The 144,179-nt window shown below is 39.0% G+C and overlaps 3 protein-coding genes and 1 pseudogene across 6 annotated transcripts in view; 2 read left to right on the forward strand and 2 right to left on the reverse strand.

The window, feature by feature from the left end:
• Positions 1 to 22,178: 22,178 nt before the first annotated feature.
• On the forward strand, positions 22,179 to 58,609 carry POC5 (POC5 centriolar protein). Of its 3 annotated transcripts, none has more exons than XM_011996457.1 (12): positions 22,179 to 22,361; positions 25,850 to 25,947; positions 30,921 to 31,059; positions 33,031 to 33,114; positions 36,014 to 36,219; positions 37,893 to 38,069; positions 40,127 to 40,231; positions 42,066 to 42,245; positions 43,498 to 43,651; positions 47,177 to 47,454; positions 54,689 to 54,865; positions 58,238 to 58,609. In XM_011996457.1, exons 2-12 carry the CDS (start codon positions 25,864 to 25,866, stop codon positions 58,379 to 58,381), a joined length of 1,728 nt encoding a protein of 575 aa, XP_011851847.1. In that variant the 5' UTR covers positions 22,179 to 22,361; positions 25,850 to 25,863; the 3' UTR covers positions 58,382 to 58,609. The 3 variants fall into 3 exon arrangements, with proteins under 3 accessions (XP_011851847.1, XP_011851856.1, XP_011851862.1); XM_011996466.1 differs by having other exon boundaries at positions 22,288 to 22,361; positions 25,863 to 25,947; XM_011996472.1 differs by lacking the exons at positions 22,179 to 22,361; positions 25,850 to 25,947 and adding an exon at positions 26,351 to 26,424.
• On the forward strand, positions 55,339 to 56,196 carry LOC105551273 (annotated as a pseudogene). Its single transcript, XR_001007847.1, has one exon. The product of XR_001007847.1 is annotated as a 40S ribosomal protein S4, X isoform-like (transcript).
• Positions 58,610 to 61,828: 3,219 nt separating the features above from the next.
• ANKDD1B (ankyrin repeat and death domain containing 1B) lies at positions 61,829 to 114,652 on the reverse strand. Its single transcript, XM_011996480.1, is given in 15 exon segments — positions 61,829 to 61,890; positions 63,491 to 63,622; positions 65,910 to 66,111; positions 69,430 to 69,525; positions 73,530 to 73,628; positions 76,791 to 76,889; positions 79,651 to 79,749; positions 90,815 to 90,913; positions 91,700 to 91,798; positions 98,888 to 98,992; positions 99,098 to 99,196; positions 105,417 to 105,476; positions 105,479 to 105,520; positions 108,996 to 109,099; positions 114,408 to 114,652. Coding segments are annotated over 15 exon segments (1,590 nt in total). The 5' UTR covers positions 114,601 to 114,652.
• A 9,652-nt stretch (positions 114,653 to 124,304) lies between these two features.
• POLK (polymerase (DNA directed) kappa) overlaps positions 124,305 to 144,179 on the reverse strand; it is a 106,756-nt gene continuing 86,881 nt past the window's right edge. Inside the window, exons 7-15 of the mRNA XM_011996502.1 lie at positions 142,683 to 142,922; positions 140,739 to 140,863; positions 139,225 to 139,391; positions 137,097 to 137,129; positions 133,761 to 133,857; positions 130,119 to 130,290; positions 126,978 to 127,937; positions 126,358 to 126,400; positions 124,305 to 126,213 (exon numbers count right to left, since the gene is read on the reverse strand). Coding sequence (XP_011851892.1) covers positions 126,132 to 126,213; positions 126,358 to 126,400; positions 126,978 to 127,937; positions 130,119 to 130,290; positions 133,761 to 133,857; positions 137,097 to 137,129; positions 139,225 to 139,391; positions 140,739 to 140,863; positions 142,683 to 142,922 — 1,919 coding nt within the window. The 3' untranslated portion in view covers positions 124,305 to 126,131. The remainder of the gene's footprint in view (positions 126,214 to 126,357; positions 126,401 to 126,977; positions 127,938 to 130,118; positions 130,291 to 133,760; positions 133,858 to 137,096; positions 137,130 to 139,224; positions 139,392 to 140,738; positions 140,864 to 142,682; positions 142,923 to 144,179) is intronic.

Genomic DNA, 144,179 nt, shown 5'->3' on the forward strand with positions numbered 1-144,179 from the left:
TCAACCTTAGAGCCTTTGCATCTGCAGAGTCTTCTGCCTGGAATGCCCTTCCCCTCACGGGGCCCACGTGATGTGCTCTCTCACTTCATTCAGGTTTATGCTCAGGTACCACCTTATCACCCCATAGAAAATAGCAGTCTGCCTCCATCACCATCCCCTTTCTCTGCTTTATCCTTTGTATCACTTTCCACTAGCCACAAATAAAATATTTATGTGATGGTTAACGTATTGTCTGTCTCCACTAACTAAAATGTAAACTGCATAAGAGCAGGGACTTAGTTTTTATTCACAACTGAAATTCCTGGCACCAAGACAGTATTTGGCTCATAACAGCTACTCAATAAATATTTGTTGAATTTGAGTGAAATTTTTCCAATTCTCGATCAGAACTCACATATCTTTGGAGAAACTTTTTGCACAACTCTCGCAGGGAAAGCTTTTTTTCCCCTTCCCACAATGGCAAGGGAAATCTTCCCATGAGGTCTAGATCAAACCAATCCTCTATCCTCCTCTGGATTAATGACTCTACTCACCATAGCCACTGAGAGAACCGAGGTCTGTGAACTACACCCAGCCCTTCAGGGAATATGACCCTTTTTCCAAACCTCTGAACTTACTATGTTTTCAGTGACGCAGGGAGTGCTTGAATAGATCAGAGCATCTGTATCTCTGCTGCTCAACCCCTACTAATAACAAGCCCTGAAATTATGGTCCATCATTGTAGCAAACCAGAGCTACCCTACAGCATCCAATTTAGTACTCACAAGATCTAATGTGAGGAGGTTATCCTCAGTCTATACCTTCTATACCTGCAAGAATCTCATATATAGATATACACACACATACATATACATACAGTCATGCACTGTATTACACCATTTTGGTCAATGACGGACAGCATAGATGATGGTGGTCCTATAAGATTATAATACCATATTTTTACTGTACCTTTTTTATGTTCAGATATGTTTTACCATTATGTTACACTTGTCTGCAGTACTCAGCAGAGTCATATGCTGTACAGGTTTGTGGTCTAGGAGCAATGGTTTACCATATACCCTAGGTGTGTAGACTACAGTAGTATAGTCTAGTACTATCTAATATACTCTATGATGTTCACACAACAACAAAATCACCTAATGACACATTTCACAGGATGCATCCCAATCATTAGGTGACACATGACTGTATAAACATACACATACACACACATACTATGCATGCACACACAGATACATTTATATTCCTTAAATTTATTTTTGATAGCTTCTCTGGTACTTACTGACACCAATGAATGGGGCATCTAGCCTTACCTTCGATAGGTCCTAAGTAGGAAATGCAATCAAATCCTCCTTAGTCAGTGCAGCCTCTACGTCTTCTGAGCTAGTACTGGAACATTACATGGAAGGCTTATTGTCTTCTCATAAGGCAACACAGAAGCCCCACTAGTAGGCCCACTAGCACATGAGCTGTCTTTCCACACGCTCCTCTCTCTCCCCAAACCCCATTCCATCATCATTCTACCACAGGAGGCCATCGTGTCTGTTTGATGCCCTGTAGTCAGGTCAGTGGGAGGCTCAACAACAAGTCCGCTCTACTCTCTGAAGCCCTAAAATGTGTTTAATGAGTGAGAGTTGTTAGGACAAGACTGATGGGTGATGAGAGACAGATTTAATAGTCTGCTGGAAAACTTGTCTACCCCACACTCACTATCCTGGTGCTTGTCAAGTGACAGTTTTTACCATGGCTCTCCAGAATGGTTTAGCAATTTAATTTTGCAGGAGAAAAAAGTTAATGATGCAAGAAAATGTTCACAATGTATTATTAAATGAAAAGAGCAGATTACAAAAGTACAGTATGCTCCCAGTGGCTTATATACATAGATATGTAGGATGACATAAATGAAAGTGCTTTTTCTCTGGGCAGTGGGCTTACGGGTTGACTTGTTTAGCTTTTCTCTGCGTGCTTATGCCCATGCACTTTTTAATGTCTTTCAATTTCTCTATAAAAGGCATTTATTACTTTTATAATCAGAAAAAAAAAACTGCTAGAAGCATTTTTTTTCTCTTTAGTTTTGTTCCCACTATGCATAATGGTAAGAAAAGAGCAAATAAAAAAAAAAGAATAAGTCCAGGTGCAGTGACTCACACCTGTGATCTCAGCACTATGGGAGGTCAAAGTGGGAGAATGGCTTGAGGCCAGGAGTTCAAAACCATCCTGGTCAACATAGTGAGAGCCCATCTCTATAAAAAAGAAAAGAAAAGATAAAAAAGAAATTAAAAAGAAACAGAGAATAACAGATTTCGTCATATAACCAGGACTCTTGATTGCCAAGCGTCAGAAACCCAATCAAATAAGCTTAATTGAAATTGCCCAGGCACAGCTGGACTAGAGGCTCAAAAAATGTTATTAAGGGTCTTAGGCCCTCCATCTCCCCTCTATGCCCATTCTCTTTGTTTGTTGCCTCTTTCCTCCTACAATAAGCAACTTCTTTCAAATGGCTAGGGAGAATAGTTACATTGTCCTTACAGCTTGCAATCCCAGTGGACTAGAGAATCTCCCAGATTCTACATATCAAATCCCAGGAAAGACTCTGATGTGCCCTGCTTGGATCTTGTGCCCATATGTGAACGCAGGACAGGAAGGAGAGTATTCTGATTGGCCAGGGCTGGGTCACCTGCCTTCCTTGGGGCAATGGGGAAACAGAGTGGAATAGCCTGTTGCTAGTCCCATGCTAAGGGTTCCCCATAATAAAGAAGGATTCCATAAATAGAAGGGAAATAGTGTACTAGCTAAACAAAAACAATAGTCTTCTACTCTGCTTGTTTTTAAAGTGTTACTTTGCTAAATTATTCTTTGATATCAAATTTAGGTGTTTCTTAGTATTGCTCTAGTTTTAAACATTAAAATTACTTCTCCCTTTTTTAAAGAAAGCATCTACTTATAAACATTGAAATGACTTTACCTTTACTCAGTTGAGATTGCTTTACCTCATTTACTGGACCTTTAATCAATTCCAGATTACAGCCATTATATTGTATTCATTCTTTCTTCCTTTCTTGAAGCCAGGAATTTCATATGAAAATTTCCCTAGGTTTATAACACAACAAAATCTTACAAGTTATCCCAAAAGCTTTGTCTAGAAAAAAAGAGTATATCCTCTTCTTCCTGTTTCAGTCAGGGTTTTAAGTGGCTTAAATGAAAAAGGAATTAAAGGCTGGTAGGTAGCTCACAGATGCTCTGAGAGGGCTTGAGAACAAGGCTTGGATGCTGGGCAGTCAGGAACAATGTCCAATTACTCTGCAGGAGCCACTACAACCAAAACACCGCTGCTGCATGGTCAGCGTCTGTACCATGACTTGCACAAATGCTGCTCAGTTCACGTGGGGATTCTCGGGATCAGATGCCAGAAACCCTGGCACCGATGATCCTAAAGAGCCCCAACATCTTTGTTGCCAACCTTGCCGAAGGACAAATTCTACATGCCTCCTTTCTCCCATTGCTTGCTCACTTCTTAATGAAAGCCACACACTAGTGCATCTGATTGGTAGAATCCAGGACACACACCTATGACCCCAAGGGAAGCAGGGAAAGAGAGTTTCCTGCTGCAACCTGGAGAAGTGGAACTCCTATGACAGGAAATTTTCCAAGCATTAAAAGAGCATTCAAGGGGTGCTGGGCAATCAGGAATGACCACAATAACAAGTGTCCACAATAAGCCCTAAAGGAGAGATTTCTCCCTGTTAGTGCTTCCTCTATGTTATAGTTGCAAAAAATACTCAGAAGATCAACTGAAAGGTGGAAGTGTTGATACCTATCAAGTACTGCAGAGTGTGCTACTTCATGGAGGAATATGTTACTGATACCAGAATAACGCAATTGTTTCTTATTTCTCCATATCCCAAATTCAGTAGGGCTTAACCTGGAATCCCAACTTTAAGACAATAAAGGTACTCATATACATGAAAAGTATTTTGCACAACTCATTTACCTGTACCAAAATTCAACCATAATGCCAAAATCAGTTATATCTTAAAATCAGATTAATCTCTTGATCTTTTAATAAGTGAAATACTCTGACCACTTGAGTTTCAAGGAATAATGGTGCCTTTTACAGCTATTCTCATATTTACAAAATAGTATAATAATATTAACTTTCAATATGATCACTTCCATTCCTTTATATAAACGCCAAGATTTACTCTTGTCTGCCAGGATGCATACTTATTTCTCTCTGTACCTGTTGACAGTGCAAATAATAAAACTTATTTTCTTCACTTTTCTGTGTCAACAGCAGTTGTATAAATCATGTGGGTCTTTGAATCTCTCACTAAAATATAGAAAATTGACTTTATCCCTTTTGTGTTAAACTGCTTTTAAATGTCTTTTTTGGTAGAATGTCTGCATTGTTTTGCTCATACTCCAGCTTTGGTGGCCATGCAGACACGGCTCACACTGCCACCTGGTGTGGCTGGGACAAACTTTCTTCAACTCTCTGGAAGCTACCAGAGCAGGGTCGACACACTGACCCAGCATTACTGAGTCATGCCACAGGCTGACTTTTGTTCTTGAATTTGCAGATCTACATAAAATGAGGAGAGAGGTTTGGACCAACAGCAAACACAAATTATTTTATACAGGAAGGGAAAATCAGGAGTCTTTAGCATTTTAATTCAGCAAATGTTTACTTAGGGCTCACTGAACTTAAAGTCTGTGCTTTGTGCCATCGGTGACACAAGAATGAGGAAGTGACAATCCCTGCCCTAGAGTATCTAGTAATTAAAGGCAGAATATAACAGGAGGTAAGCATGCAATATGCTTTAGAGGGGAAGAGATCACGAGAAATAACATAAAAGCAAACAAACCAAACCCAAAAATAGACCTCTTAGGGGGAGTGGCATTTGGGATAACCTTAAAGGAAGTTTGGAACTTTGCAAGGGAATTGAGGAGGATGGGGAGAAATATATACCAATAATAATAAATTAAAGCCTCTAGTTTAAAAATGAGTCTTATTTTATTTTTCTCTTATTATTTTATCAGCAAAGTATACATGAGAAAATTTATAATTTTCACAGCCATTTTGTGATTAGGATTTAATTATCAGAACGGTGGAAGATACTCAATTTGTAATACTAACAATTAAATTTTTCTTTCCTTAAAAAGTGAATCATGAATGATAAAGTTTGGTAGCAATTCTGCTACTAAGTTTTCTTCAAATCATTTTTGCCTCAAAAAAACAAAAGACAAAAAAACTCACCCAAATAAATTTTCCAAAATTTTATTAAGATAGGATGATGTATAATGTTAAATAAGTTATATTAAATATTCATATTATCATTATCACATAGTACATATTACATTAATATATGTTACATATTCATAGGACATAAAAGAATAGTTGTTCGCTTTTCAAGCTTTTTTTAAAAGATGTTCAGATAATCTATGTGACTGCTGATTCTTAGAAATTCAGCAAATCAACATCATCCTCTTTTTTATTCTTATGGTAAAATCAGTGCTTTGATATTGTACTTTTTTATCAACATCTTCAATGGTGATTTCAATTATTTGAATTTTAGTCTAGACAGGGCTATCATGCACTCTTGAATTTAAATTTTGATTTTATCAAATATGTTCCTGGCATATTTTTCTTCGAATTCAGGGTATTTACATAAATTTTATAAATGTTCAATGTAATAAGAAAGCAATAACTGTTGAATTTTTATTAGAATAGTCTTTGAATATATACTGCTGTGGTCTGAATGTTTGTCTCCCCAAAATACATATTTTGAAATCTTAACGCCCAAGGTGATGGTATTAGCAGGTGGGGTCTTTGGAAGGTGATAAAGTCATAGGATGGAGCCCTCAGGAATGGGATTAGTGCCCTATCAAAAAGACCTGAGGGAGTTTGGCTGTTCTTTCCACCATGTGAGGACACAGCTGAAAGGCACAATCTGTGAACCAGAAAGCCCTAACAAGACACTGAATCAAGCAGTGCCTTGGATCTCCCAGCCTCCAGAACTAGGAGTAAAAAATTTCCATTGTTTATAAGCCATTCAGTTTATATTTATAGCAGCCTGAATGGACTAAAACACATATACATTCATCTTGCAAAAATAATGATTTATGTAAGTTGAATAATTACCTATGCAAAATGCTTTTTAAATATAAAACTCCATCAACCATAACTTTATTTATTTATTTATTTATTTTTGAGACAGGGTCTCACTGTGTCACCCAGACTGGAGTGCAGTGATGCTATCACAGCTCGCTACAGCCTCAACCTCACAGGCTCAAGGGATCCTCCTGCCTCAGCTACCTGAGTAACAGGGACTACAGGCACGCATCACAATGCCCGGCCAATTTTTGTTGTTTTTTTGGTTTTGTTTTGTTTTTGTAGAGACGGGATTTCACCATGTTACCCAGGCTGGTCTCAAACTCCTTGGCTCAAGCTATCTGTCCACCCTGGCCTCCCAAAGTGCTGGGATTACAGGTGGAGCCACTGCACCCAGCTCAACCCATAACTTTAAAAAACGTTTTCTTTTTTTATATTAACAAAATCTATTTAATTGTTAAAAGGATATGATCAAGCTTGTTTTACATAGTGTTAAGATTCTTTATCTTCGTATCCTGAAGAATAAAAATGACATGAGGAGGAATGCGAAATCTCATTTTTAAATGTCATTTCTCCTTTGGTGCATTTCTAGAATATGAATAACCTTTATTTGATCTAGTTTTATGTATTTGCTTTTTTTCTTATTAGTAAAAATTCTAAAGGGCAAACAACATTGTATAAAATAATACTTATAATTTACAGATACATGCATAATATAATATTGTAATATAAAATAACAGTTAATATTGCATCACAGTTCTCCAAGTATTTTCAAACCAAATTTTTATTATGAGTATAATCTTCTGGTCCTATGGTTTAATTATGCAGAACTTTGTAACAACTATTATAGTAGCAAAATATATGTGAAATGGGCTAGCACACTGCTTGATGCATAGCAAGTACCCAAGTACTTTTTGGACCGAGTACCCAAAAAAATGTAAGAAAGTCCTCTGCCCTATCTCTGGAAATTACGTCTGCTGTTCCTATAGTATTTTACTATTTTCTAGGAAGAAACTCAAACTTAAATTGCTCACTCAAGATTCACACGTGGCATGACTGGAGGGTCTGGGAGGTACATCATCAACAGTAACAGAGTTAAAACTTGTGAAGCAGGCTGGGTGTGGTGGCTCTCGCCTATAATCCCAGCACTTTGGGAGGCCAAGGTGGGCGGATCACTTGAGGTCAGGAGATTGAGACCAGCCTGGCCAATGTGGCGAAACTCCATCTCTACTAAAAATACAAAAAAATTATCTGGGTGTGGTGGCACACGCCTGTAATTCCAGCTACTCAAGAGGCCGAGGCAGGAGAATCGCTTGCAGAGGTTGCAGTGAGCCGACATTGTGCCACTGCACTCCAGCCTGGGTGACAGAGGGAGACTCACGCCTGTAATCCCAGCACTTTGGGAGGCCAAGGCAGGCAGATCACCTGAGGTCAGGAGTTTGTAACCAGCCTGGCCAATATGGAGAAATCCCATCTCTACTAAAAATAAAAAAATTAGCTAGGTGTGGTGATGGGCACCTGTAATCCCAGCTACCCGGGAGGTTGAGGCAGAACTGCTTGAACCTGGGAGGTGGAGGTTGCAGTGAGCCAAGATCCCGTCACCGCACTCCAGCCTGAGCAACAGAGTGAAACTCCGTCTCAAAGAAAAAAAAAAGTTGTGAAGCAGTTATGTGAACTCTAGCAGGTATGTGACCTCTACATATTTTGACTCAAGAGTCTTTTTCTAGAAAGATACTTAAAGGAGTGTTAAGGCAGTCCAGGCACTTGACAAGGGCAAAGGGCCAACATGAAAAGAGAAAGGAAATTTTGAGTATTGCTCTTAGTGCACTCTGTGTGTGGCCTGTGCCAAGATTCTGGTAAATGAATCCTAAATGAGAACAAATGTAAGCAGCTGAGAATCGGTTAAGGTAACATTAGTTAGCTGCTGTAACAGACTTCAAATGTTCAGCAACTTGTCACAGTAGAAATGTAATTTTTTAAAATTGTGGTAAAATACACATAACACAATGATACAATTTATCATTTTAATTATTTTCAAGTATACAGAAAATGTATTTTTTTTTTTTTTTTTTGGAGACAGAGTCTCACTGTGTCGCCCAGGCTGGAGTGCAGTGGCGTGATCTCGGCTCACTGCAACCTCTGCCTCCCGGGTTCAAGCAATTCTCCTCCCTCAGCACCTGAGTAACTGGGATTACAGGCACACGCTGCCACACCTGACTAATTTTTTGTATTTTAGTAGAGATGGGGTTTCCCTGTGTTGCCAAGGCTGGTCACAAACTCCTGAGCTCAGGCAATTCGCCCACCTCAGCCTCCCAAAGTCCTGGGATTACAGGCGTGATCCACCGTGCCCAACCCAGAAAATGCATTTCTTGCTCCCAAAACAGTGCAAGGTGGATGTCCTGGCTCTTTCTGTGTCCTATTCTGACATTCCTTGAGGTATGAGAGCTGGCAGAAGAGGAAAAAGAGATTGTAAAGGAGACACACCCCACTTCTTAAACTCCTTGACCCCGAAATGAGACACATCAGCTCTGTTCACATGGGTGTGAGCTAGTCCTATGACTCCACTAAATGCAAAGGTGGGGTACAGAGGTTCCGAATTTTTTTAATGTGTGTGTGGCTACTTCTTGGCACTCATTCTACATAACGGAATTTTAGCAGCTAGTCGTCTCTGCAAAAAGCTTCTTCACTAAATTCTCCCTGCTCACTGGCAACACCAGGAAGCATGACTTTGGAGCCCAGGAGAAATATAAGACAAAAGACACAAAGAGCTCCTTTCCACTTCAGTAGAGAACTTACTGGTGCTTTGAAGTCTTTATCACATCAATGCCACCACCAGTGCCTGCATCAGCAGAGTGGAACACTAGCAACCTTTTCAACCAGAGATGCCAATACATGCAGCAAAGACATCAGATCTTCCACTTTCATACAAGACTTCCAGCAGCGCTACCTTCAGCAGATGAGAGAGCACAGAGGCATTTTTTCTGGGAGTGGGAGGTTACAGCACCTTTGACAGGCACCAGCAGAGTCTCTATAGGTATCTGAGGTCAGCAGCAGGTCATCTGAGAAGGGGGAGATCCTGAAGGAGAGGAAAAATATGGCAAGCTTCTCATTGTACCTGAGAAGATGCTCTGTGTGACTGTTCATTTGTATGGACCCCTATGATTAACAGGAATTAGTTATGAGTAAGGCTGTGATCATTAATTTTTTGTGTCAACTTGACTGGGACATGGAATGCCCAGATATTTGGTTAAACATTATTCTGGGTGAATCTGTGAGGGTTTCTGGAAGAGTTAACATTTGAATCAGCTGATTTAGTCTCAGATTGCCCTTCCCAATGTGGATGGGCCTCATCTGATCATCTGGAGGCCTGAATAGAACAAAAGGGAGAATTCATTCTCTCTACCTGACTGTTTTCAAGCTGGAACATCAGTCTTCTCCTGCACTTGGACTGGACACCACAGGATCTCCTGGGTCTCCAGCTTGCAGATGGCAGATTGTAAAGTTTCTCAGCCTCCATAATTGCATGAACCAATGAGCCAATTCCTTATAATGAGCGCGCGCACACACACACACACACACACACACACAAATTCTGTTTCTCTAGAGAACAAAGGCTTTGTTGTCAGACTGTTGGAAATCAAATAAAAGAAATATTCCTGGGACCTTGGCTTTACTCCAAAGCTGCTATCAGCCTGAAACTGTATTTCTGCAAAACCATTTCCCTGGGAGAAAGATCAATGTCTGAGTAATGGAATAGCATGTGGGACGTATCTTAACTTACAGATCTAGGAGCCGCAGTAAGCCCTGGAACCCAGTCCCCACCTCCAATTACAGCAGCTTTGAGGCAGGCGATGAATATCTGCTCAAAGCTATGCTCCGGTTTGAATGTGTCCCTGAAGTTCAAGTGCTGAAAACTTAATCCCCACCCCCATGCAGCAGTGGGGCCTAATAAGAAGTGATTAGGTCGTGAGGGATCTGCCCTCAGGAATGGATTGATGTTGTTATTGCAGGTGTGCGTTAGTTATCAAGAGAGTAGCCTTGTTACAAAGGCGAGTTTGGCCCCCTCTTACTCTCCTTCACTCTCTTGCCCTTTCCCTTTCCACCATGGGCTAATGCAGCAAGGCTTTCACTTAACGCCAGCCTGTCAATCTTGGACTTCCCAGCCTCCAGAACTGTAATAAATAAAATCATTTTCTTTATAAAATATCCAGGCTGTGGTATTCTGTTGCAGCAACACAAAATGGACTAAAATAAGCTATGGAAGGAAAAGATGAAAAGATAAGCTATGGAAGGAAAAACGGCTCTCAGGATCACACACCCATCATGAATGAATTAGGATGAGGTGCTACTTAGAAGAGGAGGTGAAAAGCTAAGCTTCAGCAGGGTGGATTTGCTGGCCACTGAAAAGAACAGAGGGAACTGGAATGAAGAGAGGTTGAGACTTGAAAAGCCCAGAACCCTGGAGACTTCCAACGTGCACAGCTGTCAGAACTGGACTCTACAATCGGAAGTCTGGAAGAGTGTCTTCGGGGTTTAGGTAGGAAATTGACTTCAACCTCCAGGGAACCAGCTATGAAGCTTGGAGTGTCTAGAGCAAAGTTATAGAGAGGCCTGATTGTGATAGGGTGAACAATGCTGAAGCTTAGAGCCAGAGAGAATACTGCTCTTGCTAGAAGCTAGGACCCTAACTGACCTAGGGCAAAGTGGCTCTGTGGCCAGAAGCATCGATATCACATGGGAACGTGTTTGAAATGCACATTCTTGGGCCCAACTTCAAACCCCCTTAATCAGAAACTCCCACAATGAAGCCCAGCAACCCATGTCCTAGTAAACTGTCAAGGTGAGGAAAGAAAAAGAGGTTGATCTGAGGAATGTGAGCCTTTCCAAATTATTAGGCCCAGAGAGGCACTGAAATGAGACAGCAATCACACCCTACTCCCTTCTTTGAGCTATGTATTCATCTCTTGAAACTGCTTGCTACTGCCACAAGTTGATATAAATTAACCTAATGCCACACTGGGCACTATAACCAACACCTTATAGTTTAACAATGTCTAGCCAATCACTAATCAATGTTATTTCTGTAAACCAATGAGAATTCCTGACAGATGACTTTGTATCAGCCCATTCCCTGCCCCCCCTTTCTGCCTTTAAAAACCTACTTGTAACTGCTACTAATTGGAGTGTATATTCAGGACAACTTGAATCTATGCTTCCAAGTTGCAATCCTCAAACTTGGCCCAAATTGACTCTCTCTACTTATATTAATTTTGCTGCAGCTGCTTCCTTTTAGGTCAACACAGGTTATTTTGATGCACACTAGGGAACACAGGAGACCCAAGCAATGTTGGGTCAGGGGAAGTTTACATAGGGGAGGAAAATGGAGGGAAACACATAGGGATAAGAATAACCCATCCCCAGAAGGTAGAAGCTGAAAGAATGTTCTCAAAGGGACCATCTCTCAGACCTATCCATAAAACTAACTTATATCAACTCCAGGTTATAGTAATACTAGTTTAGTTTGGCACCTACGCCAGACAAATAAGCTGATTCGCAAACCAAAACCTGGACTCAGTATCTACGACCTCAGAACTCAGGAAATTGAAAATGGTGAATAATTACTATGAGGGTTTTTAACACTTCAGGAACTTTTGTAACTTGCACAAACTGGTTTTTAAACTCCAATCTAATTATCATAATTTATTTATGTTTTTTTAAAAATCTTTCAATGAAGAGACAGTCTATTCTTCATTAGGAGTAAAGGAAGAAACAAGGACTCTGGGGGAAAGAAAATCCTAATATATGAACAGTCTCGGAAAAAGAAGAATTCTAAATAATAGTGATGGGCAGATATTTTTAGAAGAAAGCAAGTTAATTTTATGAAGACTCAAGACAGGAAAGGGACTTCCTTCTAAAAGATCGTTCAACAGAAGGCTGTGCTTCTGCAACATAAAATAACACATTTCCTCATCAAAGTTAAACATAAACATTTACATAAAATAGCACATTTCTTCGTCAGAGTTCAACACAAAGATTTACAAATAAAAATGGACAAATGGATCACATCAAGTTAAAAAGCTTCTGCACAGCAAAGGAAATAATCAAGTGAAGAGACAACCCACAGAATGGGAGAAAATATTTGCAAATTACCCCTCTGACAAGGTATTAATAACCAGAATATATAAGGAGCCCAAACAACTCTATAGGAAAAAAATCTAATAATCTAATCAAAAATGGGCAAAATATTTTAATAGACATCTCTCAAAAGAAGACATACAGATAGCAAACAGGTATATGAAGAGGTGCTCAACATCACTCATCATCAGAGAAATGCAAATCAAAACCACAACGAGATATCATCTCACTCCAGTTAAAATGACTTATATCCAGAAGATAGAGAATAACAAATGCTGGCGAAGATGTGGAGAAAAGGGAAGCCTTGTACACAGTTAGTGGGAATGTAAATTAGTACAACCACTATGGAGAAGAGTTTGGAAGTTCCTCAAAAAAACTAAAACTAGAGCTACCACATGATCCAGCAATCCCACTGCTGGGTATATACCCCAAATAAAGGAAATCAGTATATCAAAGATATGTCTGCACTCCCATGTTTGTTGCAGTACTGCTCCCCATAGCTGAGATTTGGAAGCAACCTAAGTATCCATCAACAGATGAATGGATAAGGGAAATGTGGTACATATACACAATGAAGTACTATTCAGCCAGAAAAAGGAATGAGATCCTATCATTTGCAACAACATGGATGGAATTGGAGATCATTATGCTAAGTGAAATAAGCCAGGCACAGAAAGACAAACATCGCATGTTCTCACTTATCTGTGGGATCTAAATCAAAACAATTGAACTCATGGGCATAGAGAGTAGAAGGATGGTTACCAGAGGCTGGGAAGGGTATTGAGGGGCTGGCGAGGGAGATGGGGACAGTTAATGGGTACAAAAAAATAGAAAGAATGAATAAGACCTACTATTTGATAGCACAACAGGGTGACTGTGGTCCACAATAACTTAATTGTACATTTAAAAATAACTAAAGGAGTATAATTGGATTGTTTGTAACACAAAAGATAAATGCTTGAGGGGATGGATACCCCATTCTCCGTGATGTGATTATTTCACATTGCATGCCTGTATCAAAACACCTCAAGCACCCCATAATTATATATACACCTACTATGTACCCACAAAAATTAAAAATTAAAAAAAAAACTAAAGAAAAGTCAACAAGCCATCCTCCCACAGAGTTAACAAGAATTCTAGACAGAAATATAGTTATAATTATATTAATCAAGCTGCGCTTTGGCCCACTTCCTTGTAACTGAAAGTCACTAGATACTGACCATTTGTATCCCCATTGTTCCTATTGATAGAATTGCTGACATCAGATCATAAAGCTTCTGTTTAAGGATTGCTTAAGAGATTTTTCAGATCCTGAGTTCCACGGAAACAGTTCAAAGACCCTCACAGAGGAATAAGCATGAGAATACAATTTCTTCATCTCCCTGTCCCAGGACTTCACCTTGCACTCTTCAAGCAATCAACAATCTCCACATTTTGGCCCACTCCAAGACCTTTAAAAACCCTAGCCCCAAACTCCTGGGCAGATGGATTTGAGATTTCCTCCCATCTCCTCATTTGTCTGCCCTGTAATTGAATCTCTTTCTCTTCTGCAACCCAGTGTCTCAGCATATTGACTTGCCAAATGCAATAGGCAATGATGGTTATTTACTTTAGCCATACTAATTCATCCTTTAACCAGTTTCATATATTGAGTGCTAATGGATGGATTCAGGGCCATTTAAATTGAGTTTTCCATTTCTTATCACCACACTTATTCCACTAAGACAAGTCACCTGAAGACCTTGCTAATGAAGATTAGTGTCTCCATTAATCAGACTTAAAATAGACCCCAACTGGTGAGCTACAGGATGGAGACTGTGACCTAGGATCCCCAATCTCCTTTTATCTATCCTCCCACAGACTGTGAAATAGAGACATATCAAGACACACACAGGCTGTGTATAGGGAAACTAATATTTCAGCTCACACAGTAACTTGTGTGAGATTGGGAGATACAGATGCTCCAAAGGGGCCAGGAGCATGGCAGCCACAGGATACGTCTCAGAGCAGAAAACACGTATCTGTTTCCCACTAAGCTCGTCATGTCTACTCCTTTCCTGCTACCTCCCCATCAATTCCCTAAATTCAATACATTTTTTGTAGCCTCCTCTAAGTAAATAAGTGTATCACCACTCCTACCATATCGCCATTTTTCTTTTTCATAGGCATTCAAGATAAAAATACAGGAAGATTTTTCTCATTTAGCATTATTCCTCCTGTTGGTTAAATCTACTAGCCTTGCAACAGTATGGTTTTCTACCATACTACAAACAATGCTTGCAAACAATGTTTCAGCCCTATTATGGACTCATAATTGAGCTGACCTTGGAATTACAACATTTTCATTTTTCTGTAGGAAGATGCATTTCAAGTTACAAACAATAGATCTACAATTAAGCTTTGGGATATGTTTATAGATGTGAGGTAGATTGATTGGCATGACCCCTCGCACACAAAAGGCAACTACAAAAAAAACAATTAGAATGGTGCTTTCAAAGACAGGAAACGAATTCTTTCACAACATTTCAAATCTGCTTTAAAATACCAGATCTAGCCTCTCTTCCCTTCCTTCCATTAAAAAAAAGGGGGGGAAGAAAGGATAAAGGAAGGAAGGGTCATAATTTAGAATTGCATAGATTCTTTTTATTGAGCTGAATGACCCTGATCTGCAAACTCACCCTCAGAAGCCCTAAAGATCCAAGAATACAGCATCTGTATGGTACTCAAACTCAGTAATATTGTTCTCTGAAAAGCTAATTAATCCTGCCTCTCACAGCTAGTGCTAGAGTGTTTTATCAGGAGAAAGAAATGCTAAGGGTAAGGAAGTTTTTATATGGCTAGAAGAGACTACTAGAGAGGTTTAAGAATGAGTGTTTATAATTAGGAAGAGAAGAAGGTTGATGATGAGGGCCAAGAAATGAACTCCCTTCTGCAATAACAGAGCCAGGCCTGTAGAATCCAGAGAATCAAAATACTCTGAATAAGCCCTTAGTCCACAGCAAAGCGGTGAACTGCCTCATATTAGACCACTGTGTCCATAAAAACCATCATTTACTCTGCATTTTTGCCTTATTGATAGGGTCTTTCTCCTTCTGCTCTGCCTCAGTTAAATGGCTCTCGGAGTGTGAAGAGGTTGTAAATAGACTGTGTATTCTAACTACAGAAGTTCTATTTGGGACCTGTATTGTGAGTCACTTGGTCAAAATTAATTTACCACGATCTTTGCACATCGTCCTACTTGAACTCAGATTTCACCATCAAGTCACTTTTCTGACTTAGAAAAACCAGGGCATTGTTTTCAGGAGGCCAGTGCTAAAAAGTTCACAGGGAACGGAAAGCTCTGGAGGCTTTTGCTTCTCTCACCTGTGGAGATTAAGTTATTATGTCAGCCACTTGCACCCTGGAGAAACAAAGTCCAGCCTGAGAGGCTATAACAAAGGCAGGTATATTTGAATTGATGAGTGGGTAAGATGAAAAAGAAGGGAAGATAATCTGTGAGTCTAGAAGTCTGGTAGAAAAGCAGATATGGGGCTAGCTTGTAAAGAATTGAGTCCTTAAAACAGAACTACCATTCATTCAACTCAGCAATCCCACAGCTGGGTAAATATCCAAAAGAAAATAAATTGTTCTTCCAAAAAGACACCTGCACTCATATGTTCATCAGAGCACTATTCAAAATAGCAAAGATATGGAATTAATCTAGGTGCCCATCAATGTTGGGTTGAATAAAGAAAATGCAGTACATCTACACCATGGAATACTACACAGCCATAAAAAAATAAAATCATGTCAGCGTGGTGGGCTCATGTCTGTAATCCCAGGACTTTGGGAGGCCAAGATGGGAGGATCACTTGAGGCCAGGAGTTCAAGACCAGGCTGGTCGACATAACAAGACTCCATGTCTTAAAAAAAAAAAAAAAAAAATGAAAACATGTCCTTTGCAGCAACATGGATGGAGTTGGAAGCCACTATCCTAAGCAAATTAACAGGGGAACAGAAAACCTAATACTTTGTGTTCTTACTTATAAGTGGGAGCTAAACATTGGGTGTTCATGGGTGTAAAGATGCAACAATAGACACTGGTGGACTACTGGCAGGGTGGGGAGAAAGGGCTGAAAGACTATTGGGTACTATGCTCACTACCTGCATTATGGGATCATTCATATCCCAAACCCCAGCATCATGCAATATACTCATGTAACAAACCTGCACATGTACCTCCTGAATCTAAAATTAAAGTTGAAATTATATTTTTTTAAAAAATCAAATTCTTAGGGAACATCACGGCAGCCTCTACCTAGATGTAGGCCCTAGTAAGGGCCCTGTCCCTAAAATCTGCACCCATCTCCACTCCCACTCCGGATCTCTCTCTCTCTCTCTCTCAATCTCTCTCTCTCTCTCCAGATTTGCAACTCAGATAAAGCAAATATAGATCCCTCTTGGTCTAAATTCCTCCTTCATAAAATGAAAGTAACAGACTACACTGTGGTTGCTACCCTGGACAAGAGTCACCAGTTTTAAAGATCTCTAGAGTGAGGAATGTTCTCTTAAAGTCCCAGCTAAACAAATAATAGGGTGAAGAGATAATACAGTGAAGGATTTTTAAGTGAATCATGGATGACCTTAAAAAGAAACAGGTTTCAAATCAGTGCCCTAACACACGTCCAGCAAAAGTAACGTAGGTATCAACTCTTTCCACTAATATTATTATTACTATTATAATAATAATTTCCACTAATATGATTATTATTATTCCACTAATAATCATATTAGTGGAAATTATTAGATGCTTTCCAACAGGTGCCTAAAGTCATCTTAACTTTATGCCTATATCTTAGGAAAGGCTGGATCCCAGATCTTAAGAATCCAAATTCTATGTTCTTTCTACCTCACCTGGCTGCCTTACTTTAAAATTTTGCACAGTGCTTTCACATACATTACTTCTCAACAACTTTATATACCCATCTGCAGAGGTGTAGATGTGGTGTTAGTTAAAAGCCATAACAAATTGACCCTCAAATATAAGGACATTTTAAAAAATGATGCTTTCTCATACTACAGAACTAGCAGGGGAGTTATATTCCACATGGTCATGCAGCCCAACATAGTGGGAAAAGAGAAGACTTGGAGAAAGCAGACCTAATGTCTTAAATCCCAGTTCAGGAAGTGGTACACTGCATTTCCACTCACACTGTATGGCTTCTGGTCTCACTTAATTGATACGTAGGTAGAAAATGCAGTCTTGCTATGCAGCCATATGCTCAGCTTCAATTATTTTACTAGAGCAGGAGGGAACTGATATTGAGAGACAGAGAAAGAGAGTGAGACACAATAGATTTAGGTTCAGGTCCTAGTTTAGATATAGAGTTAGATTTTATATGTTCTAATATTTTCTCAATTTTAAAGAGATGAAACTCAAGCATATAAAGAATGTACACCTGTCCCAAAGTTTTCTACCTGATAAGTGGTACATCTGGGGACTCCAGCATAGTCCTTTTGGTGTTTGGTGGGGCTTGGTTTAGGAGAGCTTTGGATGCCATGCAATACCATGGAAGGCTTTTGGATAGGTGATGCAATCCAGTGCTATTTTAAGAAGATAGTTATCAGCAGTGTGAAGAGTGAGTGGTAGAAAGAAGCAATGAAGGTATACAATCAAGAAACAGTCCAAACCAAATTCAGCAGTGGCTTAACCAAAAACATTAGAGATGGAAAGAAGACAGGCACTAGAGGACGTTCAGAACTTGGGGCCCATGGAAGGGCCAAGACATGGGGGACCCCCATATTGTCAAACACAATAGTCACTTCACTAGCATTTTACTGAAGCCTCTGCTGGTTTTCCTCCCACTTCTCCAGCACCTCCTTCTCAGTCTCCTTTGCTGGCTCCTCCATTGCTACCCAACCTCTAAACATTAGAGGACATCAGGGTTCAGTTCCAAATCCTCTTCTCTACTCATTTTGCTCTCCCCCACTAGATTGTCTCATCTAGTTCTTTGACTTTAAATTGCATCTGTATCAGTTGTCTGTTGTCATAATAAGTTTATGTAACAAACCACCCTAAACACAGTGATTTAAACAATCAATATTAATTGAGTTCATGTCTCTGTAGGTTGTCTGGGTGGTTCTTAGATTCACACACCTGTTGGGGAGTCAAATGGCTATAGGCTGACCTAGGATGGCCTTGGCTAGGATGACTGGAGCAACTTGGCTCCACTACATATGTCTTTCATCTTCCAGTAGGCTAGCCTGGGCATATTTTCCACGGTTGTAACAGAGAGCAAGAGCAACCTAAGCCAAGCACATAAGTATTTTGAAACTTCTGCTTGCATCATATTTGTTAACATTCTGTTGGTCATTAGCAGAGAAGAACTCCAAGTGAGGTTACATGGCACAGGACATCAATACTTAGAGAGATGTAGAATTGGAGCCATTTTTGCAATCCTCCACAAAATCTATATGCAAAAGCCACCCAGTTTATATATCTAGGCAGCGACCTCTTTTCTGAGCTCTAGACATTAAGTTCAATGGTCTAATGGATACTCCACTTGGGTATCTCCAGGCATTTCATGTTTAAAGAATGTTTAAAATTGAATTTTGATCTTCCTCTTTCAAAACCTGCTCCTCTTCCAGTGTTTTTCTCAATATCTGATGCTGCCATTCACTCAAGCGAGAAATCTGAAACCTGGAGTCCTTAACACTTTTCTTCATCTCAGATACAGTCCAAGTCCTATCACCAAGTCCCATTAATTATACCTCCAAAACATACAGTTGGCCCCCATATCCTCAGGTTCCACATCAGCAGATTTAAGCAACCATAGATCAAAAATACTCAAAAAAGTAAAAATTTTAAAGTAAAAAATAATACAAATAAAAAAACAATAAAATATAACAACCATTTATATACATATATTTACATTATGTTAGGTATTATAAGTAATCTAGAGATTATTTAAAGTATATGGGAGGATGTGTGTAGGTTACATGCAAATACTATACCATTTTATATAAGAGAATTGAGCATCCTCAATTTTGGTATTTACATTGGCGGGGTGGGGTGGGGAGGGGAAGACATTGGGAGTGGTCCTGGAACCAATCCCTAGGAATAGCAAGTGATGACTGCATCTCATTTCTGTCTTCTCTCCATCTCCTTTGCCACTCCTCTAGTTCAAGTTGTCCTCATCTCTCTCCTGAACATCTAAAATACATCCTATTGAACTTAAAATATCAAATCCTTAACAAGTCCTGCATAGTTGGGCCCCCACCTCCATCTGCAGCCTCATCCTGTGCCACTTTCTCCTCACTAAGTCCAGTCTTACTGGTATTTGTTATTATCCAGATACCAGCCCTTTCTTACCTCAAGACCACGGCATGCTGTCCCCAACAGAACATCTTGAGTGATAAGAACATGGACGCCGATGCTGTTCTTACCAGTTGCGTGAACCTGGGCAAGCTGCATAACCTCTCCGTGCTTCAGTTTCTCTATCTGAAACATGAGGATAGGAATAACACCTACATTAATTTAATTCTCAGTGAACGAATTCCTGTCCTTATTTTTCAGATACAGAAACTGAAGTACAGAGACGTTATGCAGCTTGCCCAGGTTCACACAGCTGTTATGTATTCATATGTGTAGTGGATTTGTTGGTTTGATACTGGTTTTTCCCATTAGACTCTTAGTTCCATGAGGGCAGACTGTGTTTTGCTCACCACTCTATCCCCAGCACCAACAAAAATTTGCTTTGCCTATGGCAGATGTTAAATATTTGTTGAACGAATAAATAATTATGAAGGGTTCAAACTGGCAACCAAGTTATTAGGGGTTTGTGGGGGCTTTAAATTCTCTCTCCCTCTCTTTCCCTCCCTCTCTAGGAACATTGAGAAAAGATATCAGTTCTAAATTCATAACATCCAGACAAGATTCTGTCTCTTTCTCTCTATAATTTTACAGGAGAATGGGGATTGCTGACTAAATGGTTTTCAGTAAAAATCTCTCCTTCCCCAAAAGGAAGACAGAAAAGAGAAACTTGGAACCTACTGGCAGAAGGGCACCAGAAGAGTGATTCAGTATCAATTATAGTGTATGGGGTCGCCAAAAGGCAATTCAATTTAAAAACAAATACTAGAACCAAGTATGAATTTGCAGCTATTAATAGGGATTTGTCCTATATAATAAGTATGGGGAAAAAAGGCGGGAGAACAAACATAACTTATGCCAAAGAAACTTCTGGTGCTCTTTCTTATTTCATTGTTTGTAGGAGTCTGCTTCTGCCAACATGAAAGTGAGACCCAGGTTATGCCATTTTTATCTACAGAAAAAAGAAACCTTATCCTGGAGATAACAGAAAGGAGACTGAAAACTCAGCTAGATCTCAGTATTTGTTCTTCAGATTGGAGAACCCCAGTCTGGGCTACTTAAGCACCTTTGCCATCGGGGTCCTTATACCTCTAGCCTATCTGTTGCCAATATAAGTTGAAAGACTATATGTTTGTGTGTTAGGTGTTTTAGATGTATTAATTCTTTTAATCTCCTACCACCTTACTATGTGAGTAGTATTATCCAAGGTGACAGTGAGTAGATGGTAAAGCTATATTATAATTATGATCTTATTCTAAGGTCAAAACTTCACTAGAAGGCTCTATCTTGAAGTCTGACACATTTGAGATTAGTTAAAACTAGACTGCCAATTTTGTTTTTTTGTTTGTTTGTTTTTTGAGACAGAGTCTCACTCTGTCATCCAGGCAGGAGTGCAGTAGCAGAACCTTGGTTCACTGCAACCTCCACCTCCTGGGTTCAAGGGATTCTCCTGCCTCAGCCTCCGGAGTAGCTGGGACTACAGGCATAAGCCACCACACCCGGCTAAATTTTGTATTTTTAGTAGAGATGGGGTTTCAACATGTTGGCCGGCCTGGTCTCGAACTCCTGACCTCAGGTGATCCGCCGGCCTTGTCCTCCCAAAGTGTTGGGATTACAGGCGTGAGCCAACGCATCCAGCCCAGACTAGCAATTTCTCAAAGCGTGGTCTGCAGACTCCTGCATCAGAATCACTGGCAGTGTGTATTAAAAATTCAGACTTCCTGACGGTGTCCACGACCGAAGGAATCAACACCTCCTGCCGGACGTGGTGGCTCACGCCTGTAATCCCAGCACTTTGGGAGGCCGAGGCGGGCGGATCACCTGAGGTCAAGAGTTCGAGACCAGCCTGGCCAATATGATGAAACTCCATCTCTACTAATAATACAAAAATCAGCCAGGCGTGGTGGCGGGCACCTGTAATCCCAGCTACTCGGGAGGCTGAGGGAGGAGGATCACTTGAATCCGGGAGACGGACTTTGCAGTGAGCTGAGATAGCGCTACTGCACTCCAGCCTGGACCACAGAGCGAGACTCCACCTCAAAAAAAAGAAAAAAGCACCTCCAAGTGATTCTGTTGCAGGGGATCTGTGGATGATGCAGATTTTTTTGTTTTTAATTTTTTATAGAGAAAGGGTCTCCCTATGTTCCCCAGACTGGTCTCGAATTCCTGGGCTCAAGCAATCCTCCCACTTCGGCCTCCCAAAGTGCTGGGATTACTGGCATGAGCCAGCACACCTGGCTCAGAATTTCGTATTGTTCTTATGCAGACGAAAGCATGAGGACTCATACCTAGGCTACCGGAATTGTTGAAAGCCAACAGCACACGGCATTAGCCAACTTTATCCCTGCTCCACAGCCTCTAACCACCTCAGCTCCCGGAGCCGCTTAGCAGCCTGCAGGCACTGGACAGAACTGAGCACGCGCAGTATTTAATCCCCACTGTCGCTGGGTGGGGCTCCCTAGGACCCCGCCCCCTACCGACCTGCGGAGCCAGGGGACAGGGCTCTCCAAAGTAATTCCGGCTTCTCGCGGCACCGGCCCAAAGCCCCGCCCCCAGCTCTCGGACCAATCAAACGGCAGATTGCTGAAAAAAAGGACCAATGCACAGGGCTGTCCTTAATGCCTCCCTGCAGTTTGAAACTGTCAGGTTGCTCCCTGGGTAGCGGCTGTGCTTGCTGAGTCTGCACTTGCTGAGACTGCAGCTGCGACGCGGCTAGGAGGCGCAGAGCGAGGAGTCGGGATTTGGTCGCGAGCGGCGACGGTGGGTAGCAGCGCTGCGGGCACACCCTGCGTCCCTGCATCCCTGGCGAAAGTAGTGGTGTGCGATTTAAAGTTCCTTGGCGCGGGCTTCCTCCCCCGGGGCTCTTCCCCGGACACGGGTGATTCAGCTGTTGTGCCGGAAGGTCTCGAAGTTCCCCTCCGAGGCGTGCAGGAAGAGGAAGAGAGCAGGTGTGAGGGATGCTAAGCGGTTGCTGTCATCAGAGGCTCCTGTCACTTAAAACGTTGAGAAAAAATAACCATGTATAAAGCTCTGTTGTGCTTAAGTAAGATTTTTCTTTAAACAGGCTGGGTCGGAAGGTGATGGAAGAAAACTTCTGGCCTTTTGCTTACTGCAGTGACTTTTCTCCTCTGCTTCTAGTCCCTGCCTTGGGGAGGGGCTGGCGCACCCCCTCTCCTTGCGTGCAGCTAGGCCTGATGAAGGGCACAGGGCACATCACCCTGCTGCTAGTCTGCATGTTAATTCGCTCTTCCTTTGACTCTTGGTGGTTCCATTTGAATTCCCAGACCCCTGTTTTCCTGTCAGCCAGATAATTACCAAGATGTTATTTTATGTCTCTGGCAACAGAGAAGCTCACAAAAGTTTTGGTCTTGTTTTCTGATACCTTGGATTAGGAACTACTGAAAATGTAGTGAACTAATGTACATATGCCACCCATTAAAGCAGTTTTCATTTTTTCTCCTTCGTTTCTGAACTTAGAAACAGGAAAATGCTACTGTTCTAGAGTTTCAAATAACTCAGACTTTGTTGGCATAAAGCAGGGCAGATGGGAGATAGCATATTTTCCAAAAGTACAGTGGGTTTTTTTGTGTCTGCAGTGTCCGTATTAAGAAACAGTTTTTGAGATCTGATCTTACTTACTAGCTCATTTTTAAAATAATCAGCACCACCCCACTCCCCACCCGTGTTACCTGCCTGGTCTCAAATCCTGAAGGAAGAAGTGAATAAAAATATAAATGGACCAAGTTATCACAGTGGTAGACTTGAAGTCAGTGAAGCAGCCATTCTTTGCTGCAAATACATGCTCTTATTTTATCCTCCCTAATTGGCTTAACTAAAGACAGTCATGCTGAGATTTAGTTTACTTAGCATGTGTATGCACAGTGATACTCACTGGAAAAAGTTGAACTTTCCTTTCCACAATCTAGTTCCAGCCTGTGTTTCCATTCTATTTTTGCACTTTTCCCTGTATCTTACTTTTCTACTTCAATTGCTTCATCTCTCATTTATTTTTCAGCCCACTGTAACTGAGACCTGAAATTGTTTTACTTTCCACTGAAACTGTTCAAGCAAATGTCACAGCAACCTCCTAATCTCCAAATTCTATCCAATCTTCATGGTTCTTTGGCATCTAACTCTATTCTCTTCTTAAAGTTTCTCAAAGTTGTGATGCTGCTCCCATAGTTCTAATGTTCTGACTGCTGACTCCTCTTCTTTGCTGACTGTTCTCTTGCCCTTTAGATGTTAGTGGTTCTGGCTTTAACCCTCTTCTCATTCATAGTCGTAGTCCTTAACTTTATTAGGGCTATGGTCCCCTCTGAACACATATTTAAAGCTAAAGATCTTCTTTCTAGAAAAATACACATTCGCATTTATGATAAAAATATTACATACAATTTGGGTGTAGGGACCTGATATGGTTAGGTTTTGTGTCCCCACTCAAACCTCATCTTCAATTGTAATCTCCACATGTAGTGGAAGGGAAGTGATTGGATTATAAGGGTGATTCTCCCATGCTGTTCTCATGATAGTGAATTCTCTGGAGATCTGATTGTTTTATAAATGGTAGTTTTTCCTGCACTCTCTGACTTACTCTCTTGCCTGCCACTGTCTAAGATGTGCCTGCTTCCCCTTCTACCATGATTTTAAGTTTCCTGAGGCCTCCCCAGACATGCGAAACTATGAGTCAATTAAAATTCTTTTCTTTATAAATTACCCACTTTGGGGCAGTTTTTTGGGAGTTTTTATGTTTGGTTTTTTTTGTTTTGTTTTGTTTTGTTTTTTTGAGACAGAGCCTCACACTATCACCCAGGCTGGAGAGCAGTGGCACGATCTCAGCTCACTGCAAGCTCCGCCTCCTGTGTTCACGCCATTCTCCTGCCTCAGCCTCCCAAGTAGCTGGGATTACAGGCACCTGCCACCACACTCGGCTAATTGTTTTATATTTTTAGTAGAGAGAGAGTTTCGTCATGTTGGCCAGGCTGGTCTCGAACTCCTGACCTCAGGTGATCCACCCACCTTGGCCTCCCAAAGTGCTAGGATTACAAGCGTGAGCCACCGCACCCGGCCTGATCTCTCTTTCTTAATATCCAAATTTATTCTCAACGCTGCTGGAATGATCTTTCGGATCATGTAACTTTTAAAAAATATTTCAATAACTTGTCTAAAATAAACACCCAGATTTTTAATATGACAAATCTTGACCTTCCATGATCTTGGCTGCTCCTTACTTTTTGTTTCATCCTTAGCCAATCCTTGCTTTGCACCCATTGCTTTGGCCTTACCAACCTGCTTGCTGTTCCTGGCATACATGTCCATGACTCTGTGTCTTTGCTTACATTGCTATACTGCCTAGAATATCTTCAACTGTGTTTATACCTTTTATCCATCTTTCAGGATGAGACCTTCTCATCTCTCAGCACCTGGGTCATCTTCTCTAAAAACTTTCTCTGCCTCCTTTCCTGCTTATTTAGAGTCATGCAATCTTACTCCATGAAAAATAGCTACTCCTCCCTCTCTACTTTGTATCTGTTATTTTAGGGCCTATCAGCAGTTTATTCAGCAGTCGGTCACTTATATAATATACATGCCTGGACCTCTCTACAGATTGTAAACTCCTTAAGAATAAGGACTTCATTTTACATCCCTCACCAATGTCTTACATATTACTGCTATTCAGATAGTTCGAATAGTCACTATTTGTTCTTTAAATAGTTTGGCTACTTGTTACTAAAAGTACTTTTAATAATTTTTTGATTCGGACTTTCAACAAATTATGCATGTATTTGATTCTGTTGTTCTGTATAAGCTCACTTTTCTTAAAATAATGTTTCCAAAGGTAAGTTTCCCAAGAAGGGAATTTGCACGAATTGTTCTCTCTTGGTTCTGTATCTTAGAGGAAAGTACACAGCACCCAGGTTGTCACACGTTGCTCAAGAACAGTGATACAATCTCTTATGCTCAACAGACCCCACTGGGGATTTTTCTGAAGATCCTCTATTTTTCTTTAACTTTTCATGTTTTCTCATCTCCCTGACTACATTATAAACTCACTAATATTGGGACTGGGTCTTCAATTATTTTTTGCCCAGTGAAATTTGCCTATAGGTACTCAATATATTGAATGAATGATTTTAACATATCACATGAAGATTGCAGATTTGGATACTGTTGCACTTATATATATATCTGGAAAGGATTTTATCCTAAATATCAAGGAAAAAAGCTAAAGTTAGCTTCTACTGTTTTAGAGCATTTGTGCAGAATGTCATCAGATGAGGAGAAATACTCACTTCCAGTTGTGCAAAATGACTCCAGTCCAGGCAGTTCTGTCTCTTCGAATCTTCAGGTAGGAAAAAATTTCTAAATTTATCATGTTTTTTTTTATTTTAAACAAATGAATATAAGGGAAAACTAGGATTTTAAAAAAAAATTTTCATTCAATTTGCAAGGGAGTTTTTCAATTTATAATAATATCAAACTTTAGGAATTACTGTACATATTTTAGGAGTTACTTTACATTGTTTTAACTTTTCAGAAAATATTGATGAACTCTTCAAACACTCTGTACAAAGGCTTCAACCAACACAGAGGCAAAGCTGAAACGTTCAAGAAACATTTTTTTCTTTAATTTTTTTTCATTTTAGCTACCTCTCATGAATGCTGCTTTCACTTTTAATGCAAATTAGTACAATATCAAACCATTCAAAGTTCTAGAGCTCAAGATTCCCTTGTATTCTAGTTGCTGAGGTTTGGTCTCTGTTGTCACGACATTCAGTACAATCTGCTGCCCAGGCCCTGTACATTGATAGATAAAATGAAATGGGTCAGTTGACTACAGAAGATGTGGTATTTGCATGAAATGTTTTAAATTTCTCTTATTTCTAAATATTTCATCATCAAAAATATGGATTTAGATTTCTAGAGTAGATTTTAAATGAGAGAATAATGACTGGTATATCTTAAATTTTACAGTTATATTACTCAAGGGGAAAGGCTGTTTATGCCTAAGCATACGAAATTGTTGTTGATTCTGTACAATATGAGAAAAGCTTTAGGAAAATATTTTATGAAACAAATTTTCTCCTTTAATTGAAATTATGGATTTCAAAATGGGGAAGGTATTGGGAAAATATCTGAATATTTACTAGGATAAAAGTAGTCTGGAGTTGTGGCAGAGCTTTTGTACTCTAGCCTTCCCTTTTGATGGTACCTCTCCCATGCAGTCCTGTCTTCAGGTGACAGTACTTCCTCCACTCTTCATGGCTCTCTGATTGAAACTTGAAGATAGAACTGATTAACTCATTTATACTAAAATGTAAACACTTCGTGAGCATTCATGTTGTCATTTTGTCAAGAGACAAAGCTTCAAATCAAAAGAATAAATCTCTAGAGTGGAATTTTAGAGAGATGGAAGAAGAACCTGCCAGAAATTATTTTGTGTTATTGGTTACCTACCTATAATGTAAGCCCAATTGACAGTCTCTTACTTTCAACTAATATTCCTCCTGGTTCTTGGACTGAAGTTGAAAGCCTCTCCATATTCCCTGTACATACATTGTTATTACTTTGGGTTTCACTACTGGAAACACTTCAAAATATAAATACAAAAAATAATCTTAAAAATAACATAAAATACATATTTTTACATATGTAGTAAATATATAAATCCAAACATTTAATACAAAAGCCCTTCATAAATCAATATTCCTCTTAAGGGACTTTTTGTTACTCTCTCTGTTATGCAAATGCTTCATAAGCCAGAGGGTGGCAAATGCTGAGGGATGGGCAGCATCCATAGTGCTTATACACTGAAAATTTCCTCTAACCACAGCTCCTATCAGCCAAGTTGCTCTGACTCTAATGGTTGAGGCATGGGTGGAGCTATATTTCAGGGTCATATCAATTCAGCTCTTGGGGATTGGGGAGGAGGGCAAAATTACAAGTTTTGAATGTTAACACAGGTTGTGTTTGGCAATTAAGAAAGGCAAATTATTTATTTTGAATCTTAATTTTGGATTCTTATTTTTAAATAACTCATTTGGCCTGTATCTACATATATGAAACTCTAAAATAGTCATTTAAATAACTGATTTTTTAAAAATGTTTTTCTTGAAATAAGTTGGAATATATGATCATGGAATACTATTGACATATAATTATTTATTTCCCCTGTAAGCCATAGCAATTGTGGTAAAATATATGAAATATATGAATATGTATGAAATATATGATTTGAAATATGTTTGGATCTTTTTTTTTCCTTCTGTTATCCAGAACAGAAGTCAGACTAGGGAAGCCACAAGTGAAAGCCACTGACTTCCACTTCTCCCTCCGTTCCTACAGGCTGGAGGTGGTAATAGGCTAACTCTGAGCAGAGCTGACTTGGCTAAATCTAGTTGTGACTGACACCACAGCAGGGACATTATAAAAAGCTTATGAACCTCACAATGTAAGATCACCATCATATTAATCTGCTCAGGCTACCATAACAAAATACTGTAAATTCATAGGCTTAAACAGCAGACATTTTTCTTCTCACAGTTCGGGATCACAGCCCAATAGAGTCAGTTTCTGGTGAGGGCTCTCTTTGTGGATTGCAGGCAGGTGCCTTCTTGCTGTGTCTTCACATGACCTTTCCTCGGTACAGTATGTGCAGGTGGGAGGAGAGAGAACACAAGCTTCCTGGTGTCTCTTCTGATGAGGACATTAATGCTATCAGGGCCCCGGCCGATGGCCTTATTTAACCTTAATTACTTTCTTGGGGGCCTCATCTCCAAATACAACCACACTGGCTGTTAGGGCTTCAGGATATTAATTTTGAGGGTACACAAACATTCAGAGTCCATAACTCCATAACAGCCACACTTTTATATATTCTTAGCCGAAATCAAAAGTTTATTTTGGCTGTTTGGGAAGTATAATAGTGCTTTAACAGAAACCAAGTAAGGGTGGCTTAAGTGGGTTCCTTACAGTTTGATTCTCTCTCTCGTAAATTCTGAGCTGATACATAGTCCTGAGATCATCTGAGGACCGAATCCCTTCTCTCTTGTTGCTGTGCCATGAGCTGTTGACCGTGTTTGCATTGTCAGGTACTGGTGCACTGATAGTGCACCACCTCTAGCCTGTGGGAAGAGGGGACTAGAAGGAAGCAGCTTCCTTTTTAAGGACTTCACCTAAAGTTGTATGCATCATTTCTATTCGAAACCCATAGACCAGGTCTCTTGGCCACACCTAGCTGCAGAGGAGGCTGGGAAATGTAGCTGGATGGCCATTTGCCCGAATCAAACCCTGGGGCTTTATTAAGTTAAAGAAATTAAAAAGCAATGGATGCTGCTGGATTAGTTACAGTCTGTATGCACTTGAAATTTTATGTGTTAGTTTATTAGAACCAACTCACACATTCAGATTTACAGGAACTAGTAAATATCTTGTGTATGGCCCCAATTTATCAAACTCTCCGAGAATTTCCTTTTGATAATTGGAAAAGCAATACGCTTTGGGAAGTGTATTTTTTTTAAGTTAAGGATATTTAAATCTATTTAAATAACTATAGTTACTTTTGTCAATGTAAAAATTAAATGTTGGTGCTCGCTTCAGCAGCACATAAACTAAAATTGGAGTCACACAGAAATTAGCATGGTCCCTGTGCAAGGAGGACACGCAAATTCGTGAAATGTTCTAAAATTTTTAAATATTTTTTTAAGTTTTATAATACAAATCAATGTTGTATTGTGATATCCTAAATGATTTGTTTCCTATTAAGAGCCTTCCATCTTGGTGATAACCATTATGTAAAATACTGATTTTTATTTGCTACTAGGAAATGTAAGTTTAAAACTCAGACAGATGTTTATTCTCATGAAGGTGACATTGCTAACAAAAATGGTTGATTATAGCAATATGAAGGAGATTCTGGTTGAATTTTCTAAAGATTTTCTCTTTGGAATATCTCTCTCTTCCTCTTCTGTTGTTAGCCTTAAAGTATATAAAAATCAGTATTTGCTATACCTAACGTTTACTGCATGTAAGTATCTATGTTAAATACGTGAATCAGGCCGGGTGCAGTGGCTCACACCTGTAATCCTAGCACTTTGGGAGTCCAAGGCTGCAGATCAAGAGGTCAGGAGTTCGAGACCAGACTGTCCAACATGGTGAAACCCCATCTCTACTAAAAGTACAAAAATTAGGCAGGCGTGGTGGTACAAACCTGTAATCCCAGCTACCCAGGAGGCTGAGGTAGGAGAATTGCTTGAACCTGGGAGGCGGAGGTTGCAGTGAGCCAAGACCATGCCACTGCACTCCAGCCTGTGCGACAGAGCAAGACTCCATCTCAAAAAAACAACAAAGAAAAAAAGAAAAAATGTAAATTAAGGTAGAAGCGCAAACCAGGTCACTCTGGTACATGTAATTGCTATAAAAGCTATCGGTTTTCAGTATATAAAAGCATAAACCTTTTTTAAAACAATTTTACTTAAAATTCCAATATAAGAAAACAGATGAAAACAAAACTACAGTAGTGTAGATTTATTTTGTAAATTCAAATACGTGACATTTATTTCTCACAAAGTCAGTTAATAAAACAGTTAAGCTGCCTTGAAAAATGTACATTTGAAATTGGGGGGTAATAGAAGGCCATTGCGGTTTTATAAGCTTAAGTATCCAATTTGCTTCTATATTTTGTTTGCATTACGTAATTTTTTTTAATTCTGAAAATGGTATCTTTTTAATAGCATGTCCCATCTTCAATTAAAGTGATCTGACATTTAAAATTAAGTGATAGAACACTTTTGATTCAGTGTTGAGTCACTCACAGATTCTTATCACCTCTTCAGACTTTGTTGTTGTTTCCCCAGAGACAGGATCTTGCTCTGTCACCCAGGCTGGGGTGCAGTGGTGCCATCTTGTCTCACTGCAGCCTCCAGTTCCTAGGCTTAAGTGGTCCTCCCGCCTCAGCCTCCTGAGTAGCTAGAACTACAGGCACACACCACCACGCCTGGCAAATTTTTATAAAAAATTTTTTGTAGAGATGGGATCTCGCTTTGTTGCTCAGGCTTCAAGCCATCCTCCTGCCTCAGCCTCTCAAAGTGCTGAGTTTTACAGGCATGAGTCACAGCACCCTGCCCTCTTCAAACTGTTAATCATAAATATGAAAATCACACAAGAAGCACTCAAAGAACTCAAGCTGGGAATAAGTACTAAAACTTTGTAATATAATAAGCATGTGACTCTATTATGGTAATTAAATTCCTTAAAAAGAAATTCAGTTGAATATAACATTGTAACTGTTACACTACATTATTGATTATTGGCCTCTCTTAGGAAGAATATGAAGAGCTGCTTCGTTATGCTATAGTGACTCCAAATATTGAACCCGGTGCTTCACAGTCATCTCATCCTAAGGGAGAATTGGTGCCAGATGTCAGAATTTCTACAATTCATGATATTCTTCATAGTCAAGGTTATATATATTTTTCAAGATATCTCTTAATTTAACATATTACTGAGTTTATTAATGATCCTGACAGGATTGTGAAAATGCCTGTCCAGATCAGGGATTCTTCTCGACCATTTGTGTGTATTAGTATCATCTAGGGGAGCTTTTTACAGTTTAATATATTATTCCTGACTCTCTTATGACAGCTTGATTTTTCTTTGAACTTCATTTGACTCTTACTTTTATGAAGAATAATAAAGTTGAAGCAACACTATGGCAACTACATGGCTTTTAGGTATGTTGTATCTCAGTACTTGTTCCAACAGTTTTATGCCAGGATTAACTTGAAAACTAAATGCCCAAGCCTAAAATTAAAGATGGTAGCCCTGAGAGTCTCTTAAATTACTTTACGAACCTCATGCTAGTGCTTTATCAGCGGTATTTATATGGGCATGGAGAACTGTTTGAATAATTATCACAAAGGTGAACCTATCTGTGGACCATGTCAGCAACAGAACTGAAAGCTACTACAAACCAGGATGTGTGTTGATAGATGAGTGAAAGGTGGAGAGAAGAGGATAAAGTTCCGTTAACCTCCATTCCTTATTCAGGTGAAGACAACATCCCAAACTCTAAATAAATGTTCTTTCAAAGGACACAGAAAACCTTCCTAAAACAGTCCTGATAAGGAACAGTTATCACACTATAGGCATAACTCCAAGGATCCCTGTCCTTGAAGGCACATGATACAGCCTACTCAGAGGCCAAAGGCTCCTGGGCTTCTGCTAAGTCATAGCTCTAGTGTCTGTTGTCTCTCACTGTCTGTAGACATGGAATTTTCACTGCTTCTCAGTCTTTGGCCTATTGCAGTGGAACAACAAATGGGACCACAGGATGAGAGCCTTAAAATACAGGCCAGGCAGTGGCTCATGCTTGTAATGCTAGTACTTTGAGAGGCTGAGGCAGGAGGATCACTTGAGCCCAGGAGTTTGAGACAAGCCTATGCAACATAGCAAGACCCTATCTCTACTAAAAAATTAGCCGGGCAGAGCAGTCTATAGTCCCAGCACCTCGGGAGGCTGGGGTGGGAGGATTGCCTGAGCTCAGGAGTTCAAGGCTGCAGTGTGCCATGATTATGCCACTGCACTTCAGCCGGGGCAACAGAGCAAGACTCTGTTTAAAAAAAAAAAAAAAAAGAAAGAAAAAACTTTCGAGATGCTGTAGTCAACAGTTCAAGGTAATCACCTGGGATTTAAGACTATTATTCTTTTCTCTTATGTAAAATAGCATTTATTTATTCTCTACCATTTCCAAAGAGGATTTGAGATTGAAACACACAATATGTAGTAAGTTTAGATATTCTTTAGTCATCTTGAGATTCACAAGTAGACTTTGTTAAAGTCTTCTATGTAAATTCATCATCCCACATTCTCTTTATTCTTGGTATCTCAGCTGCTTGATATAAGGCATGATGTGTGGAAATTGACAACATATGTATAAGCCTCTAACAGTCATTCTTGAGAGGTTTTTCCCAGTTTCCTTTTTGCCATCTGTTGACTACAGGTTCCTGAAGTGGAAGCCAGAAAGTCCTTGTTTGGGGGAGCCAGTGCCACCCTAGTTTGATTGTGGCTAGTGAAAAGCAGTGGGCCTCTGGAAATACCCAGTGTCATAAGAGAGCAGATCCTTTTCCAAGTTCTAATGTCATTTACCCACTTACTTTCTTAGTGTGAATTGAATGCTATAGTAGACTACATTATCTCTCATCTATATTTGGTGTGTAAGTTGGAGCTTATCAATGATATAGTAAGTCTTTTTCTAGTCTCAGATTTTTATCTCTTCTTGTTCTTTGTTTTAGTGTTCCTATATCCCCGGCATGTTGTATTTTGTTTGTTCTAAAATCTTTTTTATGTACTGCTACCTTATTAAATTATGTGTGATTAGACATTTTATTTAAGAGCGGTTCCATTTAATTTTAAAAAGCTTTCCTTTTGGCAGGAAATAACTCTGAAGTAAGAGAAACTGCAATAGAAGTTGGAAAAGGATGTGATTTCAGTATTTTAAGTCATTCAAAGACAGATGGTATTAATTTTCTTTAGCTTATTTGTATTAATATACAATATTTTGTGGTTTGATGAATAATATCTATGTAGTAGGAGGAATAATTTCAGCATATTACTTTTTGGCAGGATTTTAAAATGCTATTGTCACCAATTTAAGTGATAATATTTAAAATAATTTTATAAGATTCCAAAATAGTACAACTAAGACAGGTCAATGCATTATAGTGTGTAGTATCCTTTCTTAAAATTTCTAAGTTAGAGGGCAAGTCTTTTAAAAGATTTAATGGCATATTATATAGTTTGACCAATTCAAGTTTTTATGTAAACCAATGCACTGTTTCCCAACTTTCAGGCATTTGCGTACCAATGTAAGAATTTTCATCCTATCTTTATGCCACCTGTTCTATCATTTAGTGTTTTTCTTTAAAAGTCTGCTTTGTCTTTGTTAAAAGGAAAGATTAGCAAATCTTAAAGAGGCTTTTTGGGGGGGTTGTTTTTTGTTTTTGTTATTTTGTTTTGTTTTTGAGACAGGATCTCACTCTGTCACCCAGGCTAGAGTGCAGGGCTCCTTGCAGCCTCAACCTGCTTGGCTCAAGTGATCCTCCTGCCTCAGTGCCCCCTCCCTCAGTAGCTGGGACTACAGGCACATGCCACCACACCCAGCTAATTTTTAAATTTTCTGTAGCGCTGGGATCTCACTATGTTGCCCAGGCTGGTCTCAAATTCCTAAGATCAAGTGATCCACTTGCCTTGGCCTCCCAAAGTGCTGGAATTATAGGCATGAGCCACCATGCCTGGCTTTAAAGAGCTTTTAAAAGCATACTAGAACTGGACTGAACTTTTTTCTTGACAGAATAATTAAAATAATTAAAATGTAATATTGTGGAATATTTTTCTATTTAATGTTATTTAATGTGGTAACCGTTTTTGCCACCACATAAGTAATACCTGTATCCCTTAGTTTCCTCACTTGTAAGTAGAAGTCTTAGGCACCATAATCTCTGACAGCCCTTCCAAGTTCTGAAGTTACATGATTTGATTTCTTAAAAGGTGAGTGTTGAGATATTTTTTATATTGAAAAGCAGAGTCTATTGCTTTCTTTGTGAGTACAGATCTAGTTGGCAAAATCAAGTAAAAGAGAATATTCATGTACATTGTCATTCCACCTGTTCTTTGGGTTTCTTAACCATCCTCAGAACATGCAGGTAGCGTTTCATAGTGTGACTAGCCCAGACCTTGTGTTGTTTTTTATACCAAACACACACCTTAAGGAATTATTTTCCCTTTTGCAAAGAAGTCTTTACATAAGCAGAATATGTTTGCAAAAAAATTAAAATCTTACAAATTTTAAAAAAGAATTCTTGAAATACTTACTTTTAAGTAACAAGTTTTCTATCATAGATTCATCTTTCATTCAATAAGAAGAAAGCTCTTCCATCTCTGTTATTAGGATGCTCGTAGCAAATGTGAGGTATGTGACAAGTGATGACAGATAGTCTCTAATTCCGGCATAAATATGTGAGAAAATATGAACTTTTCTTTCTCAGTACTTTTTTTTTTTTTTTGAGGCAGAGTCTCGCTCTGTCACCCAGGCTAGAGCACAGTGGCGTGGTCTCAGCTCACTGCAACCTCAGCCTTCCAGGTTCAAGCAATTCTCCTGCCTCAACCTCCCAAGTAGCTGGGACTATAGGCATGTGCCATCACGCCCAGCTAACTTTTTGTATTTTTAGTAGAGATGGGATTTCACCTGTTGGCCAGGCTGGTCTTGAACTCCTGACCTCGTGATTCGCCCACCTCGGCCTCCCAAAGTGCTGGGATTACAGGCATGAGGCACCACACTCAGCCTTTCAGTACTTTTTTAGAAATAGATACCAGTTCTCTTTAGGGCCCTGACTCTCCCCCACCTCCCTGTAAATGGATAGGGGATGAGCGTTTTATATATATGCACATATATATAGAGATGTGTATATTTCTCACCTATATATTGAAGCCTAACAGGGTACTTTCAACAGAGTATGTGCAAAACTAAATTATGAGTCTCTTTCTACTTATATTGTTTAATTTTAATGGATTTTTTTTGGGGGGGGTGGGGTTTGGGGTTTTTGGAGACAGAGTCTCACTCTGTCACCAGACTGGAGTGCGGTGGCATGATCTCAGCTCACTGCAACCTCCGCCTCCTGGGTTCACGCCATTCTCCTACCTCAGCTTCCCGAGTAGCTGGGACTACAGGCACGTGTCACCACGCCCAAATAATTTCTGCATTTTTAGTAGAGATGGGGTTTCACCATGTTGGCCAGGATGGTCTCAATCTCTGGACCTCGTGATCCGCCCACCTTGGCCTCCCAAAGTGCTGAGATTACAGGCATGAGCCACCATGCCCGGCCAAACTTTAATAGTATTAAAACCAATCCCAGTGTTAAATTTATGGAGTAATATTGACCTATATACAACCACACTGACCTTGGTCAATTACTTAACTCTTTCTGAACCTCAGTTCCTCATCAGTAAAATGGAGATAATAATACCTATTTTTTAGGGTAGCATGTGTTATGAGAACTAATCTTTATAATGTTTTTGTTACAGAAACAGAAAGCACTTCATTAATGGTGATATAATACAGATGATGATAGTTTCAGCTGAGCCTGGACCTGAATATATGAAGGATCCTTATTTGGGATAGAGGTCATTTGCTGGGGGAGAAGGGATTGGGAGTATAGGAGGTTATCTCATGCCAGTCGGTGCTAAATCAGTGACAGTACTGAAATTAAAAATAGATTAAGGTACACCTGAAAGGTAGTTTCTCTGCATTTCTCTCAGCCTCCATAGGTAGCAGACATCTTAGCCTTCCAACATGGTTCCTTACCAACTTGAGTTATTTTCAATTTGGCTTGACAGCTACAACTTTTCTTTTATTCTAGAGTCATCACCAGTGTTATCGCCGAGGAAGGCTTCTCATCCGGTCATGGATTTTTTCAGTTCACATCTTTTAGCTGACTCTTCCTCACCAGCAACAAATTCTAGTCATACAGATGCCCAGGAAATACTTGTGGGCGATTTTCTTGTTTCTGATGAAAACCTTCAGAAGATGGAAAATGTACTTGATCTTTGGAGTTCAGGTCTTAAGGTACAGCAGTTGTTCAATTACGATGGTTTAATATGTAATGTAATAGTTTTACTCTTGTTTATACTGTTTTGTTTTTTTGAGTTAAACTTTTTAAAAATCTTTTGTTTCCTGAGATCAGTTCAGTGTCTTAAGTCTTGCTTCTCAATCTTTAATGTATTTATGAATCATAGGGGGAGCCTGCTAAGCTGCAGCTTCATATGCAGTAGACTTTTTTTTTTTTTTTTTTTGACTCTTGTTTGTTTGTTTGTTTGATTTTACTTTAAGTTCTGGGATACATGTGCTGAACATGCAGGTTTGTTACATAGGTATACATGTGCCATGGTGGTTTGCTGCACCTATCAACCAGCCATCTAGGTTTTAAGCCCCGCATGCATTAGGTATTTGTCCTAATGGTCTCCCTCCCCTTGCCCCCCATCCCCTGACAGGCCCCGGTGTGTGATGTTCCCCTCCCTGTGTCCATGTGTTCTCATTTCTGTGAAGCTCCCAGGTGATGCTACTGCTTCAGAAACTGTACTTTGAGTTGCCAGGTTTTAAGTGGTTGCTGGAACGGTTCTACATGCTCCACAGAATTTCGCAGATACTTTGAATGGTCAGCCTGTGTGTAACTGAGACATACTGAGCCTTTACCATCTCATAGTTATGACTAATGGAAATGTCTCCTTTTATGTGATACAAAAGATCCAATTTTAGCAATGGATATTCATTTTATAGCCATTCCTATAGCAACCATGATGTAGAAGTGATAAATATATAAAAGTTGATTTTTATTTTGATACTACTGGCCTTTAAGTAAAAGAAAGTATTGCAGAAATGGCAAGTGGGATTTTTGTTTGCTTTTTGGGTTTTTTTTTTTTTTTTTTTGCTATTATTAAAAAACTGGAGAAAATGACAGTTTTTCTGAAACATATAGTTTGAGGAAACTAAGTTGCATATTCACATATATAGAGAAATTATGGCCATATGAGTTCTGTGGCATTTATATTTTTCCCTCATTTGGAACCTTAAATTCTAGAAATAATTCTTCAGTGTAATTTTACCATTTTCCCCCTGGAACGGGTTTCATACTTTATAATAGTGTAAGTCAATTGGAGTATTGACCACCAACCATTTAAATTGTGTTTAGTTAATATGTTGTCCAGTTTATTTTTATAACAAATTATTATTTGGTCTTTTTATTTATGCCAGTCAGTAGGGTGGCAGAACTTAGCAGTCCATTATACAGATAATAATCTGTAATAAATGGCTTGGGGAAAAAAGTGTCCATGGTTTCCTCCATCACCCATTTCTAAATAACTTCTGACTCTTATATGAGCTTAGCCTATGCCATTGTTCTGTGTTTCCCTTTATTCCTGATCCGTCTTCATATAGACATTTAATCCTTGAATAAACAAAGGAACATAGTGAATGAGGCCTGAAATTTTTTTGAAATGACAACAAGATTTCATACAAAATTACTTAAAATAGGAAAAAATTAGCTTCCCTAGTATGATGACTGTGAACTGCACAGACCTGTAACTGTTGAACTTACATGTTTTTCATTAGTGTGTTCCAATTGTTTTAATGGCTTTTGTGTTGATTGTTCTGATTTTTTTAATGTTTCTTAATTTCAGTGTAGTTTTAAGAAGTGACGTTAATGAACAAACTACTTAATTGTCACTATATTAATTTTTCAGACAAACATCATATCTGAGCTAAGTAAATGGAGACTTAATTTTATTGACTGGCACCGAATGGAAATGAGAAAAGAGAAAGAAAAACATGCAGCACATTTAAAACAACTGTGTAATCAGATCAATGACTTGAAGGAGCTGCAAAAAACCTTTGAAATCTCCATTGGGAGAAAAGATGAGGTCTTCTTTTTTATATTTTTTTTAACTGAGATTCAGTAAATGTCTTGCTAAATAATAAATTCTAAGAAATGATTACCTCATACAAGATAGTTTCTATCAGAAACTGACAGAAAAATTCGTGGCCATCTGATTTATTCTTCCTGTTAAACATATCAGCGTAATGTCATTTTACCCTCACCATTGACTTCAGTGTTCTTGATGTTCTTGATGTTTTAGAAAACAAAGAGTGTTTGCTTTGTAAACCATATTAAAACATCACCTTGTAGCCCATAAATATATAAAACTATTATGATTTGTCAATTTAAATTTTTTTTAAAAGAGTATGTGCTAAATGTAAGTACACTAGTTTTTTTCTTTCTAATCCTTTCTTCCTAACTACCCTTAAGAGAACATGAAGGAATCAGCATTATCTACATTTTAAATTATCCTTTTAGGGGTCATTTTAAGCATCTCAAATTCTTTTTTTCTCTCTCTCTTTTTGCAATGGGGTCTTGCTATGTTGCCCAGACTGCAGAACAGTGGCTATTCATAGGCATGATGGTAGCTCACTGCAACCTCAAACTCCTGGGCTCAAGTGATCCTCCTGCCTCAGCCCCTGCAAGGGACTGCAGGTGCATACCACCAAGCCTGGGGTTAAGCATCTCAAATTCTATCAGTGATGGGTGTGTTTTCATTAATGAAGTCTTTCTTCATTTTATTGATAAACACAGAAAACATCTTTTATTTCACTTTCCTTTAGCTTCTTAAGAATTTGAGGGTAATTCAAGTCTGTGCTAATTTTTTGCCTCCTGACACAGTACCTGGAACAAAGCAGATGGGCAACAAATCTGTGCCCTGCTATAAGTGAATGTCCGGATAGGCATCCACTTATGGATAGGAGAGTGGTGGTGTTCAGAAGAGGAGGACTTGGGCAGACACCTCAGCTGCTTGTCTGCAGAAGCAGCACTTAAGTGTTTTCATGTATTAAAGATTATAATTTTTTGAAACATATCTTGATTTTGTATAAAATTGAACTTTTTATAGAGTTTGCTTTTTTTGAAACAATGGATTTTAATGTCAGTCATTTTCTTTGTTATACTCAAAATTCTGTTCTATGGTTTTGAAATATTTTAAGTTTAGTTTTTTTATTTTGAAGTATCACAAAGAATATAGATATCATATGTTCAGTTTATGAGAATGAGTAAAGTGGATAGACAGGTTCTACCATTCATCTTAACACATAGAATATTTCCAGTATCTTAGAATGTATGCCCTTTTCCTCTTTGGAAATTATTTAAAGAACCAGTATAAATATCTCTTGGTAAATGTGCCCAATTTACAAAATCTCTTTCTAATGTGACTATTTTTAGAAATTTATTTCAGTTATTCAGTTATTTTATAAGAGAGAATATTATATTAGAATTTTAAAGCCTTCTGAATTTTTTTTTAAGAACAAGAGTAATATCACTGAAGAAGTACATCTACATATAACATATTAATAACATATATAACATGTTATATATAACATGTTATTAATAGTTACATGTATAACATGTTATTAATAGTTATATATATAACATATAACTAATAAGCAAATAATATAACTATTATTTGCTTTTATAGGTTTGTTTAATCCAGAAAATCATTGGACAGTTTTTGAGGAACTTCTATATCCAAGGTAGTAGTAGGGACCAGAAAGATATTTAAATATCTAAATATTCTGGCCCCTGCCCTCATATCTAGTGAATGAAGACATGGTGTATATAGAAGAACTTTCAAATGTATAATTGTTTACCTGAATTGAATGTCAGTAGCTAATTTGCATATACATAAACTCTTTATACCCTATACACATAATGAAGATTTCTTTCTTTTGTTCCCTTTCATTAGTTGATGTCTAGTATATTCATGTGAGAAAGTTTTATTGTCTTTGTAAAGATAATAGTAAGGTTAACTGAATGAATATAGTAGTGATCCATACCTATCCTCTCTAGCATTTTTTGATGTATGAGAAAATCACTTTACCAACTGCTGTTATTGTAGTATCACGATAATTGGGTTAATTGCTGTTTTCACAGGTGATTTCTAGCTTGTCTCATGCCATAGGCAAGCAAAAGGAAAAGATAGAGTTGATGAGAACATTCTTCCACTGGCGAATCGGCCATGTCAGAGCCAGACAGGACGTAAGTGTCAAAGCAGAAGACAGCTGATGGATGTTAGACTTCTGAATTCAGAAGCGCTCAGGATCACTTACTATAGTTGTTTTCTAATAAGTCAAAATGAATTTGTGATTTAATGTTCCTCTTATTTCAAAGGAATTTGATTTTGATGTAGTTTGGAAAAAATACATTTTAGGTCTTATAGACATATAATATATATTACAATAGATACATCATTTCCTGCTTCATAGTGGGTTAATAAGGATTGTTCCTAAATTGTAAATGCCCTAGTAATAGAACCCCTCAGATGAGGTTTTTGGAGAAAGAAATTACCTTTAATATATTAAATGCTTCCTATATTGTTTCTACTTTTAAAATGCCTGAATACAACTTATTCATAAAGAGGCTTTACAATATACATTAAATCACGATATAAATGTTTGTTATATAGACTTGCGTTAGAGTGAGAGTCAGAGAAAGTCATACCTGTATAGCTTTTTTAAAGTTATCCTTAGCTTGTAGTATATCGTTTAAACTTGAACATCCTTTAAGTAAGAACTGAGTTGGTATATCAGTAAATAGTGAACTGAAAGACAATAATAAATTGTTGTATCAGAAGTGGAAAGGTATGAGAGTATATCCCATGAGATGACAGAGTTTAGAGACAGATGAGTATAGGAGATGAATATATATATTTTGTGTGTGTATATATATATATATGTTTTCCGTGTATATTCCTGTGAGCTATGGAGTAATCTCTGTGTATTTAGTTTCCAAGAGATTAGTGTTTTAGGAAAAAGCTAGTGTAGGTTGAGTATCCTTTATCCAAAATGTTTGGCGCCTGGAGAATTTTGGATTTTAGATTATGTTTCGTATCACACCTTATACACAAAATTCATTTATGTTTCATATTCTTTCACCTTCTGCATATAGCTTAAGGTAATTGTATACAATATTTTTAATAATTCTGTGCATGAAACAAAGTTTGTGTTAAGTACTTCCATGTGGAATTTTTCACTTGTTGTGTCATGCTGGCACTCAGAAAGTTTCAGATTTTTGGATTAGGGATGCTCAACCTACTTTATCCTGGAATAAGATTTCTCCTTTAAGTATACTTTCTGGTTTTTTTTTTTTTTTTTTAATTAATCCCAATAGATTAAATCCACATTAAGCTGGTTAAAATGAATATTTATACTCTATTTTGAAACTTGTGAAGTAAAATAATGAGAATGCACATTTATTTTTAAATGGTAGCCAGAATAGTTGAGGCTACTGTCACTTTTTGGGTAGCTTTTCAAACTTAAGAAATTGAGAATTGGAACTACTTCTTCAAGAATGTAAATTCATTGATGAAAGAAAAATAGCATATGTTCTTATTTGGATTAGCACCATATATGATGGCAAGGTTTATACATTAATCTTGCTTGTGGTGGCCATCAAACTGAAGAGAAAGCAGTGTCATCTGAAGCCAGAGTCACCACCTTTTCCTTCGTTCTAGCCACTGTTATTCTCCTAGTCCTGCTAAATTCATAAGTAAGATGGCAAGTGGTAATTTGCTCATTTTCTTTCATTTGATTGTGTTCTTTTTCTCTAACTTGATTAGTTGCGCAAAGCAATGATGTAATGGATAGAACTCAGTCTCTGGAGTCAGGCAAGTCTGGCTTTACTCATCCTCTTTGTGTGACCTCCATAGGTTACTTAACCTCTCTAAACCTGTTCTCCTATGTGCAAGATGAGAATAGTATGATTACACAGGATTAAATGATATATGTACACTTACCACCATGTTATGTTTATTAATACTACCAATATATTTATCAGCCCACTGTTTTTGAAGTTATATTTTACTTTTATTTAGGTTTATGAAGGTAAACTAGCTGACCAGTACTACCAGAGAACTTTACTGAAGAAAGTCTGGAAAGGCTGGCGTTCCATAGTCCAAAAGCAATGGAAAGATGTGGTGGAAAGAGCTTGTCAAGCAAGAGCTGAAGAAGTTTGTGTCCAGATCTCCAATGATTATGAAGCCAAAGTTGCTATGGTAAGCATCTTTTTTCCTGCTTTTCACTTTCTTCTAATACAGTAAAAAGGTAGGTAGACTCACTATTAATTAATAGACTTCTTCTTTTGATCTTTAATCAAGAATGAAGACAAAAAAATGAAAATGTTTATTCTTGTGTTAATTTAATGTTTATTGTATATTCTTACATGGTTGATATAAGTAGTTGTATAGAAATTGAAATTATTGGTTGGGCGCGGTGGCTCATGCCTGTAGCCCTGGCACTTTGGGAGGCTGAGGCGGGCGGATCACCTGAGTCAGGAGTTTGAGACCAGCCTGGTCAACATGGTGAAACCCCATCTCTACTAAAAAAAAAAAGAAAAATTAGCTGGGTGTGGTGGTGCATGCCTATAATCCCAGCTACTCCAGAGGCTGAGGCAGGGGAATTGCTTGAACCTGGGAGGCAGAAGTTGCAGTGAGCCGAGGTCATGCCATTGTACTCCAGCCTGGGCATTGAGAGCAAAAATCTGTCTCAAAAAAGAATAACAAGAAATTGAAATTATTTTTTCCCGTAGACTTTTAATAATAAAATTAACATGGTTTTCATGGGAAAACATTTGGAATTCAAATGAAATAAAAACCATTCTAAAGAATGCAATAGGCCTCTTGAAGTTAAATATTAAAATGAAAAAATGACTCATCATTACAGCATTAAATTCTTAAGATTAAAAATAAATCCATAATACAAATACTTTTCTGCAATTCAATATGACCTGCAAAAAATGCAGTCCCTTGAGGTTTGGCCTGTGGGAAAGTGTGTTGTATGTAGGGTCACTCTGCACTTCAAATACTGAAGGTAACATTTATTTTATAAAAAATCTGTTAATATTGCAGGCATGTAGTTTTTTGTGTATTTTTTTTTGTTTGTTTTTTGTTTTTTTTCCTGAAAGGGCTATCTGTGGCTCTTAATGTATTTTGTTTAACAGCCTACATAAGTTTTACAGTAAAAAATGGCATATCTTTTTGTAAAATGAAAATGCATCAGCAATCTTCAATGGGACTGGATAAAATTCCCCTTGTTTGAGCCTTGATTTTAAGGTTAGGAATGAAAGCAATTTGTTGATGGAGATAATAGAGGTAATATGTACCTTTTAAAATAAATTGCACATAGCAGAAGAGGTAAGTGGCAAACTTTTTAATATTTCACATGAGAATGATTTCAGAGTATATATCTATTGACAGTATTCTTCGTAGTATCTCAAATTGTTTTGTTTTTTAAACGTTCTTATTTTAGTTATCTGGAGCTTTGGAAAATGCAAAAGCTGAAATTCAAAGAATGCAACATGAAAAAGAGCACTTTGAAGATTCCATGAAAAAAGCTTTCATGAGGGGTGTATGTGCGTTAAATCTTGAAGCCATGACTATATTTCAAAACAGAAATGATACAGGTTAGTATTTCATTGAAGATTCTCTGCCTACTTTCAGAAAAGGATTTGAGATTTTGGTGATTGATATGGTCTAGAGTATTAATAATCTGCAGTAGGTATGTTTCATCGAGGTGCAGCTATTCTTAATTCAGTGGTGTCATATCCAGCCTTAAATCTGCCATGAAAATGAGCTCAGTCATGTTTACTTATAGTATCTTAGATCTGATCAAGTGAACTGTCACTCCTAAGTATTTAAGCTTAATGTTTAATATTTTAATGTATAACATTTTAAATCTCTTTTAACTAAGAATTTTAATGCCCTTTTAAGTACAAAATTTATAATTTTGTCTTTTCTTAAGTAGCCAAGTATCTTGGACTATTTTGGTAAGTAGTTATCTAGTCATGGCTTCTCATTTTAAAAATTCCTAATTTTCCAGTTTAAGAAACGCCTCAACTAAGCTCATTGCAGCAAATGTAAATATAGGCCTATCTAGAGAAGTAATTTTGTTTTTTTTAAATCCACATATTGTTTGACATAGGAGTGGTTTGTGTAGTAAATTTGTCAGCATGGCGTAGAAAAGCCCATAACTGGACTCCTTTGCCACCAATTTACTCAGGGGCCTATTTTCCTCATTGGGCCTTAGATTTCTTCTCTGAGCAAAGGAGATAACAAACCTTCCTTACCTGCTTCCTGGGGGCTTCTTGTGGGATGCAGTAAAACATCTGAAAGCACTTTAAAAGACAAAATGCACTTTAATGTGTAAGATGACAGTCATGATATAATTATTATAGTTTTAATTCAAGTCAACCTCTCAAGATTTTGTAAATCATTAACATGATTTCAGTCCAATGAATAACTTCTCTGTGCTTGTGATGCCCCTATTTTAAAACATCAACAAACATTTATTATTTAAAGCATGCATATTGTGGATAGGAGTAAGTTTAGGCAAATTGCTTTCTGTCTGAAGTGGTTGTGGTTTGTGGTTTGTGGTCCGTATTTAATTTAGAAACTGAGAATCATGGAATCTATTCAAGGCTGAATAGTTTATCTTGGTAATACCTAGGTGAGTACTTGATTTTTCCAATAAATGGTCTTTTATTTGAGTATCAATGTTGAAAACAAACTCACCACCTTCAATGATAGAATAGTCTGTTTCAGTTCTAAGTATTAGCAAGTTGTATGTCGCAAATTGAGAAATTTAATTGTTTACTTGGGAGAAATATGGGTTTCACAAGTAAAGTGACAAATTCCTATTAGAACTTCTTACATTAAATTACAAGAAACCTGTTTCTTGTAACCTGCTTAAAAAGATTTTGAATTGATTTAGGAGTGTTTCCCACCTTAATAAATTTACCATCTTAAAATTTAAATTGAAATACAACTGTGTCTCCTAAAGGCCAATATCCCTAAGAGGATTTGAAGAAAATATCTTCTGCTAATTATACAACATGATTTGTTTTGCTCCTGTTATTTTAAAAACAATGGATGAGAAAGATGATAAGAATAGTAAAACATGCATTAGCAATAATGTTGGTAGAGCTACCAAAGGCAAAAAAGTTCAGTATAATTCAGTGGATCTGCTTTGTGATATTTAGGTTTTATGACATTTTAATGACACCTTTTTTTTTTTAAATTCTCATAAGAAAAAAATTACTTCTGGCCCTCTTCTATTAAAACAGTTGTTTTTTATAGGCCGGGTGTGGTGGCAGACACCTGTAATCCCAGACTTTGGGAGTCCGAGGCGGGTGGATCACAAGGTCAGGAGATCGAGACCATCCTGTCTAACACGGTGAAACCTCGTCTCTACTAAAAATACAAAAAATTAGCCGGACGTGGTGGTGGGCGCCTGTAGTCCCAGCTACTCGGGAGGCTGAGGCAGGAGAATGGCGTGTACCCACGAGGCAGGGTTACAGTGAGCCGAGATCCCGCCAGTGCACTCTAGCCTGGGTGACAGAGCAAGACTCCATCTCAAAAAAAAAAGTTCTTTATAATGCAGTTTTTAATAATGCAAAGTTCCTAATACACCTGTCTTGTTAGAGCAAAATAAATATTTGGTTTTTTATTTGTACGTATTCTTTGCTGTCTGTAATTTGCAGTGCCTCTCATGTTGTACAGTATCTTAAATCTTCCAAATTAGAGGTTTTTATGAAGAAGTTAGAACATGACAAGAAGTCCTTAAAATTTTATCTGCCAATTTTAAAAGCAATTTTAGGCACAGTAAAAAAAATACTTGACAACTGAAAAATTTATTCCACCTAAAATGAGATTAAGTATTAAACTTAAGAGTTGTCTGATAAACAGGAACTGCATAAATCAGCCTGTATTAGCAAGAGTTGGTCACCTGCCTCTCTTCCCTGACCTTCACACTCTTTCTACATCTCGTAATGTCTCTACGTCTCGTAATGTTTGCCACCATCTAAAGGTGGACACTCAGAATCTCTACCAAAACATGTTAAAACTCAGTGTGTGTTTTGTTTTCAAATTAGTAGTGTTTTATATTGAATTAGTCCCTTTCATCAGAGGAGTTCAAACGATCTAGGTAGGCACTATAATCATTGTTAAACTTCTTAAATAAGGTAACTAATACTCTACAAATTTTCTATACAGGTAGTCTAAGGAAAGGACTTATGCAGAGGCCCAAACTTCTGGATGGAAAGAGAACTGCGTAGAAACCATTTAAACATAGGACTTACATAATGCGCTCTGTTCAGATGTTCTGAAACAGCTCATTGACTGAATTTCTAAACCCTCACCACACTGTTTGGTACCACACAGATACAGTCTTAAGCAGAAACTAACGAAATTATAATACTGGAGAGAAAACATCTAATATTGGAAGAAACCCTTTGTACTAGCCTCTGGAATTTGACAATATTGGCTCCTTAGGTCAAGATTAAGGTTCAGTTTTGAGGGAAGGTTACTGATTGGGGTGTCACTACAAATCAGTTAGGTGCACAAATATGCCGTTGATTTATGATTTATATAATTTATCTGCAAGAACCCATTTTTTTTACAATGTAAAAAGTGAAGATTTTAGTTTTATTGATTTATTTTTGTTTTCTGACAACTCAAGGACAAAAATTGTTAGGATAGATGCAATACATGAAAATTAGGGAGTATAGTGATATCAGAAAGTGATTCTAAAGATGGATTCCAGGTCATTTCGGCCATTTATCAGGATATTTATATGAACTAATACAAAGGAACCTAGATCTCTGGGCTCACTGTGATCATATTTTTGTGAGAGTTGTGATGGCAATATACTCTACTTAGTTAAGGTCCCAGCTGAGTACATAATTTATTTTCATCTTTTATATAAGAGCGAATGATCCATTCGCTTTCACATGTGGAAGGAAGTAGTCTGAAGTTTTTAGTGGTTAATGCTGACAAACTGTATTAACTGAACATTGTATCTAATATACTATAAACAAACATCTAAATTTTTGTTAGGACCAAACTGTAGCCAGTATGTGTTTTCCTTGTTTGGAAGATAATAGTAGTCCTAACCTGGAAGAATTTGAGTGGAATTAATTTGTGACTTACAGGGATAGACTCCACGAATAATAAAAAGGAAGAGTATGGTCCTGGTGTTCAAGGAAAAGAATATTCTGCTCATTTGGATCCTTCAGCTCCTCCGATGCCCTTACCGGTTGCATCACCACTGCTGCCATCCCCTCCAGCTGCAGTCGGAGGAGCCAGCGCGACTGCCGTTCCCTCTGCTGCTTCGATGACTTCTACCAGGGCTGCTTCTGCATCTTCTGCTCATGTTCCTGTTTCTGTTCTTGGTGCAGGATCTGCAGCTACTGCTGCATCAGAAGAAATGGTTAGTACAGTTTTTATAGAGGTCCCACCTTATGAAAAGGGCGGCCAGATGCAGTGGCTCACGCCTGTAATCCCAGCACTTTGGGAGGCCGAGGAGGGCGGATCACAAGGTCAGGAGATCGAGACCATCCTGGCTAACATGGTGGAACCCCATCTCTACTAAAAATACAAACAATCAGCCGGGTGCAGTGGCAGGTGCCTGTAGTCCCAGCTACTCGGGAGGCTGAGGCAGGAGAGTGGCATGAACCCTGTAGGCAGAGCTTGTGGTGGGCCAAGATCGCACCACTGCACTCAGCCTGGGCAACAGAGCGAGAATCCGTCTCAAAAAAAAAAAAAAAAAAACACTTGTTTGTAAATTTAATATTTTGAACTCATAAAATATTTTCCTATGGAGGAAAAAAAAATCTGTGTGGTATTTAGGCAAAGTCACTGAAAATATTTAATACACAAAGTGACTAGAACATTACATTATAATGAAAATACCTGAAAGTGCTGTCATAGTAGTGATAATTAAGACAAAGAACTTTTTTATATTTTTCAAAAATTATGTAGGAAAAGTAGATTTAATTTGAGAAAGAGTTGATGACAGACTTTACGTTTGAAGAACACTAGTGGGTGTTTTCAAAGGTCTGGGAGGTTAATGTATGTTTAATTTTATATTTTCTATTCAGCGAACAGCTTTCCTTTTTTCTAAATGCAGATATATCACTAACACTGCTCTGTAGTAACTCCATCTTGATTGAGTTTTAATTTGTAATTTGGAATTGGAATGGAGATAGGAACAGTGTTTCCTAGAATCAGTCAGCTACTATTAGAGAAGTGCCAAGAGGATAGTGTTAAATGGGGATGGAAGATTTGTGTGAGAACTTGCCTGAAGTGAAATTGATCAAGCTGTTAATATGGTAAGAGGCCGGGCATGTTGGCTCACACCTGTAATCCCAGTACTTTGAGAGGCTAAGGTGAAAGGTTTGCTTGAGGCCAGAAGTTTGAGACCAGACTGGGCAATATAGCGAGACCTCATCTTTACAAAAAGGTAGAAAATTAGGCATGGTGCTGTGCACTTGTACTCCCAGCTGCTCAGGAGGCTGAGGCAAGAGGATCGCTTGAGCCCAAGAGTTCAAGGTTACTATGAGTTATGACTGCACCACTGCACTCCAGCCTGGGCAACGAGCGAGACCCTGTCTCTAAAAATTTTTTTTTTAACTGGAGTTTCAGATGAAGCACATTGTGGCTGTAACTCCTTAGCCTCCTGTTGTTAAACTTGTATTCTACAAACCATGTTTCTCAAGAAAGGGCGGAGTACAGATGCAAGCCAAGCTTATTAGACTCACGTGTGCAGAGCTAGCAGAGATCAGTTATTTATGTACGTGTGTGTGTGTGTATGTATGTATGTATTTATTTTTAAAAAGCCAGGCACGGTGGCTCACGCCTGTAATCCCAACACTTTGGGAGGCCGAGGAGGGTGGATCACGAGGTCAGGAGTTCAAGACCAGCCTTCCCAAGATGATGAAATCCTGTCTCTACTAAAAATACAAAAAATTAGACAGGCATGGTGGTGGGCGCCTATAATCCCAGCTACTTGGGCGGCTGAGGCATAGAATTGCTTGAGCCAGGGAGGCAGAGGTTGCAGTGAGCCAAGATCATGCCACTGCACTCCAGCCTGGGCGACAGAGCGAGACTGTCTCAAAAAACAAAACAAAACACTGTTAACTTCTCTCCCGCTGTGGTGTGGGTCTGGCATAAAGGCATGTATAGTTTTACAAAGCTCCTGAGATGATTCTGATTTGCTTATCTTCCTCTTCTCCCCAACTCCTAACCACTTACATAAGAGGCAAGAAGAGGGAAAGTTTTAGGTCTTAAAGTTCCCTTGGCTGGCCATTAGAAGGAGCCATTGCTCTGGATGGCTGTCTGTAGCTAAAGGAGGTATTGAGACAGACAAGTAGTCACCTTTAGTATTCTACCAGATTTGAATTTTTACCTTTCGAGAGCTACTAACTTTGGCAGAGAATACATTGAGATCAGTTATTTACCAAATATTGACACAAAGAGGTTGAAGAATAGCACATGGCTAAGAGAAATTTGTGTGGGGGTGCTTTGACTTAGAAATAAGACACTGGCCGAGCGTAGTGGCTCACGCCTGCAATCCCAGCACCCTGGGAGGCGGAGGTATGTGGATCATGAGATCAGGAGATCGAGGCCATCCTGGCCAACATGGTGAAACCCTGTCGCTACAAAAATACAAAAAAATTAGCCGGGCTTGGTAGCCTGTGCCTGTAATTGGGAGGCTGAGGTGGAAGAATCACTTGAACCCTGGAGGCAGAGGTTGCAGTGAGCCGAGATCGTGCCACTGCACTCCAGCCTGGGTGATGGAGCAAGACTCAGTCTCAAAAAAAAAAAAAAATAAAACACTAAAATTCAAGTCTGACATATTTTTCAGATGTGTTTGTTTTCCATGATTACACATTTTGAAGTGTGATCCTGCACAGATGACCTCATTTAAACATTCATTCACTGTGTTTATGTTCTGGTTTCTCATTCATCTTGCATATGCAGTTAACACATGCAGAGCTAGATTTTTCAAAATTCTCTTCCTAAAATGTGATTTCATGGGTACATCTGCATTTATATGTAAACCTGAATATGTATGGGAAGAACTGAGTGAATGAGTTTGCTTAGCACCCTTTTTGTTGCTAACTTTTTGAATAATCTGGTCAGGAGATAGTGTTGAAGTCGTTGAAACCTGAAAACCATAATATTCTGTAGACAGCCCTTCCCCATCTGCCCCACCCCACTATATCCACTTCTTCAGAAACAGGTACACACTCCATTTCAGTCATATAAGTAAGTGGCCTTTAGGGCCAGGGAGAAAAAGAGAATCACAATTAAATCTCTAAGTATAATCTTAGTTTTCTTCCTTCCTTATGTAATTAAAATACTCAGATTCACCTCAAATATGTGTTTTTGTTTTTAAAAGAAACTTAATAACAAAAGTAGGAATAAATCCAGTAAGTAGTTGACTAACTTACTGTGAAACCGTCGTCATTGGGAATAGGAAAAGAAGAGAGAGATTTGCAATCCTGGCTTGGTTATCTTTCTTTTCATTTTAATGACAGAGGCTTCCTATGAACATTCAAAATTTGTTTCAATTTTTCTTGGTATTTCCAGTAGCTAAAAAGAGCTAGGTGTAGAAAGTACAGAGAATTGGCAAACAAATAACTGGAGAAAGGAAGATTACGACGCTAATAAAGTAATATCTTCATATTTAAAATGATTTTCTTTAATGCAGACATCCTCAGTATGTTAAAGACAATATCAGAATTTCATGGTGGAAACCATTTTTTAAAAAAGGCTAGACAGTTATACAAGCAAGCATATTGCAGTTCATAAAGTTGAACAGTAGATGGCGTTTTATTCTTTTTCTAACTCCAATTGGAATAATTGAGGGGAAATATTTTTCCTTGAATTTTAAAGCTGTTTGGTAAAGACCTTTAGTAAAGTTTCTCTTCTAACTTTCCTCTTCATTCGAATAGAAAGTGAAAGGGTGTCATTAGGGAGTTAGTACTGCTTTCTCCATTTTATCAATGAAGAAATTGAGACTTAGAGAGTATGCAGCTTCCCTAGGGACACAGTTAGTAACTGAGTTGGAATTCAGACTTTGACAATCTGATTTAGACCTCTTAGTCTTAAGCAATAATCTATACTGTCTCTTTGTCAAATATTAAGGTGTAAATACTGTTTTTAATGTCATTTCCTTTTTTTTTTTTTTTTGAGACGGAGCCTCACTCTGTTACCCAGGCTGGAGTGCAGTGGCGCGATCTTGGCTCACTGCAAGCTCCGCCTCCTGGGTTCCCGCCGTTCTCCTGGCACAGCCTCTGGAGTAGCTGGGACTACAGGCGCCCGTCACCACACCTGGCTAATTGTTTGTATTTTTAGTACATACGGGGTTTCACCGTGTTAGCCAAGATGGTCTCCATCTCCTGACCTCGTGATCCGTCCACCTCAGCCTCCCAAAGTACTGGCATTACAGGCGTGAGTCACCGCGCCTGGCCTGTCATTTTCTTTTTTTCTTACTCCTTTCAATTTTGTTGCTTATGTTGATGTGGCTTAAAATGCTAGAATTTTTATTTTTATAGCATTTTTTAAAGTCGGCTGATAAATTTAATGAACTCCAACATGATTGGTACCAGTAAGCGGTCATTTAATTTGCAGAGAATGATACATATCTAATACATTATTGTATCTTAAAACATAAATATGTATTAATTTACTAGTTTTTAATGTGGAACCAGATTGAATGTGGGGGTCAAAGATTGTAATTTTCATCTTTTTTAAATATAAACTACACCCAATATATTTTCTGTGATCTCCAGTTACAGTTTCTGTAAAGCATGAACCTAACAAAACTTCCCGAACAATCTGATTATAGAATCCTTCTAGGTTTTTCTTTCCTCCCCCTGATTTAGTAGCAACTTTTTTCTAATAATTTATCTTTATGAATTATTTCTAAAATGTTCTTATACATTTTCAAAACTCTTTTTTATCAATTTACACAATTTTTAATACCTTAAATAAACATTAACAAGTACAAATGGCAAACCATCTGAAAACAAGCAGCCGACAGTAAACATGCATTTAAGACAACTTCTGTTTAATTCAAATGAGCATGTAGAGATTTCTTTTAGAAGTCATTTTATTTACAGGAGTATTTATTTTCAAATTATTGAAGGCATTCTAAAGCAATTCTGAGCTGAGTTGAATGAAATTTATCATCTATGAGCAATTTTCCCACTACTCTAATTTTCTTTAGTCCCGATTTCTCTAGTTTTTCATTCACACCTGAAGCTCCAGGAGAGAATCACGGCTACTGAGAGGACACCCCTCAAGTGTGATTGGGCAGGAGGAAAGTTACAAACTCAGTTGTACTTCGTTTTCCACATTTTGGCAAAGAATATTCCTGCCAGCAATTAGTTTTGTATTTTAAAATAGCGTTTAAGCATCTTTAGGAGTTTGTAAAATATTTTTTGTCCCTTATTGTAATAAGTAATAAGATAAAGTTCCCCTCAGGCCAGAGGCATGAATTTAGTCCACAAAAACATATTTGTAAATATTTTTAAATCTGAGATTTTTAGTTTATCAAATTCATAAGATCCATAGAAGTTTATGGTTTAAAAAGCCAAATCATTTTTACAAGGACTATAGTGAGAAACAGTCTTCTAAATCCCTCTCCCTAACTCTGTCAGCTATTTCTTCTGTTTCCATTTTTTCCTAAATAATATGTCTATATCATTATTTCTACATTTCTTAATTTCAAACATCTGTTAACTTATTACAGATAAAAAGGACTTGGCCTCCTTATGCCACCTTATTCCTTCTCTCTCTCTTCACTTTCCTCATCCTCCCTGTATGTAAATATTTAGTTATAGATATTCCAATTTCAGATTAAATCATTTATGATGACTAATATAGCTAAGCCATGAATGTATACTATGACTACATTTCCTTTCTGGTATAATGTTTTGTTTTAGAATTAATTGCTTCATTTTTATCTTCGGTTTTCTCTCCAACTATAGTGAATTATTTCCAAACTCTCCAGGGATTACGGAACCCTACTGAATGCTCTTTTCCGTAGGGTCTTCCAAAAACATCAATACTCCGTCATTTTAATTATCCCCGAGACATCTCTCCTGAAGCCCACTGTCTTCCCATTTCAATGTATAGCTGTGACTATGTGTAGCTAGGTGCAGAATCTAGCTACACACAGAATATGGAGAATCACAGATGAACTATAATAATCGGGAAAACACTGATACTTAATAAATGCCTTTGGAAAAACTGTTTAGAGAAAAAATGAATTTAGATTAATACTTCACACTGAAATTTCAAATGTTTTAATAAGTTAAGCCAAAATAAGTAAATGTTGTGAGAGTATAACTACCTCAGCTGTCCAAAGCTGATTTTGGTTTCATCATGGAAGCAAGAGGAAATTAATGACAGGATTAACCACAACTTAAAAAAATGGATGTGCATTGAAGATTAAGACAAATAAATGAAATGAGGAAATTGTTTACACTTTTAGATAAGTATCTATAATTATTAAATGAGTTTACTATTCATCAGGAACTATTTTTAAAAATTTAAATATTAATGTCCTTTCAATTCTTAGCAAATAAGATGGATAGTTGACAAAATGGAATACAAATATGAAACATTAATAAGGAACCACAAATTGAATAGTAGATTTCACCTCAGACTTAAACGAGCAGGTGTGTAATTGATTGACAGTGCAAAAATAGTCCACTTATGTGTTATTCTTGCTGTAAATATTTTTCTGGAGTATCATCCAGCAGTAAGCAACAAAAGCTATAAAAGCTGATAATACTTTATGATATGATCGTTCCATTGTTTGCAATATATTATAGAGAAGTAACTAAAAAGAGGATTTTTCTTTTGCAAAATGTGCTAAATGTAATAGAAAAAGAAAGACAAAGTAGTTCGTTGGCATAAAAACCATCTCATTAAGAACTATAGCAGGTCTCTGTATTACCTCATGAAAAAAATATATTGATAAAATGAGAAGGAAAAAAGGCAGAACACAGAAGCATATGTGTAATGATAATATTAATTATGCTTAAGGATGAAAAAGTCCATAAAACAGGTTAATGGTTGCCGGGGCTTAAGGATGGTTGGGGAAGGAACGGAGAGATGGGTATGACTGTCAAGGGTGGCCCGAGGGAGATCTTCGTGGTGATGAGTATTCTGTATCTTGATTGAGTGATAGTTAATGGGAACTTAGGTGATAAAATGACAGAGATCTATATACAGGCATTATGTCATGTTGAGCTTCCTGGTTTTGACTTTGTTATATTCTGATTATGTCAGATGTAACCATGGCAGGAAACTGGGTGAAGAGTACACAGTACTTTTCAATATGATCCCTGTGTCTTCCTGTAAATCTATCATTATTTCAAAATAAAAAGTTGGTGTTTTAAGTTTCTAAAATCTTATAAAATTGTTGGCATACTCAGGTTAAAGGGATATTTTGGGGTGTTCGGTTTTGTGCTTTGCATTTTGTCTTGTGATTTTGTTTGATTTTTTCCATGTTAAAGTTGGTTGAACGTACAATTATTTTAAGTGCCTGTGTATTTTCTTCGTAATTTATGGAATCAAATTAATAGAAGTTTTGCTGTGGATTTTCTGCCACCTCATTACTTCTTTTATTTTTTTTTTCTTCTTAGTATGTGCCAAGAGTTGTAACCTCTGCACAACAGAAAGCAGGAAGAACTATTACAGCCCGGATCACAGGAAGATGTGATTTTGCTTCAAAAAATAGAATTAGCAGCGGTTTAGCTATAATGGGAGTTTCTCCTCCCATGAGCTCAGTTGTTGTGGAAAAACATCATCCAGTCACAGTGGTGAGTCCACATTTGATGACCTTTTGTCAAAAAGTCTTTTTCCTGAGAGTTCACAGACTAGTAAACACTTACATAACATGTTGAGAAGATAAGAATTTATGATGACTGGTACTTGTTCTGCCTTTTCCTGATACAGTTTTTTTGTTTGTTTGTTTGTTTTTATACTTGTATTTCTCCAACCTGCTATAAATCTACCTTTCTGCTGTTGGGAAATTAATTTCAGAAACATCGTTTCTTCCAAACTGTAAAAATTATAAAATACTAAAAGTAATCCAGTGTGTTTGTGGTCAAAAGAGTAAAATATGTAAAGGATTTATTATCCATTTAAAAAGAGACAAAAATTGTTTACTCACTGGTTCAAACAATTCTCCTGCCTCAGCCTCCCGAGTGGGTGGGATTACAGGTGGCCGCCACCACAGCCAGCTAATTTCAGGGACTGATTTTAAAAGAGAATGCCCACTCTTTCCTTGCCTAACGCAGCCATGGCTCGTGGTCCCAAGAAGCATCTGAAGCGGGTAGCAGCTCCAAAGTATTGGATGCTGGATAAATTGAGTGGTGTGTTTGCTCCTCGTCCATCCACCGGTCCCCACAAGTTGAGAGAGTGTCTCCCCCTCATCATTTTCCTAAGGAACAGACTTAAGTATGCCCTGACAGGAGATGAAGTAAAAAAGATTTGCATGCAGCGGTTCATTAAGATCGATGGCAAGGTCCGAACTGATATAACCCAGCCTGCTGGATTCATGGATGTCATCAGCATTGACAAGACGGGAGAGAATTTCTGTCTGATCTGACACCAAGGGTCGCTTTGCTGTACATCGTATTACACCTGAGGAGGCCAAGTACAAGTTATGCAGAGTGAGAAAGATCTTTGTGGGCACAAAAGGAATCCCTCATCTGGTGACTCATGATGCCGGCACCATCCGCTACCCCGATCCGCTCATCAAGGTTAATGATACCATTCAGATTGATTTGGAGGCTGGCAAGATTACTGATTTCATCAAGTTCGACACTGGTAACTTGTGTATGGTGACTGGAGGTGCTAACCTGGGAAGAATTGGTGTGACCACCAACAGAGAGAGGCACCCTGGATCTTTTGACATTGTTCACATGAAAGATGCCAATGGCAACAGCTTTGCCACTCGACTTTCCAACATTTTTGTTATTGGCAAGGGCAACAAACCATGGATTTCTCTTCCCCGAGGAAAGGGTATCCGCCTCACCATTGCTGAAGAGAGAGACAAAAGACTGGCGGCCAAACAGAGCAGTGGGTGAAATGGGTCCCTGGGTGACATGTCAGACCTTTGTACATAATTAAAAATATTGTGGCAGGGGAAAAAAAAAAAAGAGAGAATGCCCTCTATGAATTCTCAGCATTGGACAACATTCCTGTGTACTTACTAAGTATTAGCAAAAACAAAAGTACGTGGAATGATTTTAAATCCTTTTTTCCTGAGTACTAGCTGGTCACTAGATGATTAAATGAAGACAAGCTGGATTGATTTGAACTGAACTTCAGGTGAAGTGGGACCTTAGTGAGGTGGAATGCTGGAGATAGAAGCACCAAGTCCAGAGAGACACATGGAGATGACGGAGGATTTATTTTAGGATTATCTTAGGTTTCATGTTTCATAAGTTGGACAGACTCTGAAAGTTCATAGAAGACTTTTCTGTATATTTTTGAATATGGAAGACAAGTTACCAAAAATGAGAAGAAATGAATGCATTTCTGTTTTTTCAGATGTAGAAAATGTATAGAGATGGTGAGAGACTGTCCATTTGTGAGGTAAAGAAGGCGTAAAGAGAGCACATACGTGTTTATTTTTTATTAGACAACCTTTTGTAATAATAAGAATTCATATTTTACAGAAGACAAATCAAAGAACTAAACATTTAGAACCCTTGTTTTTGATACTTATCTCCCATGCTGCCCTCCTTTTATTCAGTACATGCATTCCTTCCCCACTAACTGCATATGAATCGGATAGCCATCAGCTTCCTGGATTATGTGACAGACACAGTGGCAGTCATCTGTACTGTATTTCTTTTTACCCTGGGAGTCAAGATCTAAATCTACCAGAAATGGTTTTTACTAAAAAACCAAGGATGCGATTTGTGACACCGTAGCCTCTTCTGCTTCTAGGGCCACTTCGTTCTCTGTCATATTTTGTGTATCATAATTTCAGTGGCTTCTTTATTTCTGCAGTTCCTCTTGCCCATCCTCCCCAAAGAGAAAGCCTTTTTGGTAGGCTCAGATTAGGTGACTGGCAACTAAAATTTCCTATCTGTTGCAAGAGTGTCTCTTATTTATAATAGTTATCCAGTTATTTATATACAAAGAAACATTTTTATAAGATACTTTAAGAAAAGAGGTTATTTTTCTTTTTCTTTAAAAAGGAGTTCTGTTCTTTTTAAAACAGAATCTGACAGGATCTTGTGTTTTTAAGAGGTGTCATTCTTTTTTTTAAGCAAAAACTACAGCTTGGAGTTTTTTAAATACATAGTGAATGTTTTGACCAAATATATATAGTTTTACTTAAAGTATTTTAACGATGAGTTTTCTAAGTGGAAGATCCTAATAGAAATTGGCATGTCCTAGTCAGTGGCGTGGACTAATAACTTACCTTGATAACAAATCCCACTGCTGGCTACTAAGAAGCTTTATCGGGTTTAATAGGGAAAAGCCTTGTACTGATACATATTGTTCATATGTTTACATGTAATGTGTACTTGTGTACATAGTGTGTACTTACATGTATTACATGCATATTATATGTGTGGACTGAGTCGCGTGTGTCCTGACTTTAATGATTCAGTGCTCATGTCTGAGGTGTTCCTTTGAGCTCCGAGGTGATGTGCATAAAACTTTTAGTCTGCTCCCAGGTGAACCAGGTTAAATATAAGGGCTCTGGTTTAAAGAAAGGACCAGACTGCATCCTGAGGGCTTCCCTCTGCCCCTGGGATTGGTTTCCACAGTCAAGTAGAGAGAAGGAAGTTGGATCGAATGAGGGGAGGGCTCAAGGCTGACCCCTCTTCCAATTACCACAGTTTCTGTCTGTATACAAAGCCTCTGTACACATTACAAGATTCCACTGGGCCCTGTTGGAGGAATGGCTCCCATGGCTTTCTTAATGATCTTTGTGGATATAGCTCTGATATTACATTGTGGGTGTTGAACATGTCAGTCAGGCTGGGTAGGGGTTCCTTACAGAGAAGGGCCTCGTCTAATTTAACAGCTGCTTCACTCCCTCATTGCTTCTCTCTACTGGATCTTAACAGATGTTTGTTGGGTTAAATTATAGATGATAGATGATGAAATGATACATAGTATACATAATTTTGTGGTATTATTAAAGCAGATTTTTGTCTTTTCAGCAAACCATTCCTCAAGCAACTGCAGCAAAATATCCCCGGACCATTCATCCTGAAAGTAGTACCTCAGCTTCCAGATCACTTGGAACCAGATCAGCTCACACCCCGTCTCTCACAAGCGTTCAGTCCATAAAAGTGGTTGACTAAAGTGAATATGTCCATAGTGGGGTCTTTTAATCCCTCTGGTCTTACCAAGGGTTAGAAGTCTTTTGTTTTTAACTTTTTCATATTGTTAGAACATCATGGATACATCACGTTCATCTGTTCAAAATTAACAAGAGACTTTTTCAAACTCTACCATGCTTTGTAACTATATGTAGAAATTATTTTAATGTTATTTTTTATTTAAGCAATTAAGTAAAACTTTTTTAAATTTAAAAAAAACTGGACTTTATTTTTTTAATATGTTTAGCCTGTTGCTGATTACATCATCAAAGTATATAAATTTATTTTCACTATTTATAAAACACTAAATTATTTCCAATATTACACAGCTGTAATTCACTCAAAGTGTTGAGAGGGAACCTTACTAAAAACAAAGTATTAGAACTAGTAGAAACTAGGATATTTTTATTTTTTAAAAAAAAAGTTAAAGACCAAGTGTAAATAATTTTTTTTTTTTTTTTTTTTTTTTTTTTTTTTTTTTTTTTTTTAATTTTTTTGAGACAGAGTCTTGCTCTGTCGCCCAGGTTGGAGTGCAGTGGTGTGACCTCGGCTCACTGCCTCCTCCTCCCATGTTCAAGCGATTCTCCTGCCCCCGCCTCCCGAGTATCTGGGATTCCAAGTGCCAGCCACCAAGCCTGGCTAATTTTTGTATCTTTTTTAGTAGAGATGAGGTTTCATCATGTTGGCCGGGCTGGTCCCGAATTCCTGACCTCAAGTGATCCGCCCGCCTTAGCCTCCCAAAGTGCTGGATTACAGGCGTGAGCCACCACTCCCAGCCCCAGGTTTTTTGTGGCTTTAGCGTGTTAGTCTTCATTTTTCCAGGAGTCTAACAGTTGAAAATAGACGGAAATGGCAACATCTATGCATCGTTTTTTAATGCCAAAAGGGAAAACATTTGTAATACTAGCATTAGAGTTACAGAAGTGTCAGAAATTTCTTGTTAGAATGATCCTGTTTCTGGTTTTCTTTCTCACCTTATTTGAAACTCTGCAGCACTGAACCTACCTTGTTCTCCCTGAACATCTAAACACTGTTCTGTGGTGGTGTGGCCCTGTGCAACTCAGCAAACCTAGGCCTGGGCAGAAATTTTTCAATGGCTGTCCAGTACAAAGAAACCATCTGGGCAGAACTGATTTTGGTGAACAAGACTTGGCTTCTAATGGTTTTATTGCTGACTGATTGTGTGGACCAGACAATTTAAATGAATCTCTGGATCCTCATCTGTGAAATAAGCGTAAAATCTACCTACTATTTCACAAGTACTTATGGAATACATAAAAATAAACAGGTTCTAAAGAGTCTGTCTAGGACCTCAATTTCCATATCTTTAACTGAGTGGATGGACTTAATCATCTGAAGCCTCTTCTAATTTGAATATAAGTTCTCTTACACTAATTTTTATTATGGGAAATAGGTTTTCTTGCTGCCTCACATTGTTCACAGGACATCAGAGAATAAGTGTGACATAGGCAAATAGAATCCCATTTTCTAATAGGGCCCACTAAGGCCTTTCTGAATTATTATCAGGCTGTTTCTTAAAGGGTATTAGATATTTACACAACACTTGTTCTGGATTCTGGCCCAGCTACCATTGTGGTAAACAGCTCCACCCCTCATGGGCCTCAGCAAGCTTTTCATGAACATAAACCACCAGCACCTCATCTCGCGCCCTCTCCGTGTGCTTGCTCTTCCTGGGCTTCTCCGTTCACTCCCAGTTGAGTCAGGAGAGTGCAGGCTCCACTGGGGAGCCCACTCATGCAGCGCAGAATTAATACTTGGCATTGTGGTAAACAGACCAATTCTCCCTTCCTCCTCCCCTGTATGAATTGTCCTGAGATGCATTAGTATATTATGTCTCTCGGAATAGAGTAGCCCGAGATTAAATAATCAACTATGCTTGTACCGAGTGATGGCCACTTAGGTAATTCACTTTGTTCTCAGTCTCCCTCCTTCCCTGGACAACTCGCCTTTTTCCTCCACTCCTGCTTCCCCAGCTGCACACTTCTGTAAAAGTTGTTGCACACAAACTTCGGTCTTAGACAAGCTCTACTTTTTGAGGATCTAGACTACAACCAGGAATGGTTTTCAGTATCCAAGCCAAAACTATGGACAAACTAAAGTGAATATTATGAATGTGTGATTAAGAATATTATAAACATCTTTTTAAGCTTTAAGCTCTAGAAATGTATGTTGTCTAAAGCACCAAGCAATTAGTGTTGGCCTAAGTTAACATAAATTCAACAATTAAACATTTTACACAGTTATAGTATGTATTCATATTTGTTTCTTTTTGCATAAAGAGGTTACTCCAGTCTGGTGGGGAGCAGTGATAAAGAGAGGTCAGTGGAAACTGGCCATACTGAAGAACAGATGGGACAAGACTTCTCAATACGTTTTTGAAAAATGTTTTGGAATCATATGAATCTATTACCTGTTTTAAACATTCGTAAGATTAAGTAGGCCACTTATCAGTATGAGACAAAGACATAAAACTATAAATTCATGATAGAATAACTGGATTGAAATTGCTTATGGTTTTATTATGTGCCTTGTAAATTTAGAGTCAGAATCCGAAAATGGAGAGTCTTAAATTCCAATGAATAGGTGCACATAAACCGACACAAATTGATACTCGATTTTACATTTATTTCACAACTCTCAGATTACAAAAATAATGCATGTTCATTGTGAAAAAAATTGAATGTACCCAAAAGTACAAAGAAAATTATCATCAGTAATTACATCACCACAAGATTTAAAAAAAAAAAAATTGGTGTACATACTTCTGGTCTTTCCTAAGTAATATATTACACATTATGTGTGATTTAAAGTCAACAATGACTATAAATTTCCAAACCCAGTTTCTCTTACTGAAAGAGAAATAACAGTTGATTTCTATACTGTGGGCATGAGGCTAGGCATTTCACAGGCATTTTCCCTTCATCTCTACTCCAACCCTGTGGATTAAATAGACATTTGTCCCAGTTTATAGAGAAGGAAACTGAAGATCTAAGAACTTAAACAACATTAACATGCCCAAAGGTTCACATCTAATAAGTGGCAAAACCAAGTTCAAAACTATATTCGTCTATTGTAAAAACCGTTGGTTTTTTACTGTACCATGATGCTGCTCCCATGAATTTTTAGAAAAAAACATGACATACAAAACCCTCCTAGATTATCTTATTACATGTGTTACATCAAATGACAGAAATGGGAAAATTATATATAACTTGCTCTCAGCAAAAAAACTGTATTTGGCTTTTTAGAGGTTGAAAAGTATCATGGTATTACTCTTCTTTCACCTGTTACAGTACCCTGTCACCACCATCATAGTCGAAAATCAGTGCTACTGCTAGGAGAAATTTATGGCATTAAAAGAACTGAATGCTGAGTGGAAGATCATGTAAATACAATTTCTTTGGGCATTTATGAAACTACACATTTCTTGGAGTTTAAGTCAGTTTTGCTTTTGAAATGACGAGTCTTTTCTGGAAAAAAATAAGATAAATTGATTAATACCTAACATTTTTAAAGCACTTATTGTCTACTAGGCACTATTGTTCATTAAATCCCACAACAGCCCTTTGAAGTAAACATTTTTATTTTCTTTCCTAGTTAATAAATGAGAAGGTTGTCACAGGGAGGTCATAGAACTTGCTCAAGATTTACAAGCAGTCACCTTTGGAGTTCAAGAGTGAGCTCACACAGCCTTGCGTCAGAATACATACCCTTAGCCAGTTCAGTGGACTGCATCTGTGTCTTCTCTGAGAGTTCTTATGGAACCTCTTTCATAGGAAGAATACATATAACCCTTTTCCCTTTTATAAAAAAAAAGTGCAGCTCACTGCCAGCGCTTCTTTAATTTTACATAAACACACTCTTTGAGGCTGAAGCAAATCTGACTGATTTTCAATGTGAAAAACAAATATAAAAACTGTTCTTGGAGTTATTTCTAAACAGAACTAACATCAGAATAGTCTGAATCATCCGAATCGTCAATTTCCGAAAAATCGGATTCACTGAATGAATCTTTGGCCAACAATTGTTTGAGAACGACGTCAACATCACATGTAGGAATGCTACATTTTCTAGGACTTGACATTTTCAACCATCAAGAATTTCCACATTTTGTAAATGGAAATATCACTACTAAAAACAGAATGCTATAAGTAGAATGATGTATTTTGTTTCCAAAGTCGATATACTAGAGCAATGCAAAAATAATAATAAAAGCAAGATAATTCATGGCAAAGTTTTCTCGGGGTAAATGCTGCAAGCACCGCTGGCGAATATTCTCGGGGCCAGTGGGAACAGGGTTAAAGTTGAGGGAACAACTCCAATATTATGAGATCGTGTGATGGAAGGTAGGTATCCATACACTGTTCCCTGTACCTACTACTGCTGGAAACTGTTGGATCAGTCGGTGTTCACTCATTTATCTTCTTGCTCCAGGTAAAACTGCTTCAGTGAAAATAATGGCAGATGTTCCTGTTTTTTGCTTGAATGCTTGTTATTATATGAGAGTTATAACACCTCCTAATTTATTGATAAGCTCTTAAAGGATCTTTCCTGACAAGATGGTCAGTGATTTCGGCCGAGTGATGTTTTAGCAATAACCACAGGTGGCAAAGTAATAGCCTGTCTGCTCTTTTTGTTCCACCTAGAGATAACATTTTCAAATACACTAACCTGCAGTTTCTCAACTGGGGTAAAATGGCATTTTGAGCAAGACAACTCTTAGTTGTGGAGAACAATCTTGTAACTGTATGGGATGGTTTAGCACTTCTTCCCCGCCCCACCCGCCCCCACCACACATATGCATAAACAGAAACACTCCCACACTTTTTCAAATGCCGAGTAGGGGGATGACACAGAACTGCCCGGCTAACGAGTAACCAGTATTGACTGGGTCATTCCCCAAAGGAGAAGCTGCTGACAGCTTACAAGCCCCTTCCATAGTTCCATACTCCATGTGAGCCACAGCTAACACCACGCTGGGACTGCAGCTGGTCAGGATGGTGTTTCTGTAGACTGCTTTCTGGCATTTTAAGGGAGAAAGAATTTCTGTTTGTTGAAATTGTCACCTACCAGCTAGTTTTGGGAAACCTGCGTGTACCAGCTCTTCATACAGGTGCTTGGCCGGATCAGCCTGAGTCATCAGGGTCCCATGTAGCCAGATAAGCAGAGCCCTGTGGCCATGTTCACGGAAGCTTTCATTTCCTGTGCCAAGCACAAGAGGTCCGAGGTAAAACACCACGAGCTGCTATCTCTTTCCATTGTGATCTCGGTTCCAAGTAAACTTTCCGAATGACTGTGGTTGCACATGTCTGTTCCTCTTCGAAAAAAGCCCTTCCAGTTGCCCTCGCTGTGCTGCTTTATGATGACCAGCGTTTGCATTCCCTCCACCTCTTGGCTCGCACCTACTGTGCTTGGCACACACCCAAAGGAATGTACAAGAGAGAGGACAGCTGTGGTGCCTGCCCAGTGGTAACAATTTTAATGAGATGTGCACCTTCTCATAGACCAATGCTCCTCAAACTCCCAGTGCTTATTTCACCTGGGTGTCTTACTAAAATGCACGTTCAGATTCAGTAGGTCTGGGATAAGAATCCATGCATCTAACAAACTCCCGGGTGCTGCTGCCACTGCTGCTCCATATTCCCCACTCTGAGCAGCAAGCACGCACCATTCATTCTGCCACTCCAGTTTCAAGAAAGCTACTCTGAGGGAAGTTTGCATCCCTGGGCCAGGATTATGCATTTGACAAATACTCACTGGATATCTCAGCCTGGACAGGTGTTGGGGGAAGTACTGGGATAGGGAGCCACAAAGCCACTGTGGTTCCCAACAGGACGTCACTACAGGCTCCTTGCTCTGAGAAACAGTGTGCAGGAGCAGACATGCTGTGCAAAGGAAGGGCCTGAGCTCTGCAGGGGTGAGGGAGAAGTTCACTGGACAGACTGTTACAGAGAGGCAGGCTTTTCAGGGAGAGGGAACTACATGCTTACAGAATGTACTCCTGGACAAGTCCTCTGTTCCTTTCCTAATCTTGCTCTTGACAAACTAATTTGTCTAAAATACCATCATGAGTCTTGTTACCCCTCTGCTCAAAAGCCCACAAACTCCCCATTGCCGGTAACCTTACCCTGGATATAAGGGTACATTACAATATAATGTACCCTGGACATTTACAATATAATTGAATTGTAAATGTCATTGTTATTGTGCCAACTAGATTATAAACTCCATCAAACATGCATGGCTTAGAGAGCTGATGTATCTGTCCCTCATCCAGCAGAGAAACACTCCAGGCCCTCCATAAAGGTTCCATCGAAACACTTTAAAATCTCCCTTGTCCTGCTGGCAAGTACTCTGAAGATAACACTGTATTTTCCAGTCATCTCTTTTGGTCAAGATAGAGTTCCAGGAGGCAACTCAATTTTCCTAAAGACTTCACACAACACTATAAGCCTAACTAATGACAAAAAAGAAATCTCAACAATAAAAAAACTTTTCTAGTTAGAAACTAGTATTTAATGTTTTCAATATATTATCATCTATTTTTCACATGAAAATGAATCCTAAGAATGTGCAATACGAAGTCTCATATACTTGTATGTGGTATAAATAGTGTGTGCTCACAGGCTGTGCTTCTGCTATCCCCAGTTCCCAGCAATCCCTGGTACAAATCGACCCCTGAGCAAGGACACCCTCTCGTCTTAGGATGTCCATGAGAGGGCTGTGCTCTGAATAAAACACTTTGCCAAGAAACGTGTTTGCTTCATTGTTTTCAAAGCTAATTAGTTGATTAATGCCAAGTAAACTTTCTGTTTCCTAGGTTTTCGTCTAACTACAAAAAAGCAAAATTAAGGAATCCAGCTGACCTGACCGCACTAATTCTGACAGTTTGAGTCCGCCTGAAATGATTCCATTGCTTGGAATCATCTAGCCAAGAAAGCCCTCTGAGTCTGTATTCCCTGTGTCTCTCATGGGACAGCCAAGTCTCCCCTAAGGCAGCGTCCTACGAGAACCCTTTCTCCCCCACCCACCTGGTTTAAGGAATTCCTCTTTCTGGAGCGCGGATTTAAACAGTGAGCCTATTGATTACAGAATAAACCCATTCACCCCAGGACAGTCTCAAGGAACATAGAAATCAGACTGGCTTCCCACTGACACACCAACTGTTAAATCCTTGCTTCCTTAAGTGACTGTCCAGTTGGGAACCTTAATTTCTCTCTAAGCTAAATGCCACGTTTGATATGGCTCAATAAATATAATCATCCCTTGCAAACTTCAGTTTACTGCAGACCATGCGCATTCACTTTCTGCAAATCTTAACACCCAAATCACTGGTGTGGATTTAAGCTAGCTGCCCCTATTCCTGGGCCCCTCGAAGACTGTGGCTTATTGTGAGTGCCACGCACTTCCTTGGAAGACCCCACACCAGGAGGCACTGCTGTTCCTAACAGTGACTTCCTCCTGCCCACATCACCTAGTCCATACTCACCTGACCACTGTGCCTCAATGGCTCTAATCTGGTCATCTGTAAAATTCCACGAACGGGCCAGCCTCTGCCACTCATTGGCCTTCAGCTGATGGTAAGCCAGGCCCCAGAGGAGCGTGCGAATGTGTCTGGTCTCCAGACTGTGGTCTTGCTTGAATGTCAGAGGAAAGCCTGTTGATGGGTCCCCGATGCTCTCATGATGCTTCTAAAGTGAAAATAATTTATCAGAAGATTTCAGACATGTTCTACTTATTACCTTATTTCAGAGTATATATGTTTTTCATACATAACTAGTAAGGTGGTCACTGAGACTATGTTTTCAATGCCATCTGTCACTGGATCTTTTTTTTTTTTTTTGACATCCAAAATGGAAACAAATGCTTGAAATTAAAAGCTTGGGTACCGTCTGTCTGACACAGGAAATGTGAGGGATTTTGCCTATTGTGTCCCATGCTGCTTAGAACAGAGAATGAGAACAGAGAGGCTGTCTTGGGAAAGGATGTGTCACAACAACAAAACCATCTTTAATGGCCTTTGTTTGAACCCACACCCCCTTTTCTTCTTTTGGGTATTTGATGTTCTCATATCGAAGCTTCGGTGAGCCCAGATTGGCTGTATCCTTAATAAGACCCCATAGATGGTCCCTCATTCATCCTGCTCTCTGGTGAGCATGAGGAGAGCAAACTAGGAGCCTAGCTCAGGGTGGGGCTTGGGGAAGAGGTGACCCAGGGGGTGGAGAGGACAGGAGTGGACGTCATTTAAAGTCACTGCAGCCAGACTCAGCCCAACAGCGCTATGCCTAGATTGGCAAGGTTCCTTTTGTCCCTTCAGCAGAATCCACCAGAGTCCTGCAGAATCAAACCACAAACACTGGAGAAAATCACTGAGTGAAAGCAGGCATCGCCGCTTCCTAGAACTGTGTGTTGTGCTTATGCCAGTAGGTCTCCAGGTTATCCTCCTGTAGAAGGTTGCAGATCAGTTAAGGACGCGCAGGACACGCGGCCCACCAAGAAGTCTGGGACTTCCTACTTACCTCTCCTTTTTCGTGTATAGTGACTTCTATTTTTGTCTTTCACTTAAATAGAGGTGTATCTTAATGAAAATGTTCTTAACAACAAGATGGGAATCAAGGCTGGGGCAGGAAATGAACCAAAAGTGTCTAGGACCCTGGGTTTCAACACTGATGAGAAGAACTTGATGGGCCCCCACCATGGATCCTTCACAGCATCAGCAACCTCCTCCAGGAAGCTCAACAAGGGAAGCACAATAAGCTCGTCCTGGGAAGCTTGGCCAAGAAGGGCAAAACCTTCCTCTAGTATCTGAACTTTGTGTATAGAAGTTGGAAGAGGAATGGGAGGTGTGAACTACCCATAATTGTTTTAGGGACTGTAAAAAGTAGGGTCTTCTCCAACCCAACCTCAGCTTTACTTCCACAGTGCCTAGCTCCCAGGAATTCCAAAAGAAGTAAGGTTGAGGATGGGGAGATCCAACAAACTTGGGAGCTGCAGGCCACTTCACTTTGTCCTTCTCTCCTCATTCCATCTCCTGAAACAATGATGAATCCAACAAGAACAAAAGCCTAAACGTCACAAGGGAAAGGGAAGAACACAAAATGCTTCTGCATTTATCTTTGTGCGATAACATTTTTAGTTCTTCAAGAAACTTACATGGTTTATGCATTTCAGGATTGGATTGTGTGGTCCCTTAGGCTCCCATTGAAAAGGGCAGGAGATTTGGAAAGTCTAGGTCTTTTTCAGCAGCCAGTGAAAGCATTAAATAGCTTGCCTGCCAAAGCACTGAACTATTGGCAGGAATAACATGAGCCAGAACTGGTGGAAATTAAAATAACATAAGTCAGGTTTTAGGAAGCTCCCATTTGCCTCTGAACCACTGATTTCAATGATGGATGATTGGGTGGTTAGGTTAAAGGATAAATGAATATAAGAGAGGAATTTAAATCATATCTTTAATCCTTTTACTAGGAACCATTTTATATTAGCCAAGGATATAAACTTGTTCAATGAACAAAGATAATTTACAATAATAAATGCATTTGGTTAAAAAAATGTTTAAAGATACATCTTAAAAAACAAGTATTTCTCCCACTCCAGACCCCAGGATCCCAATTGTCACCAGAGTTAACAACTCTTACCATTTCTGGGGGTCTCCTTTAGCTATACTCATGTATTATGTATGGTTTTCAAAGTATACCTACCTCTTATGTCTTAAAGATTCATTAGGAAAGAGGGCGTATTCATTTGGTGGGAAAGTAATTTATTCTCATCTACCCAAAATAATTTTTAAAAAGCTATCAGGAATTAAAAATAGAACCAATGAATATTTCTATTTCCAAAGAAAATGTGAAAGCAAGTTAAAGAGAAAGAGAAAAGATGGAACTTGGTAAAGTTGTCTTCAATAAAATACAATGGTAATTTAAGAAATTGAGCCTGAGGATATAGGAAAAGAGGAAGAGGTAAAGGGAGGAGATGGAAGAACGTAGAATATGATGAATGGGAGAGAAGAAACAGAGAGTTCCAATTGTTAAAATTAAAAAAAAAAAGTTTTACAAGCAAAGCACCTTTTTTTCTGTTTTGTTTTACAGGCAAGAAAAGTTGCAAGGAGGATGGTGTGACCTTTAAAAGAATCCATATATATCAAGACTACCAAGCTAATTAAACAGGATTGTGAGAGAGAAGGAGATGAGTAAATGCTTTTTGCTTTAAGGATTTAAGGGAAATTTCCCAGGACTGGCCAGGTGGACAGCAATCCACGTTCGTAGAAATTCAGGGTGGGCCTCAAGTGATTAGGGCCTGAATTCTGGAGCTAACACATTGGGCCAGGGGTAGCCATGCAGCCTAGAATGGAAACAACACATCAGTAGAATGGAAACCACACATCACTGTAAGTCAAGAATGGTGCCTGGCAGTGCCATTCTTGCCTGAGGGCATAGAGTTTAATCTTGCAGGGGGGGGCAGTCTATTGAGAAGCTGCATGGGTAGCAGATATCAGAGAAAATAAAAATAAAAGAACAGCAAAAAGAATGACTTACAGACAAGTTTTTTTGCGTTCTTAGATGAATAAGGTTTTCGTGACTCTCACAGAATACTTGAGTGCCTGAAAGCACGCACAGGGGTGTGTTGAAAACTGCCGAGCCACAGAAAGGAGTTTTTTAAACCACTCATTCGTGCTTCTGGGAATAGCTCATGGCCAGACTGTGGACAGAGGGCACAACCAGGGCATCACCCATCAGGGCTCACACGCTAGGTCCATTAGAGCCAGCCTGGACAATGCCCCTTGGCCCTAGTGAACTCTACGCACTCAGTTCTGACGTGTGATGTCAGCAGAGGAAGAGGCAGATGTTCATTCCATGAATGGGGCAGAACAAGACAGAAGGGAGAGTTATAATTGTACTGACCAGGACTCTGCTCATTAGAGCAAAGAATGGCACAGACCCTGCACTGCCCCTCAAGAAGAAGGGTGTTGCCAGGAGAGCCCCTGCTGTGCTGGGATCGGCCTTCCTTACCTCTCTCCAGGCGTAGTATCTCTCTGCTTTAATGAGCATGTCCACCACAAGGCTATGGTTGCTCCTGGAGGCCACAGCCAGGGCAGTCTTTCCTTGCTAAAATTAAAAAAGAAAAAAAATTCAGGTGGTATGTCCTAGTGATTAGGAGCTGTAGTTTTGGAACAAGGGGGCCTGGGTTCAAATCTTGATTCTACCAGCCCATGCTGGGTAAATTTAGGCCAGTCCTTTGCTTCTTTGGGTCTTTATAACTACCCCATAGTGGAGTGGTCAGGGGTAAATGTGATAATGCATATAAAGCCTTTAGAACATGTGCTACCCTGAACATTTCCTAGCCTCGTTTGCAGTTAGATATGTGACCTAAGTTCTGGCCAACAGTCTTTAGATAGAAGTGGGACATGCAACTTTTGGGAAGTATCTTTAAACAGAAGAGGGATGAACGGCATTTTCCTTCTTCTCTTCTCCCTCCTGAGTGGAATGCTGACATGATGGCAGGAGCCTGAACAGCCACTTTAGACCAGGAAGTAGAAGTCACGTTTTGAGGAGCATTCAGTAATAAGACAGAAAATGGCTGGATCTTATTAAGAATAATATCAATAATGGCAATGTTGGTAATTCATAGGTCAATGGACCCCTATCTCAAATTTTTTCTATTACACCATACTGCCTCCAACCAAACGTGAGAGGTTTGAATCTTAAAAATGGAATGATCAACAAGCGCTGTTCTGGACATAATTTTGAGAATGAACTGCCTGGAGCCCACATGGTATTTTAGACAAATTACAAAAAGGTACACTTTTCTCAAGATGGACAGAGCTCAAAGCCAGGGCATAGAGATTTGCAAGCAGAATCCTCTGGATTTCATAGAGTGCACCACTTCTACATCTAAACATTTTACCCTGAGCAAAGGATGCTCGTTCTCATTTGCTTTTCAAACGCCCCATGAAGAATTTGCTCAGAAAACAATGAAAATTAATAGTCAGAAAAGACCCAAGAAGAAGTTCCAATCTCAGGAACCCTTATGGATCCAGAAATATATCCCAAGTATTATCTTACATGGTTAGATATTCGCAACGAGTGCAATTCCCACCAATATAAATGATTTGGTTCATAGTCTAGGCGCTAAGACCCAGGCGAGCAGGAAAATTAGGGCTGAAAGTAATCAGCCTCTAATCAAAAGAGAAAGTAATGAAATTAGGAAGAACTGCATTTTGCAGGCATTTAGCAAGCCTCTAATTGTATGCTGTCTACATTCTGGCTTGTAAAGCCATTTGAATCACCATAATTAGCCTGCTTTGAGAAGGCAGCATTCTGAGAGCCAGAGTTTCCAAGTTCATAGGAAAATTTTCCTAGGGAATATATGCTGGAGTGAAAATCCAAACACTTCTGCCCTTAGGGGTTGGGACGTAGCATGGATAGAAGGTTCTCTGAGAGCTTTTTGACACCTCAGGCCAAGAGGACAAGCAGAGAACAAGCTGCTGGGAAAGTCAAATTTATACCAAACTTTGGTTCCTTATTTCCTAACCAGACCCTAACATGGTCCTAGAAACACTTTTCTTTGGCAAAAATGAAAATGAAAATAAATTGTGGGAGCCAATAGAAAAGATATTTTTTATTCATTAATTAACTACGTATTGGGTGCCAACTATGTGCCAGACCTTGAAAAGAAAGGAGAAGAAGGGAAATCTGGGAAAATCAAATTATGAGGCCCAGTAAACTGTGAGTTCTTGTTTTGAAAACAAAGTCAAATGGTAGCATTGACTGTTTACTGGAATATCTAGTCCACTAAGCACCGGGGACCCCAATGTAAATCCCTGCCCAATGGTATAGATTTTGTACCCACAGAATGGCTCTGGGTGTATTAAGTATTCATGAAAAACTAAAATAAATTACAAAACAATAGCATTAGAAAATATTACTGCTAAATATTAAACCAAGTTAACCAGGTACAACTGGTGAAAGTGGTGGAATTCCACACAAGTGATAACATTATGGGTTTGTGTTTTCCTTCCTTAAGCTTTTCTATGTGTTCTAAATTGTCCACAGTGGGCTTGTGTTACTTTTTTTTTTTTGAGGCGGAGTTTTGCTCTTTTGCCCAGACTGGAGGGCATTGGCACGATCTCAGCTCACTGCAACCTCTGCCTTCAGGTTTCAGGTGATTCTTCTGTCTCAGCCCCCCCGTGTAGCTGTGATTACAGGCGCCCAACACCATGCCTGGCTGATTTTTGTATTTTTAGTAGAGATGCGATTTCACCATGTTGGTCAGACCAGTCTCAAACTCCTGACCTCGTGATGTGCCCGCCTTGGCCTCCCAAACTGCTGGGATTACAGGAGTGAGCCACTGCGCCCAGCCAGCCTGTGTTACTTTTATGATCAGAAAAAAAAAAAAAAAAAAATCTAATTTTAGAAACTGACACACAGAGAAAAGTAATATAACATATAACTACTTTAGATCTTACACATGTAAAATGGATGATTCTGAACTAGAGTAGAGTGGATTCAGGCTTGCACTGTGAATTAGGGAGGTGCTGGCTATTGAACTATGTGGGTAAAAATGAGGAAGGGAAAACTGCAAGTTTCGGAAGCAGTCATCTTTGCTGACAGTTGTAGCAAAGCACCAGATGGCAGAGCAGCCACTACTTGGGTTTGAAGCCAGCTCTGCCTCTTACTATGTGTGTGACCCAGTGTCATCAGAATCTGTCCAATCTACTCTTGAAAACTGGAGTAATTTTGTCCACCTCACTGAGATGTGAGGATTGAAGTAATATGGCATGCATGAGTACCTGACAGGGCTGTATCCAGGGGCCTCCTGTATAACTTTCAGTAAAGCTGAAACCTAACACAGCTCTCTGACAACCCTCCGGAGGCTTAGCCTGCACTGTTGCACCACTTGAAAGAAACAAAATTGTCCTTCTTTAAAAACAAGTTTACACAATAGCCAAAAGGTGGACACAACCCAAATGTCCATCAATGGATGAATGAATAAACAAAATGTGGTAGAGATATACAACGAAATGTTACTTAGCCTTAAAAAGAAATGAAATTCTGACACATGCTATAACATAGATAAACCTTGAAGACGTTACACTAAGTCAACTAAGCCAGTCACAAAAAGGCAAATACCATGTGATTCCACTTATATGAGATGCTTAGAGTGGTCAAATTCATAGAAACAGAAAGTAGAATGGTGGTTCCCAGGGGCTGGGAGAAGGAAGAAATGGCCAGTTATTGAACAAGTATAAAGTTTCACTTTTGCAAGATGAAAAGTTTTGGAGACCAGTTGCATACAATGTGAACATATTTAACCATACTGAACTATATACTTAAAAATGGTTAAGACAGTGTTTATGTATGTGTATTTTACCACAAATTTTTTAATTAAAAAAAAATTTAGACATATGTAAAGTCATTCATTGCAACTCTGTTTATAAGAGCAAAACCTTAGGAACAACTTAAATGTCAGTCAATTGAGGACTAGTTGAACAAGTTGTGATATGTCTGTGCCATGCTATACAATGCAGCTCAAAAAAAAAAAAAAATGAAGGAACTCTCTATGTACTAATATGCAAATATCTCCACTTAATAATGCTAAAAAAGCTAAATGCAGAACAGTATACTAGTTATAGGTAAGCCATCAGTGTCTAAAAAGGATGGAGGAAGGGAATAAGAGTACAATGTGTTTATGTTTGCTTGCATGTGCATAAAAAACTCTGGAAGGAACAGAAATAATTTATAATAACGGATACATATAGGCAGGGTGGTATGGTAACCAGACAAGTAGGACCAGGGGTGGGTGGGAAATTTTTACTGTTAAACCCTTACTAGTTATATTCTTTTATTTTTGGACCATATGAATCTATAATCTTTTCAAAAATTTAATAAAGAATTTGAATTTAAAAACACATATTTGTTATTCAAAGTAAAAATTCTTACTGACATAGCTCAACCAAAACTGGGATATTTTACTGACTATGAAGATACACGGTTTCTCCAGTTTGTGCCCATTTCACAAAAGATATTCCAATGCCTCTGCTCAAGGCTGAGAGCCAACGGGAAGGTCTTAGCAACCATCTCAGCTGAATGGATTAAGTCCATGCACTTACCTTGTCAACAGCCTTCAAGTCACAGCCTGCCTTCAGCAGGGTTTCCACCAGTTCCACATTTCCACAATCAGCAGCTACATGCAGAGGGGTTTGTTGCTTCTGCCATGAAATTAAGGAGGGGAACAAACTTGGATGGTGAAAAGACAAACGGAAAGTATAGCCATCCTGTTTAGGCTCAAGGGAAAACACAGGTCGTACATTCTTTAATGGATACTGGGGCATTCATTGCAGTATTATTTTCAATAGTGAAAAACTGAAAGGAAATTACATGTTTAACAAGGAGACTCACTAGATAAATTATGATACATCTCTATATTGGAATAATAGGCAACCATTAAAAATTACTTTTTTAAAAATGATTTCAATATTAGGTACCTAAAGTAGTCAAATGTATAGAGACAGAAAGTAGAATGGTGGTTCCCAGGAGCTGGATGAGGAGGGAAGTCACTGTTTAATAGATATAAAATTTCAGTTTGAGAAGATGAAAAATGTTCTGGAGATGGATGGTGGTGATATTATACCAAATGAATGTAATTAATGCTGCTGAACTGTACACTTAAGACGGTTAAAATGGTGGATTTTGTTATGCGTATTTTACTACAATAAAAATGATTTCAAAGATTTTTTGAAAATAAAAAATGCTTTTGATATAATGTTTGAAACTTCAGGAAATGATACTATCTAGTTGAGCTTGATTTAATTAAAACTACATATAGAGAAAGAGAAGAAAATACAGTACAGAAAAATGCTAATGCTAAGGTCTAGATGAAGGGATTAGAGTTTATTTTATTGCCTTCCGAATGCATTTCTCTGTTCTCTAAATTTTCTACATTATAATGTATAAAGGAGTTCAAGACTTCTAATTTCCTTCCGGAGTAATCATTTTCCTATTAAGATGATAAGAGTTTCAAAAGAAATATCCGAAATCCCAAGAAAATCACCCATCTTAACCTCTCACCAAAAGGAATGCAGTTGTGAAGAGATTTCTAAAATATTAGGGCAGAGAGGAGCCTTAGATGTGATCAGTCCAACTCCTTAACCAGAAAAGGGAAGCAGCTTCCCAGGGTCACAGAGCTGGGCAATAGCATGTGGCCCACTACTCCTCCCACCAGAGCACAGGGCCAGTATGCTGGGGATATTACCAAAAAACATTTATTTATTTATATTTTTATGTTTTTCTGAGAGACAGTTGCTTACTCTGTCATTTAGACTGGAGTACAGTAGCATGATAGTAGCTCACTGTAACCTGGAACTCCTGGGCTCAAGCAATCCTCCCTTCTCAGTTTCCTGAGTAGTTGAGACTTCAGGCCTACAGGCTCTACTAATTTTTTTTTTTTTTTTTTTTTTTGTAGAGATGAGGTCTCGCTATGTTGCCCAGGTTGGTTTCAAACCTGGCCTCAGGTGATCCTCCTATCTTGGCCATCCAAAGTGTTGGGATTACAGGTGTGACCCAAAACACCTGACCTCCAAAAAGCCTTTTTTTTTTTTTCTTCTTGAGATGGAGTCTCACTCTGTCGCCCAGGCTGGAGTGCAGTGGTGCGATCTCAGCTCACTGCAACCTCCACCTCCTGGGTTCAAGCGATTCTTCTGCCTCAGTCTCCCAAGTAGCTGGGATTACAGGCACCCAGCTAATTTTTTGTATTTTTAGTAGAGACAGGGTTTCACTATGTTGGCCGGGCTTGTCTCAAACTCCTGACCTCGTGATCCACCCGCCTCAGCCTCCCAAAGTGCTGGGATTACAGGCGTGAGCCACCACACCTCGCCCCAAAAAGCATTTCTTAAAGACTCACCTTCAAATGTCAGTGTGTCTAGGTGTTTGTCATTGAAGACATTACACTTATACTGACACGCCTACCAAAGATCTCTACCGACATGGAACAAAGGTGAAAATGGAATGTATCAAATCCAACAACACCCATTTTAACAATAATGCTACAAGTCTGGAAGGCAGGAAATGCACTAAAACATTAGCAAGAGTTATCTTTCTTTGCTGGGTACTTCAAACACATTAAGTCTTTTTAGCTTTTTAAAAAATTTTACATACATATTTTACATTTGAAATATAAAATTTCCTATTTTTTATGCTTATTCTTGGTCTAATAAAAAATTAAAGTGATGAAGTCTGGTTCTGTAAAAGGATAGCAAGCCTAACAAACACTCCTTCCCTAGAGTACATCTAGCCAGTTCTGTCAAAACCAGTATCACATGTGAGCACAAGGCTCTGTCTGTGTATTTAGCAAAGATTTTGCCCATTGGGAAAGATTTTAGATATTAACATAGTTGAATACATAAGCATATTTAATAACAAGAGGAGATTTTTTTTTCCCCCAAAAAACTTTTGGGATAGGTAAAGGCAAAGGAGGAGGCTAGGTTCCCTGGAGGAGAGAAGGGACAGAAGTACAGGTAAATCTTCATTCAGCTCAGAGCAAAATTTAGCTCATAGGTGGCAATGGGAGGAGACTGCAGAGATCTGAGTCAATGCTCTGGTTTCACAGTGCATTAGGACAGGCAGGCATGCCCACTGCACCGTGGCTCCTCCCTAAGCCGGAGGGGCGCCGCAGAGGCTTCTCTGGGAAGAGGCAGCCGGAAGGTCTCATCTGGCCTCAGGACCCTGGAAAGGCTCCTCTTCCACTCCCCTACGTATCCTGGAAGAGGGCAGGCCAGCCCCAGAAGAGCTCCAGAGAGCAGGCTCATCAGTGCCCACCCCCATTCTCTTCATCATTCCGCTGCGGCATTCCCATTTCCAGCCAGTAATGGATTGCTTTAATGAGTCATTTGATTCTGCTTCAGTTGACTGAACTTGGGGTGATTTTTCTTTTATTCCAAGAGGTCTCTTTTGCCTTTAGGCAAAGAGAAGACACATTTACTGTCTTCAATATAGAAACAAAGCTTCCTTCTTGTGGGGGAAAGGCTCCCTGCCAATTACAATATTTCACTCTGGGGGAGTGGCTTTTGATTTAAAGAGCCTCTGGCCATTTAGCTCTGAGCTACTGTTTTTCTATCAAAAGTGCTGGGCCTGTTAAACATGTAAGATTTAATCATGCACTGGCTGAACTCCAGTTGTGTGGCTGAGAAAGACAAAAGTATGTGTGTGGTCATGGGGATGGAGTGAGAGTTACACAAGGAAAAGGATAAAAAGGATGCACATGTTCCTCCCAGGAATTTTTAGGTACCTCGAACTTGATCAAAACTCCCCCTAAACACCCACTGTGTTGAAATATAAGAAAAGAGACCCTCCAGGCTCTGATTTTCTTGGCTTACCTGATTTAATATGTTAATATCATGCTGTGCACTTAATAAGCTGTTTACAACCGTGATGTGGTTGTTGATAACAGCTAAATGAAGAGGAGACTCCTTAGGCTGCAGAGAGAAATAAAAATTTCAAATCCAAAAGGTTCTGGTTTCATCATTCAAATCAAAAAGCAACTCATTTCAGCAGCTATTTCCTGATGATCTCCCAAGTACTGAAACTACCCATCCCAGTGGTGACCCTTAGTAAGTATTCAGCATTTGTGGTCATCCCAAGGCTTTGAAGCAAACTTGCTCCCCGGCAATCAGCTCGCCCCCTTTGTTCTTTCTGGAGCAACATAGTAAGCACCTACTGTGGGCCAAGCTCTTTTCAGGTGGCCAGGGATTTAGCATGAACAAAGCTCATTCTCAGGAATCTTTCAATCTAGTGGGGTAAGCAAATATTAACTTTTTTTAAGTCACACAAATACGGTATACAATTAAGTGCTTTAGAAGTAGAAGAGCCAGTGTGGGGATAGGGGGAAGGCTGACCTTTCGGGAGGCCAGAAAAGACTTTTCTGAAGAACTGACATTTAAGCTCAAATATGAAGGAGAAGTAAGTGTTAAATAGGCCAAACCGCAGGACTTCTCAGAGCATTCAAAGAGCTAAAGGGCAATGAGAGTAGCCACAAGGGCAAAATCATTGCACAGTTGGCATTTCCTGAATTGATTTGTTCTGGAGCCCTGACTCCTTAGTGTGTCCTATAGGACTGGAGTCCCCCTTACTCAGGGGCACCATCCTCATGCTCAGCTCTCCCCGCATAGAGTCCAGCCACAGGATGTTCCCCAAGCCCTCTGCAGCCTGCTCTCCTGTTCTCCTTTGTGGCTAAAACACCTACACCTGTCTTCCCAGCCACAGCCCCCTCTCACCCATCCCCATCACTGGCTTCTTACCCAGCCCTGCTAGGTCGCAGTGCCTATGTCTACCCCCAACACTTTGCCTCCAGGCTCCCGTGCTGCTGCAGTCCCACCCAGCTGCCACTGGCCTGTGGAGACATGAGAGGAGACATGCCTCCAGGAGTCAGCTGAGAGTGGGGAAAAGGGAGGGAAGAAGCAATGAAGGGAAGTGAGGGCAGAAGCGATTAAGGCATGAGAGAGAGGGAAGTGAGGGGCATCCAGCATGATGAGGGAGGGAGGACACCAGGGGGAGGTGGACAGGGGTGTGACAGCAAGGGCTGAAGATCCAGTGACACCGTGCAGATCAGGAGCCGAGCTGAGTGTGGAGCGAGTGGCGAGAGAGAACAAGCACCTACGAGGGTGAGTGATTAGGGCAAGTGCAGCGTCGCTCAAGTGGAACAGCTGATATTCGTGATATGCATCAGACACACTCAGCACATTCTCATCGTGGTGCTTATTACACGCTCAATTCCCCAACTGTTTCTTTTATTTTTTTTTTCAGAGATGGGGTCTCACTCTGTTGCCCAGGCTAGAGGGCAATGGAGCCATTGTCATTCGCTGTAACCTGAAACTCCTGGGTTCAAGCAAACCTCCCACCTCAGCCTCCCGAGTAGCTGGGGCTACAGGCATGCACCACTGTGCCTGGCTAATTTTTAAATTTTTGTAGAGATGGGGTCTTGCCATGTTGCCCAGGCTGCCCTAACAGTTTATACTCTGTTTTAAACACCAGGCTGACAGTTTTTCAGAGATCACATCAATAACCCTAGACATTCAATCTCATATTCCCCACTTCATACATGAGACACAAAGAGGATCAGTTACTTCCACAAGGCCATGCAGCAAGGAAGTGGCAGAGACAGGACGTGAACCCAGACCTTTCTGACTCTACCATCTGCACCAGGCTCTGTCTCAGGAGATGGGGGTAGATGGATGGAAGAGAGACCATAGTGAGTTGGCAAGAGTGTCACCAGCAGATGGAGGGAGGGGAGATGAGGGGACAGGTAGAAGACCACACCTGAGGAAGTCAGAGACTGTCAGAGGCCAGCAAGGGTCAAAGCAGACAGATGGTGTGAGCAGGGCCGTGGGGGCAGCGTGAAGGGAAGAATTTTTGTGTAGGTTTCTTCTGCCCAGGAGTAACCTCCTTGAGGCACTAAGCGTGAAAAATGAGAAAGCATCCCACATTGCAAAGAAGTGGGCATTGTCCTTGCTGGGGCCACCCGCCTTGCTGGGCCCAGCTCCTCCTGAGAAACAGGAAGTGTCCTTGGACTGAACCAGGTAAGTTCAGAGCCAATTCCCCCAATACTATGCTCCAAAAGCTATCTGACATGGTTTAAATCACATCCCTCCTCTTGAGTTAATATAATAAATAGTAATGGCTCAGCAAGATCAGAGGAAATCATATTCTCAACAGAGAAATGAAAATAGAGTGGAAAAATAGAGGCATGTTTCTTGTTTAATTCCAGCACAGAGGGCCTTTGTTAATTCTGCCAAAGCTAATTCAAACGTCAGAAAACCTAAATCAGTATAAAGAATTGACTTTCAAAAGAAAAGCAAGAACATTCAGTGAAGGGAGAAAAATTATCACTCTTCTTGATATGTACAGCTGCTTCATTATTTTCCCAGACTGATAAAATTAATACAAGAGTAATGGCATCTCTAGACATATGAGAAAGCTTTTTTGCAGCAAATACAAATATTTAAAACACAAAGATTTCATTTTGTTCAGGAACTTCAATGACTTTCTAAAATTCATCCCTTGGATTTTATTTCTCAAGATTAAGACTCAGCCTCCAAAACAAGTCAGCCAGCCTTCCCAGAAATAATTCCTCCCTTGTGAAACATCTCATCTCCTACATGTATCTGCAAGGGGCATCTCCTTAGCACGGCCAACCTCATGGCGCCAGGACCAAAGCCCATGTTATTGGAATAAACTCACTTCCACTTTCTGGTGCAGATCAACGTTCTCACTGAGAAGAAAGTTGACAAGGGATGCATGGCCATTCCTGGTTGCGATCTGCAAACTACTGATATTGAGCTGCAAGAGACAATGGAGAGGGCAGGGAGGAACTCCCTTATCATTCAGCATGCTTTCTGGTGTTTATCACATGGTAATCAGTTAATACAATGAAATAGTACAACTACAGTCGTGCATCACATAACAGTGATTTGGTCAATGACAGACGTGCAGTGGTCCCATAAGATTACAATGGAGCTGAAAAATTCCTATGGCACAAGTACTTAACTACATTACTATGTTACTATGCTGTACAGGTTTGTAGCCTACGAGCAATAGATATACCATATAGTGTGTTGTAGGCTGTACCATGTAGGTTTATGTAGGTATACTCTATTTATGTTTACACAGTGAAATCAGGCATTCCTCATAACATATCCCTGTCATTCAGAGATGCATGGCTGTATTTTAAAAAGAAAATCCGGTTGGGCACAGTGGCTCATGCCTGTAATTCTAGCATTTTGGAAGGCCAAGGCAGGTAGATCACTTGAGCCCAGGAGTTTGAGATCAGCCCTGGCAACATGGTGAAACCTTGTCTCTACAAAAATTAGCTGGGCTTGGTGGTGTGTCCCTGTGGTCCCAGGTACTCAGGAGGCTGAGACTGAGGTGGGAGGATGGTTTGAGCCTGGGAGGCAAAGACTGCAGTGAGCCGAGATCATGCCACTGCACTCCAGCCTGGGCAACAGAGTGAGACCCAGTCTCTAAATAAATAAAAAGAAAATCCATTGTGTTTTTAATTACTGGGTTGAGGGGGAGCTAGTATTAGGTTAGTACAAAAGCAATTGTGGTTTTTACCTAATTGTCTGTTTTTTTCTAAGTGTCTCCCATAGAAGTGTCAGAGCCCCAGGGAACATGTGTGCAATAGACCAAATGTTTGTGTCCCTCCCAAAAGTCATATGTTGAAACTCTAATGTCAATGTGATGATGATAGGAGGTGGGGCCTTTCGGAGGTTATTAGGTAATTCATTGTTGACTGATTAATTGTAAGATTGCTACAAAGTATTTGCAGGTCTTTCAAATAAGGATGCTGTTGGAAATTACTTTCCCAAAATTGCTGCATCAGTATCTCCTGTCCCACAAGCTCCTCTGCAATATGACCTTGCCACTCCCCTCATCAAGAGGCAGGGTTTATTTCTCCACCTCCTTGAATCTGGGTCGACCCTGTAACTGCTTTGACTAATAGAATATGGCAGAAGTTCCAGCGTGCCAGTTCCAGGCATGGCCCCTAACTAGCCTGGCAGCTGCTGCTCTCTGCCTTTTGTAATGCCTGCTCTTGTAATCCTTCCTCTTAGAGGCCAGTTCCCAGGCTGTAGGCTGAGGCCCATGGTGGGGCCCAGGTGAGCTCCCAGCTGACAGCCAGCATTAACTGCCAGGCATGTGAGTGCACTCTCTTGGATATCGAGCTCAGGTAAGCCTTCAAAATCCTGGCCGACTTCCAACTGGAATCACATGATAAACTCAAAGTAAGAATCCTCTCAGCTGAGCCCAGTCAACTCACAGAGCCGTGAAAATAATAATAGATTGTTGTTTTAAGCCACTGAGCTTTGGGTTGGATTGTCAGGAAGCAATAGATAATGGGACAGATGCCAACAGCAATGACCTGTGTATCTCTGACCAACTGAAATCTAGCTTGCATGATACTAAATGCCTATATGACCTTGAACAAGTGGCCTATCAAGTATGGGCCTCTTTGTCTTCATCTGCAAAACTGTCCCCATAATAGTTTTCTATTGCTGTTATAAGACATTGCCACAAAATTAGTGGCTTAATAAAATGTATTATTTTATAGTTCTGGAGGTCAGAAGTCTGAAATGGATCCCACTGGGCTAACCAAAAAAAAAAAAAAAAAAAAAGTTCACAGATCTATGTTCCCTTCTGGAGGCTCTCAGGAGAATCCACTTCCTTGTCTCTTCCAGGTTTTAGAAGCCTCCTATGTTCTTTGGCTCACACCCCCTTGCTCCATTGTCAAAACCAGCAACAGTTAGCTGAGTCCTTCTCACACTGCATCACTGACATCCTAGTCTGCCTCCCTCTTCCACTTTAAAGGACTCTTCATGATTACATTGGGCCCGCCTAGTAATCCAGGAGAATCTCATTTTAAGATCAGCTAATTAGCAACCTTAATTCCATCTGCAACTTAAATTCTCCTTTGCCATGTAATATAATATATTCATAGGTTCTGGGAACTGGGATGTGAACATCTCTGGGGTGGGGAGCCTGATTCTGCCTACCACATCATCCTACCTCTTTCTCTGAAATCACAGTACTACTGGGAGGATACACGAGCCAGTAAATGTGTATGGTAACCGTAACTATTATTTTATCCATTCCACACACACACACACACACAACATTGAGCACTTATTCTGTGCCAGGCACTATTTTAGATAGTGGAGGGATATGTTGGTAAACAAAACTGACAAGATCTCGGACATTACATTTCAGTAGCAGTGGACAATCAATTGATCCATTGATTGGTAGACTGGTAGATCAACAAATCAGTGGACTTAAATCTGCTTATTAGATTATAGATGTTGTTAGAAGAATAACATCAGCTAGTTGTAAGTTCTATAATAAGACATAAAATAGCATGACTGGTTGGCTACTTTCTCATGGCTGATCAACAAAGCCTTCTTGGATAAGGTGACAGTTAAACTGAGATCAGAATGGTCAGCAGTGCCCTCACTGGCAAGATCAGAAGCCACCTAAAGCAGAAACAAATTTCCGAGAAACTCAAAGCAGGAACCCTGTAGTAGGAAGAGCTGCGGGAGTCCACAGCATTTACCTCTAGGCATCATGGGCTCTGTGTATAGGGCCTACAGACTTTTTATGAGCCAAAGAAACCGTTAAAATGTAAAAAAGAAAAAAATTATTGGTTCCACGATACCAAAAGAAAACCACAAAATTGAAGTGAATAAATATTTAACTGACATTCATACTTCATTGATTGTTAAATGTAATGTTCATAAAATATTCATTATATTTATAAACAATTTGCAGGTTGCATTTTTTCATCTCCCTCAAATTCCCAATTATGCACACAGAGTTCTAAGAAATCAGAGTCACTCATAAATTAGGTGAGTCTGTCATAGCCAAATAATTGCAAAAAGCAAAAACAAAAAAGCCTTTTAGAGCAATTAACAGCAAAAAAAAAAAAAAAAAAAAATGTAAAGAGGAATGTGGGAGCACTTAAATATGTATGATAAAATGTGAGGTAGGACCTCCAGGAATATGAGTTCTTAGGACCCACAAAAGCCTTTTTTGGACCCAGGGCAGTTAATAGAGCGCTAAAGAGAGCCTGTTGCCCTAACTCTGGGCAGTTCTTCCACCCAACATAAACGGAGAAAGCCGGCTGTCAACTACATTCATAATCTCACTCCAACATCCTCCTTAGAAACGACTTGACCCGGGCCGGGCGCGGTGGCTCAAGCCTGTAATCCCAGCACTTTGGGAGGCCGAGACGGGGAGGGGGGATCACGAGGTCAGGAGATCGAGACCATCCTGGCTAACACGGTGAAACCCCGTCTCTACTAAAAAATACATAAAACTAGCCAGGCGTGGTGGCGGGCGCCTGTAGTCCCAGCTACTTGGGAGGCTGAGGCAGGAGAATGGCGTGAACCCGGGAGGCGGAGCTTGCAGTGAGCTGAGATCCGGCCACTGCACTCCAGCCTGGGCAACAGAGCGAGACTCCGTCTCAAAAAAAGAAAAAAAAAAAAAAGAAACGACTTAACCCTTTACCCCCTCCCCTTGCTGATGGCAAGGTGGGAGGGAGCACAAAAGCAAACTCCTGGAAACCAAGACTCATCAGTGTCAGCAGGTGAAGCGTTTCCAAGATCAAACACAGCAATCACCTACAAATGTGAAAGCAAAACAAAGTTCAACCCATCCCGGGCTCATGTGTGTTCTTGCTGTTGGCTTCTTGCTTCACACTGCTTTCCCCCCTCCAAGGTTTTCACCGGGTTGGACAGATAGGTGTGGATAGCTAGTGGGGGCTGAGGTTGCTGATTCAGAAGGGAGCTGATGAACTCGGGAAAAACTCTAGAAGTAAAAGCTAAAAAATGGATTCCCGATCATTTCCAGGCTGCCTAGAGCAACTGAGGCCGCTGGCTGTAAGGACAGGGGCAATATGGAGCCTGCAGTCTTAGTCGGATGGGGAGAATGTGTGCATATGAAAAATCACTACAAAGCAAAATACTTAAGGGCAAAATAATTAAGGACGAGGGTGAGGCAGGGTATAAAATAATGGAGTAAGCCTGAGAGTCTTGCTAACCCGGGAAGCTTTCCCAGGAACTTGAAGGGGGATACAGACTGGGGACAAGGAGGCACCTGTGCAATGACTGAACAGCAGCACAGCTCTCCACATTCTGAATATTTCATGGCTCCCATGAATTCTTTTTTTTTTTTTTTTTTTTTTTGAGACGGAGTCTGGGTCTGTCGCCCAGGCTGGAGTGCAGTGGCCGGATCTCGGCTCACTGCAAGCTCCGCCTCCTGGGTTTACGCCATTCTCCTGCCTCAGCCTCTGGAGTAGCTGGGACTACAGGCGCCGGCCACCTCGTCCGGCTAGTTTTTTGTATTTTTTAGTAGAGACGGGGTTTCACCGTGTTAGCCAGGATGGTCTCGATCTCCTGACCTCGTGATCCGCCCGTCTCAGCCTCCCAAAGTGCTGGGATTACAGGCTTGAGCCACCGCGCCCGGCTGGCTCCCATGAATTCTTAACTTTCTGTTTATTTATTGCATCAATAACCTTGCAACTTCAGTGGGAATCAACTCATGCTACTTTGATTTTCCTGTCACAATCCTTGTCCATGTATATATAAATCCAATATTATATTAATATTTACTCGACTATAATATATTTTTCAATTAGTGTTCTATGATTAACATGTTCAATATTGCAATATATTTTTAGTATTTATCACTATAATTTGTAACAGCTACATAATTTTCCAAGAAGTAGAAGCACCAGACCTTCTTTCAGCCTTCTCCTACCATTAATTCCACATATATGTTATATCTAATTCTTGGCTATTGAAGCTAACTTTATCATTTATCTGAATGCATGCAGCTAGCTTTCCACCTTTCAAATTATTTCCTTAACATAATCCACCATGTGTGGGTAAAAGGAAAGTGACAAATTGCTTTTTGAAAGATTATACAAATATACACTCCCACCAGCAGAATACAGGGTATCAAACATGCCAGTTTGGGACTTTATTCTTGATTGGGACTTTATTCTTCTGTGTTTAACTTTGTACTTGCTGAAAAGAAATTGTTTATACATTGTGCAGATAGAAAGATCTCTAAAATATATTGGCAATCAAAAGAAAACAAGGTGCAGAGCAGCATATATTACATACTGTGCTACTGTTTATATGGTGTTGGTATATATGTGTGTATGGATTTAATCACATTTTCCATGTGGATTCATGGAAAATTCCTGGAAGACTAAATAAACTATTAAGGATGTTAGTTCTGGGGAGTAAAATTGTGATGTGGGGTTGGAGTAAGACACTTTTTTATCATATACCCTTTGGTGCTATTCAAATTTTTTGTCATGAGTTTTCATTATAATTAATTAGAAAAACAGGAAAAGAAACTAAACCATCTGAAGACAAGGCCATTGCAGGGGTTAAAAGCTGAGGCATTGGCGTCAGACAGGAGTTTGAATCCTTGCACTGCTATTGACTAGTTGTATGATCCTGAATGATTTCCTTAACTTTTCCAAATTCTATTTTTGTGATCTAAAAAAATGAAAATAATAACACAGTCTCAAAAGTTTCAAAGGTTCTTAGCACAATGACTACATACATAAGTATTCTGCATTTAGAGGAAGGCACCATCCTTCCTTCTTCATGCACCAGGCTGACCACTTGAGGTTTCACACAATAAAGTTTTTTTCAGCGTCTTCTCTGTATAAGCCAGGTGTGCACTAGTTGCTATGAGAAAACAAAGTAGAATAGAGTGTCTGTTTCTAAGAAGTGACAAGTACTTGCTCATTTTGCCCCACTTTCAATTATTCCTTCCCCAGAAGAATAGAAAGAATAGCATTGCTTTTGAGGACACAGTAACTGGGAAATATTGGAGGTAAATCACTAATTCTTACCAAAAACAAAGCGTATTATAAATATTAATTCTAAAGTACCAGTGAGTGGATCAATGCAGGACCAGAGTTTCCAAAGAATATTTTAAGTCTCCCTCCCACTGCATGAGTGAACATGGTCTGGAACACATACTTTATTTGGAATGTTGATGTCACTTCCTGCTGTCAGCAGCACTTTGCTGCACTCTTCATGACCTCCTTCAACACTCAGAAAGAATGGTGTTTCTCCATTCTAACAAAAGGAAAAATAAGTTAAATTTAATTGCCCCTTGTCATGGAATGAAATTACTTGACAAACAACATGCTTTCTCTATGCCTTTTATGCATTACTCTTAATAATGGATAGCATTTATTGAACAACTATGTGTCAACTTGTACTGCCAAGACTATATGCTTTGGCACAGTTAAATCACACAATGCTATAAGGGCAGGGTTAATATTTTCCACATGTTACAGATAAGAAAACTAAACCTCAGCTGAAAAGTGTCAAAGTGGCTGGGTTCAGTGACTCAGCCTGTAATCCCAGCACTTTGGGAGGCTGAGGCAGGCAGGATACTTGAGCCCAGGAGTTACAGACCAGCCTGGGCAAAATGGCAAAGCCCCATCTCTACAAAAAGTTTACAAAATTAGCCAGGCATAGTGGTGGATGCCTGTAGTCCCAGCTACTTAGGAGGCTGAGGTGAGAGGGTCACCTGAGCCCAGGAGGTTGTGGCTGCAGTGAGACAGGACTGCATCACTGCAGTCCAGCCTAGGCAACAGAGTGAGACCTCGTCTCAAAACAAAAACAAAAAAAAAAAAAGAAAGAAAGATAATCTCAGAAATAAGGAACTATAGTACAGTATGAAACACACAAAATTAGAAGTCCATTTGCACCAAGTATAACTTTAATCTTTACAACTGATTAAATGTTACATGACATTTAAAAAAATAACATTACTTTAAAAAATCTCAGTACTTCAGTTTCCTGAAACTCAAGATAAATACTAGGAGGACGAAGTAAGAGTTTAATTCAGGCCAAAATGAGGAAAAAGAAGGAGCTGGTCCCACACAATAGCTACTTGGCTATTTCCCTTTCCTCATGCAGACTCTTTCCTAAAAATGTTGGGAAGAAATGCAGAATTCCTTCCCCATTCCCTAACCATTTCCCTCCTTGGACATTAATCTGCTTAACAACTACTTTAGGATAAATTCAGAAGGCTTTACTCATAGCAAATTAGGTATGAACAATCATGTTAACAGGAACACAAGAGTATAGAAACCAGTGTTCCCATTCCAACAAGGTGGGAAAATCATATTCCAGGCTGCTTTACCTGGGTGCCTGGGACAGCCATCTGCTTATAAAGGCATTTCTCTGCCAGGCATGGTGGTGCATGCCTGTAATCCCAGCACTTTGGGAGACTGAGGCGGGCGGATCACCTCAGGTCAGAAGTTCAAGACCAGCCTACTCAACATGGTGAAACCCCATCTCTACTAAATATACAAAAATTAGCCAGGCGTGGTGGTGGGCCCGTGTAATCCCAGCTACTCTGGAGGCTGAGGCAGGAGAGTCACTTGAACCTGGGAGGCTTAGGTTGCAGTGAGCCGAGATCATACCACTGTACTCCAGCCTGGGCAACAAGAGCGAAGCTTCATCTCAAAAAAACAAACACACACACAAACAAAAAAGGCATTTCTCCTCATAATCTTCCTTCTCATTTTTCCAGGAAAATGGATGCAAAAAGACAAATCCCAGTGGGGAAAATATTTGTTAAAAAGATGTGTAAAGGAAAGAATTCATATCCAGAGCCTGATAAGGTTTCATATCTTGGACCCTGCAATCTGCCTCTAAGGATATACTCCAAGGCAATTGTGAGGAAATCAGACTCAGGTTTATATACAAAGAGGTCTGTGACAGCACAACCTATAATAAACAAAAACTGAAACTAAATAACCAAGAGCTAAAGAATAGTTAAGTGAATTTGGAACAGCTATGAAAAATATATTGTACATATATGCAGAGGAACACAATAAAATCCATCAGATGTGTATAAGATCATCCTTTGAGCTGGGCATGGTAGCTCACACCTGTAATCTCAGTTGCATGGGAGGCTGAGAAGGGAAGATCACTTGAAGCCAGGAGTTTGAGACCAGCCTGAGCAACATAATGAGACCCTATTTCTAATAATAATAAATAATAATAATTCTGTGAGTTTAGAGAAAATACAAAACTGCTATTTATTTTTTATCTTGAATTTTAAACATTTATATTTCTAGCATATACTTTATAATGAATTAATTGAATTATAAATGTATATGTGATAGCCACATGCTCAAACTTTCTTTACTGATATGAGTTTGCTGCCAAGAATGTCTGGAGACCACGGCTTTAGAGCACATTCACATGGGTCCCTCTAACTGATCTGGCAACAGCTTGTATCAGGAAGCAGAGGCTGTCCACAAATGGACAAACATTATGAATCATATGCAAAAAGATGATATTATTATCACTGTGCCCTTAATTTTGTGCAAATTAAACCTATCATAATCTGAAATTAAAGTTTTTTGGGCTTTATGAATTTTCCCCAATGTGCCCTGACTCCAAAGTTGCTAAAAGGAAGATGAAATCCACATGCATGCACACATTCCAGTGGTTTAAATACGTTTTAATAGAACAGGGAAAGCATAACTAATACTATAAATAAGACTATAAATCCTGTGACTACAGGACTTGATCTCTGCTTTGGTTTGAATGTTTGTGTCCCTCCAAAATTCATGTTGAAACTTAAATCCCCAATGCAATAAGATTAAGAGGTGGCTTTTATGTGGTGATTAAATCATGAGGGCTAGCTCAGTCAACCAGGTGGACATAATTGTTGGTGTTTGAGCACATGCATTACACTGGAATGGGTATCAGTGGCTTAGAAGAAAATCTTAGAAACAACAGTGGGGCATTCTTTAAGAAATGCTGCATCTCCCATGCCACTGTACTCCAGCCTGGGTGACAAAGCAAGACCCTGACGCTATAAGAAAAAAAATAAAGTAAGAAAAAGAAAAAAGAAAGAAATCATCAAGACTGAATAAGTGATTTAGAAGAATCTAATTCAGCATGAAGTTTACAAACAATTAACCGAGTTATCTTGCTTATTTTTTTCTTTATATATACACGTAAAAAACTAACAGTCTAAAAACATCTTCAAATATGCAGCATAAAATAAATTTAAGTGACACTTAAATTGTCACTTAAATTGTCACTTAAATGTCACTATTTTAAGTGACAATAAAGTTTTTTGTCACAGTTAAATGGCAGCATTATTTTTTCTGAGTGTTACATAAAATAATGGCGTGCCTTACAATCAATGGTATCTTAAGGTAAATGCTTATGATACTAGTTCTTTCGGTAGCTCTCAGGTGAGGCATCAAGTTTAGAAATGATCAGAACATTAAACTGTGAAATCCAAGAGGACCCCACTGACCCGAGTTTCCAAAGAGCCAGACAAAAAATCACTGGACCATAGGTTAAGCAGTGACCATCCAGGGCAAATGACTCACAAACTTGCCCTGCATAGCCACAGTCATATCGCCTCCACCAAATCCAGAACCAGTTTCTTTTTACTTTTTTGGTTGTGTTTTGTTTTGTTTTGTTTGAGATGGAGTCTTGCTCTGTTGCCCAGACTCAAGTGCAGTGGCACAATCTCGACTCACTGCAACCTCTGCCTCCCGGGTTCAAGCGACTCTCCTGCCTCAGCCTCCCAAGTAGCAGGGATCACAGGCACCTGTCACCACACCCAGCTAATTTTGTATTTTTAGTAGAGACAGTGTTTCACATGTTGGCCAGGCTGATCTCAAACTCCTGACCTCAGGTGATCCACTCACCTCGGCTGCTCAAATTGCGGGGATTACAGGCGTGAGCCACCATGCCCGGCCCCAGAACCAGTTTCCAGCTCACTAACACTCCACCTGAATGTACCCCCCTCCCAAGTGCCTCAAACAAACCCATTCAAGCCCTCATTACCTACCCCACTCACCTGCTCCACACCTGTACTCCCCAGCAACAGCCCAAGTCAGATAGCTGGGGGCAGAAAGTCCTCCCTCTCTCTAAGTCCTGGTCATAAGTCCTGTGGACTCTGCCTCCTCCTACCACTTCATCCTGTTTGTTGCTCATGAGTGTCTCAGTGAGAGGTCTTCCATAGGTCTTGTTTCCCCATTTTGGCAGTCACCTGACTGGTCCTCCCCACTTCTGGGCTCTCCTGGCACCCGGTCTACCTTTCAAACGGCTATGACAGTTACCTGCCCACACCTAAGATGAATTCTATCCCTTTTCACTACTTAAAACCCTTCAAGGTCTCTGCTGGCAACCACATCAAAGCCAAACCCTCCCTCCTGTAAAGCATGGCCTTTCGTCATCTGTCTGCCTTGGCCTACTAGGCTTCCAGCTTTCCCAGCCCTCCTAGTCACAATGTCTGCCACCCTGAGCTTGTCAGCCCAGAACACACCATACTCTTGCCTCGGTTCTTTTCCTTGGACTTTTCCCTCTGAAATACTTTATACTTGTGCCATCCTCAAAATCCTTCCTGCCAACATTCATTACAATGCCAAGACCCAGATAATATATCACTTCTTCTGTGAAAACTGTAATTTCTGAAAAACGTCTTCCTCTGTGTTCTCATGGCATTCTCTGTAGACCTCTATTATTGCATGTAGCCCGATATATTATTTGTTTTTCATGCCCTTCTTGCCCTGTAGGCTTCTGGAATAAGAGTACATACTTCATCTGGCATACAGTACATATTGAACAAATATTATTTGAATGAACGGGTGAATAAATGAATGAATTAACAAATGAAGTGCTGTGGAATACTTTGAAGAATAAAGTAAGAATCTTTCAGCATCACATTTTACACCCTATGGCACTAACACCTTTGTTTTCCTCCCACTCATTTCTTGAAAGCCATTCCTCCAACCCTTCCCCATTTAAGTCCTGTGCCTGTAATGCGTACTTCCACATACCTCATTCATCTCATTTATGTCTTGCCACTGGGTTAGCAGCACCTGCACTGCAGGACTGTGACCGTGCTTTGCAGCGAGGTGCAAGGCAGTGTTTCCCTCCTGCAACAGAGACACACTCGGGGTAGAATGCCCTGTGCTGGGAGAGCATGTTCCTTCAACAGTAAGGGCTGCAATGGAGTTTCTGGAAGTTTTCATTTTGGTTAAAGCACGGTCCAGAGCGTGGACCACTGTATCTGCAGTTTTAAGTGAAATTTATACATTTTTAAGTTTTAAATAAAAAGGTATAGCTTTCTGAACCAGTAGGAAAAAAATCATCCATGCTCCTTCTTCTAACTTTGCTACCAATTGCTAGCAAAACATGGAGCAACAGAAGAAATTCCATTTGACCTATGTGAGGGTAAAATGGTGAAAGATTTCTGGGAGGTCATTTTAGCAATATTATATATCCAAAGATTTTAAAATGTGCAGAAGCCTTTGACCCACAATTCCACATCTAGGAATTTCTCCTAAGAAAGTCATCAAAGGTGTACATACAGATACGATGTCTACCCCAGGGTTTTCCCCTCCCCTTTCATGTAAGGCTGAGGCTCCAGGAGACCTCATGGGAGGAGAGAAGAGGGGTGGAGTTGATCATGGAAAAATCCATGTGGTCTATTGACTTCACAAACATTATGAAGCAAAAACTGCCAATCTGGACAACCCACAGCAGCAGTGGAAGGATTTTGCCTGGATAGTTCATGATTCTCTCTGAGTACAGTAACAACTTACAACTCTTCTGCTGACTAAAAGTCCCTCACCAAATCTACAGGCCAATTGTTACCCCTCTACATCAATTGTTACTCCCCTTTCTCTTGTTCTCAGCAAAGAAATAAAAGTCCAACTCACCTTGTCCTTTTCTGAAGTATGCAGGTTTAGGAAGGTAAGTTTTTCTATCATTTCAACATGGCCCCTCTCAGCTGCCAAAAGAAATGGTTTTCTTCCTTTCTAAAAATCAATCACAAACCTCAAGCATTTATTACACTCTTAGTGAACAAGCACGACAGTGGACAAAGCTAGTGACATTTTAAGAGAAATGTTTAGGTTTGATTTTTTTAGAAGATAAGCTCAAATATAGAATTTTCTGATTATGGAATTCCTCCTACTTTTTATGTTGCCAATGGAGACTATATTTTCCATAGCCAAAATGTCATCAAGAAAAGTGAAAGACTTGTCTTAGTCTGTTTTGTGTTGCTATAACAGAATACCTCAGTCTGGGTAATTTATAAAGAAAAGAGGTTTATTTAGCTCACAGTTCTGCAGGATGGGAAGTTCAAGGGCATGGTCTTGGCTTCTGGCAAGGGCTTTCACACTGTGTCATAACATGACAGAGAAAGTCAAAGGGATGCGAACATGTGTGAAGAGACAAAACCCAAGAGGCATCCTAGCTCTCACCCTCGTGGGAACTAATTTATTCCTATGAGAATGAATCTAGTCCCACCAGAGTGAGAACTCACTACCTGAAGAATGTCACCAAGCCATTCATGAAGATCCACCCTCATGACACAAACATCTTCCAAGAGGTCCCACCTCCTAACACCACCAGATTGGGGATCCAATTTCAACATGAATTCTGGTGAGGACAAACCATAGCCAAACTATAGCAGATCCACAGAAAATGTAATGTTGTAACTTGAGATAATTAAAAGAAGGAAAAGGAAGTTGTGGTGGCAATATGATAGCAGAAGTATTTTCTTCAATTAAAGAGAAAACACTCACAAATTGGCTTAGTGTGTTACTAACTGAAAGCTTAGCAAGGTGTCTTAATGTTAAAAAATAGATACAAGCCTCATCTAACACTTGATAAAATAGGGTAATGAAAAGATCGTGGCCACTGTTAACCTGAGATAACAACATAGGAGCTCCCAGTAACTGGAGAAAAAAGGAAGAAAAAATGCTGAAATAATAAATGGTAAAAAGCAAAAACAAAAACAAATCTATAAAGATCAGTCCTACAGAGGTCTGTATTTATGCATGTATGGAAGCTGGAGAAACAAATTTGCACCAAAAACTTCACCTAATTCATCATTGTTGGGCCACATATGTCACCAATGAGATCTACATCTCCAACCCTTTAAAGGGTTCAGTGATTTCATTCTCAGGAGATTCCTAGAAATGGCAAAGGAAAGAAACAGAGATTGCTTAGAACCACAGTTTTCTGCACTAATTGAAGAGTAAAATTTAATCTTGAGTCATGAGCAACTCTTTGGAAACGACAGACAAAAAATTATTGTGTTTGATATACAAATATGTGCAAATAGTGACTACAGGTAAAGGTTCATGTAAACAAATCACAAAAGAGGGAACAAGAGACAGTGATTATATACTAGATGAAAACATCTGATCATATATCCTTATAAATAATTCATTAATTTCTTCAACAATTATTGAATGCCTATGAATATGCCAGATAATGTGCTAAGCAATAGTGTGACCAGGGTGAGAAATATATTGCCCATCCTCAAGTTCAGAGTCCAAAAGGAGAGATGGACACATAAGCAAGTAATTATAATGTAATGTAGTAACCGAGTGCTGGTGATATATGGGGTTATATAACTCAGCATAAGTGTGTTTGTGGCTGGAAAGGTAGGTGGTGAGAAGTGGTGGAAGAAGGCCTTTAAAGGTTGCTAATGCACTGGAACAGGAGAAAAGAGAACTTGTTACCTGATTCTTGCCTGTTATCTTTTACATTGGAGAATGACCCCTGGCTCATGCAGAAGGAAAGGGCTTTTGTTAGCTCTTTATGCACAGAGACCACAAATAATACATGAAGGTGTTGTGCCCTAGTGTGGCATTTGTTGCTTTTGCCTTTATATTTACCTTTCTTCTAGTAACTTTGTTTTACTTTGCAGAACAACCACACATACACACATAAACCCTGTCATTTAGCCCATTTAGTGCTGTCCATTTCCAAGCCTTATCTGCCTGCCTTCTGCCACATGAAGTGATTACATAACCTGCCGTCACAGTGATTGGTTCGAGATTGGGCATATGATTCAGGTAGGGCCAGTTGTTCCTGAGATTTATACATAAACATTTAATGACAGATTATTATTTCTATTTCTTATGGATTGAAATCCATAAGGATATTAAACCTGAGGCTGCTAACAGCTATCTTCCCTACTATACGAAAAGTGTACCTATGAATAATGCCAACATGCAGACAGCTAAGAAATGGACAAAGAAAAAGAGCTGGGTCCAGCCATGCCTGAAGCTGGAAAGATACACCCTCATACTCTTTAGTTACAAGTTAATAAATTACCTTCTTTGCTTAATCTCGATCAAGATGGATTTTTGTCTTTGCAACAGAAAGAATTCTAACTAATACATATTTATCAGTTTGGTAACAATACTAATCTGTTCAATTTTAAAATGGTGCTTTTCTTTTACTTGTGGTTGCTACAAAGTTTTGCATTACTGCATAGATAACAAAGTGAAAGAAAGCTTCACCTGCTAAGAGATGGGAGGTTCTGAGAAAAGACTACAGTTACCACAGATGAAAGATCTTTCCTTTCCTTTGGAAACACTATTAGTTTGAACTTTGGAAGCCCTTTAAATTTTAACAGTTATCATCCAGGAAAAAGATGTAAAAGCAAAATTACACAAAGTAAAGACATTTAAAGTAACCTATAATAAATATATGAAAAGGTAGCATAAAGAAAGGTGAGATTATAGCATAGTGAGATATAAATCTTTTCTCTCATTGAGTACATATTATTAGACAAAATAACAGGAATTTCAAAGATATATGTGGTTTTTAAAAAATAGTTTCTTATTATGTCCTTTTTTTTTTTTTAACTACCCAATCCTTTTTCATCACATTCAAGTAGGCCTCTATCCAGGGCAGTCTCATAGGCCCTCCCTTACTTGGAAGGCAGGAAGCTTTTCCAGCCAGAAGGATGGTGGAGCTTGGTGTCAGAGTCCTGGGCTCCAGGCCTTGGGCCAATCACAAAGACTCCCTGGCTCAGGATCCTGTCCGTTTAAGTACTAAAATAAGGAGGGTCCAGGATTCCTGTTCTTTCTTTCCTCTATTAACTCAATATCTATTTAACCTGATTATAACAGGGTCTTACTCTGTCACCCAGGCTGGAATGCAGTGGCATGATCTCAGCTCACTGCAGCTGCCATCTCCTGGAATCCAGTGATCCTCCCACCTCAGCCTCCCGAGTAGCTGGGACCACAGATGCGCACCACCACATGCCGGCTAATGTTTTGTATTTTTTTGTAGAGGCAGTTATTCACCATGCTTCCCGGGCTAGTTCTCAAACTCCTGAACTCAAGAGATCCTCCCACCTTTGTCTCCCAAAGTACTGGAATTACAGGTGTGAGCCACTGTGCCTGGCTAACCTGATATGTTTTAACTCAATGCATTTATTATTTTTTTTTTTTTGGCATGTAAGTCTGAGGGATTGGAATTGTTTATTATAAATTATTTTTAAGTTTACTGAGAAGATGAAATCATCAAATTTGATGTTATGAAATTCAGCAAAAATTTCATAAATAGCCATTAAGTGGGTATCCAAAGACCAACCTGACCTTCCTTTACCACAGGGATCCCCGAGATGTGTCGCTCTCAGGAGCCTCTGAGGAGAGGCGCTGGGTGGGCCTCCAGTGCATGCTCCCGCCCACAGCATTTCCCATTACCCCAGGATCAGGCACTTGAGGAAGGGGAAAACCCTGAATAACTAGAAATTTCACAGGTAAAAAAATATGTGTCATGAGGTTAAAAAAAAGAAAAAGCAGCATGTTAAATATGAAAAGGTGACACTGGTGGGGTGGGAGACAGTGGGTTAGTTCTCCCCTCACAGACAGGAAACAATAGATTTGATTAAATCTAAAATTGTTAAATGTTGCCTTGGGTCTGTATAAGAAAACAGGTGTCTTCTCAAGTCCCCTTCTACTCACTATCCCCTTCCCTCTCAGAAAAAGAAGCTTCTTTGCATTTTGACTTCCAGAGACTTTAAACCAATGGAAGTCTACCATATTCGTAGTTGAAACCAAAGCAACATTGTACCCCCAAATTCTTGTAAATATTGAACAAATACATGAATGGCGTGTGAGGCCTTCCTATTTCTCTCCCTCCCCAAACATGTTAGTCTGAGTATTTATTTTTGATCACCAGATGGACATTTATATGTAGATTCAAAATGTCTATACTTTATTCCTAACTCCTTGCTGCGCTAATCTCTCTCCCCTGGAAAGGCCTCAATGATTTTTATGGCTGTGGAGCTGGGGGAAATCTCAAAAGTTTTCCCAGCATCCTCCATCTCTCCCCACCCAAACTCCCCCTGGCCTAGTTAAATCCATTTTGTGTTAAGGGCCTCCTTCCAGGAAAGCTTTCCTTGTTAGCTTTTGGAGTTCCCTCCAGGCCAAAGAGATGGATTTTACCAACCCTGGCAGGTACACAGGCTCTCAATCACTTTCTGTTGATAAGAAACTAGGCAAGAGAGTAACACTGTGAAGGTGAAGACGTCTTAAATATCAAATGTATTTCACAAACTCCACAATACCTTTAAGCAGATGCAAATGGGAAACCCAACAGTAAATTGATAGAACCTGAGCTTCTGATCACAGCTGCAACTGGAATTTCCCCCCATAATTTTTTATTATGGTAAAGTACTCATAACTAAATTTATCGTCTTAACTATTATTAAGTGTATAGTTCAGTGGTATTAAGGATACTCATAAGGATAGCCATCACTACCATCCATCTCCATAACCATTTTCATCTTGCAAAACTGGAATTGTGTCCTCATTAAACAATAATTCCCCACTTTCCCTTCCTCCTAGTTCCTGGCAACTACCATTCCAACTGATGTTTGCCAACAGGTGTGACCCACTCACAGATCTTAGGAAAAAAAGTAGATTTTTTTTTTCTTTTCTATTCATCAATTTAGTTTTCTGAAGGGACTAAAGTTGGGCTCAGACTCAAAGAGTCTTCTTTCCCTAGATGACCCAGTGGACTCATTATTTGCTCATTCCTTGTATGTCTCTGAACTCAATTTAAGATCTCGCAGCTGGACATGTCACTCTGCAGTTTGCTGCCAGTGCTCCTAAACCCTTTTTCCCAACAGACAGAAGAGGAAGAAGGTGAGAGGAGAGGACATGTCCAGAATCAGCTGAAAAGAGTTACGGAGAGGAAGGCTGCTGGCCAGCAGAAACTCAAGAAATGGGGAAGGCTCCCTGCAAACGGTGCTTTGGTTTCTGAATCCCATCAGCCTGCCTGATCCTTCCCGTCCTTCCCATACACTACTCTCTCTCATGGAAGCAATCAGAGCACATTGAAGGGGAAAATAACTGTGTGTCTCATGCATAACAGGCCGTCAACGAATATCTGCTGAACTGAACTGAATGGAATTCATTAATTGGCCACATCTCTACTTGCATGGATAAAATTAGAAAGATCCAGCTTCCTCACCTTGATACTAAATGGCATTTGACTATGATTGTCACTTTCAGAAAATCAGGTAGGATATTTTATCCTATAACAATTGTTACAACAGTGAGCACTTACAATGTGCCTGGCTCGTTGCTAAGTGCTTTATAGTCATTAGCTCATTTAAGCATCTCAGCTATTCCAACATTCCTACATAGGAATGGCATAAGTGAAAAGGAGTTATGGAATGGCTCATCATGAAGTTCATTTGCATAGGTACTTTTACATAAGATTGAGGAAATGTCAATCATTATATACCAAAGAATGGAGGTTTGCTGATTTAAAAAAAATTATATGTGGGACAAGACTTCTCCTGTCACCCTTGTTGTTACCATAAAGTAGATTTTATTGTTTCCATTGTATAGATGGAGAAACTGAGAATTTCGGAAATTGAAGAGCTTGCTTAAAACCACACAGCTAGTGCATGGTGGTACTGACCAGACCAAAGCCCAAGTCTATCTTCTTCTAAGCTGTAAATGTATAGTTGTTTAATCATATGTAGAGGAAGTCAAAGAAGTATACAGACCTAATCTGAAGAAATACTTCTTATTGTTAATATTGTTGTTTTGGAGATTACAGTCAGAAAAAAATGTAAAAATTTTTAAAAAGAGGTGAAATGAAGTGACTATCACTGACCAGCTTCTAAAGAAACTTTTATAGTATAGTATTCTCGTGGCACAGAGAAAAGGAAGTCCCATTCATGAAGTATATTCTACTGCTGAGAACTCAAAATGCCAATTGCACAAAGGCTACTTCTCTATGAAGAAAAAAAAATGCCTAGAGGGAAATATTCCAGGGGAAGGACAGTCCCTGACATGAACAATACCCACTGTTAGTCTGAGGAGGGAGACAGCACAGCATGAAGGCTGGATTCAGCCAGACCTGGCGTCAAGTCCTGGCTCTGTCACTTTTTAGTTGTGAGACTTTTGATCAGGTGTTTGGCCTCTCTGAGCCTCAACTTCCTCTCCTCTACAAATGAGCAAAATATTTTCTACTTTATAGGATTATTGTAGGGGTTAGTGAGATCATTCATTCATTCAGCAATGATTTGTTGAGCATCGGTAGGTGTCAGGTCCAAGACCTCTTACTGAAATAATGTATGTAAATAGCTTTCCTCTGTACCTACATTAACAGATACTTGTTAAGTAGTAGCTAGTATTGTTATGTATCCCCTTATTTAAAGAAAAGAAATACTGACAAATGCAATAAAACTGCATTGTATTTCATGGCTCATTACTGCATAGCTTTGGGTCAAATATATTACCAAAAGGCCAAGCATAATAAAATAAAATTTAGATACACATTTTGATTACTAAAGGGGATAGGATACTGTCCACACTCCGGCCAGGATGAGGGAGTAGAATGGGAAGAAGGAATCTGGCTGCTTCCTCAACACTTCCTGTTCTCCCTACAAGCAGGGGCCAGGATCGCCACTAATACCAACACTCCTCTTTGGTTCTGTGGTCTGCCAACGTGATGGAGGAGCTGGCTATAGGGCAGGGTCTGTCTGTGCTGGCTGCTTTCACAGCTGTACCAGAGGCAGGAGAAAGTGAAATTTGATAGGGGTGGATGCAAGACCTATACAACCAAAGTAAACACACCTCATCAGGCTGGTTCAGGTCCTTGAGGTGCAGATCTTGAATAAGATACTCCACGATGCGCACATGATTGCTCTGAGCAGCAAAGTGGAGGGCATTCATTCCATCCTGAAGAGAGCCAGGGGTGGGGGAGATACACAGTGACCTCAGAACTTCCTCTCTCTTGCAATGGTGAGGTAAGAGCTTTTGTCCAGGCGTGACCCACATACCTACCTGATTCTTGGCTCTCTGATCTGCTCCAGCTTTAACCAGCATGAGCATGACCTCAAGGCTCCCAGACCAGGCTGCAAGGTGAATTACTGTCAAGCCATGCTTCCCCAAGAAGACAGAAAAAGAGAATCTATCACTCTGATGAGCCACAGCATATACTGCCTCATCAACAAAGGCCAAATTAATACTAGATTGTTGAAAACTAAGAAATAGAGAATTTAATACGCAGCAAAAGTGATATTTCGGTTCTATGGGGAAAAAAGGGTATACTCAATAAGTGGTGCAGGCACAAGTGGTTCTCCATCTGGAAGAAAATGAAATGAAAAGCTGTATCATACCACACTCACAAAATAGCACACAAACAATAAACATATTAGAATAAAATCCAGACTATAATGTACAGTCTCTTAATTCAGAGTGAGAACAGACAGATAATAAACAAAGTCAATTAAAAATGACAGATTTTTTAAAAATGTATCTTTAATAAAGATAAATGGTTATTCTCTAATCCATGAAGCACACTTACCTATGGAGAAGAAAAAGACAAACTCAGAAAAATGGACAAAGAAAGGAAATGGAAATGATTATTGTTTAAGTATCTGGCAATATCTATTAGAATTGAAAATACAACCAGCAATCCCACTCCTGGGAATCTATCCCATAAAAATAAAAATGTCATTACCTAATGCTATATATATAAGGATATTAAGTGTAATACTAAAAACTGGGTACAAGGTAAAGGCCTATCAACATGGGAATGCTGAATAAGTTATGGAATAGTCAGACTACATAATGCAAGCATTAAAAATAATGAATTAGTGCTACAACAATTGACTTGGAAAGATTTCCATGAGTTTTGCTAAATATGGAAAATAAGATTGAGAATAAATATGATATAATCACATTTGTTAAAAAGGAGTGATTAAGAAAACCCCATACATGTATATGTACATATCTATATCCATCTATAGGTGCGTTGGTGGGTAGGTAGGTAGATTGATTAATATAGATATGTCTATGTGAGCAGGAGAAAAGTACAGAAATAAACATATATACCTCAGATTGTTAAGTATAGTTACCAGAGGAGGAGAGGGAACACACAGGTAAAAGAAACACAAGTTATAAAAAGCATCTCATTTATATAGATGCTACTTAAAATATTTTATTTATACAAAATTATTTCGATTTGTCTGTGTGCAAACACATGTGCACAAAGTTGTCAGACTGAAAGAGACCAGGATTTACTGACCCGTAGGGATGCTGTGGGCAGTTGTATGCTGACTTGTCTACCAAATAGCAGGGAGAAAAGTGTGGAAGGAAGCGTAGCCAGCAGTTAACATTGGCTATTTTAGGGAGGTGAGATTCGAAGGACATAAGCAAAAACATGCATCTGCACGCCAGGCCCTAAGTTAGAGAAGCAGCATAGGGCAGACACTATGAGCCTGATCTTCAGGATCAAGCAGAACTAATCTCAAATTCTGGTCACTTTCTATCACTTTCAACTATGGGGATCTTGGTGAACTTAATTCTAACTGTCAGCTTCAGCTTCCTTATCTGCAAACTCAAGTGTGCTTTTCTGTTTCCTTTAGCCCCACGAAAAAGTAATCCATTTCCTCAGTACAAGTGCCTGCCCAAAGTAAGCTCTCACACTACATTTTATTTCCCTCTTCTCATCAGTTGTGTTTGTGATCTGGAAACTGTTTGTCAGATGTACACAGTATGAGTAAATGCGTAAGGAATGAGGGCCTGCAGCACACTTCTACTTGTGAAGTGCATAAGCCTTTTGGCATTTATTTTGGCTGCCCCCAAGTTGCATTAATGTATTCTCTTATTCTCAGTAGAATTCACATTGGGAGAGTAAAACAGCAAGTCCCAAATTATTGAGGCATAACTCTAAACTGGTGATTCTCAACTGGGGGTGATTTTGCCCCCAGGAAACATTTGGAAAAATGTATGGAGACATTTTTTACTGTCATGCTGTGGGTGGGGGGAGGTTAATATTGGCACCTAGTAGATAGAGGCCAGGGATGCTGCTAAACATCCTGCAATACACAGGGCAGCCCCAACCACAAAAAACTATCTGGCCCCAAATATCAATAGCACCACTGTTGAGAAACCCTGCTCTTAATGTGCATATCCTATCAAATTTATATTTCAGCTGTCACTCTAGAGGGTGAGTTAGTCCATTTGTATGTTTACAATTCCAGCATGAAGAAGACTCTTCATTTCTGGACTCCTTGTCCCAAAGAGAAATGATGTACAATGACTGACTACTTGAGGTTCTTCAAAGCATGTTCCCTAAACACAATTCCACCTCTTAATTTGGACTTCCCTACAAGTCAATGCTCTATGTTTAGTAATACTAAATCTGCTTTCAAATATGAAAGAGACCAGAAGGCCAGGTGCAGTGGCTCATACCTGTAATCCCAGCACTTTGGGAGGCCGAGGCAGTCAGATGACCTGCGGTCAGGAGATCGAGACCAGCCTGACCAACATGGAGAAACCCTATCTCTACTAAAAATACAAAATTAGCTAGGCATGGTGGTGCATGCCTGTAATCCCAGCTACTCGGGAGGATCACTTGAACCTGGGAGGTGGAGGTTGCGGTAAGCCAAGATTGCACCATCGCACTCTAGCCTGAGCAACAGGAATGAAACTCCCTCTCAAAAAAAAAAAAAAAACCAGAAATATTTGAGACAGGTGACAAATCACTCTTTGATAGGAGATCTATTTTTTCCCTAAGAGGTAATTCCTAATTTCAAAGTAGCCAATATTTTAAAATTCCAAGCTCCGATCATAAAATCTAAAAGCTGGGAATTCAAGCTGCAAACAACCTAAGTCTCTAAAACCACAAATTCAGAATGGAGCCATTGTTCCTCAGAGGTAATGAATCACGGCTCACAGATGTAAACTCCCTGAGAAGAACCTCCATAAAACAAATTCTTCTGGTGTGAAACTGGCATGCCTGAGACTACTTAAGACCATGTGTCACAAATCACACTCACAGGTGGCTCATGAAGCTCTGTGAAGTGTACATTGCCCAACAGTCACTGACAACCTGTCCTCATTGCCAGTCTCGTCATAGGTGAGGTCAATAATTTCCTTTGGGGAACAATTCTATGTTAGGAGCTTCCCAGAGATAAGAAGCTCTGTGAGCAGATGTTTTTATCCTCTGAGCACCACTTGCACCCACCTGGGATTCTTTACTCCTGTCTGGAGTAAGACCCTCCATTTATCCAGTCTGCCTATTCCCAGGACTTGGGGGTGCTGCTCACTTTGGTCCCTAGCATGCAGTGCCTTGAATGGCACTCAGCTAGTACAGTCTCTGTCCTTGCTCCCCAGAGAGACTGTAGGCCCTGCAAAGCCATGACTCTATCTCATACCAGTGCTTCCCGAAAACAATCACCTGGGAATTTTTTTTTAATGCGGATTCTGATTCAGGCCTGGGGTGGGGCCTAAGATCTTGCATTTCTAACAAGCTTGCAGGTGATGTACATGCTTCAAGTCCTGGCACCACACTTTAAATAGCAAGGACTTCTGTCTAGTTGAATCCTCAGTAGTTGACACTGAGACATACGCACAACAGCCACTGAATAAATATTGAGGGTGAAGGGGATCAACTGTTAGCTCTTTGCAAATGGTGTTAGAACTTAGAAGAAGTCAAACTCAAGGCTCATCATTCAGATAAAGAAGCTGCCAGATTGGGTCAAAAGTGACCTTGCTTGAATTATGAAAAACATTTGACTAGTTATGGAGTAATGCCACTGTAGATGATTTAATCAGTTATAAACATATTTAACTTAGTGAAACCTTCAAAGCAGGAAAAAGAGACACATCAGGAATTATTCTATTTCCCACCTGACATTATTTCAATCTTCAAGCAAAGTTAAGAGAAACAGTCATGCTTCAGAGACAAGGTAATGCAAACATATGTTTAGAAAAACCTCAAGGAGAACAAGTTGGTGAAATATCTCTCCATCATTTCAGGAATAATTTGAAGGGGTGGCCTACCCCTCCACACCTGTGGGCGTTTCTTGTTAGGTGGAACGAGAGACTTGAGAAAAGAAATGAGACACAGAGACGAAGTATAGAGAAAGAAAAAGTGGGCCCAGAGGACCGGAGCTCAGCATACCGAGGACCCACGCTGGCACTGGTCTCTGAGTTTCCTTAGTATTTATTGATAATTATCTTTACCATCTTAAAGAAAAGGAAGTGGCAGGATAATAGGATCATTGTAGGGAGAAAGTCAGCAGTAAGACATATGAATAAAGATCTCTGTGACATTAATAAGTTTAAGGAAAAGTGCTGTGCCTTGATATGCATATGTAAACATCTCCATAAACCTTTTTAGTGCATAAAGAGCAGCATTGCGCTAGCAAGTCCCGCCTTTCGCCCTAAGGCAGTTTTCTCCTTTCTCAGGAAACAGAGCATACAATCGGGTTTTACACCGAGATGTTCCATTGCCCAGGGACGGGCAGGAGACAGATGCTTTTCTCTATCTCAACTGCCAACAACCGCCAAGAGGCCTTCTTTCCTCTAGTACTAGTCCTCCTCAGCACAGACCCTTCACGGGTGTCAGGCTGGGGGACGATCAGGTCTTTCCCTTCCCACGAGGCCATATTTCAGACCATCACATGGGGAGAAACCTTAGACAATACCTAGTTTTCCTAGGCAGAGGTCCCTGCGACCTTTGGCAGTGTACGTGTCCCTGGGTACTTGAGATTAAGAGAATGGTGATGACTTTGAACCAGCACGCTGCCTTCAGGCACTTGTTTAACAAAACACACCCTGCACAGCCCAAAATCCATTAAACCTTGAGTCACCACAGCACATGACTCTTGCAAGGACACGGTTGGGGGTAGGGTCACAGATTAACAGCATCTCAAATACAGAACAAAATGGAGTCTCTTATGTCTACTTCTTTCCATATAGACACAGTAACAGCCTGATCTTTCTTTCTTTTCCCCACATAATTGATTTGCACTCTGACACAAACCAGATCTATATTTAATATATTAGAAACATGGCAATCCTCAGATATGCTGTTTAAAAGAAAAGATGCAATCTAATCTGGCAATGGATACATAGATGTTCGCTGTATGATTCCCTCTACTTTGCTATAGTAAAGATTTGGGGTTATGGTTCTGGTTAAAACGAAGTAAGCACAGTCCACTCTGTCTCTCCCACCAAAACAAATAAAATCTCTGGAAAGAATGCATGGAACGTACACCTACTATATACCCACACACATTTTAAATTAAAAAGTAAAAACAAAGAATGCATGGAACAGCTGAGGACTCTGTAAATGGTATCAGGTGGATTTGGGGGAAAAAAATCAGAACTCAAAGTAAGGACAATCCTGCTGTGACTTTCCAGATTTTTCTTTTCCTCCCATACCTTCCAACTTGGACTTGAGGCAGTGCAAATCATGGAACTGTGCCCTGGGCACAGTCAGAAAGATTTCCAACAGAAACTCTCTCATTCTGGTCTAAGGAGGAGAAGGGAGCCCCTATAGAACCGAGAAGGCAGGGGAAATTCTCTGCTTCATTTTTCTCTACAGGCCCTGCCCCCTCCCCGCAAGCCAAGCCCCACTCCCAAAGCTACAACTTGACAGTGGTAAGGGTAGCAGCAGTGGCTGGGCAAGCACCTTAAAGTCCGACATAGGGGAATCTTTCTCTCTGGCCAGAGGAACTGTGGTCATAAAGCACGGTGGGGAAAGAATCCAAATGTTCTCTTGTTACCCTCCCCCACTTGGTCCTGGAGGCAGACCTATTTGTGGAAAGTACACAGCAGGGCTGGGAGACCACAGCCTTGGCTTTCCAGTCAGAGGACCAGGAAAAGAGGGTGGGGAGCTGGAAAATGTAGGGGAGTTGATCATGGAGAAGATGGAGCCTGAAAAAGGGATGGCATAAAGTTGTGTGCGTGCTCCTGGGCTCACCCCTGAGCTGTTTAATAAGCCTATTTAGTATCAGAGTTCATAGAGCAAAGTCAATATTTAATGTCTCTGGGGCCAGTTAGCTTCTGTCTTCCACATCCCAGATTCTACTCTGGACAATGATCTTGCTTTTACAAATGCATGCTATTGGTCATAAAGTCAATATGAGAAAATAAGCAAAAACCCAGGTTCCATAGGTAAAAGGGAAACAATTTAGTCCCCAAATACAAAGAGCACATATATGTACATTCTCTGAAGAGACGTTTCCAGAATAAACACTGCCAATTAAAATATTTTGTATCTATGTGAAGAAAAGATGTCTGGAGTGATCAGATTCTCCCTGTACATTGGTTATGCTCCAATTTGTTCTACTCAAGATGAGCTTACCTTATCAGCAACATCCACCCTGGCCTTGTGTTTAAGCAAGAAATCCACTGCAGATAAATGAAATGATTTCTCCCCACTGCAAAATGCAGGGCTGTGCGGTTCATCTGAGGAAGCATAATTTATGTTTTTAGTCACTGATCATTATTTAGTGCTTTTAGGTTTCCTGTTTCTTGAATGGCCATACTTTTCTATTAGGTGTTTCTATTTTGATTGTTTGGCTCCACTCTTTGCCTTTACCTTTGAAAGTTGTGAGAATTGTGTCCAGCCGAATTCTGCCTTCATTATGAGATAACAGCAGAGAATTTGGCAATCCATTGAAGGACACGCCTCAAGCTGAAATTCTTGTTTCAACTTATATTGTATTGTAGCATTATGTTGTGGCAATATAATGGGTTTTGTTTAGAAAGTAAAAGTTATAATTTCCCCCTTATATAATCATTAATAATGGTAAATTTTTCTGCTTAGAATATACTAATAATGCATAGCGGAAATTTTTCTAGGTATTCAATCCACTCATGTTCATTCTTCTCTAAGTTTTTGAACTGTAAACTTTACTGAAGCAAATAAATTCCTTCTGAAAGGAAGAAGGAAGGGAGGAAGGGATAAAAGAGCGAAGAAAAGAGGAAGGAAAGAAAGACAGAAAGACAGAGGAAAAGCTATGACCATCTTGCTCCAAAGGAAAGTCCATGTGGTGCTCCTGGGATACCCAGAGACAGTCTAATACATTTCAGACAATGAAAGTTTTGCTTGGAAGTGATATGAGTCATAATTCCCATATTCTAGACACTGTTTTTGCTCCCAAAGAAGATGTCTGGGCACGGCTTTACTATTCTTTGTTACACATAAATAAGAAAAAAAATGAGAACTGTTTAAATATTTGATTTTCTTGGTAGTGTCAACCTAAATAATAAGAGAGACTTTCAAAAGAAAAGATATTTATTTGGGAATAAAGCATTGCAACGGGAATATGCATGTCATAGTAAACTATGTGTGTATTTAGGGAAGTAAAAGAAGACAAAGGTTTTTAAAGGAAAAAAATGAGGAGGATTACATAACTGTTTTGAAATAATTATCCTTTGCTGCAAAGTTCAACAACAAGCTGACCCCAGTCTTAGATTAGACAGGCAGTTTCTGGGCAGATGTCCTTGCAGAAGTATTTTCTGTGTAAGGTTGTGATGGCCTTTGTGTGAGGTTGTGGGTTTTGCAGTCTTTTGTGATAGTTTTTGTTATCAAGTATACAAGCATGAGAACCCTGTCTTCATGGCCTTCCCCAGCTCTATTTGTCAAGGTTTTCTTAATATCGGTGACCCCATTTTGATTCTGAAAACTTTCACAATAGCTAAACCAGTGATAAAATAAGTTCGACAAAACATGAGTTATGGCTGGGCACGGTGGCTCATGCCTGTAATCCTAGCACTTTAGGAGGCCGAGGTGGGTAGATCACCTGAGGTCAGGAGTTCGAGACCAGCCTGGCCAACATGGTGAAACCCTGTAACTACTAAAAATACAAAAATTAGCCAGGCATGGTGGCGTGCGTCTGTAATCCCTGCTACTAAGGAGGCTGAGGCAGGAGAATTGCTTGAACTCAGGAGGTGGAGGTTGCAGTGAGCTGAGATTGCGCCACTGCACTCCAGCCTGGGCAAGAGCGCAAGTCTCCGTCTCAAAACAAAACAAAACAAAACAAAAAAACCCATGAGTTATTATGACTTTGTCTGAAATCTGGAGCTTTGCTCTACTATGTCAAATATGGGCTTATAAGCTCCACTATTAACTTTACTTGTGAATAAGGATGTAAGCCAAAATTTCACCCAAGATAATTCAATAAAATTACTTATATTTTAAAAAGCTCCATCGTCACTGGTTTTAAGGAACTCTCCAAGTAACCATGTCAACGATTTGCTGTAAACAGCAAACAGATGTCATGAGAAAGCATAATACAATTCATTAGGAATTTATAATAACTTGCCACGCTGTAAGTTAAAGTGTATTCGATTGTACTATCTCTCCAAGTACTTTAATATTAAAAAAAAGTTTAAAACAAAACAGAAAGTTGAATATGGAAAAATGTTAAATGGTTTAAACAGTATACTAGAGAATCTATTTCCTGCTACTTGGAAAAGTGATTATTGCTTCACTTACTCCCACAATTAACCTTTCATGGTCAAAATAATCTTCAAAGATACCTATCCATAAATATTTTTGAAACTATGCAAATATCCCCTTCAAAGAGACTTGCTTACTTCTTTTCTTTTCCTTCCTTTCCATCTTTTTTCCTTTCTGCCTTTCCTTCCTTTCTTGATTCCTTTTTTTTCTTTTTGTCCCTAAAATTGTTATGCTACAAAATTTTGCTGCTTTCCTATTCTAGGATATCTATGGAACATGAACACTATATACACTCATAACACATCACACACACACATTATACACATAGACATATCAATCCCCACACTTATCCCCACACATAAGCACAAAGGCTCCCGACACACATGCACAACATCTTCCACTGCATCTGGTACATGATTTCAGATTCTGCAGCTTCAGTTTCTAGGACCTTACTGCCTGCGATAAGATATAGGTTTTGTGAAACCTGAGTTTAGACTATTTAGGGAGTCTTCTTTAAAGCCAGAGTCAGAAAGCTTAAATAATTGCAGTTAAAATGCCTTATAATTTTTCAGATTTTACAAAATCATATAGTCATAGGAATATATTACCAGAGCCCTCTCAGTGCCTTACAAGGGGCCTGTACAAGCAAGGGCCCTGAAGCTTATGCTTCATTTACCATTAAATAGTAAATCATTTACCATTAAATTTACCATTAAATACAATTACCCACCACCCAGGTGGGTGCCACACCCACCTGGAACCACTCCCCACAAATTGTCCTAAGCAATTGACACAGCCTCCAACCTTCACTTTGATAAACCTGGCCTCAAAGGACTATCAGGAAATCCTCACAAAAGCAAGCAGTAGAGAATCCAAATTTATGGCAGTGGACTTTCCCTCTGCTAAAACCCAGGGACTTAAAGAACAAGTAAGAGCCAGGTTTTAGATAAGGCCTCATTGCCCAAGAGGCAGACACACTACATTTCAAAACCAGTACAATGAAAATCTACATGCCTCTTTAGATTTTTAAATTTGTAAAAACAGAACCACACAGGACATCATTGGCAAGAAAACAACCCAGACTGTGTAGCAAAAAATGTTCTGCCTTTCCAGAATGTGTGAGGCCAAGCTGATCCACAGGCGACAATCCAGGACCAGGTCCAGGCCTATAACCCCGACAGCTGGCTTTACCTATAACCCCAACAGCTGGCTTTACTGCCCACCCACAGACTTTGAATAGATATGCATGAAGATTCGGTGCACTGCCCTTCTTGGAAGAGGAATTAAAACGCACAGAGCCTCTTCCACTGTTTGACTCCACCTTTTAGCTTAAACACCCCGAGATTACCAACAAAGGAGCGCTCCCTTATCTCAGCCAGCACCATGATTTTTACTTTTATTATTATTTCAGATGTCCTGTGTAAACCCAAGCCATTACTGGAGTAGTCACTTGTCATATTTATGACTTCTACTCACATTGTTCACAGCATTAATGTTAACCTTGTTTTCAGACAGCTTCTCCATAAGATCCAAATTATTGCTTTTAGCAGCATTCTGAAAGCTTCTCTCCTTTGGCAGTACTGAAAGAAAGCAAGGCAAGCATGAACTAAGGGAATTTAAGGAGGCCAAAGAGAAAGCATATTTCATAGGGCAAACCTTGTAACAACAGCCTTGAAACGAAACAACAGCCTTGAGTCTTTCACATTTCGCTATTTTTATTTAGGACACAGAAACTTTGCTTCAATATCTTATAAAACTGTAGTATCAAGATTCAATTTTTCTCCTCATGCTGCAAGGGTTTTCACACCCTTAAAAGTGTTCCTGGCCCCAAACAAAACATTATTCATGAGGACCACCCTGAAGTCAGTAATGTGGTATCTGGCTTAGAAGGTCAGAAGGCGGTAGACTTCCCAGGGGATATTGTTTGTAAAAAACCTTGTACAAGATTAGGCAGGGAGGAGTCCAAATGCTCCTACAGCTTACAGAGATAAAACTGTTGTCTTCAGAACTCTATACAGACGCCAGGCCTGCACGAAGAAAATTTCAAAATGCAGCCCATCACACATACAGACACAAAGGTAAAGGGGATGAAAATGTTTTATTCTCATTGATATAAACACACGGAGAAGTAGATTGACATCTATTATAAATGTCATATTTCACATACATATACACATTCATATGGTAGGCTTTATTAACTGTCATAGAGAAGATTCCAGGGTTTATTGAGTTTTTTTGTTATGTAGGGGAGTAGAGGGCTCTCAGAGGACAGCCCAACACGAAGGGATAAGACCAGAATTGAGGTTAAGTAGGAGTCAATAACAGACCATCTCCAAACAGAAAGGACCTGTAAGAGAGGTTTCTGTATGTGTGTTGCTGAATAGTTTCCTAAGCGTTTGCTTGTTTTTAAATGATACTATCATGACATTCAATGTTCCCCAAGTTTTTGCCGAAGCAAAGACCCTTAAGGATACTGCCAAGTCCAATCAAGGACCAACCAAGGAGTATCTTCTTGGGAAATATTGTTATGGGCTGAATTGTGTCTCTCCAAAATTTGTATGTTGAACTCCTAACCCCAAGTACCTCAGAATGTTGACTATGTTTGGAGATAGGGCCTTTAAAGAGGTAATGAAGGTAAAATGAAGTCATATGAATGGGCTCCAATCTGATATGATTAGTGTCCCTAAAAGAAGAGAGATTACGACGGACACACATACACACACACACACACACACACACATACACACACGGAAAACCAGGTGAAGGCAGGGAGAAGGTGACCATCTATAAGCCAAGGAAAGAGGCCTAAGAAGAATTCAACTTTTCCAACATCTTGATGTTGCGCTTGTAGCCTCTAGAGCTGTGAGAAAATAAGCATCTGTGGTTTGAGCCATCCAGTCTGCTGTACTTTGTCATGGCAGCCTGAGCAGACTCATACAGATTCACATGTTCATTCTTTCTGTTACCTGGATCCTTCTCTTCCTTCCTACCCCTACTCTTGTCACCATTCTAGGTGACTTCAACCTCCTCACAGATGATTAATCCAACACCTTGGCCTCTTAGTTCCCTCTAATAATCTTCCGCAGATCTGACCTCAGTCATCAAATTTCAGAGACACATTCCTGAATTCATTATCACTCAAACTGCACTACCTCTGAAATCTTGACTTCCAGAATCCTATTCTTTGACCACAACTTCTCATCCATTCAGCTCAGCTGCTCTAGTTCTCCAAGTCCAGAAATTCTGCAACCTTATGAAGTCCTCCAGTCCACAGTTCTAACCCTTTTTCATATTCTTCATTTCTGTGCCCTTACTTCCCTCCTTACCATGTTTAGATTCCATGGTGCCAGTTTGTTTTTGCTGCTGTAACAAACTACCTGACACTGAGTAATTTTTTAAAAAACAGAAATGTATTTCACACATTCAGACCATAGCATATGGTCCACCTATGAAATCACTTCTATGCAAACACCTCCCTCACCATTCTTTTCCTCCATTAGACTAGTTGGTCAGAATCCTAATTCTGAGATTAAATCCAACTGCTACTTGCTTTGTTTCTGTACCTGAACAGCTAAACGGTACTGGAGAAAAACACACAACCATGCTGTGGTAAACATTGCTAGTGTTCATCAATATCTGCTTTTTCTCTTCTACCTGGTCACATGTGTAAGCCCATATCCCAGCCTGGATACAGCTAGATGAGGTGTATCCAATGGATTGAAAGCAGAAGTGATGGCATGTCACTTTGGGGCTGAGTCAGTGAAAAGCCTGTGTCACCCTCTAGGTCTCTTTTCCCTGCCTTATCAACACTGGAAGCCATGTGTTTAAATGAAGGGGTCACAAGATGGTGGTACCTCCATCAACTTGGTATTGGGAGATAATTCTCTCTGGGTCTCTCACATTTCTGCACATCTTACAAGCAAAAGCATTGACTGGCTTTGCTCTTTACTATCTTTTCAAGGATGTTTGTATAGTGAAAAGCCTTGACAAATAGAGATTTTTTTCCTCTGGAGCAAAGGGCAGGTTTGCTTGCAGCCTTGGAAGAAAGCAATGGTAAGGCATGCTTACTGACTATTACAAACAATTTGGGTTCCCTAAGTGCAGGATTTTTCTGTAACACAACCCACTGTGTGTGCAGGTGTCATTTGGCATCTCTATATCTCCCTGGGGGAATTGGGGCTTGGAGAACTGACACAAATGCTAACACTCTGGCTACTGCTACTGCTGTGAGTAATGAAATCCATCATCTCTGATCCAAAAGTGTCTTCTGCCAGCATCTCTATCACCTAGTAAGCTAACTTGTGAGATTATAAGTAGGGTAAAATCTCAACCCCTTTATGGTCCTTGACACCTGGGTTCCTGAGAGACCCTCGCCAACCTATTTTGGACATGCTACACGAGCAAGAAATAGATTTTTCTTTTAAAGATGGAGTCTTGTTACGTTTTCCAGGCTGGTCTTGAACTCCTGTCCTCAAGTGATCCTCTCACCTGGGCCTCCCAAAATGCTGGGATTATAGGTGTGAGCCACCACACCCAGCCAGAAATAGATTGTTTTTATGTCCAGTCACTCAGACGTAGGAGTCATTTATTGCTGCAGGAAAAGCTTACTTTGTCCTGATTGATACACATGCTAACAGGTCTCTTAAATTCTTCCCCACTAATCTCAGCACGACTAGCTAGCCTCTACATTTCCCTAGTCTTCCCTTCTTCAATGTGTCATATCCTTTCCTTTCTCCTCAAATATCTGAATTTACTAATCTACCTAATTTACTTCCTCCCACTACCATCACCTAATTCTCAGTCAATACCGTTGCCTCATAGTGAAAACAGAAGTAGTAGGACACGAATTCCCACATCTTCCCACCTAGGTGAATCTACCAACCTATCTTCATTTGTATATACAGGATGAAGCATCCCTGTACCTAGGAAAGGCCAACCTCTACACCTGGGCTCTGGATCCCATCCCCTTTTTATCTTTTCAAGTGTTTCATATGTCAGTCTCTTGAAAATTATGTCTTCTTTCCTCTAGATCACTTAATCTCTCTCCAGTGGATGACTATTATCTTATTTTCCTTCAAAAAATACGGAGATGCCATAATACCCTAAGTGTAAAAAACCCTCCTTTGACCCCAGCTTCCTTTCCAACTGCTGCTGCATTTTTCAACTTTCCATTACCCCAAACTTAAGTATTCTATAATTGCTGTCTCCATTTCTTCATCTCAGTCTTGTCTCAACCCATGCTAATCAGACATCTTTCCCACTCCTCTACTGAAACTGCTCTTGTTGAGGTCACTCCGTCTTGCCAAAACCCAGTCATTATACCCTGTCAAGTCCATTGAGCTCTTGGCAACTGTGACACAGAGGAACACACACCCCTTGTAACATGTTCTTCTCTAGAGGTCTGGTAAGCCAACTGTTGCTTTCTAGTCTTTTCTACCGGCTCTTTTTCCTTTGCTTGATCTCCAACTATTGGAATGCCCCAGGGTTTATATAAAACAAATAACCTGTTGATGTAGGCATGATTCCTCCATCTTACAGATGAGGAAACTGAGATTTTCAAAAGTTATACCACTTGTTCATGCTTTATAAGTGATAGAATTGTCCTAGGCAGCCTGACTCCAACCACATCACCCTGTCTCATGGCCTTCACTGCACTTACCTTAAATTATCTTATTCATTTATTTGCTTACTTATTTTATTGTCTATCACCCCTCTACCACAACAGAATGTTCCACCAGAATAGGGGTTGTCTTGTTCTCTCCATCCCTACATCTAGAACATGCCTAGAAAATAGTTAAGCCCTTGAAAATATTTCCAGAATGACTGAATGAACACTATATTGAGGAACTGGTGTACAGCTTCCAAGCCTAATTTAGGAAATAAGGCCGTCCTAGCCAGTAGACTTGGATGGTGTGCCCCGTTAAGAGACTTGAGTACTGGGCCGGGCGCGGTGGCTCAAGCCTGTAATCCCAGCACTTTGGGAGGCCGAGACGGGTGGATCACGACACGAGGTCAGGAGATCGACACCATCCTGGCTAACACGGTGAAACCCCGTCTCTACTAAAAAATACAAAAAATTAGCCGGGCGAGTGGCGAGCGCCTGTAGTCCCAGCTACTCAGGAGGCTGAGGCAGGAGAATGGCCTAAACCCGGGAGGCGGAGCTTGCGGTGAGCTGAGATCCGGCCACTGCACTGCAGCCTGGGGACAGAGTGAGACTTCGTCTCAAAAAAAAAAAAAAAAAAAAAAAGAGAGACTTGAGTACTGGGAAGGCTGAGGTGGGAGGATCACCTGAGCCTGAGGAGGTCTGTGATTGCACTACTACATTCCAGCCTGTGCAACAGAGCAACAAGACCCTGCTTGCGGGGGGGCCGGGGTCGGAGGCGGGTGGGGAGTGGAGGGTGCCGGGGAGAGACTTGACTCGCTTTCAGCTTTTGGACTGCTTAACAGCTGCCTTAGTTTATACTGCACATTATTCCCAAGGCATAGATGATCCACTCCATGCTTTAAAACTTAAGTGCAGAAAGATAAGTGATTTATTTAAAGTCAGACAATAAATCGGCGCATGAGTCACGATATAGGAGATAAGAGCACATGAAACTCTTATTTGCAAAAGGACTTAATCATTATTTTAAAAAGCCTCCTCCTTAATTCGGAAGAATAATACTGTCCTTCCACCCACAGTACATGGTGGGGGTGGATTCCAAAGCCGAAAACCAGCCAACAAGGGGTGCAGCGGTGGAGGCTGGGACTCGGGGTCCCAGGGCGGAGTCGCCGCGCCAGTTTCACTCCCGCAGCTTCCGGAGGCGCTGCACTGGGTACCTTTTTAAGTCCCTTCGACCCAGCCCGCCCCGCAACCTGATTTTCTGAGACCTCGTTTCCGGGACTCACGGAGCTCGTGTCCGGCAACTGTCGTGTCCTCCTCTCCAAGCCCCTTCCGCTTCGGGATCCGGGACAGGGCCCTCCAAGGCAGGGCGTCCGCGCCCCTCAGGTCCTCCTTGAGACCCTTGGCGGCAGCAGCCGCCCCGAGCAGCAGCCCCCCTACCGTGGCCCCATGGCCCCGGGCGCGCCCGGCGAGGTCCATGGTCGCCTCCGCGGACCCGGAGCGCAGGGCCAGACCCAGACCCAGATCCAGACAGAACCAGGGTGCGAGGCTGGACGCTGGCAGGTCAGCCCCGCCGGAGCGCAGACCGCTCTCTGTTGTGGCGGTTCGCTGGGCAACAAGCCCCTGGTTTTCCAGCCCTGCCCTGACTTGGGCCGGCCTGGGAGAATCCGCCCTCAGGTGTGGCGTGCACTGTGCTTAAGGTTTGGTTCTCCGGGAAATAAAACATCCTGCGAAATCTACAAGCCCCAGTGAACTCCCACTTCTACTCTACCACTTCTTTGTACAATATTAAGAAATGTCAAGGTTGAATTTATAACCAACACTATAGGAACTTCAATATTAAATGATTTCTAAATGGGCTTCCAACATTTTCTTTTGAATAAAGAAAGACTTGATTTCTCATTTGAAGACCACGCAATTATAATCTCTCCTGGCGGATTCTTTTGAAAAGTGAAATAATGCAGAAGCAAGTCAAATTCTGACCCCCCAAATAAACTTCAAATAAGAAAGGTAATCAGGTTTTCATTTATTTTTTATTCTTCTTACAAATTTACAAAAGATGTATCATTTTAATGTAAATTATGTAATATCAATTTCATTTCAAACTTGTCAGCTTTTTCCTTCAAATTATTGTGCACCCAATTTGAGGCATTGAATTCAAAACAATGTTTCCTTGTCAATGAAAACAAATGACAAAATATTATTTATCAGAACACCACCCGTAACCTCAAACTTTCCTTTTTTAAAAAAGGGAAATGGGCCTCATGTTTGTAATAGGGATATGATAAAAACAACAGCAGATAAATTGAATTGAGTATTATGCAGAAATATCAGACAATGTACTAATATGGAAAGTATAATATGTAAATGGAAAAACAGGGCACAAATTATATGTGTATGTAGCATGTTTACAAGTAAAATTCTAAAAATCAGAAGAAAATACCCACACAAAAGAAGGAATAATAGTGAAAACAGCAGCAGATCAATGGAAAGCATACAGTCAAGTACAGAAAGATCTCCCAATCTGGGCAACAAAGTGAGAACCCCTCTCTACAAAAATTAGCCAGGCATGTGGTGCATGCCTGTAGTCCCAGCTACTTGCGAGGCTGAGGTGGGAGGATGGCCTGGGAGGCAGAGGTTGCAATGAGCCAAGATTGTGCCACTGTGTGCCAGTCTGTGTGACAGAGCCAGACCCTATCTCAAAAAATAAATAAAATAATAATAATAATAAGAAGAAAAAGATCTGAATTGTGTTATCCAAGTTTGAAACTGCTTTCAAATTCTAAACCAAGAGATTGACTTTTTAAAAAATCTTATCGATGACCGGAGAAAATGCATCATCATTTTATGCTATATAGCCTTACAATAAATAGTATGTGGTACTGTGGCCGGGCGCGGTGGCTCAAGCCTGTAATCCCAGCACTTTGGGAGGCCGAGACGGGCGGATCACGAGGTCAGGAGATCGAGACCATCCTGGCTAGCACGGTGAAACCCCGTCCCTACTAAAAAATACAAAAAACTAGCCGGGCGAGGTGGCGGGCGCCTGTAGTCCCAGCTACTCCGGAGGCTGAGGCAGGAGAATGGCGTAAACCCGGGAGGTGGAGCTTGCAGTGAGCTGAGATCCGGCCACTGCACTCCAGCCTGGGCGACAGAGACTCCGTCTCACAAAAAAAAAAAAAAAAAAAAAAAAAAAAGTATGTGGTACTTATCTTACTCTACCAGATGAGACAAAAACTCCAAAGCAGTGCATTATGTGAAACTCAGCCATAGCTGGACTTTACTTCCCTGAGAGCTTGGGCTAAATGAGAAGTTATGAAGTATACTGTGGGAGGTATTTTCTTTTTCACTCTGTTTCAAATATCAGGTTACTTCTCAAGCAGAATATTAATTCTAACTGTGCTAATACATAAAAGCTTGCCCACATGATCTGGCCCTACTCATCTCTCTAATCTTGGGCCCTACAATTCTTCTCCATTCTTCATCCAGTGTTTCCTGGTGGAGAGCCATCCAGCTTTTATTTCCTCCCTTTGCCTAGAACCTCTCTCCCCCACCTCCACTTCCGAATTTTTTAAATAGTTTTGATTCTTTGTATCAGTAAGGTTTCAGGTTAAATGTCACTTCCTCAGAGGAGCCTTCTCGGATCATCTTATTCTAAAAGTGTCCCCTACCTTCATGTTCCATTCTCTTATGCTGTTTCACTTTCCTTTGTAGCACTTACCATTGAAATGTCTGTATTTGTTTAGTGTCTGTTTCCACAACCAGAAGGTAAACTTCATGAATACAGTGATTTTTAAAAGTCTGTTGGGCCAGGCGTGGTGGCCCATGCCTATAATCCCAGCAATTTGAGAGGCTGAAGTGGAGGATGGCTTGAGGCCAGGAGTTTGAGGCCAACCTGGACAACTTAGTGAGACTCCAGTCTCCACAAATAATTTAAAAATTAGCTGCTGCTGGTGGTGCACACCTGTAGTCTTAGCTACTTGGGAAGCTGAGATGGGAGTATAGCCTGAGCCAAGGAGGTCAAGGCTGCAGCAAGCTGTTATCATGTCACTGTATTCCAACCTGTGTGACAGAGCAAGACTGTCTCAAAAAAAAAAAAAAAAAAAAAAAAAAAAGTTTCCTACTGCATCTCCAACAGCTACCCAACCTGCAATAAGTATTTGTCAAATAAATATGGAACGCAATTTAGCCATGTGAGCAGTAACTTGTCTTTGAGTCCTGAAAGCTTTAGTTTTTTCCCTAAAGGAAGGTCTAGACTAAAAAAAATGTTCAATTCTGAAGTAAACCTTTAAAACCAGATCCTGTTCAAGGATTCCATATTTTTAAAAACATCTTCCTAGATTTCTCTTTGCCCTCCTCTACCAGATGATTTCTCCCTAGACTCCCACTTTGTATATTCACCTATTATAGCCCTCCCTACATTGAATAGAAACTGTCCCTGGAGTGGCTGTCCATTTTTTGAGGACAAACATGTCTTAATAATCTTTATGTCCTTTATCCGCTAGGATTCAGCTATAATTAATAGGAAAATCCAAGTAACTATGGCTTAAACAGTTTTTTTATTTGCTTCTTGTGAAAGTCTCAAAGTGTGCAGGCCAGTGCTGATATGTCTCTGTTTTACAACGCCCCCAGGAATCAGCCTCTGCAGCCCACTACTCCACCATCCCCATGTGCAGCCCTTATGTTTAGGTGTAAACGGCAGCATCTGCTTCCAGGCAGCAGGATGGAACAGAGAAATAGAAAGAAGAGGCAAAGAGAATGCTACAGCTGCAAGAAGGGAAGTTTCCCAAAAGCAACCACACATAGTACTTCCTTTTTTTTTTTTTTTTTTTTTGAGACAAGGTCTCGTCTAGCTTTGTCACCCAGGTTGGAGTACAGTGGTGCAATCTCAGCTCACTGCAACCTCCGCCTCCCGGGTTCAAGCGATTGTTTTGCCTCAGCCTCCTGAGTAGCTGGGATCACAAGCGTGCCACCATGCCCAGCTACTTTTTGTATTTTTAGTAGAGACGGGGTTTTACCATCTTGGCCAGGCTGGTCTGGAACTCCTGACCTCAGGTGATCCACGTGTCTCAGCTTCCCAAAGTGCTGAGATTACAGGTGTGAGACACCGCACCCAGCCAGTACTTCCTTTTATATTAGTCAAAACTCAGTCACATGGCTACCCCTAGCCGGGAGGGTGTGAGCTGCAAGGATGGGAGATATATTGTAGTCATCAATTCTGTAACCTCTATTTTTCACACTATCACATATTTTTAATTGAGATACTAAATTGTCCGCCTGAATTGAAGTTGAGTTATTCCAGAAAGGATTTGCATATGCTTCCGCCAGTCACTAGGGACAATACTAACCTCACTTTAATTACATTTTCTGCTTGAGCTCTTCAGGATGATACCATTTGTGTGAATTCAGATTACAAGCCTACATGTGTGCTGGTTTGTGATTCAAATTCTCACTGGCAGTCCCTCCTTCCAACCAGTGCCAAGGTTGAGCAGGCAAGTTGCTTTGCTCCCTCTTTCTTCATGGAGGATTTCTCCTTTATCCTTGCTCTGAAGGTATAAACCCTGGTGTCCCATATTTATGCACTGGTAACCTATTAGACTCCCTATCTTAGGTATTATTTCTTAGTGGTTTATAAAGAATTGATGAAATATAGTAGTCTATTCTGGGTGATCATGTGCCAAACTAAAATTCTAATAATATGGCAGAAAAGTAGAATGTTGAAGGACAACCAGGATCTCTGCCCAGAATTGCTAGCAAAACCCAAAAAACCTTGGCATATCTCACACTTGTGGATGGTTTCAGAGATCACATTTGATGTTTAGCATATTCTAAGAGGAAAAAACTTTTGAGCCTTCATAAAAGAGAACTAGATTTTATTCTAGAGCTGACCCAACCTTTTTTTTTCTTTTTGTCTCTCTCTCTCACTCTCTCCACAGACACCCAAGAACATGAGTGATATTAGGAAAGTATTGTATATAAAAATGCACAAGATGATCTAGAGCAGGGAAAGCAACTGGTGAAAGCTAAGCAATGAGTTAGACAGCTAGATATTAGACAACTGATAAGAACCTGATAAAAGACATGGAAAGAAGTGTTTTCAAAGAGGCCCAACAAGAGTAGACGGAACTCAATGATAGGTATGTGGTTGGCAGAGGTTGTGTGCATGTGTGCGTGTGTGTGTGTGTGTGTATACAAGAAAGAGTCCTCTACACTTTAGCGACAGGTTAGAAGGGTTAGTACCATTTGTCTCTGAATTATCTTTAATTTCCCTGAGCATTCTGTAGACAGCAGCAGTTACAAAGTAACACTATCACAATTGCCTCATACTGGTAAGGGGAACAGTTCAATATTATGGTTTGCTTAATAAATGGAATCATGTTTCCAATAGTCACCATAATGTCATTGGAGTTTTTCTTAACAACCTAATTCAGTTATGTATTACAAAGCAAAAGCGATTAGTCCTTAATTATACAATGAAAAAACAGTTTTTTCTCCAGGGAAATAAACATCACCTCTCTGTGAAGTTTACTAAAATCCTAGCAACACAAAGTGTGTTCAAATATATCACTGCTTTTCAAAATGGAACATTACATCAAAGAAAATTCAGTACCAGGGCCACGCATGGTGGCTCAGAGCTTTGGGAGGCTGAGGAAGGAGGACTGCTTGAAGCCAGGAGTTCAAGACCAATCTAGGCCACATAGCAAGATCCTATCTCAACAAAAATTACAAAAACTTAGCTGGGCATCATGGCACCAGCCTGTAGTCCCAGCTACTCAGGAAGCTGAGATGAGAGGATCTCAAGCCCGAGAGTTCCAGGCTGCAGTGAGTTATGATCAAGACACTGCATTCCAGCCTGGGTGACGATCAGACCTTGTCTCTAAAAACAACAGTTCAGCACCAGGTACACCAGGTATGATTTTTTAAATGAAATATTTCCTCAAAAAACAGTTTTATTAGCCCCAGGTTAATAGTCGTATTTTAAGTCTTCTTGCAAATACTTCCAAGCCACTCCAAAAGGACACAGTATAATAATAAAACATGTATAAAGCAAGCCACTATCTAATAAAGGGAAATAAATACAATTGTCTCTTTCTGGAACGCCCACTCTTTAGGACCTAGTGTGAGTGCAGCCACTTAGCCACCATTCTGTCTTCCCAGAGAAAAACAGTAAGATAGTAGTAAACACTCTTGGACACATACTATATATTCATTTACATGTCAACAAATGACTCTCCGTATCTACTGTGTGCCAGGCCATACACTTCATACTTGGAATTCAGAGATAAGTGAAAGCCCAGGATCTCTTGGGGCCTACAATCTGGTAGGGAGAAACCAACATCGGGGGCCATGCAAAGAATGTTTCAGGATCTTTGTAGAGAAACAGCAGCACAAAATAGTGACTGATCAGTTTTTCCAGAGGGCAAGGAACCGTTTTCTGAAGGTGGCCCCTGAGCTGAGTTGAAAGACGAGTGACTATGTAGGTGGGAGATAGAAAAGGGGCATTCAGGAAGCATATTCTGGACAGAGGGAGCAATGGAGCACAGATGGCAGAAAGGAGAAACAGCTTGGTCTGTTCAGGAAACCCTGAATGCCAAGCCAGTGTTTAGAGTGCATCATGGACAGTGATATATAGGAGCTGGCTTGTACTGGCTTGCAAGAGCTGTTAAAGTTTCAGGAATTTTGTGAACTGGTTGACATCACATAACTTGAAATCTGTCATGGTGGGAGTATTTACACCACAGAAATAATCATACACTAAAAATCACTCCCGTTTCCTACTCATTCCACTGCTAATCTTGGAGACAGTTGAGAGCTTTTGAAAATTGCTTTGTTTTTTTGACATGAGAGTGCTATTATGGGAACGCTGTTTATGGCTAATCTGTAAAAAAAAGCTTGAGATGGTTTAGAGCAAGGAAAACTGATACATCAGTTGGAAAGTCAGAGTTTAGACAACTGATAAGGGCTTGACAAAAGAGATAGAAAGAAATGGATATTTTCAAGAGGCCCCACAAGAGTAGACAGAATTCAGTAACAGATATAGGGTTGGCAGAGGTAGCAGTGGATACAGGGGGGATGAGTTAAAAGGTAAGGAGTAGTAAATAAACACGTTTGTTAATGAGGGCAGAAAAAAATCTCCTATTAACTGCTACATCTCTCTTGCCTTTAACTTACAGCCTTCTTACATAAATGCCTGTAACCACTGTCTACATTTTCTTAGCACAAAGTTCCTTCTTAAATTCTGTTATATGGCTTCCATTACCCACGGTGATGCTGAAACTTCTTCCTCTAGAAGGTCACTTCTTCAGTGGGGACATTGACCTTGCGGATACTGCAATTCCCATGCTAACTTTAAAATAAAGCACTTCTGGGGGAGTGAATTAATTTATAAATACTTCTTATAATGTTACTTTTCCTACTATCACATAAGATTGAGGAAAGGTATATAGCTCTATATTACAGGGCCAATGTAAAGACTGATATTAAAAAAGAGACCTTGGAACTACATTGAAGAGAGGATTATACACATGCAAAGAAATTATGTCATTTGTTGTTTTATATGCTAATATGCATACATTCCAAATGCATAGCCCATCCTCCTTGAGACCTCCTAAACATGTTATGAATTTGAAGTGTCTCTGCATTATTCAAGTGAGGCAGGAAAAAGTTACTCTAAGTGATCTTTCTTTTTTATATTTTATTTGAATACAATTCTAATAATTCAACATTTATGCAGTAAAGGGTTAACCCAGCAGCCTCAGGTTACTCAAGCCCTGCACTTTTCAAAGAGAGGTGTCTTCAGGTACTGGCCCTTCCTTAACTAGCTCCTGGGAAATGACCTGAGCCCTTGGAATTTCCAGTTTGATAATAGCGTTCTAGTATGCCTGAGGCCTTGGGCTGCATTTTGTTAGTTTGATGAGATAGTTTATGCTAACAGTATGACTCATGGTGAATGTCTGTTTTTGAATGGCTGAAGCCCTGGGCCATGAGGTATCACTACACCTCTGGGGTCTTGAGACTTAATAGGTAAGGTCAGTCACATGTGTGATGCGTGTCTGTGTGACTGACTTCCAGTAAAAACCTTGGACACCAAGGATTGGTTGAGCTTCCCTGGTTGGCAATATTTTACACATGCTGTCACACATTTCTGGGAGAATTAAGCATGTCCCCATGTGACTCAACAAGGAAGAGGCACCAGGAAACTTGTGACTGAACTGATAAAGAAATAGGGTACTGCAAATAACAAAGCCTAATATAACGAATTGACTTAGGGTTGGGGAGAAGAGTTCAGGGAGTCGGGACACAAATATCACAGACTGGAAAACTGGTGACTTGTTTGGTGGTGTATTAGGGTTCTCTAGAGGGGCAGAACTAATAAGACAGATGTATATATGAAGGGGAGTTTCTTAGGAAAATTGACTCACACAATCACAAGGTGAAGTCCCATACAGGCTGTCTGCAAGCTGAGGAGCCAGGAAGCCAGTCTGAGTTCCAAAACTTCAAAAGTAGAGAAGCAGACAGTGCAGCCCTTCAGTCTGTGGCTGAAGGCCTCATAGTCCCTGGCAAGTCCAAGAGTCCAAAAGCTGAAGAACTTGGAGTGTGATGTTCCAGGGCAGAAAACATGCAGCACAGGAGAAAGATGGAGGCCAGAAGACTTAGCCAGTGTAGTCCTTCCACGTTCCTCTGCCTGCTTTTATCCTAGGTATGCTGGCAGCTGATCAGATGAGTGCCCAACTGGACTGAGGGTGGATCTGCCTCTTGAGCCCACCGACTCAAATGTTAATCTTCTTTGGCAATACCCTCATAGACACACCCAGGAACAATATTTTGCATTATTTAATCCAATCAAGTTGACACTCAATATTAACCATCACAAGCGGTAACAAAATATTTGGTCAAACTGTCTACAGCTGTCTTTGGAAAGAAGACCAAATGCTGATTGAGGCGGTAGCCTTAGGGGAAATGCTAGGAGAAAAATTAAAAATTTGGCATGGGATGGCTCTTTCTTGCTGTGTTCAGCAAGGTCCTGGAAGAAAGAAATGTATTTTTTTCTCGACTGAAACTAGCTTGCAGAGATGGAGGAAAATATCATCTTGTTAATGAAAACACTTGTTTTTCTTTACAGTTTTATCACCCTTAAAACAATATAGTTGTTCAGTTTTTACTGTTTTAAACTTTATACAAATGGAATCATGTTGATGGCATCCCTCTGTGCTTCGCTTCTTTTGCTCTATGCTATGTCTGTGATATTCATCCATGTTGTGGTTAGCTATTTCCTTCATTTTCACCATTGTGTAGAATTCTATTGTTTCAACACAAATGCCATGGTAGAATTTAACCATTCTACCATTGCTGAATAATTGGTTCATTTCTAACTTTTGGATATTGCAGTGCTGCTATGAACACTAAAAAATTTTTTTCTAGGCCACCTTCCTGACTGGGCAGAACTTTCTTGTACATGCTTTCTAGGATACATGTTCAGTAGTTTTCCCAAGGCATTGTATTAGTTAGGGTCCTGACAGGGAAAAAAATAACTGTAATGAAAGACAGCCTGCAAAGATGTACACTTCAGAGTGCAATTGCTGGGTTTTGAGCACGTTTATCTTTAAATTTACTGAAGGACAAATTTTTCCAGTGATTGTTTTCAATGTAAGAGCTGACATCATCACCAAAATTTAGTATCATTAGATCATTTCATTTTTGTAAATAAGGTAGAGATGTAATGATACCTCCTTGTAGTTTTATTTTTTACTTCCCAAATATTAATATGGCTGGGAATATTTTCATGTTTCATGGTCATCTGGATTTCCTTTCATTTGAAATGCCATATAAAGTCTTTTGTACAAATTTCTATTGACTGTCTTTTTCTTACTGATTCATAGGGATCATTTATATACTCTGGACACTAATTTTCCACCAGTTATATATATTGCAAATATGGTGGTTCTTTATATTAGGTTTATATTAGGTTCACTAAGTAGGTAAAATTATGCATGCTTATTACCAGTCCTTGTAGTTTTGCTGTATTTTCTTCAAATGCCCCAAATCAAAATTATAATAAAAAGAAAATGGGTTGGATATAATAGACAAAACAGGTAGTAACGAATGTGAAGAAAATTCTGGGCAGAGAAAATAAAAATGAAGGCATAAGAGGGAGGAAGAGTGGAAAAGTAAGGAAACCATCTCTATTAGATCTATAAAAGTTTAAAACTTGATTTCAAATGATTATTAAATATTACTAAATGATTAACATTCAACTAAATAAATCCTAAAATGAAAATAATTTAGCATTTAATCTAATATTGAAGATAATAAAAATAAACTTAAGGCAAGACAGAAAATAATTCAATATGGTATTATTTACCTTTCAGTACATTAAATATTTCATTGAACTTAAATTTGTACAGAATTTACATAAGTAAATCACACGATCAAGAACCATAACACTACAACTTTGTATTTGCCACAGTGTATAATAACATCAGTCATGGGATTGGATTGGCATGCTAACAGGCATTAAGCCTAATTTAAACAATCTAGTAATTAAAAGTCCAGTTACCACTTTGCCAAAGTCTATGAGTTCTTAATTAAGCTATTCCTAAAATATTATAATATATAAAATATATATTTAGATCATAAGCTAAAATATGAAAAGCAAGAGGAGAGAAAACAAAAATATAAGAGAACAAAAGATTTAGCTCCTTAAAGAAGTAACATAAAATGGCTTCCAACTTCATGTTACAATTAAACAGTAATAATAACTATTATTATATTATTGAGACAGGGTCTCGCTCTTCATCCAGGCTGCAGTGTAGTGGCAAGATCTTGGCTGACTGCAGCCTCGACCTCCCAGGTTCAAGAGGTTCTCCTGCCTCAGCCATCTGAGTAGCTGGGATTACAGGCATGTGCCACCAAGCCTGGCTAATTTTTTTTTTTTTTTTTTCGTTTTAGTAGAGATAGGGTCTTATCATGTTGGCCAGGCTGGTCTCAAACTCCTGACCTCAAGTGATCTGCCCACCTCAGCCTCCCAAAGTGCTGTCCTTACAGGTATGAGCCATTGTGCCTGGCCTAAATAATTATTTTTTGAGAAGAACTCATAGATAGCACAAAAGTATTTAGAGAAACTACTTAAGCTAATTACTATTAAGCTCTCTTCTTTCACAAATATTAATAAAAATGTTGATAGAAATGTAACTAAGATATGTAATGTGTTTTAATACACATTAATCTTTTGAATTACACATTTTCTCTTGAAGATTATTAAAAAATGACTGTACAATTCATCCTTCTTTATAGATTTGTGGAGAGTACCAACATAATTGACAAGAAATGAAATACTGCCATTTAAAGGTCCTGTATTAAAATAAAACTACTTTGAATCATCTTAGACTAAATACTTTAAAAAGTGATTCAAGTGCTTATTCATAAGATAACGGAATTCTAAATAAGAAAAGTCAGATTAAAAATTGTATTTTAGGCAAAAACCATTTTAACGCAGATAGTAACTGTGATATTTATTTTCCTGAAGAAAACCACTTGTATTAGTTATGTTAATACTCTTCACAGAACTTAAGATAAATTTTAATTATGAATGCTCATGAAGTATTTAGATACTAGGATCAATGCCAACAAAGTAGTTAAGTGCTGAAAAATTCTTATGATAATATAGGTTTGTGTAAATCTTTGAGAGCCCTTACAAATATGTTTTTATATTCACTATAAAAATAATAAAAAAACACCACCTTCTTATCTCATTCCTAATTTCTCTTTTAAAAATTATCTCATAACAGGATTAATTTCCAATTGATGTATAATGGAAGTAAAATTCTCATGGTTATAAAAAAGATATACGGAATCAATATATATATATCTTAGAAAAGTAAACATCATCTGAGGAAGGATTATTGCACTTGCCTTCACTAAATAAATCTGCAAACTTAAAATCAGAAAGAACAAATTCATTGATTATAAAATAACAAGTTTCAATTTAAAATTAATGATAAAATGTTCAATGTTTACTTAAAAAATATATCAAGGGTATGTTTGGGATTGTTTGGTTTTATTTTCTTTGATGAGTACTTTGTCATCAATCCTGGCCTAGAATTAAAAGGAACACACAATTAAAATGCAGGAGGAGATTCTAGAAAATAATTCATTTCTAACATTGATTACTTAATAATTTATAAAATGATTGAATTTTCATATTGTAGCCAGCTTTATTAAAGCTCTAATTAGCCATACCTTTTTGTTTTTGTTACAGCCTTCTGTACTCCACTTGAGCTACCTTTAGAGGAAAGAAAAGTCAAGAAATTCCATAATGAATAATATGAAATAATTAAAAAGTTGTACAAAAATTTAAAAAGTTAAAACTTATTGATTAAAGATAATAACTTCCGTGGTACTATATAGTTCATATGGAAACACACCAAAAACTATAATTTCTTTGTAATTTACTAATTTTATTAGCATTACACTTAATTTTATTGGTGAAATTTGGGTAGAGTCAGCACTACCAAAAAATAAGTTAAAGAGGCTTTCTGGTTATGCAGTTATAGTTAATTTACCACTGTGTCTTCGCAGATACTCTCTGAAGGAATTTCTTTTTTGATTAGATCACTCAGCTCCTTAAACCTTTGAGTTCATTCTGTGCTAAATCAAGATCAAACTAAAGTTTTCCCCAAATTCACAATCTATAGGCTTGAGTTAATTCTAACCTATGGCAAGGTAACCAAAATTTCCCTAAATGGTGGCATACACAAACTACCCATTTAATAGTATATGTTTCAGATTTAACAATCTCATTAATTTTAATAAAACATATTCCTAGAAAATCATGCAGTTTAAAATGACTACACACTCACCAGTACTTCTGGAGCTTTCTTTGGGTTGATTAACTGGGTTAACTTTGTCGTTTCTTAATTCTTGGATAAAACTTTTATTTAAGCAAACATCCACATGCACATTGAACAGGGTTAGATCTGAAGTCTTTTGTTCTACATTACAAACAGGACAAATTAGAGCTTGGCCTGTTATCACTTCACATAAGTAAGGCTCGCAGGATTCTTGTCTGCTTAATAATCCAACATCTTCGTTTTCCAACGAAACAGTGCAAGAAGAATTCTGATGACAGTGTTCAATATTAAAAGACTTGCCTGGGAGATTAGAACATTCTCCCTTGATATGCTTATTACTTAAAGCATCTATGCTTTCTGCTTTAGATGAGTTATCTATAGTATCTACTAAAGCTACACAATCTACTGAAGACACTTCTTTAATTTTTGGATGGGCTTCATAATCTTGCTTCTCACAAAGTGAAGAAGCAGGAACATTTTCTTTCTTGTTAACTCTGGTAGCAGAAACATGTGAACACGAGAACACTTTAGAGTTTTCACTGATTGAAGATCCATCAAGACATGCATCTACATGTTTATTAAAGGCTTCCAGACTGATGCACCCTTGTGCCCTAAAGCAAACAGGACAGGTAAATATCTGACAGTTATCTGAATTCTCTGATATTTCCAAATTCTCACTCATCTTCTTCTTTAAAACTTGGAATGGTTGTGATGTCTGGAAACTTTGTTTATTCACGGTTTCACATTTAAATGTATCTTGGTGACTCCATTTCCTTTCTGATCGTTTTTTATCAAAGAAACTCTTCTTATGAGACATTTCTAGAGGTTTTACAAACTGATCTTTGTCTGTTTTCTCTAGTATACACCCAGTGGCTGACAGGGCTTGGTTTCCAGTCTGTAAAAAGCCAATAATGCTCCTTTGTTGGTGTTTCCTGTCTTCTTCATTGGGAAAACTAGATATCCGAACACCTAAATTAAACCAATCACAATCAATTTCATATTGAACAAAGCCAATTCACTCATAATGCATAAAAACATTTTGTCTAGTGCTATGACATATGCAAAAGGTTGGCTAGAGAGAAAAAATAAGTCACATTTCAAAGGTGTTATTATAAGTACAAATTTACCTTCCTTTATAAAAGAATATCATTAAATATTAACTATCTATTTGGAGTTAGCATAATGATGTAGGATTTTAATTCATATATGACACATACCATTACATTAATACCAGTAACTAACCGAAGTCAACTATACAGACTCTTTAGCTCTTTTTTTTCTAATAAACTTTATTTTTTAGAGAAATTTTAGGTTCACAGCAAAATTGAGCAGAAGGTACAGTGAGTTCCCATAGATTCCCTTCCCCTACACAAGCATACCCCTCCACCCCAACTATCAACATGTGGCACCAGAGTGGTACATTTGTTACAATCTATAAACCTACATTGCCACAACATTGTCACTCAAAGTCCATAGCTTACATAGGGTTCACCCTTGGAATACATTCTGTGTGCCTGGACAAATTTATAATGACGTGTCATTATAGAATCATACAGAATCATTTCATTGCCCTAAAATTCCTGTGTTTTTGCCTATTCATCCCTTCTTCTCCTCTTAACTCCTGACAATCAATTATTTTTTATGGTACTCATATTTGCCTTTTCCAGAATCTCATATGGTTGGAATCATACAGTATTTAGTTTTTTCAGATTGGCTTCTTTTACTTAACATTATGCAGTTAAGTTTCATTCATGTCTTTTCATGAATTGATAATTCACTTCTTTTCTGTGCTGAATATTATTCCACTGTCTGTATGTACCACAGTTTATTTATCCATTCATGTACTGAAGGACATTTTGCTTGTTTCAAAGTTTTGGCAATTATGAATTAAGCTTCTATAGATATCTGCTCTTGGCTTTTTTTTTTTTTTTTTTTTTTTTTTTTTTGAGGTAGAGTTTCACTCTTGTTGCCCAGGCTGGAGTGCAATGGTGTGATCTCAGCTCACTGCAACCTCCACTTCCCAGGTTCAAGCGATTCTCCTGCCTCTGCCTCTCGAGCAGCTGGGATTACAGGTGCCCACCACCGTGTCCAGCTAATTTTTTGTAGTTTTAGTAGAGATGGGGTTTCACTATGTTGGCCAGGCTGGTCTCAAACTCCTGACCTCAGGCGATCCACCTGCCTTGGCCTCCCAAAGTGTTGGGATTACAGGTGTGAGACACCACGCCTGGCCTGGCTCTTTTAATTAACACTTTATTCAGTAGATTTCAGTGTGTGCTATATCTTTCATAAATGAAAGTATGGCTAGTGACCCACTCCTTACTGGTAAAATGTGCATTTGGAGTGCTGATCCATATACATACTTTCAACCAGTTCACTTTGGAAACATGGCTTGTTAGTTTTTACCATGTAATGGCTTGGAGATGTGATTTCACAATGTCACAATCCTTTATCTGTAATTCCAAAATCCAAAAAGTTCTGAAAATTGTAAGCAACAAGTGATACTCGATGACTAAATTAAAGTCATCAGTCTTTACAGTCTCTGAATATTTTGTTTTGCTATAGAAATATTAATATGTTTGAATAGGGGGTGTTGCCCCAGATCCACAAAGAAGTATTACAACATAATATACTCTACATGCACTGAATTTGCTTTCCAAAATCTGAAAAGTTTTGAATTTTGAAAGATACCTGGCCAAAAGAATTTCATTAAGTTATGAGGAAAAGAACAACTTTAATTGGCTCTTACTGGAATTAAACTAATGATCATGGCTTCACACATCAGGGTCTAATAATTAAGATAAATGGCAGCAGCAAAGGAAGAACTTCCTAAACAGATTTAAGAAATAAAATGAAGGCGAGAATACAGGTGCTCATTGACTTACAATAGGATTGTATCCAGATAAACCCACTGTAAATTGAAAACATAATAAGTCAACTTACAATACTTTCAATTTATGACAGGTTTATCAGGATGTAACCGCACTGTAAGTCAAAAGTGTACTGAAAGCATACAACTTTCCCACTATCGCAAAGTTGAAAAATCATTAAGTTGAACCATTGTTAAGTTGGGGGCCCCCTGTATTCCCAAAGTGAATTATTTAGGAAAACCTAGCAGATTTAAGGAAAAACAAAAAAATTAAAAAGTCATACCCATAAGTCTTAATCTCAAGGGATGCGGAAAATCAGCATCAATTTCTGTTTTTAGCAATTCCTTAGCAATGGCAAATATTTCTTCTGCAGTAGAAACAACAGATGAAACTGTAGATGCACGAGTTTTTACTTCAAAATTCACATTCTTCAACTTAATGGTAACAGTTCTACCCTATAACATATACAATATGTTATTTATTTATTTATGAGACAGAGTCTCTCTCTGTTGTCCACGCTGGAGTGCGCTGGCACAGCTGTAGCTCACTGCAGCCTTCAACTTCTGGGCTCAGGTGATCCTCTTGCCTCAGCCTAGCCTCCTGAGTAGCTAAGATTACAAGTGCATGTCACTACACCAGCTAATTTTTTATTTTTTGTAGAGATGGAGTCTCACTACGTTACCTAGGCTAGTCTCAAATTCCTGGCCTCAAGCGATCCTGGCCTTGCAAAGTGTTGCAATTATAGGCATGAGCTACTGCACCCACCAGAATACATTATTCTGTATGACTTCCTAATTTCTAGAAAAAAGTCATTTACATGTTAGAAAAATTCAGAAAGGTTTATGGACATAAGATTATGGAAGTATAACCAATTATTTATAAAACATGGTGATAAAAATACCACAAAGAATAAGAGGCCGGGCGTGGTGGCTCGTGCCTGTAATCCCAGCACTTTGGGAGGCCGAGGCGGGCGGATCACGAGGTCAGGAGTTCAAGACTAGCCTAGCCAATATGGTGAAACCCTGTCTCTACTAAAAATACAAAAATTAGCTGGGCATGACGGCAGGCGCCTTTAATCCCAGTGACTGGGGAGACTGAGGCAGGAGAACAGTTTGAAGCTGGGAGGCGGAGGTTGCATTGAGCCGAGATCATACCATTGCACTCCAGCCTGGGTGACAGGGCAAGACTCCACCTCAAAAAAAAAAAAAAAAAAAAAAAAATTAAAATACCATTTTAGCCAAAAACTTTTACTCCCCTTTCCAAACACAAGCTGAAATCCCATTTTATTTTGTTTTTGAGATGGGGGTCTCGCTCTATTGCCCAGGCTGGAGTACAGTGGCGTGATCATGGCTCATTGCAGCTTCGACCTCCCAGGCTCATGTTATCCTCCTGCCTCAGCCTCCCAAGTAGCTGGGACTACACACTCGTGCCACCATGTCCAGCTAATTTTAAAATTTTTTTTGTAGAGACGTGATTTCACTGGGTTGTCCAGGCTGGTCTTGAACTCGTGGGCTCAAGCAATCTCTTGCCTCAGCTTCCTAATGTGCTGAGATTACAGCCATGAGTCACTATGCCTGACCTAAAATCCCATTTTAGCCAGTAATTATTATTCCCCTTCCCAACTGAATTTTTTTGTTTGTTTTTTGTTTTAGACAGAGTCTCACTCTGTTGCCCAGGCTGGAGTGCAGTGGCGGGATCTCGGCTCACTGCAGCCTCTGCCTTCCAGGTTCCAATGGTTCTCCTGCCTCAGCCTCCAGAGTAGCTGGGATTACAGGTGCCCGCCACCATTTTTAGTAGGGATGGGGTTTCACCGTGTTGGCCAGGCTGATCTCAAACTCCTGACCTCAGGTGATCCACCCACCTCAGCCTCCCAAAAAGCTGGGATTACAGGAATGAGCCACTGTGCCTGGCCCCACAACTGAATTTTTATGAAAGGCCATTACATTAAGGGAAAGGTTAAATGATCACTTTTACTTTTACTGAATCTCTTTTGGAGGTTGATTCATTATCTACAAAGGAAGGAAAAAAATATTTCGAAAAGTGTCTCACTGAAAAGGACTTATGAATAGCTCACACTTATTGTGTGCCTTCTGCATTGTCAGATGCTATGCCAAACAATTTAAATGTAAGAATTCCTTTTACAGTTAAGTGTTTTATGAGTGCAGGGTTTCAGTGGAGACAATGAAACAGTTCTAGAGATGGGTGGTGGTGATGGTTATAAAACAGTATGAACTGTACACTTAAAAATGGTTAAAATGGTAAATTTTATGTTATGTATATTTTAGTATCCCCTGGAGGAGGAAGTTAATTCCTGCTCTCTCTCATCTCAGGGTAGATTAGATTTACTGACTTACTTCCAAAGGGAAAAACACTAACTTCACAGTGGAGAAGCCTAGCAAACAGTAACCAAGTAAGGAAAGTTAATATCATCCATGACATCATGTGGCTATTATATACCCCATGATAGGATGTTATGAGAAGGGCACTTCCTCTTTGTGATATTCTTTCTAAAAATCCATAACCCTGATCTAATTATGAGAAAATCATCAGACAAACCCAGATTGGGCGACATTCTGCAGAATACCTGTATGGTAATACCCAAGATTGTCGAGGTCATGAAAAAGAAGGAAAAACTAAGAAACTATCACAGACCAGGAAACCGGAGAGACATGTCAGCTAAATGCAATGTAGTCCCCTGGATTGAACTCTAGAAGGCAGGGAGGATATTAATGGAAAAATTAGTAAACTCCAAATAAAGTCTAGGGTTGACTTAATAATTGGCAATGAATGAAATATCAGTTTCTTACTTTTGACAAATGTACTCTGGTAATATGTTAATAATGGAGGAAACCAGGTGAGGAGTATGCTGAAATTCTATTATTTTTGTGACTTTTCTGGAAACCTAAAATGATCATAAAATTAAATGTTTATTAAACATTTTTTAAAAAGAAAATTATTTAAACTCAAGGTACGATAGAGAAGGACTATGAGAAAAATACTCATAAGATATCCCACTCTTGGTACTAATTTTTTTAAAACAAATTTTTCACTGATTAGCGTAATAGTTTTACTGATGCATTATATGAACATAGTAAGTTATCACATGTACCTCATAGTTTTGATCTTTGTAAAGATCAAATAAGTGTACTTGGGATATCTACTACCTTAAATATTTGCATTTTCTTTATGCTAGAAACATGCAAATTGTTCTCTTCTAGCTATTCTGATATGTAAAATAGATTACTGTACACTATAATCACTTTACTGATCTATTGAACACTAGGTCTCATTTCTTCTATCAAACCAGATATTTGTACCTGTGTAGCAATTTTAAAATACCTTTTTATTATGCTTTGTACTGATTCTGCCTCTGGTTTGAGAGTGTTGGGAATACTCTAAATATAAATTGTTGTGAGTGAAGATTATAAAATAGCAAGTTCAAAGTCTTATAGGTTTTGTTGTCCTGTGTTAAGCAACCTGGATTACAAGCTTGAAACAAAATGGCTATTTTAGAAAGTCATTGTCTAAGTAAGAAAAACATTAAAGGATGATTGGAAAGACATTTGTAATATGTGAATACAATTCTCTGCAAATTCTTTCTTCTGCCTTATTCTCTAATGCCAGTGTAACTCTGGTTTTAACTTATTCAAATGTACTCCCGAGGTACAGAAGTAAAGTCCTCTGAATTATACTGAACCACACTATCCTCACAAGTTGCTTCTTCATAGAATCACCCCATCACAGACTCCAGATATAGGTCAGAATTGGATTTGTATCTGACTGTTGGTGATAGGACTGCACTATTCTGACGTTTATTAATTTGTATTCACCTTTAAGAATAATGTGTAATCTAACTCTAGCTTTAAGGTAGCATTTTATTATTAAAAAACTTAAAAACTAAGGACACCATATCAAAATAAAGCACCTTAAGTCCTTCTTTCTGTAGATCTCGAGCAAGTTCACTGCAAAGTTCTTCACATAGGCTGTATTGTTCTTCCGCTTTATTTATCTCACTGAATGTCCTAGAAAGATAAGAATAATTTTGGTGCACAAAGTAAACTATAATCCAGGATAATTTGGAAATGGTATGCATGTTTATATGGCTAGCATGAAGTTATATTTTCTGCAGTACAAAATAAAGTTTTCAAATGAACTAAAATTTAATTAAGTAAAAACATCTAAGATCTATATAAATAATGGAAACCCACTTAAACAGGAAAGTTTGAGTAGCAAAGAAACAATTTTATGCTGTTGCTCTATTATATCACAAAAAAGATAATTAAAATTACCAACAGATAATGGTAATGCCTCCAGAACTTAAAACAGATTAGGGTATATGTATATATAGACTTTGTTACAGAGGATTATGTTAAGAAAGTCCAAATGAGAACATCATTCCAATTACTGTACATGGATTTTCTGGATGAGAAACACCTTTAAGTAGATTTAAGGGGTTGGCTCATGGAACCTAGGCAGAGTTGTTTAATAGACAGCTGAAAATAGAAGGCTGATAAGACTAAATGTAGGTATTTTGAATTCATCTACAAAAGAGTGTTGAAATAAGTTGACAAGTGATATTAACATAAAAGAGGATAATACAAAGAGACCAGAATGATGAGTATGGACCCTGAGCAAGTAACTCTTCAGTAAAGAGTCCCCTTTCTACTTCTAACCTTAACCTCAGCTACTCAGTTCTCTTTCCTAGTGGCAACCAATGTGTCAGCTTCTTATGCTTATGAATTCCTTAGAAATATTCCACGTATACGGGCGCCTGTAGTCCCAGCTACTCGGGAGGCTGAGGCAGGAGAAGGGCGAGAACCCGGGAGGCGGAGCTTGCAGTGAGCTAAGATCATGCCACTGCACTCCAGCCTGGGCAACAGAGACTCCGTCTCAAAAAAAAAAAAAAAGAAATATTCCAAGTGTGTATATATATATATATATATATATATATATAAAATAAGCAAACCATTAGACATTTTCCTCTCATGTTTTACATAAACAGTAGAATTTTAGATACATTGTTTAATACTCTGCTTTTCTCAATTTATCATGGTGAGAGTTCCCCATGAGTAAATGATTTCCTCATTTTTATATAGCAGCATAATATTCTAATTTAATGATGTAAGGTAATTTAACCAATTCTCTATTCATGGATATTACAGTTTTTTTCTATCATAAAAAATGCAATAAGTAACCCTGTATATATGTAAAATGACATGTGACTACATATCTGGAATTAATTCTTAATAAAAGAATTATGGCATCAAAGTACATGTATCTGTGATTTTGACACATATTATCAAATTTCTTACCCCTGTGGTAGGCTAGATAATGGTCCCTAAAAATGTCCACATCCTAATCCCTGAAATCTGTGAACCTAGTATCTTATATGACAAAAGGGACTTAGTAGATGTGATTAAATTCTGACTGAGGATTATTCTGGAATGTTCAGCTTTGCCCAATGTAATCCCAAGGGTCCTTATAAGAAGGAGGCAGGAGGGTTACAGTCAGAGAAAGAAGTTGCTGAGGCTATGAGCCAAAGCTTCTATGGCCTCTAGAACCTTTTCATAAAGAAATGGACTCTCTCCCAGAGCTTCTAGAAGAAATGGAGCTCTACCAATACATTAACTTTAGAACCACTGACTTTCAGAATGATAGAGAATAAATCTGTGTTGTTTTAAGCCACTAAATTTGTAGAAACTTGTTTTAATAGCAATAAAAAAAACCTAATGTACTCCCTCTAAAGTTTACACATTTTCATTCCTACAGTTTTGCCAACAGAGTATGTTAGAATCTTTGCCAACCTGATTAGTGAAAGGTATCTGAGAGAACTTTCAATCTGTATTTCTTTAATTATAAATGAAAATGGTAATATTTTCACTTGTTTTAAGAGCCATTTGTATTTCCTTTTCTGTTAATTAATTAGACCTTTGTTCATTTTTTCTGTTGGCTTACTGTCCCTTTTTTTATTGATTATAAGAGTTCCTTCTGTATTAGAGAAGTTAGTTTGTGATATAAATTGCAACCTCCTTTCCCCCAACTTCATACCAAATTTGATGTTATACTGCCCATTTTAAAAAGCCAAGAGGAGACAGTTTCCAGAAAAAAAAAAGTGGAGAACACATTCCTGTACATCAAATAGTGCTCCCAATAACAGAGAAAATGGCAGAGAAATGTTATCAAATAGGGCAATACTATTTTGCTTTTGGATGCTTTTTTTTAAATCTCTCTTTGCTTGCTTTCATATGGACCAAAACCTAAAATAGCAATTTTTATCAAAGCCATTTATTATGCTGTCCTGTAAAAGTTATTCAGCTTTTCTGACCACAAATAACATATGTGGAATATGAACACAACCTTGTACTAGGTCAGTGTTTTGTTTTGTCTTGTTTTGATTTTGAGACAGAGTCTTACTCTGTCGCCCAGGCTGCAGTGGAGTGGTGCCATCTCAGCTTACCGCAAACTCCGCCTCCCGGGTTCAAGCAATTCTCTTGCCTCAGCCACCCAAGTAGCTGACATTAAAGGTGTAAGCCACCATGCCGGGCTGATTTTTGTATTTTTAGTAGAGACAGGGTTTTGCCATGTTGGCCAGGCTCATCTAGAACTCCTGGCCTCAAGTGATCTGCCCACCTCAGCCTCCCAAAGTGCTGGGATTACAGGTGTGAGCCACCTTGCCGGGCCCTAGGTCAGTGTTTCTTAAATGTCTCAGTGGAACCTTGCTGCTTTGAGGAGATAATTGAAGGACGTTTCAAACAATGACTTATTTCCCCAAACAGTAAGTTTCCATCATTATTTCGTTTGGTTTTCAAACAAGATTGTAAACCACTAAACTAGATCATCTTTAAGCTCTCTTTCATCAGTAATATTTTACTGTTTAAGCTTCTGCTTAATCACCAATATTGAAATAATTTTAGGAAGAATTCCAATTGTTACTTCTTAAATTTCTGAAGTAAATACTCAATTGTCCTTAGAAACAAGCTAGAAATTAAGATATGAAATTCTAAAATGCTTGGTTTTCACTAGGTAGGATTAAAACCAACATTAAAAAATAGTTGAAGTTAATTTCTGAGATTATAGCAACTGAAAATAATAGTCTTATACCAAGGCATTTACTGCAGGGAGTGTAAACTACTAAAAATTGTTATAGTAATTTGCAAATAGATTTCTTATTTCAGTGATATTTACTAAAAATTAATTCAATATTAGTTTAAAATAAGATGAATTATGCACAATTAACAATAATTAATAAATAAAACATTACCTCTCAACGCTCATACTCTTCCTCTCTCCATCCCTTGAAATGAAAAAAAAAGACTTTATTTTTCAAAGACTGAGTTGTTTTTAGTTAACGAAGAGGATTTAACATATCAATTACCTTTTAGAGATCTCAAATTTTTTATTAAAATTTATACATCATGAAAAACAGTTTTTTATCTAAAAATAAATCAGCAAAGAACATAGACAGGTAAGATGCTAATATGATTATGAATCAAGTCTATATCTATTGAAAAGAACAAACTTGAAAATAGGTAGATATTAGAAATTGCTTCTATTAAAAATCTGACTATCAAAAACCACAACTTATGAAAACAAATAGGAAGTGATAGTGTAATATCTTCCAGTTATAAAATATAATTGAATTTTAAATAATTTAAAATCAGTTATCTAGTTTTTGGCTTAGTATATTAACTTCTTTCTCCCACAGCCTATTCATTATTCATTTATACCACTATATAGAACCTCAGTCAGAATTTGGTACACAGCTATAGGATGAAGATTGGGAATCTGAACCACCTAGTTTGGCTGTATTCTAGCTGCTCTGACAGGATTAGTTAAAACCAAAAAGTTGAAATGACATGTAGAGTACTCATTTTCCAAATATTTAGTGAACCTATTATGATTCAAGCACTGTTCTAGAACTTGAGGATACAGTAATGAAGGAAGCAGACCAAGTACTTGCCCTTAGGAAATGTATATATCCCATTGGAGAGAGACAGATAAACGAATATAGTAGTAAATATGGAACGGGTTAGAAGGGGAGAAGTACTCTGATTAAAAAGCAAAGCAGAATAGGCGAATAGAGAATATGGGCAGAGGGAAAGGCAGGCTTTGTATTTTTTATTATAAATTACCTATGAATTTCATGTAAAAGCCTTACCTGCATCTCTAAATACCACAAGTTAATATATGTTATGTTACATCAGAACTATATTGTTTTCAAGCACTATGGAAATAAAAAAAATTTTGGATTAAAAATGAAGTTTTATTTCCTGCTATCTTCAAATATAATTATTTATGGTGCTGTGATATCTTTATCTTTCATTATGCCCACTGAAGATTAAAGTCAGCTAACTGTGGACTCAAAAGATTGAAGAGCAGGAAGAGACGAGAAAAGCAATACAACAAGCCTTGCACTCTCTGTAAAATTTAGTAGGCTTAATTGGTCCATCAATTTTACATGCATCCTCATTGATTTTTATTGTTGTCCTTCAGTTTAAATACAAGAATATAAAGGAGTCATTTTGAGGACAGGCTGACAAGGTGATGACAAAATTGTAAAAATAGTGCCCAGTGTTGACTTCCATGATTCCCAGTCTTTTAAAATTTCCTTCTTTTCACCTACTATCCCACAACAATTTACCTTCTACCTCTAGGGTTCCTCTTTTTAAGACCTACATGAAAGAGTGGCAGGGAAGAAAACCCAGGGTATTTCCTCCAGCTGTTCCCTCTTCTAGCCTTTGCATGGCAGGCTCCCTCAGGTCTCTCTGCCTTTGGATGATGGTTGCTAACCCTTCACACTTACTCCCCAGTCATTTTCTATGCCCTCACTCTGCTTTACAATTATTTTCTATTGCTCACACTAGTCTGTAAACTCCATGAGGGCAGGAATTTGTCCTATTCGCTGCTGTTATCCACAGTGCCTAGAATAGTACCTAACACAAAGTAAAGTACTCAGTACTAAATGAATGAATCATTTACAAATCTGGAAAAGAAAAGAAATGTAGTTTAAAGCTTTCAAAGAATCATTACATCTCCTTCCTTAAAGGGTGAATTACAGAATATGGCCATCTTTCTTTTCACAACAACCTGACTACTGGCATTTCTTAGGTTCTGAACAAAGAACAAGGTAGGGATAAAAAAGAAAGTAGCTATCATTCCTCTTGTCTCTCTACCCAACTGCTGACGCCACAACCTAGGAGTGATTCTTTATTCTTCTTTTCCTTTCCTCCTACATCCAATCTGTTGACTCTAATTCAAACATTATATTTTGAATTAAACTAGCCTGAAAGAATTTTAAAACATGTTATCCAGATAGCCTCATCTCAATGGTTAAAACTGATATTGCAGCAAACGTTAAGAAAAAGCAGAATGACAATACATATAGATACCTTGTCAGGTATGTTGAACCTAGACCCAAGGAGATATGAAGGAAATAATGCCAAGATGTTTCAGAGAAAAGGAGAGAAAGCAATGCCCTCTGTTGGTAAAGTTCCGTACATGTAATAATTCCAAGGGCCTTTAACATTTTCTCTGTAACTTTTCCTATTCCAGAAACCTAGAAAAGAATCAATATTTATTATTAATAGATTTTAAAGTTAAGCTAAAAATTGAGATTACAATCTCATTACACTTTTTTTTTTTTGGGCGGGGGGAATGGAGTCTCGGTCTTGTTGCCCAGGCTGGAGTGCGGTGGCGCCACGTCGGCAACCTCCGCCTCCTGGGTTGTTCAAGCGATTCTCCTGCCTTAGCCTCCTGAGTAGCTGGGATTGCAGACATGCGCCACCATACCCGGCTAATTTTGTATTTTTAGTAGAGATGGGGTTTCTCCATGTTGGTCAGGCTGGTCTCGAACTCCTGACCTCAGGTGATCCGCCCACCCTGGCTTCCCAAAGTGCTCATTTTATCTTTTATAATCGATAAAAGGTACGAATAATGTGACTATCTTCACAAGTCATGCAGGAAAACTGCTTTAATTACCTTTTGACCACATTTACTAAACTAGGGCTTCATGTAAGTTCAAAAGGCATTAAAAAAGGAGTGCTGTGTTCATATAAACTTGGGGAATGGTGGGATTAACAAATTTAAGTGAAACTTTTTATTCCAAGATTTATGAATCTTTAATATATTAATATGCATAGTGACACATCAAAAGTAGTACACTCCAAAGGTATTTGAACCCAGAACCTTTTTAAAGGGAATACCTATTCATACTTGAAAAACGTATTGGAAAACACTGCTTTGCAGCTACACCTTACATATACTAGTCAGTAATCACTATATATTACATACTGAGCACTGAAAAATATTTAAATTCATTCATGTACATTATGTTGAACGAGAAAAGAAAGTCCTAGATCATATACAGTAGTGTATGGTGCAATTATTGAAAAAAAAGTATATATATGCAGAAAAATCTAGAAGCTCTAAAAAATAATAAAGTATACACTTTCTGGAACCCCTGAGGGATAATTTTACCATTTTTAAAATGGCAAAATATTTTGGTTTATTCTTTGTCAAAAACAATTAAAATTCTAAATCTCTTTGAAGCATCATGCCCATTAATCTAGCAGCAATCTAGACTTTAGAACTAAGATAGCACTAAGTTACAGATGAAGGGACTGTTAGAAATATTCTTTTAATTTCTCTTCTCCTTGGCAGGAATTCACTTAAAAATCTGTGATTATTACTTTCTTAAAAGTTTACAGCAAATAAGCTAAATCTCACTTTCAGGGTTTCACAGAAAGGTTTCTTCAAGTTCAAATTCTATCACCCATTATAGTTCTTGCTTGTTATCTATTGTTTTAAAACATTTTAGCAAAGAATGATTAACTATTGACCTACATAGTATCTCTTCAGAATTCAGAGGACATATACAAAAATAAACTGTATGTAAAAATCTTACCTTTCTAATGGGTAAATCCTTGATGAAGTCCATCACAGCTTGTCTATTGGGAAGAATTTGGTATTGTCCATTTGGTTTATTCTTATCACTGCATACTTTTGCTAACATTGTATTTGGGGCAATGCCTTAAAAGAAGAATACTCTGATGACTCAAAGAAGTTGATATGTGTGACTTTTAAAAATGCAATAACAAAACAGAAAAAAATGTTAATTGCAAAAAATCTCAAATGATATATAATGCTACTTTAAAAATAACAATTGATTACCATCTATGTCCCCAGGGCTTGCTATGGTCTTAGGAAAAGAAAGTGTACTAGTTATTGTGGCAGCAAAAATGAGAAATATTTAATTCTCCATGATATTTTAAAATGTAAGAGTAATTTCTGAGCTAAGTAATATTAAGTGTAATTATTAGTTTACTTACTACCTTTAGTAGGAATACAGAATTTTTTATTTTTTCCAGATGGAGGCTTGCTCTGTCACCCAGGCTGGAGGCAATGGCGCAATCTTGGCTCACTGTAACCTCCACCTCCTGGGTTCAAGTTATTCTCCTGTCTCAGCCTCCCAAGTAGCTGGGATTAGAGGCATGCACCACCACGCCTGGGTAATTTTTGTATTTTCAGTAGAGATGGGGGTTTCACCATATTGGTCACGCTGGTCTCGAACTCCTGACCTCAAGTGGTCCACCAGCTTTAGCCTCCCAAAGTGCTGGGATTACAGGCGTGAGCCATCATGCCCAGCCCAGATTGTTTTTATAGTGGTTCTATATCTACCTCTCAGAAAAGATCCAGAATATAATTTAGGGTGGATGTTTACTCTTTGAAAAGATCTTTTGCATAGATTATCCACATAAAGCAAAAAATCGAAGATTCTGGTTATAGTATATTTAAAATAATAATTAGATTGGTGTATCCTTTTTATGTTATTCACAGAACAGATTACTATTTTTCAGAAAGATGTTTTACAATTTCTAGGAATCCTGATTAAGATAATTTGAAATAGGTATATTCAAATAGATTCATTAAACAGTTCATGTCAATTGTTATATAGATCTTCCTAAAATGCATTATTCATTCTCATGTTTTGGTGTAGAAAGAAAAGATTTACCTAGTCACAGTTTGGCTTTTACAAGATAGTTCAGGGTCCTCATGATGAATAATAGTTATTATGCTAAGAGACAGTGATGGCCTCATGGGTTAACAACATATGTCAATTTGTTTTAACTTTACCAGATGATCCTGGATTGCTATGTTGCTAGTTAGTATTCCTTTTGTCTCCTACCTTGTGGCCATCCGGGTTCTCTCCTGCAATGTAATCTTGGACATCCCAAGGAAAAACTAATAATCAAGTATTACATGCAAAAACAACAAAAATATATTTTGTGCTAGAAAAAGATAGCTATATGAAATTTATGGGTTGGGCATGGTGGCTCACACCCGTAATCCAGCACTTTGGGAGGCCAAGGTGGGCGGATCACGAGGTCAGGAGATCAAGACCATCCTGGCTAACATGGTGAAACCCTGTCTCTATTGAAAATACAAAAAATTAGCCGGGCATGGCGGCATGCGCCTATAGTCCCAGCTACTCAGGAGGCTGAGGCAGGAGAATCGCTTGAATCCAGGTGGCAGAGGCTGCAATAAGCTGAATGAGATTGCCCCACTACACTCCAACCTGGGCGACAGAGCAAGACTCCATCTCAAAAAGAAAAAAAAAAAGAAAGAAATTTATAATCTCTTTTTTCTTCAGGCTCATAGTCTGCTTAACTCCAATTTACTTACTAGGTTCACAGCTATTCTGAATAGGTAAAGTCATTAGAAGTTGAATCAAAGACTATATAAGTAAAATGTTACTAAATACTTTATAATGAGAAACTACTAATATTACACTTGAATTAGCCAGTCTGAAAATTATAACTATAGTGGCCACCAATACCCTTTTAAATACCTGCACTGGCTGTCAATGTTGTTTTTTGCTCGATTCTGAAACGAATTTCCTTTACCACTTCCTCGGCTGATGTTCCAAAAACAATTGAGTTTTGGAGTATTTGAGGACTGTTTTGTTCTTCAAAGTTCACTTGGAAAGGATCTCCTGGGGGCAGCAAATCAGAAGGACTCTCTTCAAAAAGTAGTGGAGAGATGGATCGTTCATGGTCACTCAGTTTATTAACTTCCTTTCCTGGATTATCTAAATCATAAACAGGAACAATAACTCACGTTTATTTTAAGAAGTATATACTTCATAAGTTAGGTTTCCCTACATTATTTCTGAAGACAAAAAAAAAAAAAAAAAATCTAGTTTAGCTTAGTTTCTAGGATCCAAGATCAGAAATGCCATCATTTATCATTTACTGTTTTATAACTGTTAAAGAGAACACTGATTATGTATTTTTCCTAACAAGACTATTATCCATTTCCACAACATAAATATTAAAAGAAAATATTCTGTGTAAAACTCTTTAATGTTCGTACCTAAATTAATTGAAATTCAGAATTGGGTTTCAGTTCACATTACCTTTTCCTTAAAAAAAAAAAAAAAAAAAGGAAATCTTTTCTTTATTCTCCTTTAGGAAGAAAAAGAATCTTCTAAAATTAGAATTTAGGAATGAGGAAAAAGGCATTTAAGCAATATATAATAATTACACCTGAAAATAAAGTTTTGTTTTTAGAAGGAAAAACACTTAACTTTTCTTCATTCATGGAAGAAAACTTTTAGATTTTAAAATAATCTGAATTTTCTTCTTTCAAATGCTGATTTTAATTTTGATTTGCTTGTTTATGAAGTATCACTTTGATTAAGGGCACATTTGTAATAAATAGAAATTACCTCTGAAAGTTATGCTTTGAATATACAAATTCTTAAGGTCTGATTGGATGATCCAAGTTTAAGAAAAAGAGACATTATTAATAGGCTATAAACTATTATTACAAAGTAAAGTAAAAATACCAATCTGGTTATTACCTCCTTATATTTATATTTTTCATAAATGGACTCTATAAAATATACTTAAATCTATACTGATACTAAAAATGTCTCCATGAACAAATCTATTAAAGCCTATTTTCTGGGCTTAATGTAGAAGAAATACAATTTAAATGCATTTGTAACAACCAAGGTTAGCAAAAAAGCTTTCTGATCCCATCTCATAATTTTATTACATATAAATATTTTCCAAATTAAGGTAAATGCAGAAGCAAAAATTAAATTTCTAGTTTTAAGACACATATGAATGTATATTACTTGAAAAATGAACTTGGCTGTTTAGGAAAAAAATTTTAAAATAATATAAAATAAATATGATAGACATCTGATAAATTTAAAAATTTAAAATATGTAGTGTGAATTAAGTCATAGATGTTAATTCAGTCAGATGTTTTCCAAATCTGAATTCCCAGGGCACATACACAATAAGCCAATTTTCTTTCTCTCCTTTTTTTTTTTTTT

Source organism: Mandrillus leucophaeus, unplaced genomic scaffold (assembly GCF_000951045.1).
Source record: "Mandrillus leucophaeus isolate KB7577 unplaced genomic scaffold, Mleu.le_1.0 Scaffold114, whole genome shotgun sequence".
Taxonomy (NCBI): Eukaryota; Metazoa; Chordata; class Mammalia; order Primates; family Cercopithecidae; genus Mandrillus; species Mandrillus leucophaeus.

Bases quoted from the DNA above. Each gene is read 5' to 3' on its own strand.
- POC5 (XM_011996457.1), top strand. From the start codon at position 25,864: ATGTCATCAGATGAGGAGAAATACTCACTTCCAGTTGTGCAAAATGAC. The intron at 31,060-33,030 runs GTTATATATATT...TCCTTTTGGCAG, and splicing joins TGATATTCTTCATAGTCAAG to GAAATAACTCTGAAGTAAGA. The intron at 36,220-37,892 runs GTACAGCAGTTG...TTAATTTTTCAG, and splicing joins TTTGGAGTTCAGGTCTTAAG to ACAAACATCATATCTGAGCT.